The 116,226-nt window shown below is 43.8% G+C and overlaps 7 protein-coding genes and 1 pseudogene across 13 annotated transcripts; 5 read left to right on the top strand and 3 right to left on the bottom strand.

The window, feature by feature from the left end:
- Nucleotides 1–13,107: 13,107 nt before the first annotated feature.
- Nucleotides 13,108–15,228, top strand: LOC118368844 (uncharacterized). The gene is made up of 4 exons (XM_035753275.2): nt 13,108–13,413; nt 14,311–14,364; nt 14,640–14,744; nt 15,037–15,228. Exons 1-4 carry the CDS (start codon nt 13,347–13,349, stop codon nt 15,111–15,113), a joined length of 303 nt encoding a protein of 100 aa, XP_035609168.1. The 5' UTR covers nt 13,108–13,346; the 3' UTR covers nt 15,114–15,228.
- A 13,812-nt stretch (nt 15,229–29,040) lies between these two features.
- LOC118368843 (cornifelin homolog) lies at nt 29,041–34,794 on the top strand. 2 transcript variants are annotated; one of them, XM_035753272.2, is made up of 4 exons: nt 29,041–29,099; nt 30,778–30,894; nt 31,332–31,486; nt 33,873–34,794. In XM_035753272.2, the coding sequence occupies exons 2-4, from the start codon at nt 30,789–30,791 to the stop codon at nt 33,993–33,995; spliced, it is 384 nt and encodes a 127-aa protein (XP_035609165.1). In that variant the 5' UTR covers nt 29,041–29,099; nt 30,778–30,788; the 3' UTR covers nt 33,996–34,794. The 2 variants fall into 2 exon arrangements, with proteins under 2 accessions (XP_035609165.1, XP_035609166.1); XM_035753273.2 differs by having other exon boundaries at nt 29,050–29,099; nt 30,781–30,894.
- A 127-nt stretch (nt 34,795–34,921) lies between these two features.
- LOC118368842 (uncharacterized) lies at nt 34,922–39,572 on the top strand. The gene is made up of 4 exons (XM_035753271.2): nt 34,922–35,004; nt 35,414–35,583; nt 37,326–37,510; nt 38,544–39,572. The coding sequence occupies exons 1-4, from the start codon at nt 34,922–34,924 to the stop codon at nt 38,730–38,732; spliced, it is 627 nt and encodes a 208-aa protein (XP_035609164.1). The 3' UTR covers nt 38,733–39,572.
- A 52-nt stretch (nt 39,573–39,624) lies between these two features.
- On the bottom strand, nt 39,625–41,278 carry LOC118369165 (UDP-glucuronosyltransferase 2B31-like; annotated as a pseudogene).
- A 6,524-nt stretch (nt 41,279–47,802) lies between these two features.
- On the top strand, nt 47,803–60,795 carry LOC118368839 (UDP-glucuronosyltransferase 2A1). Of its 3 annotated transcripts, none has more exons than XM_035753269.1 (2): nt 47,803–47,858; nt 58,575–60,795. In XM_035753269.1, the coding sequence occupies exon 2, from the start codon at nt 58,588–58,590 to the stop codon at nt 60,208–60,210; it is 1,623 nt and encodes a 540-aa protein (XP_035609162.1). In that variant the 5' UTR covers nt 47,803–47,858; nt 58,575–58,587; the 3' UTR covers nt 60,211–60,795. The 3 variants fall into 3 exon arrangements, with proteins under 3 accessions (XP_035609162.1, XP_035609161.1, XP_035609160.1); XM_035753268.2 differs by lacking the exon at nt 47,803–47,858 and adding an exon at nt 48,894–49,031; XM_035753267.2 differs by lacking the exon at nt 47,803–47,858 and adding an exon at nt 48,986–49,143.
- Nucleotides 60,796–60,948: 153 nt separating this feature from the next.
- LOC118368840 (G-protein coupled receptor 4-like) lies at nt 60,949–64,660 on the top strand. Its single transcript, XM_035753270.2, has 2 exons — nt 60,949–62,686; nt 62,966–64,660. The coding sequence occupies exons 1-2, from the start codon at nt 62,100–62,102 to the stop codon at nt 63,360–63,362; spliced, it is 984 nt and encodes a 327-aa protein (XP_035609163.1). The 5' UTR covers nt 60,949–62,099; the 3' UTR covers nt 63,363–64,660.
- A 151-nt stretch (nt 64,661–64,811) lies between these two features.
- On the bottom strand, nt 64,812–69,937 carry LOC118368838 (prostaglandin D2 receptor 2-like). The gene is made up of 2 exons (XM_035753266.2): nt 69,699–69,937; nt 64,812–67,625 (listed from the first exon to the last, which is right to left on the bottom strand). The coding sequence occupies exon 2, from the start codon at nt 67,558–67,560 to the stop codon at nt 66,385–66,387; it is 1,176 nt and encodes a 391-aa protein (XP_035609159.1). The 5' UTR covers nt 67,561–67,625; nt 69,699–69,937; the 3' UTR covers nt 64,812–66,384.
- Nucleotides 69,938–72,283: 2,346 nt separating this feature from the next.
- Nucleotides 72,284–103,994, bottom strand: LOC118368837 (RNA-binding protein FXR1-like). 4 transcript variants are annotated; one of them, XM_035753262.2, is made up of 17 exons: nt 103,291–103,994; nt 92,449–92,501; nt 89,508–89,601; nt 88,636–88,722; nt 87,185–87,333; nt 86,726–86,819; nt 86,377–86,493; nt 86,111–86,281; nt 85,945–86,023; nt 84,601–84,758; nt 83,945–84,031; nt 76,857–77,085; nt 76,015–76,194; nt 75,500–75,700; nt 75,275–75,379; nt 75,022–75,107; nt 72,284–74,935 (listed from the first exon to the last, which is right to left on the bottom strand). In XM_035753262.2, the coding sequence occupies exons 1-17, from the start codon at nt 103,339–103,341 to the stop codon at nt 74,828–74,830; spliced, it is 2,049 nt and encodes a 682-aa protein (XP_035609155.1). In that variant the 5' UTR covers nt 103,342–103,994; the 3' UTR covers nt 72,284–74,827. The 4 variants fall into 4 exon arrangements, with proteins under 4 accessions (XP_035609155.1, XP_035609157.1, XP_035609156.1 ...); XM_035753264.2 differs by having other exon boundaries at nt 84,649–84,758; XM_035753263.2 differs by having other exon boundaries at nt 88,651–88,722.
- Between the last annotated feature and the right edge of the window lie 12,232 nt (nt 103,995–116,226).

Below are 116,226 nucleotides of genomic sequence, written 5' to 3'. Positions count from 1 at the left end.
GGCACCAGCAAAACTATTCCGAGAGCTGGCCACCCGCCCAAACTGAGCAATCGTGGAGGTGACAAAGAACCTGATGGTCACTATGACAGAGCTCCAGAGTTCCTCCGTGGAGATGGGAGAACCTTCCAGAAGGACAACCATCTCTGCAGCACTCCACCAATCAGGCCAGACAGAAGCCACTCCTCAGTAAAAGGCACATGACAGCCCACTTGGAGTTTGCCAAAAGGCACCTAAAGGACTCTCAGATCATGAGAAACAAAATTCTCTGGTTTGATGAAACCAAGATTGAACTCTTTGGCCTGAATGCCAAGCGTTACGTCTGGAGGAAACCTGGCACCATCCCTACGGTGAAGCATGGTGGTGGCAGTATCATTCTGTGGGGATGTTTTTCAGCGGCAGGGACTGGGAGACTTGTCAGGATCGAGGGAAAGATGAACCTGCCCCAGAGTGCTCAGGACCTCAGGCTGGGGCGAAGGTTCACCTTCCAACAGGACAACCCTAAGCACCCAGCCAAGACATTGCAGGAGTGGCTTCAGGACAAGTCTCCAAATGTCCTTGAGTGGCCCAGTCAGAGCCCGGACTTGAACCCGATCGAACATCTCTGGAGAGACCTGGAAATAGCTGTGCAGCGATGCTCCCCATCCAACCTGACAGAGCTAGAGAGGATCTGCAGAGAAGAATGGGAGAGATTCTCCAATACAGGTGTGCCAAGCTCGAGGCTGTAATAGATACCAAAGATGCTTCAACAAAGTACTGAGTAAAGAGTCTGAACACTTATGTAAATGTGATATTTCAGTTTTCAAAATTTCTACAAACCTGTTTTTTCTTTGTCATTATGGGGTATTGTGTATAGATTGATGAGGGGAAAAAACAATTTCATCCATTTTAGAATAACGCTGTAACGAAACAAAATGTGGAAACAGACAAGGGGTCTGAATACTTTCCGAATGCACTGTACATTATGATCAAACTTGGTTTATTATGTGTTTTATCATTTGTTCATTATTCTGTATGAAGGCATGCTCTGTTCTGATGTCCACACTAGCATTCTACTTAGGATGGAACAATATATTTGGGATGCATTATAGATAGTATGCTAGTGGTGTTCTTAGAATGTAGCCTGTGTTTTAAATGTAGCAGACTACAGTAGTACCATTCCTAAGTGCTAGCGTAGTTCAGTTCAGCCTTGTATTTTTGCCTTTGGCTTTAAACAGCATAAGGAATATTGTATCTTTGTGCTGCACATTACGAAGCTCAACCATCCTGCCTTTGCGTGAAAAAGATGTTCAGCAGAATTTTAATGCTGGGTCCTTTTGTATTTGTTTGTTGTAAGCATATAAATGAAATTGCTAGATAGTAATTACTAGGTTACTTATTTGTAATATTTCTATGGTTGTAAGATTAAGATGTTCTGAAAGGTTTTTAGAAATGTTTGTTTTAATAAAATGCAGTTATTTTTTTCTCTATCTAGCCCATTTTTTTTAATTATTGAAAAGTTTAATCAATGTTTTTTTCTCATCACAATAGTTGAAATGCAATGTCTTAACTGTCAACATCCCATTATACAACAAGTCTGGTAGTAAAATACACAACAGGAATATTATACAGCTTGTGATGTGTTTTTTTGTCGTATTTGTCTCGAAATGGGGGCTCGTATTTGGCTGTTTAGAAGTTTGACATCGCGTAATTCTGGAGGATGCTTAGCAATCAAATGTTACATTAAAAAAGAAAAGTTCCTCTTTTATTTAAAATAATACATTATTATGCAAAACTCCTCCCATTTTCATGCAAATGCTCCCAATGCACATAACAATTCCATCCATTTAAGTTATGTAATAGTGAAAGCATCACAATGAGCTATGATATGAAATGCAATGTTTCACTGAAAGTGAAACAAGAAAGTACAAGAAAGTTACAGGCTTTGGTTAGGTCAATAGTGTCCATATGACATTGAAACAGTGTGTGTGTGTCTCAAACAGCACCATTTCCCTATATAGTGCACTACTTTTGACCAGGGCCCATAGGTCCCATGTAAGGAATAGGGTGCCATTTGGGACTAAGTCATTATTATTATAATATTTAAACACCAAAGAAGAAAGTAGCCCTTTTAGACAGGAAAATTGTCCTGACATGTTTTGATGCTTCAATAGAATCTGTGCATAGAAATATGTAAAGTTTCATCATCACATACAATTTAACAGTCATTCCCACAAAGTGTACCATTACAACATAATATGAAAAACAACATAACCCATATATTACATAAATTCTTTGAAAAAATGTGCTAAAAATTGTATAAACCAAAACTGTATTTTGTTGTAAATATAAATTAGTATCATTACCCATCTATTCCAACTGTCCCTGCATTCCAAAATAGTGATTATTCAACAGTAACCTGACACTCCACAAGGTGAGAGAAGCACAGATTCAGGTTATTAAGTCACAACGATTAGTAACCCAATGTTCCATCTGCACGTTACACGTTAACAGGCTTCCTTCCTTCCAAGGATGGTTTCCGTTTTATCTTAGAATGTAAAGAGTGCAACTTTTTTCAAATGTTGCCCTTCAGAAGCTTTAGAGACAAGCCACACTGTACTTTTCCAAGTGCAGATATTACTGCCGTAGTGGACTAGGAGCAGAACATGTTTCAGTACAATTCATTCACAGTATAAGAACAGCTAAATACAGCACAATGTACAAGCTTTAGATGCAAAGGTCTATAGAATCCTAGTATTCCGGCAATAGAATTGTACAATTTGTGCCACGATGAGCGTGTCCATCTAATATGGAGGTCACTTGTAATATTGATAGTTTAAGGCCAAATTGATACAGTTGAGTTTGGCTTCGAAGAACTTCATGGTCACAGGTGGTGTTTAGGAGATGGGTGAGAGGATGAGGGACACGGGACATTGTCTGTTATTATTCATGTTACCATCCACGTCCTCGTCCCCTGGGTCCACTGGAAAGCGAGCAGTAACATGAGAGTTAAGGTTTAGTAGTTGCAATCTACTCATACAATTAGTGTTTAAGGTAGATAATAGCAGAATCATATTTTCTTCTTTATTTGGATAAGATAAAGTTATAAAGTGATGGTTTTAAATGAATCTCTGATTTATTTTTATGAGGCAAGTCAGTTAAGAACAAATTCTTATTTTCAATGACGGCCTAGGAACAGTGGGTTAACTGCCTGTTCAGGGGCAGAACGACAGATTTGTACCTTGTCAGCTCGGGGATTTGAACTTGCAACCTTTCGGTTACTAGTCCAACACTCTTACCACTAGGCTACCCTGCCACCCAAGGGATGCAAGATACACTCTTGTTCTATACTCACTAAAAACAGAAATAATCACAAAAGTACAACATGGTATATCTCGCTCTAAAAATATGTGGGTATACAATGAGAGCATGGTGCCCTAGTCTCTGTGGGTTCAGTCCCTCTGTGCTACCACCTGGGTATGTCCCGGGTTGAACTGACCTGTTGGACCTGACTGTCTCGGGCCATTAGGTGGAATCAAATCTAGCATCCTGTACATCTCTACTCTACAGCAGGGAGCGCGCGCTCTTCTCCGTTTCGTCCACTAGATGTCCTCCTTGATTCTCTCTTCTCACGTTGCCGGGGTTTACTTCCTCAACGACATTAAACAGTGTTCTGGGATTGTTTATAAGCGAAATCAGCAGATATAGCCTGTTGACACAACTTGTGGATGGGGAAATTGTTGTCATGAAAACATGGCGAGGGTCAACAGAAGCGCAGCTGAGAGTCGCGTGTGGAGACAAATGGATTGGTCTCTGGTTCAGTCAGTCCTTATAAGCCCTTCCAAGTTAGTTTATGCTGGCTAGCTGGCAACAACAGCAGCATGGCGCTAGTTACAACTTGTGAGTGATGTTTCATTTGAAAATAACTTTGTAGCCTATTGCTCCACATCTCCAATTGTTTCCATGCCACTTAATTTTATTTAGATTAGGATAGCATCCTACACGATAAATAACTTTTAATATCGGTAGTAAACATCTGGATGTCACCGTGATACAGTCTACACTGCTCAATGGGTAGAGTTTGCGCTGCAAGCCGATAAAACAACACCGGACACAGTGCCCTTCGCTCCCGCTTGCCGCAGGATGCAGCATGGTGAAACACCAATTTCCATTCATTTCAATGGAAGGGGGGGTCTTGGGCGGTGCGATTGTGAAGGTGGCTGGGGAGGTGGTGAAAAATGTCAACTTTTCCCAACTTCATGCAAATCACCAGCGGTGACCGCTGGGTGATGACCAATCATATCGAGTGGTTCCCATGACGAATTTGATGGCTGGAGGCTGGAGACTCCAAAAGGCTGGAGACTTTCTTCAGCAAATATGGCTGACAAAAATACTAGGATGGAAGCAAATGTAAGTGATTATAACGTCATAATGAATCATGCAAAAAATGTACAGTTGACAAGAATATGTTAAGTTAATGTAGAGACAAACAATTATTAATCTTTGTTTATCATAAAGTTAATTAACCAAAATTGCGATTTAGCAAGCTAGCTGGCTAACTTTTTTGGTGTTGTGACATGAGTATGACATTGTAAATGTGATTGTTTAATGTTTTAGATACTCCTGAAACAACCAGCAAACCAGGCTGTCGTCTTGTGAAACAGTGGATGTAAAGAATCTGGCTAGCTAAAGCATTTAATGCAAATTGACTGTACAATTCTGTAAGCTTGCCTTGCTGATATTTGCCATGCAATGCAGATGCAGTTGAATTCCGAAAGTTTACATATACCTTAGCCAAATACATTTAAACTCTGTTTTTCACAAATCCTGACATTTAATCCTGGGTGAAACGTTTCGGGTAGCCCTTCCACAAGCTTCCCACAATAAGTTGGGTGAATTTTGGCCCATTCCTCCTGACAGAGCTGGTGTAACTGAGTCAGGTTTGTAGGCCTCCTTGCTCGCACACAGTTCAGTTCTGCCCACAAATTTTCTATAGGATTGAGTTCAGGCCTTTGTAATGGCCACTCCAATACCTTGACTTTGTTGTCCTTAAAAACCTGTTGTGACTAGGGGGCAGTATTTTCATTTTTGGAAAAAAAAACATTCCGGTAGTAAACGGGATATTTTGTCAGGACCAGATGCTAGAATATGCATATAATTGACAGCTTAGGATAGAAAACACTTTAAAGTTTCCAAAACTGTAAAAATATTGTCTATGAGAATAACAGAACTGATGTTGCAGGTGAAAGCCTGAGAAAAATCCAATCCGGAAGTGCCTCATGTTTTGAAAGCGCTGCGTTCCAATGCTGCCCGAATGAGCAGTGAATGGGATATCAACCAGATTACTCTTTCTCCGTATTCCCGAAGGTGTCTACAGCATGGTGACATAGTTTTACGCATTTATGTTGAAGAATACCCATAAGCGGCTACATTACGCAAGTGGTCACCTGATGCTCCCAGAGAGATTCTCGCGTAAAATACAGAGGTAGCCATTACTCCAATCGGTCCTACTGAAAAACGAATTGTCCCGATGGATATATTATCGAATAGATACTTGAAAAACACCTTGAGGATTGATTATAAACAATGTTTGCCATGTTTCTGTCGATATTATGGAGCTAATTTGGAATATTTTTTGCCGTTTTCGTGACTGCAATTTCCGGGCGATTTCTCAGCCAAACGTGAAGAACAAAACGGAGCTATTTCGCCTTATAATATTTTTGGGAAAAAAGAACATTTGCTATCTAACTGGGAGTCTCGTGAGTGAAAACATCCGAAGCTCATCAAAGGTAAACTATTTAATTTGATTGCTTTTCTGATTTCCGTGACCAAGTTACCTGCTGCTAGCTGGATAAAATGCTATGCTAGGCTATCGATAAACTTACACCAATGCTTGTCTAGCTTTGGCTGTAAAGCATATTTTGAAAATCTGAGATGACAGGGTGATTAACAAAAGGCTAAGCTGTGTCTCAATATATTTCATTTGTGATTTTCATGAATAGGAATATTTATGTCCGTTGCGTTATGCTAATTAGTGTCAGGCGATGATTATGCTCCCTCATGCGGGATGGGGAGTCATTAGAGGTTAAGCCATTTGCCACAACTTTGGAAGTTTGCTTGGGGTCATTGTCCATTTGCGACAAAGCTTTAACTTCCTGACTGATGTCTTGAGATGTTGCTTCAATACATCCACATAATTTTCCCTCTTCATGATGCAATCAGTCCCTCCTACAGCAAAGCACACCCACAACATAATGCTGCCACAGTCGTGCTTCACAGTTGGGATGGTGTTCTTCAGCTTGCAAGCCTCCCCCTTTTTCCTCCAAACAACAATGGTCACTATGGCCAAACAGTTCTATTTTTGTTTCATCAGACCAAAAGTACGATCTTTGTCCCCATGTGCAATTGCAAACCGTAGTCTGACCTTTTTATGGCGGGTTTGGAGCAGTGGCTTCTTCCTTGCTGAGCAGCCTTTCAGGTTATGACGATATAGGACTCGTTTTACTGTGGATATAGATACTTTTGTACCTGTTTCCTCTAGCATCTTCACAAGGTCCTTTGCTGTTGTTCTGTGATTGATTTGCACTTTTCGCACCAAAGTACGTTCATCTCCAATTACAATGTCATACTCATGTCACAACACCAATAAAGCTAGCCAGCTAGCTGGATAATGTTAGCTAGTCAGCTAGCTTGCTAAATCACAATTTTGTTAAATTAACTTTATGATAAAAAAAATATGCATAATCGTTTGTCTCTACATTAACTACTATATTCCTGTCAACTGTACATTTTTTTGCATGATTCATTATAACGTTATAATCACTTACATTTGCTTCCATCCTAGTATTTTTGTCAGCCATCTTTGCTTATGAAAGTCTCCAGCCTTGGGTCGCATAGCATCAAATTCGTCATAGGAACCACTCGATATGATTGGTCATTGCCGGTGATTTGCATAAAGTTGGAAAAAATGTATATTTTTCACCGCCTCCCACGCCATCTTTGCACCGCCCAAATGCGTCCCGCACTCTCCACTTCTCACTGCTTTCCTTCCATTGAAATGAATGGGAACCGGTGTTTCACCCACCTGTGCAAGTGTCATGACTCCCACCGCAGGTGGCTCCCTTCCCTTTTCCTTTTCTGTTTGTTTGGTCTTATTGGTTGCACCTGTCTCTTATTTTGTTTCTTGATTAATGTCTATTTAAACCTGTTAGGCCCACCTATTTTTGTGCGGGGATGTTTTTCTGTTAGTCAGGTTGTGCGTGTTGTGTTCCTGCCCATTTGTGCCCTGTGTTGGGTTGGACTATTTTCTGTCGATCTTTCGCCCGTTATTTTGGGGCATTTGTTTTGGGAATCCTAATAAAGTCGGTTTCCCCAGTATCCTCTGCACTCTGCATTTGACTCTACACCCACCACTCCAGATGTTTGTGACAGAGTCAGCAGGAGCAGCTGCACCTCCTCTCCCATCCATGGAGGAGCGAGTCCCCCATCATACGGCCATTTTCCACCATATCGGGTCAGCAATGGACCAGATGATGGAGAGGATGGACCGATGGGAGAGGAGTGGCCTCCCTACCTCACCCCCAGCACCATTTACCCCTCCTACGGCGTCCGGATCCGGTGCTCTGCGTCTGGCGCTTCCCAGGGAGTACGATGGAACGGTGGCTGGGTACCAGGGGTTCTTACTACAGCTGGACCTGGCTACCGGTCGTCCGACTCCCTCCGGGGAGGAGAGCGTGAGCGTTCTCGTCTCCTGTCTAACGGGTCGAGCCCTGGAGTGGGCCAACGCAGTGTGGAATGGCCCAGACTCGGCGAGGGATCACTCCCCCGAGTTCAGCCTCCAGTTCCGGGCCGTGTTCGGCCACCCACTGGAAGGCCGAGCGACGGGTGAACGGTTGTTTGACCTGCGACAGGAGATGAGGAGCGCACAGGACTTTGCGTTGGAGTTCCGGACCTTGGCCGCTGGGGCGGGGTGGAACGACAGGGCCCTGATGGACCACTATCGCTGTAGCCTCCGGAAGGATGTCCGCCTGAAGCTAGCTTGTTGGGATTACACCCTCTCCCTTGACGAACTCATTGACATGTCCATCCGACTAGACAACCTGCTGGCTGCCCGGCGGCGTCCAGAACGGGCCCTGTTGTTTCCATCTCCAGGCCCTCCCGCTCCAAGGGGGGACTCGGAGGAGGAGGCTCCTCCTGCACCAGGTGTGGTCGTAGAGGACACACTGCCAATCGGTGCTGGAGGAGCTCATCTGGGAGTCGGGATGGCAGGAAGAGCACACCTTGTTCACCCCAGGTGAGTCAGCACTAGACTCATCCAGAGCTCCCTGTTTGTCATATGTACCTACTAATTTCTTTCTCTGAGTTTTCTCCCTCTCTATAGCATAAGGCACTAGCCGATTCAGGCGCGGCTGGGAACTTTATGGATCGTAGGCTCGCGTTAAGGCTAGGGATTCCCCTGGTGGCGCTAGACCAACCTTTCCCCGTGCACTCCTTAGATAGCCGACCATTAGGGTCAGGGCTGTTCAGGGAGGCCACAGTTCGACTGGACATGGTAACGCAAGGGAATCACAAGGAGCGGATTAGTCTCTTCCTTATTGATTCACCTGCGTTTCCAGTGGTGCTAGGAATTCCCTGGCTGGCTAATCACAATCCTGAGATTTCATGGAGACAGGGGGATCTCCGAGGGTGGTCAGAGGAGTGTTCAGGTAGGTGCATAGGAGTTTCCATCGGTGCGACGACGGTGGAGTCCAGACCAGGTTTCCACTGTGCGCATTCCCTCTGAATATGTTGATTTGGCTATCACCTTCAGTAAGAAGAGGGCGACCCAATTACCACCTCATCGACGAGGTGATTGCGCGACAAACGTCCTGGTAAACGCTGTACTTCCCAGGAGTCACGTGTACCCGTGGTCCCAGGAAGAGACCGTGGCTATGGAGACATATGTCACTGAATCTCTGGGACAGGGGTACATTCGGCCCTCCACGTCACCCGTCTCCTCGAGCTTATTTTTTGTGAAGAAAAATGAGGGAGGTCTGCGTCCGTGCATTGATTATAGAGGTCTAAATTCCATCACAGTGGGGTATAGTTACCTCTCATCGCCAAGGCGGTGGAATCATTTCACGAGGTGCGTTTTTCCACAAAACTGGACCTTAGGAGTGCGTATAATTTGGTGCGTATCCGGGAGGGAGATGAGTGGAAGACGGCGTTTAGAACCACATTTGGCCATTATGAGTACCTTTTCATGCCGTATGGGTTGAAGAATGCTCCAGCCGTTTTCCAATCTTTCGTAGATGAGACTCTCAGAGACCTGCACGGGCAGGGTGTGGTGGTGTATATCGATGATATACTGATCTATTCTGCCACACGCGCCGCGCACGTGTCTCTGGCGCGTAGGGTACTTGGGCGACTGCTGGAGCATGACCTGTACGTCAAGGCTGAGTGTGTGTTCTCCAAACAAGCCATTTCCTTCCTGGGTTATCGCATTTCCACCTCTGGGGTGGTGATGGAGTGTGACAGCGTTAGAGCCGTGCGTAATTGGCCTAGCAGGAGCAGCGTTTTTTAGGGTTTGCCAATTACTACCGGAGGTTTATCCGGGGTTTTGGTCAGGTGGCTGCGCCCATTACCCCACTGCTGAAGGCGGGGCCGGCGCGCTTGCGCTGGTCAGCGGAGGCAGGCAGAGCCTTCAGTCGGAGCTGTTCACCGACGCTCCTGTGCTGGCTCATCCGGACCCCTCTTTGGCATTCATAGTGGAGGTGGACGCATCCGAGGCTGGGGTGGGAGCATTGCTATCACAGCACTCAGGCACGCCACCGAAGCTCCACCCCAGCCCTTTCCTCTCAAGGAAGCTCGGTCCGGCGGAGCGGAACTATGACGTGGGGGACCGGGAGTTGTTAGCTGTGGTCAAGGCTCTGAAGGTGTGGAGACATTGGCTCGAGGGGGCCAAGCACCCTTTCCTCATCTGGACTGACCATCGTAATCTCGAGTATATCCGGGCAGCGAGGAGATTGAATCAGCGTCAGGCCAGGTGGGCCATGTTTTTTTTACCCGATTTCGTTTCACGATCTCCTATAGGCCAGGCTCCCTTAATACGAAGGCCGATGTGCTGTCCTGTCTCGATGACACTGAGGAGCAGTCCATCCAGCAGATCCTACTCCCATCCTTCCCCCTCACTGTCCAGCGGGTGTTCAGTACGTGCCACTTGGTGTCCGTGATCGTTTGATTCGATGGGCCCATACACTACCCTCTTCGGGTCATCCTGGTATCGAGAGGACAGTGCGGAGTCTTAGGGGGAGGTACTGGTGGCCCACTTTGGTCAAGGACGTGAGGTTTTATGTCTCCTCCTGCTCGGTGTGCGCTCAGAGCAAGGCTCCTCGACACCTGCCTCGAGGGAAGTTAAAGCCCCTCCCCGTTCCACAACGGCCGTGGTCGCATTTGTCGGTGGATTTTCTCACAGACGGCTGGGGGTCTCGGGTTTTCACCCCGAGAGTAATGGGCAGTTGGAGAGAGTGAACCAGGATGTGGGTAGGTTTCTGCGGTCCTATTGCCGGGACCAGTCTGGTGAATGGGCGAGGTACGTCCCATGGGCAGAGGTGGCTCAGAATTACCTCCGCCACTCCTCCACTAACATGTCACCGTTCCAGTGCGTGTTGTCTACCAGCCAGTCCTGGCTCCATGCATCAGAGCCAGACCGAAGCTTCTGCGGTGGAGGGATGGGTGCAGCGCTCAAAGGACACCTGGAGAGCCGTCCAGGAATCATTGAAAGAAGCCAGTGGATGGCAGAAGAAGAGTGCTGACCAGCACCGCAGTGAGGCCCCCGTGTTCGCACCGGGGGACCAGGTCTGGCTCTTGACCTGAAACCTGCCTCTTCACCTGCCCTGCCGGAAGCTGGGGCCGCAGAGTGTGGGGCCATTTAAAGTCCTGAGGAGGATAAACGAGGTGTGTTATAGGTTAAAACTTCCTCCTTACTATCGTATTAACCCCTCGTTTCATGTGTCTATCCTCAGGCCGGTGGTGGCTGGTCTGCAGGAAGGTGAGGTGCCAGAGGTCGCTCCGCCCCCTCTGGACATCGAGCGGTCCCCGGCGTACACTGTACGTTCTATTCTGGACTCTAGACACCGGGTGAGGGGCCTGCAGTGCCTCGTGGACTGGGAGGGGTACGGTCCGGAGGAGAGGTGCTGGGTACCGGGGTGGGGGACATTTTGGACCCATCACTACTGAGGGACTTCCACCGCCCCCACCCGGATCGCCCTGCACCCTCGAGGCCTGTGGCGGCACGCTGCGGGAGCCGCACGTCATGGGGGTGTACTGTCACGACTCCCACCGAAGGTGGCTCCCCTGCCTGTTCGGGCGGCGCTCTGCGCTCGTCGCCGCCGGTCTACTAGCCGCCACCGATCCCCTTTTCCTTTTCTGTTTGTTTGGTCTTATTGGTTGCACCGGTCTCTCATTTTTTTCTTGATTCATGTCTATTTAAGCCTGTTAGGCCCGCCTATTTTTGTTTTTCTGTTAGTCAGGTTGTGCTTGTTGTGTTCCCGCCTGTTTGTGCCCTGTGTTGGGTTGGACTATTTTCTGTCGATTTTTCGCCCGTTTCCCTGGTATCATCTGCTCTCTGCACCCACCACTCCAGGCGTTTGTGACAGCTAGTGTATCATGCCTGAAAGGAGAGGGAAGTAGACCTACGCTAGACAGAGCCAATATCAGGCCAGCGTGACAGCTCAAGTAAATAGTGTATCATGCCTGAAAGGAGAGGGAAGTAGACCTACGCTAGACAGAGCCAATATCAGGCCAGGGTGACAGCTCAAGTAAATTTACTGAAGTGATTTATTCAAAAAATGTATAACTACAGCATATAATTACTTTTTGCGCAATCCACTGTCTCATCAACCCAGCCAGACACTTTATAAACTTGATGTCCACTATAAAAAGCATCTAGACATTATCTCATACTTCTTTAAGACTAACATTTAGTTTTCAACAGCGGAGATTTGTATAAACCTTGATGTCTGTCTTTTGCAACATTGTTTCACTATTCAAATTCGATCTCCAGCTGTCGCATAGTAATGAAGGTGTCTGGAGTCGGGATGAGATGGACAGGGAGGCAGCCAGTCCAAATCATGAATCAGCATTTTTATGGATATATGCAAAGAACTATCAATAGAAAACAGGTAAAACGGAACAAAGTGCAGCTAGTTTGCAGTCTTTCCAACTTCAGTGTGAAGTGATTGTGTTAGCTGTGTTGTTGGCTAGCTCCTCAACAACAGTGTCCTGACAAGAGAACACATTTTCCATGCCAGGTGAAAATCATTAGCTCATTGTTATGGATGTATCCAAATAAAATGTCACAAAAAAGCTTAACCAAATGCAAATGCACCTACTTTGCTGTTATTCTTGCTGCACTTTTTGACGTGACTGTAAATTAGCTATAGTTGGCTAGCAAGCAAGGGATAAGAACGTTGCCAGCCAGTATGTCAATGGAACATTTAAAACGAACGACTGGGTCGCATCCATTGATACAGAACAGAAAGACTGAGCAACTGGGCCACTAACTGAACCGATAGAACGAACGACCGGTGTCAGGACTATATCTTGTGAAAGGATGAAATAGTATGAATACATTAATCAATATAACGTTTTTAATGAAAATATATCAACCATTATTTGAATATGTTGGTAACCCGTTGTATAAAAGTGATAATGCCAGTGTTGAACCAGTGTTTGAAGGATATATTGGTATGGTTTGCCGGCCCTGGACTTGATCTCGGACCTACAGGCCCATACTTGCTTTTTAATAGTTACAAACTGAAAAACACATGGGTAAAAAAGCAAAGACTTAGCATTGGACAATGATCATCCACCTTGCAGATTGTAACTGTAATTGCAGAGTCCTAGTGGATTTAATCTTTGCCAGATGAATAGAAACACTGCTCCAACCAGGCTCCACAACCACCACCACAACTCTTGAGTCATCGAGGCTGACCGAAGAAGAGCCTTCAAAGGAGTTTGTGTTTCACTTCGTCTTATGCTGCCCTATCTATCTCCATCATTATCGCATATCAGATGTTAGGGCATGCATGGTGGCAGAGAAAAACAAAAAGCCCATAAAACCTGTCCAGACTTATCTATCTAGCTCTCTGGCTGTAACACATATAAGACGCATAGAGAGGTGATTATTGCCTGAGATTATAATGTCAATTGAACAGCTACGGATAGAAAAGAGCAGATGCTCTGAGCTTTCCTCCCAAGACCAAGACACTACTACTACTATTCCTGTCACAGATTTACTGTAACAGTTTACTACTATTCCACTTGAACACATTACCAAGAAAAGAGACAGCACTGCTCTACTCTGTCCGGTGTCCACGGCTGCCATCATCATGTCCAAGCTCATCTGTGTGGCTCTCCTACTGGTCTTTCTGGTCTCCATTTGGTGCCACAACACAGGTGAATATGCAGAATACTTTATGTGGGTTTACAATATAGGTGATATCAGCTTCATGTCACACTTGAACAGTGGTGTAAAGTACTTAAGTAAAACTACTTTAAAGTACAACTTAAGTACTTTTAATGGGTAGCTGTACTTTACTTTACTATTTATAATTTTGACAACTTTTACTTCACTACATTCTTAAAGAAAATAAGGTCCTTTTTACTCCATACATTTTCCCTGACACCCAAAAGTATTAGTTATATTTTGAATGCTTAGCAGGACAGGAAAATGGTCCAATTCACACACTTATCACGAGAACATCCCTGGTCATCCCTACTGCCTCTGATCTGGTGGACTCACTAAACACACATGCTTCATTTGTCAATTATATCTGAGTGTTGGAGTGTGCCCCTGGCTATCTGTTAATTTTTTTAAAGTGCTGCTGTCTGGTTTGCTTAATATAAGGAATTTGAAATTATTTATACTTTTACATTTGATACTTAAGTATATTTTAGCAATTCCATTAACTTTTGATTACTTAAGTATATTTAAAACCAAATACTTTTAGACTTCTACTCAAGTAGTATTTTACTGGGTGACTTTCACTTTTACTTGAGTTATTCTCTATTAAAGTATCTTTGGTTTTACTCAAGTATGACAATTGGGTATTTTTTCCAGCAGTGCACTTGAATTAAACAACAAAGTATTTGTTGTCTGCATATAGTCAATTCTGTACAGATAGATTTATCATGCTTGAACACTACTAGGTCAATGACTAACAGATCTTTTACAGTTAAATGCACCTTTTGAATGGACTGTTGTTTTCTCAAGGGTTTCTCAATAATGAATTGTTGCAGTAGTTAAACATTTATGACAAAATGGGACCAACTCTTCCTCCACTCTGTGTATAGTCTCTTCTACCAAATGGTCTGTGAGGGACGTGCTCCGTAAGTGTCGGTGCAAAGGTGAGCATGCCCATTTAGTAAGTGCTAAATGATAAATGCCAATGGTAACATATTCATTGTATTTGTTGATTATAAAGCAATTACTGTAAGTTAACACCACTGCCTAATTAAAAACTTTAACTCAAACTTAAACTTAATTCTGTACAGTCTCCTACAAAGGTTATCATCATCATCATCATCATCCTCACTTGCATACTTATGATGACTTATTGAATATGATATGAATATAAAGAGACGTGTATAATTTAGAACTGTGGATTTCATTCTCTCTCCAGTTCTTCCCAATGGGAGAGAGATCTGCCGCAAGCCACTCTTTCCCAAAACCCCTGAGGAGACAAAGCAACTGATTAAATGCTTCTGCAGGAAATATAACTTGTATAGTGAGTATACTGTGTGTGTGTGTGTGTGTGTGTGTGTGTGTGTGTGTGTGTGTGTGTGTGTGTGTGTGTGTGTGTGTGTGTGTGTGTGTGTGTGTGTGTGTGTGTGTGTGTGTGTGTGTGTGTGTGTGTGTCTGTGTCTGTGTCTGTGTGTGTGTGTCTGTGTCTGTGTCTGTGTCTGTGTCTGTGTGTGCCTGTGTGTGCCTGTGTGTGTGTGTGTGTATGTCTGTGTGTCTGTGTGCAGTTGTTCTTTTGCTTTCTATAACTTTGTCTGCCTGTCTTTCTGTCTTTGTAGAACACAGTGCAAAGCTGAACTTAGAGACAAAGCGGGACTTGGAGAAATGTTCATTTATCTGGTCCAACCCCTTCTGAGGATGAGAGGGCAAGGGGGTGAACAAATGATTTTAAATCATTGTTACACCCGCATAATCAGTCTTTTAAACATGTCAATCAAATAAATACATGATTTTTCTATATTATCAATTCACATGTTGTGTTTATATTCATTTTTGTGTATGTGTGTTGCGTTTTAGTCATAGTGTGAAAACATAATCACAACTTATTCAATCATGTTTTGCATGCAGAGCCCCTATACCATAGGTTGTCACACTCTAGAGCCCGTTTTATACCTGCAGTTAACATGCGTCCCTTCGTCCTGATCTTGACCTGAACTTGTCTGTTTAAACTTATGAGATGCGTATTTTAATCGTCTACACCTGTCTGAAAAAATTGGGCACAATAAGAATGTGGACAGGATCAACTAACTAAAAACAAACTAGGTTTACCTTTTTGTCTGTGGATTTACTCGTCAGAGTAGAGAAATACACTATTTTGTATGACTCCAGGTCAAAATTCAGGTAAAATAATGACCCAATCTCCAAGGATATGTACATTCATGTTTATTGACCTGCCCCCAAATTAATATAGTTGGTTCACAGTTGGTCTGATATTTTAACCTGCATGTCAGATTACAGACTCACACCATTGGACTTTGGCACTAGAGTTACTCTCTCTCACTCAATCACTCAATCACTCTCAAATCATTGTTGCATGAACAGGCCTTCATGGTCAAATTGCTGCGAAGAAAGCACCACTAAAGGACACAAATACTAAGAAGAGATGTGCTTGGGCCAAGAAACACGAGCAATGGACATTAGAAAGGTGGAAATCTGTCCTTTGGTCAGATTACATTTGAGATATTGGTTCCAACCGCTGTGTCTTTGTGAGACGCAGATTAGGTAAAACAGATGATCTCTGCATTGGTTGTTCCCACCGTGAAGCATGGAGGAGTGATGGTGTGACGGTGCTTTGCTGGTGACACTGTCAGTGATTTATTTAGAATTCAAGGCACACTTAACCAGCATGGTTACCACAGCATTCTGCAGCAAAACTCCATCCCATCTGGTTTGCGCTTAGTGGGACTATCATTTGTTTTTCAACAGGACAATAACCCAACACACCTCCAGGCTGTGTAAGGGCTATTTTACCAGGAAGGAGAGTGATGGAGTGCTGCATCGACTGTTGGAAAAGCATTTCTCATGAAGCTGGTTGAGGGAATGCCAAGAGTGTGCAAAGCTGTCATCAAGGCAAAGGGTGGCTACTTTGAAGAATCTCAAATATAAAGATATATTTTTATTTGTTTAACACTTTTTTGGTAACTACATGATTCCATATGTGTTATTTTATAGTTTTTATTTTGCAATGTAGAAAATAGTACAAATAAAGAAAAACTGTTGAATGAGTAGGTGTCTGAACTTTTGACTGGTACTGTGCATAAATTCCTTATATCATATGATTCTGTACTTACTATAAAGTCAGACACCTTTGGTCATTCTTAACACATACATAAAGGCTTAATGATATAAATACACATTTATTAATATTTAGGGAATTATTACTAACAGCTTAAACCAAAAAAATATTGAAGACGTTTTAAACATACATTTCCCTTTATTTGTATTTTTTTTTCAGCGATCACTGCCTCATTGCCTGCGTCCGTAATGGGTCTGCGGTGAAATGACCACCCCTCATCACCGTCAAACTCTCCCTAAAACACTTCAGCGAGCAGGCCTTTCTAATCAACCTGGCCCAGGTATCTTGGAAGGATATGGACCTCATTCTGTCAGTAGAGGATGCCTGGTTATTCTTTAAAAGTGCTTTCCTCGCCATCTTAAATAAGCACGCCCCATTCCAAAAATGTAGAACCATGAACAGATATAGCCCTTGGTTCACTCCAGGCCTGACTGCCCTTGACCAGCACAAACACATCCTGTGGTGTACTGCATTAGCATCGAACAGCCCCCGCGATATGCAACTTTTCTGGGAAGTTAGGAACCAATATACACAGGCAGTTAGGAAAGCAAAGGCTAGCCTTTTCAAACAGAAATTTGCATCCTGTAGCACAAACTCCAAAAGGTTCTGGGACATTGTAAAGTCCATGGAGAATAAGAGCACCTCCTCCCAGCTGCCCACTGCACTGAGGCAAGGAAACACTGTCATCACCGATAAATCTGCGATAATTGAGAATTTCAATAAGCATTTTTCCACGGCTGGCCGTGCTTTACACCTGGCTACCCCTATCAATAGCCCTGCGCCCCCCTGCGCCCCCCACAGCAACTTGCCCAAGCCTCACCCATTTCTTCTTCACCCAATTGATGTTCTGTTAGAACTGCAAAATCTGGACCCATACAAATCAGCAGATCTAGACAATCTGGACCCTCTCTTTCTAAAATTATCCGCCGAAATGGTTGCAACCCCTATTATTAGCCTGTTCAACTTTCTTTCGTATCGTCTGAGATCCCCAAAGATTGGAAAGCTGCCGCTGCTTTGGTTTTTAAAACATGTTCCAAGTTCAAATAAATTCCACCAATGCAAACCACTGTATATGGAATACATATTAGCTTAGATTAAGAACTATTCTGGGTGCTGTCACACCCTGATCGGTTTCACTTGTCTTGGTGCTTGTCTCCGCCCCCTCCAGGTGTCACCTATCTTCCCCATTATCCCCTGTGTATTTAAACCTGTGTTCTCTGTTTGTCTGTTGTCAGTTCATCTTGTCTTGTCAGGTCTTACCAGCATGTGTTCCTGTCTTCCTGCCTTTTCAAGTTTCTGTTTCCTAGTTTCCCCGGTTCTGACCATTCTGCCTGTCTTGACCCAGAGTCTGTCTGTCGTTCAGTACCTGCATGACTCTGAACCGATTACAAACCTCTGCCTGCCCTGACCCCGAGCCTGCCTGCTGTTCTGTACCTCATTGACAGTGCCCTGGATTACGGACCTCTGCCTGCCCTGACTTGTCTTTTGCCTGCTCCCTGTTTAGGTCCATTAACATCTGTGATTCTAGCTGTCTGCATCTGGGTCTTATCCTGAGTTGTGATAGTATGAACTGGCCATTACTGACCAAGCAGATTCAGACCAGCTCCACAATGCTGTCTCAGAGCAAGGAGCCACCATTGGAAGACATGAGGAGTTACTGCAATGCCTTATGGAGGGACTCCATACCCTGATGGAACGACATGACCAGGTGTTCGATACATTGCTGGAGCAATTCAAGAGATTCTCTACAAGGTAGTAAGCCACATCAGTAATGCCCCAAACTCTCAGCAACCCTGCCACCAGTGGCGCTTCTTCCCAGCCTACCCCAGTGTCTCAAGAACCCCGCTTACCACCTCCGGAGCATTACGCTGGAGATTCTGGAACCTGCCGGGCCTTTCTCTCCCAGTGCTCCCTCGTTTTTGAGCTGTAGCCTTCTGTGTTCCCCTCGGACCGCTCGAGGATAGGGTACATTATAACGCTTATGTCAGGCAGGGCACATGCCTGGGCTACGGCGGTGTGGGAGCAACAGTCCGCCGTCTACCTCAGTATGCAGAAGTTTGTGGCGGAAGTACAGAAGGTGTTTGAGTCTCCATTGTCCAGGAGAGAGGCTGCTCGTAAACTACTCTAGCTACGTCAAGATGCCCATAGTGTGGCATACTATGCGGTGGATTTTCGCACATTGGTGGCTGGGAGTACCTGGAACCCGGAAGCATTGTTTGACATGTTCTTTCACGGATTATCGGAGGTGATCAAAGATGAGCTCGCAGCCCGGGAGTTGCCCATGGACCTCGACTCCCTCATAGCCTTGACCATCCGGATCGATGGGCGGCTACGAGAATGTAGGAGGGAGAGGGAATCTGTCCCCTGTCGCCTTCACTCGCCCTCGATTCCAACCTCAACTCCGAGGAATCTCAAAAACCCCTGAAGGCATTTCCAATCGACTCGCCTCCTCCAGAGCTCAAGCTACTGGGAAGGGCTCGATTGTCTCCAGATGAACGTTTACGCAGACTGAACACCAGAAGCTGTATGTATTGCGGGACTACAGGACACTATATTTCCACCCGTCCATTGAAAGACCAGGCTCATCAGTAGGCACGAGTACTCTGGTGAGCTGTACAGGGATTTTACAATCTCCCATTACTCGCACCCCTCTCCATGCCACCCTGTTATGGGATGACCAGGCCAAATCACTCCTGGTGCTCATTGATTCTGGGGACAATGAAAGCTTTATCGATGCTACCTTAGTGTTGGAGCTTGGTATCACCACTCAGCCCTTCTCCATCCCCATGGATGTCAGAGCACTGGATGGGTGAACTACTGGCAGAGTGACCAGCAATACAATTCCTATTGACCTACGAGTATCAGGGAATCACAGTGAATGTATGCAGTTCCTGCTCATCGAGTCTCCCCATGTACCTGTGGTTTTGGTGTCACGCCCTGACCGTAGAGAGCTTTTTATGTGTTTATTTTGGTTTGGTCAAGGTGTGATTTGGGTGGGCATTCTATGTCATTTTTCTATGTTTTGTATTTCTTTCTTTTGGCCGGGTATGGTTCTCAATCAGAGACAGCTGTCTACTTAGGTAGCTTTTTCCCACATGGGTTTTGTGGGTAGTCATTTTCTGTTTAGTGTTTGCACCTTACGGGACTGTTTCGGTTTCATTTATTCTCTTGTTATTTTGTATTAGTGTTCAGTTCAATAAACAATAATGAACACTTACCACGCTGCGCTTTGGTCCGACTACTCTTCCTACCCTTCCTCACCTCAAAGCCGTTACATTTGGGATATTCATGGCTCCAGAAGCACTGTGCCTGAGTAGCAGGCAGGTAAATTTGGGCACGATTTTCATCCAAAATTCTGAATGCTGCCCCCTACCCTAGTGAAGTCAAAACATAGAAATGTGAGCTCCATTGCTCCAATATCTCCTTCCTTGGATACATCATCGCTGCAGAACATATACAGATGGATCCAGACAAGGTGAGAGCGATGGTAGATTGGCCTCAACCCACATCCAGAGTGCTGCTGCAACATTTCCTGGGGTTTCCGTTACTTCATCTGAGGTTACAGCATCCTGGCTTCCCTCATCTCAGCACTCACCTCTCCCAAGGTTCCCTTGACATGGTCGCCAGCAGCTGACCAGGTGTTCTCGGACCTCAAACGTTGATTCACTACAGCCCCCATCTTAGTCCATCCGGACCCATCCCGTCAGTTTGTGGTGGAGGTCGACGCCTCGGATGTCGGAGTGGGGGCTGTCCTGTCCTGGCCGGGACCAAAAGCAGCACCCCTTCACTTTCCTCTAACATCGTCTTACCCCTGCTGAGAGAAATTATGATGTGGAAAATTGAGAACTCCTTGCCATCAAGATAGTGTGACTTACAGTCATGCATGAATACATTTTTACATATGGGTTGTCCTGGGAATTTAACCCAATATCCTGGCATTGCAATGCACTACCAAGATGCATTACAGGGTTAGATATGCTTTTTGGGGCCTCAATTTAATATGATTTATAAGGCCTATATTAAGCCGTGTTTATGTCACCCTTTATAAAGCACAAGTTTATGTCATATTTGACATATTGGGTTATGTCACATTTGACATGGGTGGTCATCCCACACCCTTTATAAAGCATGACCTGTGGTTATAGATGATTTGTAACACATTTATGAAGTGTTTATGAAGGATTTATGAAGCCTTTATAAACTGCATGTCATTTAAAGCGTGACCACATTCTATTCTTTTTTACAATAAAAATGACTCCAAAATGACACAATGCATAATTTACCATTAATTTCTATTGTGCAGAAAATAATCTGAAACACAACCAAAACAAACAGCAAATGTGTAGAGCCACAAGCTTGATATGGTCATTGCATGCTATGAATATGGGACCAAATACTACAGTTTTGATTACTTTAATACACATATAAATTAATTTGTCACAATGTTTTTGGTCCTCTAAAATGGAGGGACTGTGTACAAAAAGTGCTTTTCACACGATATGGATTAAAATACATTCAAATTAAAGCTGTCAGTCTGCACTTTAACATCATAGTCATTGTATCAATTTAAATCCAAAGTTCTGGAGTAAAGAGACAAAACAACCAAAAATGTGTCACTGTCCCAATATTGGAAGAATTGAATAAACTACCTTTGGGCTATGAGCAAAAGTATGCCTCTGGGGTCAAATGACCCCAGTCGGTAGGTTGAGGGTTAAACATGTAAATCAAATAAATAAAGGATTTTGCTGTATTTTTACGTCACATATGTGTTCTTGTGTTGATCCACATTATTTGCAAGTGGAAAAGCATAATGGTATTGTGTGTGTGTATAAATTGTAAAGTAGCAATCACTACCATACTTATGTCATTTGTTAAATGCATTGTGTCTCAGTCAGCAGTAGCCCCTATACACAACAGGAGAGTACATAGGTTTCAGTGGTGGGAATTCACACTCTAGGGCTCTCCTGATCTCTAGCAACTCTCACTGACATCAGGGTCATCATTATATCTCAATGACAAGTCACACACACACACACACACGCCACTGGGCTTTGGCGTCAGTTACATCATCAATCAACAACAGGAAGTCACAATCTTCAGGTGACAGTTTAATACTCTGAGAAATGTTTAATAGTTCTATTCAATATGGGTGATATACACCTGATTTGTTCTAGGATTCACACCCTTGGATGAATAACAGCAGCAAACAAATCAACGTATGCATAGAAACAGGTTAGACAGCCCTATGGCACCTCAAAAATCTGATTAGCAAGTTTTTTGTAAGCTTTCATGGGAATGTGAGTCCACTGCTGTTTACTCCATGTGGTTCAGTCATTTTACACTATAAACCCCTGGTAAGGAGGAGGAGCAGAGAGGTAAAACGTGACAGTCCAGTAATCTGAGAGGACTGAGCGATGGGTAAACACTGATCTAGAGAGTCCTGTACAGGAACCCAGTCTTCTGTCCTCTCTTCTTCCTTCACACACTCTTAGAAAAAAAGGTGCTAGCTAGAACCTGAAAGGGTACATTGGCTGTCCCTCCAGGTAGAACTATCTCGGGTTCCAGGTAGAACACTTTCCACAGAAGGTTCTACGTGGAACCCAAAAGGGTTCTACCTGAAACCAAAAAGGGTTCTCCTATGGGGACAGCCAAAGATCCCTTTTTTGTTTTGCCTGTCTGTTTTACCTGTAAGACCACCAGTGTGGTGGGGGTGTGTCCCTGTCTTCCTCTGCTGGACTGTAATCAGCTATGTGCCCCCTCTGTCAGGGAGTGATAGAGGCATAGAGGTAAGGTCAAACTGAAGGGCCTTCTTCATTGATTCATGGTATTATACTAATTAATCAATTGTTTAATTAGTGTAATCAATTGTTTAATATAGTACTATCAGGAAGGCATATTATTAGAATATATTAATAATATTATATTAATATACAGTATATCCTCCCACATCACCATGGTAATGTAATAACAGTCCAACAAAATGGTTTGCCAATGAAAAACTTCCATATTTTTCTTGGTAAGCACTAATGTTGAATTTTTGTCGTTGTTGTTCAATACCCCTAGTACCTTTATTTTTTTGCCGTACAGCGGAGGCCTATCTGAACTTTAATGTAATAACAGTGTAATACACATGCATCTGGCTATGCAGACAACGTGCGCAGACGCTAGTAGCTGGTAGGTGTTGTTTGTCAACACAATACCCTGACATGGCGCCTGTTTGTCTCTAGGGCCTTTGAAATTGATGATCATCAGGTCACACAGTCTCAGTCACTGACTGCACTTGGCAGTAAGCAAATCTGGGCAACACAATAGGCCAAAAGTATTACATTTCTATGGCCTGACTCCAAGAGATGGTCTCAGCCCACTGCCAGTGCTCATCAGTTCCTCTCTTATCGCTCTTCTTCCTCTCTATCAGAGACGTTCAGTTCTGTCCTTTTTGGTCCAAACATGCCCGTTGGCTCAGGCACCCTCTTATTGTTGATAAAGTGGGCTGTTGCGACTACTGCAGTCTATAAGCTATAGATGATCATCTTTCTGGTAAGAAGAGGGGCGGGGGCGTATACCTTATGGCTAACGAGACATGGTGTGATGAAAGAAACATACAGGAACTCAAATCCTTCTGTTCACCTGATTTAGAATTCCTCACAATCAAATGTCGACCACATTATCTACCAAGAGAATTCTCTTTGATTATAATCACAGCCGTATATATCCCCCCCCAAGCAGACACATCGATGGCTCTGAACAAACTTTATTTGACTCTTTGCAAACTGGAATCCATTTATCCGGAGGCTGCATTCATTGTAGCTGGGGATTTTAACAAGGCTAATCTGAAAACAAGACTCCCTAAATTTCATCAGCATATCGATTGCGCAACCAGGGGCGACGCATATAAGACCCTGCCCCGCCCTCCTTTCGGAAAAGCTGACCACGACTCCATTTTGTTGATCCCTGCCTACAGACAGAAACTAAAACAAGAGGCTCCCACGCTGAGGTCTGTCCAACACTGGTCCGACCAAGCTGACTCCACACTCCAAGACTGCTTCCATCACATGGACTGGGATATGTTTCGTATTGCGTCAGATAACAATATTGACGAATACACTGATTCGGTGTGCGAGTTCATTAGAACGTGCGTTGAAGATGTCGTTCCCATAGCAACGATTAAAACATTCCCTAACCAGAAACCATGGATTGATGGCAGCATTCGGGTGAAACTGAAAGCGCGAACCATTGCTTTTAATCAGGGCAAGGTGACTGGTAACATGACCGAATACAAACAGTGCAGCTATTCCCTCCGCAAGGCTATCAAACAAGGTAAGCGTCAGTACAGAGACAAAGTAGAATCTCAATTCAACGTCTCAGACACAAGAGGCATGTGGCAGGGTCTACATTCAATCACGGACTACAAGAAGAAATCCAGCCCAGTCACGGACCAGGATGTCTTGCTCCCAGGCAGACTTAATAACTTTTTTGCCCGCTTTGAGGACAATACAGTGCCACTGACACGGCCTGCAACGAAAACATGCGGACTCTCCTTCACTGCAGCCGAGGTGAGTAAGACATCCCCAGCCGCGCCCTCAGAGCATGCGCAGACCAGCTGGCCGGTTCCCACATGCCACCATTGTTCCTGTCCCCAAGAAAGCTAAGGTAACTGAGCTAAACGACTACCACCCCGTAGCACTCACTTCCGTCATCATGAAGTGCTTTGAGAGACTAGTCAAGGACCATATCACCTCCACCCTACCTGACACCCTAGACCCACTCCAATTTGCTTACCGCCCAAATAGGTCCACAGACGATGCAATCTCAACCACACTGCACACTGCCCTAACCCATCTGGACAAGAGGAATACCTATGTGAGAATGCTGTTCATCGACTACAGCTCGGCATTCAACACCATAGTACCCTCCAAGCTCGTCATCAAGCTGGGTCTCGACCTCGCCCTGTGCAACTGGGTACTGGACTTCCTGACGGGCCGCCCCCAGGTGGTGAGGGTAGGCAACAACATCTCCACCCCGCTGATCCTCAACACTGCGGCCCCACAAGGGTGCGTTCTGAGCCCTCTCCTGTACTCCCTGTTCACCCATGACTGCGTGGCCACGCACGCCTCCAACTCAATCATCAAGTTTGCGGACAACACAACAGTGGTAGGCTTGATTACCAACAACGACGAGACCGCCTACAGGGAGGAGGTGAGGGCCCTCGGAGTGTGGTGTCAGGAAAATAACTTCACACTCAACGTCAACAAAACTAAGGAGATGATTGTGGACTTCAGGAAACAGCAGAGGGAACACTCCCCTATCCACATCGATGGAACAGTAGTGGAGAGGGTAGCGAGTTTTAAGTTCCTCGGCATACACATCACAGACAAACTGAATTGGTCCACTCACACAGACAGCATCGTGAAGAAGGCGCAGCAGCGCCTCTGCAACCTCAGGAGGCTGAAGAAATTCGGCTTGTCACCAAAAGCACTCACAAACTTCTACAGATGCACAATCGAGAGCATCCTGGCGGGCTGTATCACCGCCTGGTACGGCAACTGCTCCACCCACAACCGTAAGGCTCTCCAGAGGGTAGTGAGGTCTGCACAACGCATCACCGGGGGCAAACTACCTGCCCTCCAGGACACCTACACCACCCGATGTTACAGGAAGGCCATAAAGATCATCAAGGACAACAACCACCCGAGCCACTGCCTGTTCACCCCGCTATCATCCAGAAGGCGAGGTCAGTACAGGTGCATCAAAGCTGGGACCGAGAGACTGAAAAACAGCTTCTATCTCAAGGCCATCAGACTGTTAAACAGCCACCACTAACATTGAGTGGCTGCTGCCAACACACTGACACTGACACTGACACTGACTCAACTCCAGCTACTTTAATAATGGGAATTGATGGGAAATGATGTAAATATATCACTAGCCACTTTAAACAATGATACCTTATATAATGTTACATACCCTACATTATTAATCTCATATGCATACGTATATACTGTACTCTATATCATCTACTGCATCCTTATGTAATACATGTATCACTAGCCACTTTAACTATGCCACTTTGTTTACATACTCATCTCATATGTATATACTGTACTCGATACCATCTACTGTATCTTGCCTATGCTGCTCTGTACCATCACTCATTCATATATCTTTATGTACATGTTCTTTATCCCTTTACACTGTGTATAAGACAGTAGTTTTGGAATTGTTAGTTAGATTACTTGTTGGTTATTACTGCATTGTCGGAACTAGAAGCACAAGCATTTCGCTACACTCGCATTAACATCTGCTAACCATGTGTATGTGACAAATAAGATTTGATTTGATTTGATTTGAGATACTTTCTGCTAAGCAGTATGTGTCTGAAGGTTTTCTTTAGGAGGAGCATCTGATTTTCTTGTCATGACAAATAGAAAGAGATTTATTCACCTGTTGGACACCAAACATGTTCCTAATGCATGGGATTATGTCCTAACCATGTGATCTAAACAGAAAACCACTCAAATCAGGACCGCAATTCCGATTAGTCTGGGGTGGCCCTGCAGTACACTGCTTCTGTCTGTAGAGAGAGCTCTTTTACTTGTTTCTGCTTGTCACCCATTGACGTTATAGAAAAAACAGGCCATTTAAAAACTTGAAGACTAAGTAAAGTTTTGAGCCACGCATGTACTGTATGATATGTCTGTTGTCAAGATGTGTTGAGTTCGAGCAGTTCTAGAAGTCAATGGCATGTGAATGCTAGATAATTCTATGTGATATGTCATGCAGGCTACGTTAACACCCGTAGACAAATTCAGTTTTAACACCCTACAAGGGCTAGTTATTGTTTGTTTGTAACCACCTACACGGTTTGAGCTATTTATATATATATTTTCTCTCTCTCTCTCTCTCTCTCTCTCTCTCTCTCTCTCTCTCTCTCTCTCTCTCTCTCTCTCTCTCTCGTGAAGTAGATAATAAACAAAAGTGAAATAAACAATAAACAAAATGTACAGTAAACATTACTCACAAAAGTAAGAATAGAGACATTAGAGAAAGAATACAGACATTTCTAATGTCACGTCTAAATACAGTGTTGTAATGATGTGCAAATAGTAAAAGTACAAAAGAGAAAATAAATCAACATAAATATAGGTTGTATTTACAATGGTGTATGTTTTTCTCTGGTTTCCCTTTTCTTGTGGCAACAGGTCACAAATCGTGCTGCCGCGATTGCACACTGTGGTATTTCACCCAATAGATATGGGAGTTTATCAAAATTGGATTTGTTTTTCGAATTCTTTGTGGGTCTGTGTAATCTGAGGAAAATATGTGTCATATATGGTCATACATTTGGCAGGAGGTCAGGAAGTGCAGCTCAGTTTCCACCTCCTTGTGTGGGCAGTGTGCACATAGCCTGTGGCGGTCTTTCTAAATAGCAAGGCTATGCTCATTGAGTCTGTATATAGTCAAAGATTTCCTTAATTTGGGTCAGTCACAGTGTTCATGTATTCTGCCACTGTGAACTCTCTGTTTAGGGCCAGATAGAATCCTAGTTTGCTCCATTTTTTTTGTAAATGATTTCCAATGTATCAAGTAATTATCTACCTCTCTCTCGCTACCTCTCCTCTCTTTCGCTCCCTTACTCCGCCCTTTAAACAATGGAGAATGAAGGGATTATGAAAAACAGGGATGATGAGTGATATGCAGTGTAAGTGGGTGACTCAGCTTTAAAACCCTTTCCTGCAGTCAAGTGAACACATCGCCCTCTATAGTTGCCTCACGGGTGGAATGTTATTAGTATTTTTAATTTTTTTGTATTTTTTGCATTATTTCCAAAAACACGCCGAAAATACGAGTTTGAAAATGTTTCTATGTCAAACGGTTTTGTTGCATTTCAGTCTTCTGTGATGTATATAAAGTGTAATATTGGGATGCAAACTCAAATTGAAATACATTTCAACTCTCTATCTGACATGATACAGGTGTCTGCTTCTTTGTAAAGCCCCTAACCATGTGTGTTAGGTGTATGTATACCTTTGCTTCAAAGTAGATTTGTTTAAGATGACCAAGGAACATTCTGTCACCCTGATTTAGCACACTGCTGTATTAAAGTAGCTAGAAACAATCATGTTGATGCTGACAACTGGTCTTTCCAGTCTGGGTAAATAAACAAAGAGGGTCATTTCCACTGCAGCTTCTCTTTGTATTCATTCTGCACAACATGCACACAATGAAGTTACCTAGATTATTGCCACAACAACAATTGTCTCTCAGTGACTCTTTTAACGTCACTTTGGGTGAGATGAGGTGGAGGTGGAATGCAGTCAGTCGATGTTCTACTATCTCTCAGGTTTATGTTTTAGAGGTTGAGATGACCTCCATCAACCAACAAACCCAGATTCCAGGAAACATGAAAGGAATTGAGTCATTGTCTATCTTTTTTGTGAAAAATTACACTGGCCATTCAAAAAATGTATTAAGTTAAAATAGACCTCACTTTAGATTATCCCACACAAAAATACTTAATGATTACTAAATGGTTAATAAACCCTATATTAAACATGTTATGAATTATCTTATTAATCATTAGTGCAAACTTTAAAAATGGTTTATACATGTGTTAATAACTAGCTTACTAACATTTACAAATGTAGGAGTAAAGATTAATGAAGATTATGAATCAACTATTTACTAACCCATTATAAATACTTAATAATTATGATTCATGGTTCTTATTGGTGTTATTATAAAGTGCTACTGGACACATTTCTTCAATATTTTAATTGTTAAACATTTTTGGGCCCCAGACTTTTGCAAGAAGTGGGACAGCCAAGCTTAGTACTGGTCTGTTTGCGTACAGTATAGCACATTATTTTAGGTGATTCTAGAGCAGGGTTGTTCCTGGAGAACTACCCTCTGTAGGTTTTCGCTCCAACCCGCAGTTGTTACTAACCTCATGCAGCTGATCAACCAGCTAATTATTAGAATCAGGTGAGGTAGACTAGGGTTGGAGTGAAAACCTACAGGACTGTACCTCTCCAGGAACAGGGTTGGAGAGCCCTGTTCTAGAGAAACAGTAGCACAGCAAGCTTTTTGGAAGAATCTTGATAAACTACAATGCTAACATACCTTCATATCTTCAATGCTACCAGATATCATAATTTAAAATAACTTGCATGGTTTGTCAAGCTTAACTTGTTTGGACACAAAAAATGCTTGATGATAATGATTAGGGCCCTGACGTTTTCCTGACCATATGACCTGACCAGGAGAAACTATGCATATAACAGTAAATTACCTTGCCCCAGAATTTCGAGTTTGTCGTGGTCGGGTCAGTCTTTTGAGGTGTGGGGCTTATGAGGAAAGCCTGTATCTGACAGTCTCAACTATTTAGTCAAACTGGATGGACTAGTTAATGGGTGAAACAGTAAGCCATTACCAGGTGTGTGTGTGTGCGTGTGCGTGTTGAGCCTTTCCTACATATGCCACACTTCTTGCTTGGTTTCAGTCACTCAGCATTCCTCTTCACCATCCTCTTCTCTGTAGCTAACTCAGGTAAGACTATGTCTATGACTATGTCTATGAGCAAAGACCAGGGAGCTTAGTCCCTCTACACGGAAAATCAATATTTGTGAAAATATGAAATATCTTTTGGCTATATTTTATATTTCAAATTTATTTTGAAATATAAAAAATTGGCCAAACGTATATTGAATATTTACACATGTTAAAAAATGTATTTATTTTCTGTATGTCATAAGGAATGAAAGGGAAAGGGAAAGGGGAATCACATACTGCTGAATATAATGATCATTTACAAGCCTGGTCCTCACTAGATGTAACACAGTAAACATAAATCATGGACTCTCAAATTAGAATATGTTACGTATAGTATGGTTACATAAGACAGAGGGTTACTTGTAGGGTGGTTGGTCATGGTGAGTGGGTGTATAATCCAAACATCTAGGAACCCCAAAGGGTGCGGGTTCGAATCTCATCACAACTTCAGCGCTTTAGTGGATAAGTAACTACTTACTACTTTTTAGCTACTTTGCAACTACTTAGCATGTTAGCTAACCCTAATCCTAACCTTAACCCTTTAACCTATCTCATAACTCTTTAATTTAACTCTAAACTTAACCCTTAACCCAAAGCCTAGCTAACATTAGCCACCTAGCTAACATTAGTGTTAGCCCCCTAGCCACCGAGCTAATGTTAGTGTTAGACCCCTAGCCACCGAGCTAATGTTAGTGTTAGCCCCCTAGCCACCGAGCTAATGTTAGTGTTAGCCCCCTAGCCACCGAGCTAACATTAGTGTTAGCCCCCTAGCCACCGAGCTAATGTTAGTGTTAGCCCCCTAGCCACCGAGCTAATGTTAGTGTTAGACCCCTAGCCACCGAGCTAATGTTAGTGTTAGACCCCTAGCCACCGAGCTAATGTTAGCCACAACAAGTTGGAATTCGTAACGTATCATATGTTTTGCAAATTCGTAACATACTGTACAAATTGTAATTCGTAACATATTGTACAAATTGTAATTCGGAACATACACTCTTAAAACAAATCTAGAACCTAAAAGGGTTATCCGCCTGTCCCCATAGGAGAACCCTTTGAAGAACCCTTTTAGGTTACAGGTAGAACCCTCGTATGTTCTATGTAGAACCCTTTTAGGTTCAATGTAGAACTGTTTCCACTGAGGGTTCGACATGGAACTCAAAAAGGGTTTTACCTGGAACCAAAAATAGTTCTACCAGGAACCAAAAAGGGGTCTCCTATGGGGACAGCTGAAGAACCCTTTTGGAACCTTTTTTTCTATGAGTATATAATATGAAATGGGTGACGGACATCCACAAATGAATACATACCATACGAAAGGTAACATGTCATACTAATTGGAGTGTTATGGATTTACAGTTTTACTCTATTACGTCTACCCCTGAGTCCAGGTTGAATTTACAGTTTGAGTTGGACTATGACTTCTTCTCGCTCATGTTCAAAGGAGCAGTTGTAAAGCCTGGGGACAACTAAGCTCTAAACACTAGGCTCCTCTGTAGAGCATACAGCATTTTGAATAACTTCAACTCGTTTTGAAGAATTTCACAAACTATCTTGAGAACTAGTTCTGTTGCCATTATTATGAAGCATGAAACATCGCCCTATATTCATTTGCTGCTGGTGTGACTTCTGTAAAAAAATATATATACATATATATTCTTTTTTTTAATCCTCATAGAAGACGCCACCATGGCAAACACGATGGTCATCCAGCAGCCCAAGCCCTTTGTTCAGGCCATTACCTCAAACCAATGGAGCTCCGAAATCTGTGACTGCACCAAGGATATGTTTTCGTGTAAGTGTGTGTGTTTGTGTGTGCGTACGAGCCTGTTTGTGTGTGTACATATATTGATCGTCTTTAAACAAGGCCTCTGTTACCGCTCAACTCCATTCAATGGGGGGTAAACTTGTTTCAATCAACAACATAACACGTTCGTTTAGAGTTTGAGCTCCCGAGTGGCGCAGCGGTCTAAGACACTGCAGTCTAAGATACTGCATCTCAGTGCAAGAGACGTCACTACAGTACCTGGTTTGAATCCAGGCTGCATCACATCCGGCTGTGATTGGGAGTCCCATAAGGTGGTGCACAATTGGCCCAGTGTTGGCCGGGGTAGTCATTGTAAATAAGAATTTGTTCTTAATTAACTGACTTGCCTGAATGAATAAATGTCAATAAAAAATTATCCCATGGGTAAATCACTGTCATTTCTTGTCCTCTATCTCCCTTTATAGGTTGCTTAGCATTCTGGTGCTTCCCCTGCTTTGCCTGTATAACGGCGAGGGAGGCTGGGGAGTGCCTGTGTCTGCCCCTGCTCGACGGCTTCGGCCTTATCCCCCCCGCCACCATGTCCCTGAGGGTGGGGATCCGCCAGCGCTACGGCATCGAGGTAAGGACACACAGAACGCCATGACCTTGTCTAGAGTCATGACGTTTGGTTTTCTCATTGTTTACTGTTAGCACAAATCAAATCAACATTTGTCACGTGCGCCGAATCCACAGGTGTAGACCTTACAGTGAAATGCTTACTTACAGGCTCTAACCAACCGTTCAAAAAAGGTATTTTGTGAACAATAGGTAAGTAAAGTAATAAAAACAACAGTAAAAAGAGAGTGAAAAATAACAGTAGCGAGCAGAGGTGGGACCAAGTCATTGTTTTACAAGTCACAAGTAAGTCTTAAGTTTTAGCACTCAAGTCCCAAGTCAAGTTTCAAGTCCTAAACCTGACGTTTTGAATCCTAAACAAGTCATAATGTGCCCTTCACCAAATGTAATACCAAGAGTAATAGTTAGTATATTACATTTACGCAAATCATAAATGCTTTTAAAAATATGTATATATTTATTACCTTTCCCAATAAACGTTATATTTCCATGGAAATACATGGGTAGACATGAGAAAGACCCCCCCCACAATAGTTATCGACTATCAAGGATCGCTATGGGGCGCAGTACACTTGTACACAATCGCCCAACCTTAACACACACACTCTCTCTCTCTCTCTCTCTCTCTCTCTCTCTCTCTCTCTCTCTCTCTCTCTCTCTCTCTCTCTCTCTCTCTCTCTCTCTCTCTCTCTCTCTCTCTCTCTCTCTCTCTCTCTCTCTCTCTGTGGTTACAGTAGGCTAACGTGTGTCAGTGGTTTTAGGAACAGCAGTAACATCAGGCAGGATCTAGGCTACCAACTGCCTAGCCAGTTGTAGCTCAATCTTGGGTGCAGTGATCACATTCCCGCACTGACTGACTGTGTGGAAGCTCATTGATTTAATGTTAGGTTAGCCTACATGATACACTAGTAAAGTAATAAAATATATAGCTGTCGGCTATATTAGCCACGACTTACCGTTCTTTGTGCAGCTTCAAATGTCGAACAAAGTTGGAAATTGTTGCGCCTCCGTCTGTAATTTTCTTCCTGCATGTTTGGCAAGTTGCAATCTGTTTTTTGTTGATACAGCTTCGTCTTTCTATCTGAAAATAATAATTTTGGGTATCATCTTTCCAAGGGCTCCATCTGAATTCACCCGCTGACGTTCCTCTGCGCTGCCACGCACAATTTTTTATATTTGGGCTTGGGGAGGGTATCAAGTCAGGTCGAGTCATAAGGCTCAAGTCCAAGTTAAGTCACGAGTCATTGGTGTTAAAGTCAAAGTCGAGTTGCAAGTCATCATATTTGTGACTTGAGTCTGACTCGAGTTCAAGTCATGTGACTCGAGTCCACGCCTCAGGTAACGAGGTTATAACAGTAGCGAGGCTACATACAGGCACCGGTTAGTCGGGCTGATTGAAGTAGTATGTACATGTAGATATGGTTAAAGTGACTATGCATATATGATGAACTGAGAGTAGCGGTAGTGTAAAAGAGGGGTTGACGGGTGGTGGGTGGTGGGACACAATGCAGATAGCCCGGTTAGCCAATGTGCCGGAGCACTGGTTGGTCGGGCCAATTGAGGTAGTATGTACATGGGATGTATAGATGAACACGAGTCATAAGGCCTTATGTCTAGAGTTTTTCCTGATCACAGGATCTGACCAGGAAAAACTCTGGGCTTTATAGTTCTAGGCCATAATTATTGTTGAAGATGTATTATTCAAACATTTTGTGAAAATAATGCATATGAATACAATGTCCATAGAAATTATGTGTATCGCCCAGTTATTTTGACTGTACATGTGAATGTGTTATATCTCAAAATAGTGTACAACTATCAGTCCCATCTCTCCAGTAATTCATGATCAAATCAAATCAAATTGTATTTGTCACATGCGCCGAATACAAAAGTTGTAGACCTTTCAATTTAAAATCTTTATTTACAAGCCCTTAACCAACAATGCAGTTTTATGAAAAATACCTTAAAATAAAGAAGAAATATAAGTAACAATGTTCACCTCACCTTCTAATCTGATCTCAGAACTCCTAACCAGTTCTAATGACCTAAGTTTCAGGAGTACCTGTGGCCCAGACCATGCCCACATTTTTTTTTTGAGTACTCAAACTCTGTTTCAATACCTGCATACTGAGGGAGTTGCCTGTGTACCAGTCTGTCTGTGTTAACATTCCTCTCCTTGCCAATCCTAGTCATGCCAATCAATGAGTTGTAATGATAGAACAAACTGATCGGGGACCAGGCTACTCAGGGATTAATGCATAATGTTCTGAAGATGGCACAGTGCTGAACTCCGATCAGACAGTCTATCTCCGCTAACTGATTCATGTAGTCACTGTTAACTGATCCTAGATTAGGTGTAATGTGATGTATCTCTGTCTCCTCCCTAAAAGGGCACCATGTGTAATGACTGTGTCTATTCATTCTTCTGCGGGCCCTGCACCTGGTGTCAAATGTCAAGAGAAATGAAGACCCGCCTCCAACCAGTCACTCTCATCAACCCACATGTAAGATAAGGACAGACCTCGTTCTTCCTCATCCTCTTCTTCGTCATCATGCACCATCATCATCATATATCCCTCCTCTTCATCCTCTTCCTCCTCCACCTTCATCATGGTCATTAGACTAATAATAATCAACAACATCATCATTAGACTCGTGTTAATAGAATAGTAACAATACCAAGCCTGCACTTTCTACTACAGGAAGCTGCTGATGGGAGGACGGCTCATAATAATGTCCGGAATGGAGCAAATGGTGTATTTAATACCATCCCATTAATTCCCCTCCAGCCATTACTACGGGCCCGTCCTCCACAATTAAAGGGCTACCAATCTCCTGTGCTTTCTATCCTCTGTTGACTCTTCTATCACCGATCACTGTCACCAAACTCATCACCATTGAACGTCACACACGTGTACACCTGTACTGTGAGCCACCCAAAACTGTTCTCCATTCCGTTTCAAGCAGGTCTGCAATAGTATCCTGTTCTTAGGTTGTTCACGTTCACTTCCACCCTGCTGACAGCTGAAATAGTTTACTCTGTATCTGTAAAGGCCCTTTAGATTTTTTGGGGTGTGTGAAAGATGAATGTATATGTGTGTATAAATACATTTCCAAAACCCTTTTGAAAACTGGACCTTTTTATCTACCACTATGCGAAATGTACAAAACATGTCCAAATGTATTGTAGAAACATATGAGAGAAATAGGTGTGACACATTTCCAAACAACAAAACACACATTGAGATATATCTTTCATGTTTGCAGTATAAATGTATCTTAATTAATGGTGAATAAATGATTAAAAGATGAGTGCCTGTACTGTCTCTGTGACGTTAATACAGAGGATACTGTATGTCACTGATCTTTAGTGAAGGTGTTGAATCTTATGCAAACCACACACATGCAAATAGTGACTGTTCTATAATTTAGTTCCTGAATGATATTATTTTTAATGCCACCTCTGGTCCGGAGATACCTATCACAAACCTGGATACAGCCAGGCAGAGCTGTCCATTTCAGGTGAGTATATTTTATTAAGAGTCTTAATTCAATAAAACAGGACTTAGATTGAACATACCCCACTACTAGAATTATAGGCTGCAATGATTTGTATTTGATGGGGAGACTTATACGTAGACTACATAGACTTATACGTTTTAACATCAGATTCATGGTGAATACTCTATAGACTACAGTTTGAAAATAAACAGTACCAGAGTGCACACAGTAGGATATTGGTTGTTAAGTGATGATTGAAGGGGCTCCACTTGTAAGACGTGAATTAGCCACTTCGAATAGAAGGAAGTGCACATTTCGAAGCCAGGTGAACGATGTGGGGGGATATTTCATATTTGATTTCAGCAAGTTGGCATTGGGGGGGCCGGAAGAAGTAACAATCCATTGATGTTTGTTGTTGCTTTTTGTTCAGGTTCTTTGTCCTTAGTCGAGTGGCCAGCCGGCCAGTCACCATGGCATCGAGTGTGATAATCAACAACCAACATTCTCAGCCCCCTCAGCCCCAGACACCAGCTTTCGTAGCTGTCCACTCTAACCAGTGGAACACTGGCATTTGTGACTGCTTCGACGACTTGCAAGTCTGTGAGTCTGTCTGTCTCTTTGTTTGTCCATTTATCCAGTGTTCAGCGAATCATTCACATTTCTCTGCAAAAATGTTGAATTCAGAGTTCACTAATAATTTACATTGTTCACTATTCATTCACATTTACATTGTATTTTGGGAATACCTTATACAAACATTGTTTTATAAAAAGCACATATGTGATACATTATATTGTTCCGTTTGGACTTACGCCGTGCTTGGAATATTTTGAGACATCAATGGAGTATTATAGCCCATACAGTCAGGTCCATAAATATTTGGACTATGTCCAAGTTATTATTACTTTAGCTGTCTACCACAGCATATTGGAGTTCAAATTAAATAATGAATATGTGCATACTTTCAGCTTTAATTTGAGGTACGCATTTACATCCAAATCAGGTGAATGGTTTTGTAATTACAGTACTTTTTATTTGTGCCTCCCCCTTTTTTAATGGACCAAAAGTAATTGGACAATTGGCTGCTCACATGTTCCATGGCCAGGTGTGTGTTATTCCCTCATTAGTTCATTTACACGTAAGCAGATAAAAGGTATAGAGTTGTGTGGCATTTGCATTTGGAATCTGTTGCTGTTAACCCTCAATATGAAGTCCAAAGAGCTGTCACTGCCAGTGAAGCAAGCCATCATTAGGCTGAAAAGCAAAACAAACCCATCATAGAGATAGCAAAAACATTAGGTGTGGCCAAATCAACCATTTGGTACATTCTTAAAAAGAAAGAACACACTGCTGAGCTCAGGAACACCAAAAAGACCCGGAAGACCACAGGAAACAACTGTGGTGGATGACAGAATAATATTTTCCCTAGTGAAGAGAAACCCCTTCAGTTGGCCAGATCCAGAACACCCTTCAGTAGGTAGGCTTATCTGTGTCAAAGTCAACAATTAAGAGAAGACTAGTAAATACAGGGTTTACCACAAGATGTAAACAATTGGTAAGCATCAAAAACAGGAAGACCAGATTAGAGTTTGTCAACAAACATCTAAAAAAGCCTGTATAGTTCTGGAACAACATCCTATGGACAGATGCGACAAAGATCAACTTGTACCAGAATGATGGGAAGAGAGAAGAGTTATGGAGAAGGGAAGGAACTGCTCATGATCCGAAACAGATTCAGCCAAATGCTTCAAAACTCATTGGACGACACTTCACCGTACAGATGGACAATGACCCGAAGCATATTGTGAAAGTAACCCAATACTTTTTTAAGGCAAAGAAGTGGAATGTTCTGAGATGACCAAGTCAATCACCTGACCTGAATCAAATTAAGCATGCATTTCATTTGCTGAAGGCAAAATTGAAGGCAAAATGCCCCAATAACAAGCAGGAACAGACAGCTGCAGTAAAGGCCTGGCAGAGCATCGCCAGGGAAGAAACAGCATCAAGTGATGTCTGTCGGTTACTTTTGAGCCCCTAAAATTGGGGGGCTATGTATAAAAGTTATATATAATAGTTATAATTCCTACACGGTTCATAAAATTATTTTGACAAAACCATTCAATTAAAGATGAAAGTACACTTAAAACAGATCTTGATTGTTTCCTTTCAAATCCATTGTGGTAGCGTGCAGAGCCAGAATTATGCAAATTCTGTCACTGTCCAAATACATATGGACCTGACTGACAGCGTTACTAGCCACTAATCAAAGTAAGTGAGATAAGTGTCATAATCAGTGTTAACAGATCTCTTCCCTGACCTGCGCTTTGCGACCCTATGATCAGGCTGTTTTGCCTTCTGGTGCTTCCCCTGTTTCACCTGCACCACCACCTCAGAGTTCGGAGAGTGTTTCTGTCTCCCCATGCTGGACGGCTTATGGTCCTCCACCCAGCTGGTAGGGGTGCCAACCTGCATTCCTCCTGTGTCCATGTCCATGAGGGTGGCTGTACGTACCCGCTATGGCATTCAGGTGGGTTAATGAATGTCAATCTGAACGCATGAATAAAGAAACTAGACAAGGAAGATTGTTAGGGTAGGCCTACAGACTGTGTAAACGTGAGGCAGTACACACAACACAGCAAATCAAAAAACATGTTATTGGTCACATACACGTGTTTAGCAGATGTTATTGCGGGTGTAGCGAAATGCTTGTGTTTCTGGCTCCAAAAGTGCAGTAATATCGAACAAGTAAAATCGACCAATACACACAGATCTAAAGTAAAGGAATGGAATTAACAATATATAAATATTTGGGCTAGCAATGTTGGAGTGGCATAGAGTAAGACACAGAAGAATAGGATAGAATACAGTATATACATATGAGATGAGTCACGCTAGATATATTAACATTATTAAAGTGGCCAGGTCTATTTATATAGGGCAGTCACCTATAATGTGCTAGTCATGGCTTTTTAACAATCTGACCTTGAGATAGAAGCTGTTTTTCAGTCCCTCGGTCCCAGCTTTGATGCACCTGTACTGACCTCATCTTCTGGATGATAGCGGGGTGAACAGGCAGTGGCTCGGGTGGTTGTTGTGCTTGATGATCTTTTTGGCCTTCCTGTGACATCGGGTACTGTAGGTGTCCTGGTGGGCAGGTAGTTTTCCCCCGGTGATGCGTTGGACAGACTGCACCACCCTCTGGAGAGCCCTGCGGTTGCGGGTGGTGCAGTTTCCGTACCAGGCAGTGATATAGCCTGACAGGATGCTCTCAATTGTGCATCTGTAAAAGTTTGTGAGGGTTTTAAGTGCCAAGACAAATTTCTTCAGCCTCCTGAGAGCTTCTGTCCAGTTAATGCAACAGCCCGGTAGTCAGTGTAATCATACAGTATCCCAGGTTTGAAACCTCTGCTGATACCTCATTGCAAGTAAAAACAAAATCCTGGGTGGAACATTGCCAGAATCAGGCAGGAATAAGCAAGAAATCCAAGAATCATCCAAACTGGGATTTCTAGAAAAACAGGGAATTTTGGGATCATAACCCTGTCTATATGTGTGTTCAGGGTGACATGGCGGCAGACTGTGTGCACTCCACCTTCTGCAACATCTGCTCCTGGTGCCAGATGGCCAGGGAGATCAAGAGACGCAGACAGACCTTCACCGTCATCAACGCCCAGCCCACCATGCTGCCCGGTCAGCCCATGTTGATGACCTCTGCCCCTCAGGCCATCTTGAGCACTAGATTCATGTAACCTTTGACCCAAGACACAGAAACCACACTGGGTTAGCCACGCCCTCTGGTGGTGATTTCATAGAGGTGATGTAATGGAGGTGATGTAATGATGCACAATGTATAAGACTTGAGGCATTGGAATTCATGTAAAATCTTGCACAATTCCAGCATTTACTGTACATAAGGATAGCTGTGAAATGTAAGTATCTACTTTTTTAACTATGTCAATCACCCAATGCAGATTGTTATATAATAATGAACATTTGGTGGGTGCCTATATTTGTCCTATTTCATATGTGCAAGTGTGTATTGTATGCATGTGTGAATTGGAAATGTATTTTTTGCATATCCCAACTCCCCCTGAGACACCCTCTGAGAGCGGGGGTCACGGCCAGGGTCTGCCATTATCAACGGCGACCCTGGAGCATTTAGGATTAAGTGCCTTGTTCAAGGGCACACCGATTCACACAATGTGACGTAAGTAAGCCTTCTGTTACCTTGAGAGCCAGACAGTTATTAATGTTTGTGGATAAGGCCAGTATCAGAGGGAGAGAGGGAGGGAGTGAGAGATAGAGGGAGTGAGAGAGGGAGAGGGAGAGTAAGAGAGAGAGAGAGGGGAAGGATGTAGCCCTCTCTGACAGGACTGTGCTAACAGTCACAGTGACTCATGTTCATCATTAAATGTTTATTTTTATACTGCTGTGACCTCCCTCCCTCTGACTTTCCAAAACAGTAAAGGACGTTACTGTACTTTAGGGAAGAGTGGAGTCCATCTTTAATGTCATGGATGTAATGTTGAATATGTTACAGTATGGTCCTACTGCATTTAAAAATTAAAACATCATCTATACAAAGATAATGTTAATGTGTAATGTTGCTTTGCCTGAAACGTGTATATTCTCAGTTAAACTCAAGAAACATTTATCAAAAAAAAGGATTTTCCAGTCTGCTTATGAAAATGTTACAATATAAACAATTTGGCAATATATTACGCATCAAGAAACTGTCAGTTAACAAGCTCACTCCAGCTTGGTCTTTCTCCTGGAGCTCTTGCAGCACAGTCTGCTGCAGACAGAAACTGAGGCCCAGAGAGAGGCCCCGCTGAGGGCCAGGAGCAGCGTCGCCACATCCAAGCTGTGGTTGGAGTACCAGGACATGCTGTAGGCTTCGGTGTGCAGGTGGGATGACGTTCCTCATCACGTAATCAAACCAGAAAGTGGTGCTGGCGAGAGGGGACAAGGACGTGTTGCGGTACAGGCCAAAGATCTTCTGCATTCTGTGGCAGTAGGAGGGATTCTCCAAGACGTCCCTTAGGACCTCCAGGAAGTCCACTGTGGTGAAAGTGGCAGCCCCCAGACATTGCCAAACTTGTCAAAGAGGAGCGGCAGCCCCAACACAGTTGTAGATGGCCTCTTCCAGGCCATTGGTGCATCCGTGAGCCACGACGCAGGTTTTGGGTTGGCCAAGGAGGTTGCTCTGGGGGAGCCAGTGTAGCAGCAGGGTGTTGTTCCCCAGGGAAGAGGGTCTTTCTCCCAGGAACTTCCACAACACCGTGTGGGGCAGCTGGGCAAAGGCTTGGGCCACCGCCTCGGTCACCTCCTTCGGCAGGGCGGACACCAGCATTCCCAGAGACATGACCACCACCCCGTGCTCTGCATGAAGGCCTCCAGGTCAGCAGGGAGCGGCCTGGCCGGACGACACTAGAAGCCCCCTATATAGACCACGTTGGGTATGGTGGGCCACAGGAACTCAAAGACAAAGTCCACCCGCATCAGCCACACGTCTGCTGAACGCTGCATGGAGAGCAGCAGAGGGGAAGTCAGCAGCAGAGGGGAAGTGACATTTGAGCAGGTTGGCGTACCGATGGTTAATAAAGAAATATTGCGCCACCACACTATAGACATAATGCAACACATTTCTGGTTCTCTAGAGGAAGTCCATGTGGTCAGAGAGCTCTTTGCCCGACACAGGGACGTAGGACAGTGGCGAGGGGGCAAAGGCGAATTGACCCTCTCCCGTGCTGATCCAGGGCAGGTTGAAGACCAGAAGCAGACGGAGGTAGTTGGCCAGGAGGATGCCTGTGGGCAGAGCAGGGTGTCAGCACCAGGTCAAACTGAGCATCCCAGAGCCATGAACGCAGGATCATCTGCTCCAGAACGTCCGCTCTGACGCAGATCTTGTGGCCTGTCGGCTGCATGGATGTGATCTCGTACTGATGGAGGAAGGACCGCAGGAAGGGCGGCAGGGTCCGGATTCCCAGTATCGTTTGCAGCATCTTGTCGTGGAAGTTCTTGTCCACCTCGTCCTCCAGCATGAGGACGGTGATGGAGCTGTAGAGAGGGAACTTCTGGGAGATGTACCAGCTCTTGGCACGGTGAGGTCGTGATCTCGGGAGTGGAGCGTTGACACAGTGGCTGCCATCCACCGGGACCACCAGGATCTTCCTACTGCAGGCGCTACAATGGCAACCATTGCCGAGCGATAGAAGCAGGAAGTAGAGGGCAGCCAAGAAAGGAGATGTCACTCTTTTGTGGAGAAGCCATACAACAGATATGGAATTGATTAAGGAGGTGAAATCCAACACAACAAATAAAGAATGTGTGTAAAACAGAGCCAGCTCTGGTGTGACTCATGTTTTGTGTTTTTTAATTTATTTAACCCTTATTTAACTAGGCAAGTCAGTTATTTACAATGAAGGCCTAAAGGTGAACAGTGGGTTAACTGCCTTGTTCAGGGGCAGAACGACAGATTTTTACCTTGTCAGCTCGGGGATTCGATCCAGCAACCTTTTGCTCTAACCACTAGGCTACCTGCTCCATGTGAGCTAATGCGAGCTAGTACTTTAGACGAGACTCTACAATACTTATTAAAGTGTGGTAATGCATCAACAAACAAAGTGTTGTATTATTTAATACAACTCAGAAAGAAGGCTACTGAAATACCATTATAGCCCAACTTCACTAAAGTCCATAGTGAACTTCAGTTTAATGAACCTTAATAACACTGCCCTGGTAACAACACAGTTAAGGCAATATGCTCTACAGAGGGGGCATTGTATCATATCGGTCTGCTTGGTCTGCTGGAGCCAGAGGCAGGGGACTGGAATATTAAGTAGTGAAAGGCTTCATGGATCCTGATCCATGACATGGAATATAAAATATAGACTTGCAAATGTTACATGTAGAACAATGAATATATATATATATATATATCAATCTGAGTTCCCAATCTCCACACATACACACGTTCTGTTCTTTGCAGAGTGCAAGGGTAGTGTTGCAGTACTCTATTTGCATTGACAGAGGTACAGATGGTTTGATACACTGAGTGTACAAAACATTAGGAACACCTTCCTAATATTAGGTTGCACCCCATTTTGCCTTCAGAACAGCCTCAATTCGTTGGGGCATGGACTCTACAAGGTGTCTACAGCGTTCCACAGGGATGCTGGCCCATGTTGACTCCAATGCTTCCCACAGTTGTGTCAAGTTGGTTGGATGTCCTTTGGGTGGTGGACCATTCTTGATACACACGGGAAACTGTTGAGGGTGAAAAACCCAGCAGTGTTGCAGTTCTTGACACCGGTGCGCCTGGCAGCTACTACTCACCTTCCAACAGGACAACGACCTTAAGCACAAAGCCAAGACAACGCAGGAGTGGCTTCGGGAGTGGCTGAATGTCCTTGGGTGGCCCAGCCAGAGCCCGGATTTGAACGCAATCTAACATCTTTGGAAAGACCTGAAAAACATTGTGACGCGACGCTCCCCATCCAACTTGACAGAGCTTGAGAGGATCTGCAGAGAAGAATGTGAGAAAGTCTGCAAATATACAGTAGGTGTGCCAAGCTTGTAGTGTCACACCCAAGAAGACTCAAGACTGTAATCGCTGCCAAAGGTGCTTCAACAAAGTACTGAGTAAAGGGTCTAAATACTTAGGTAAATGTAAAAAAAAAAATTATATACATTTGTTTTTGCTTTGTCATTATGGGGTATTGTGTGTAGATTGATGAGGATATATATATTGTTTTATCCATAATGCTGTAACGAAACAAAATGTGGAAAAAGTCAAGGGGTCTAAATACTTTCCGAATGCACTGTAGGGCCAGAGAACAACACAGACAGTGAAGCATGGACAGACAGTGACACATTCAATACCGCCTTACACACTCTTGCCTGTATCTAGCTGATCTAGGGTGAAATCATTCGTCCAACAGTTGCAAACAAGTGTATCTGTTGGACAAATTCTGGTATGTTTATCCCCGTTTCGTTCCGTTTGCTTCCGTTTAAGAAACGTTTTTCAACAGGATCGGCGGAATGAATACACCCCCGATCACAAGTAAACACAGTTCACTTTCATAGCAGCCACGTTGTATTCATTCTCGCATCAATGCGCTCTCCTCCTCTCACCTTTTCCCTTCGCTTGTGGATTTCAATGCACAACACACCAGCTGTATGTGACCAAGCAGAAAAACCTTTCCAAGCCAAACCATATCATAACTGCTACACACATCCTACATCAATGTCACCATATTAGCTGAAGTAACATCATAGTCAACATTCATAGTCAACATATCTAATAGAACTTACACGTTAGTAAACCCACTACAATCCCCTAGTAACATTAGTGTACAGTCATCTACTCAGTAAGCAGTTTAGCAGTTACACCGGTAGGCCCTGGTGGCAATAAATCTGTCAAACCAAAATCAAATCAAATCCATTTTTATTTGTCACATACACATGGTTAGCAGATGTTAGTGCGAGTGTAGCGAAATGCTTGTGCTTCTAGTTCCGACAATGCAGTAATAACCAACAAGTAATCTAGCTAACAATTCCAAAACTACTACCTTATAGACACAAGTGTAAGGGGATAAAGAATATGTACGTAAAGATATATGAATGAGTGATGGTACAGAGCGGCATAGGCAAGATACAGTAGATGGTATTGAGTGCAGTATATACATATGAGATGAGTATGTAAACAAAGTGGCATAGTTAAAGTGGCTAGTGATACATGTATTACATAAGGATGCAGTAGATGATATAGAGTACAGTATATACATATACATATGAGATGAATAATGTAGGGTATGTAAACATTATATTAGGTAGCATTGTTTAAAGTGGCTAGTGATATATTTTACATCATTTTCCATCAATTCCCATTATTAAAGTGGCTGGAGTTGAGTCAGTGTGTTGGCAGCAGCCACTCAATGTTAGTGGTGGCTGTTTAACAGTCTGATGGCCTTGAGATAGAAGCTGTTTTTCAGTCTCTCGGTCCCAGCTTTGATGCACCTGTACTGACCTCGCCTTCTGGATGATAGCGGGGTGAACAGGCAGTGGCTCGGGTGGTTGCTGTCCTTGATGATCTTTATGGCCTTCCTGTGACATCGGGTGGTGGGGTCGAGACCCAGGGTCTCGAGCTTGATGACGAGCTTGGAGGGCACTATGGTGTTAAATGCCGAGCTGTAGTCGATGTGTCCGTAAACACACCAGCCAGCTGGTCTGCGCATGCTCTGAGGGCGTGGCTGGGGATGCCGTCTGGGCCTGCAGCGAGGGTTGACACTTTAAATGTTTTCCTCACGTCGGCTGCAGTGAAGGAGAGTCCGCATGTTTTAGTTGCGGGCAGTGTCAGTGGCACTGTATTGTCCTCAAAGCGGGCAAAAAAGTTATTTAGTCTGCCTGGGAGCAGGACATCCTGGTCCGTGACGGTGCTGGTTTTCTTTTTGTAATCCGTGATTGACTGTAGACCCTGCCACATACCTCGTGTCTGAGCCGTTGAATTGAGATTCTACTTTGTCTCTATACTGACTCTTAGCTTGTTTGATTGCCTTGCGGAGGGAATAGTTGCACTGTTTGTATTCGGTCATGTTTCTGGTCACCTTGCCCTGATTAAAAGCAGTGGTTTGCGCTATCAGTTTCACGCGAATGCTGCCATCAATCCACGGTTTCTGGTTTGGGAATGTTTTACTCGTTGCTATGGGAACGACATCTTCAACGCACGTTCTAATGAACTCGCACACCGAATCAGCGTATTCGTCAATGTTGTCGTCTGACGCAATACGGAACATATCCCAGTCCACGTGATGGAAGCAGTCTTGGAGTGTGGAATCAGATTGGTCGGACCAACGTTGAACAGACTTCAGCGCGGGAGCTTCTTGTTTTACTTTCTGTCTGTAGGCAGGGATCAACAAAATGGAGTCGTGGTCAGCTTTTCCGAAAGGAGGGCGGGGCAGGGCCTTATATGCGTTGCGGAAGTTGGAATAGCAATGATCCAAGGTTTTTCCAGCCCTGGTTGCGCAATCGATATGCTGATAAAATTTAGGGAGTCTTGTTTTCAGATTAGCCTTGTTAAAATCCCCAGCTACAATGAATGCAGCCTCCGGATATATGGATTCCATTTTGCAAAGAGTCAAATATAGTTCGTTCAGAGCCATCGATGTGTCTGCTTGGGGGGGGGAATATATACGGCTGTGATTATAATCAAAGAGAATTCCCTTGGTAGATAATGCGGTCTACATTTGATTGTGAGGAATTCTAAATCAGGTGAACAGAAGGACTTGAGTTCCTGTATGTTGTTTTGGCCACACCATGTCCCGTTAACCATAAAGCATACGCCCCCGCCCCTCTTCTTCTTACCAGAAAGATGTTTGTTTCTGTCGGCGCGATGTGTGGAGAAACCAGCTGGCTGCACCGTCTCCGATAGCGTCTCTCCAGTGAGCCATGTTTCCGTGAAGCAAAGAACATTACAGTCTTTGATGTCCCTCTAGAATGCTACCCTTGCTCGGATTTCATCAACCTTGTTGTCAAGAGACTGGACATTGGCGAGGAGAATGCTAGGGAGTGGTGCATGATGTGCCCGTCTCCGGAGTCTGACCAGAAGACCGCTTCGTTTTCCCCTTTTACGAAGTAGTTTTTTGGGGTCGCCGGCTGGGATCCATTCTGTTGTCCTGGGTGAAAGGCAGAACACAGGGTCCTCTTCGCGAAAGTCATTCTTGGTCGTACTGATGGTGAGTTGACGCTGCTCTTATGTTCAGTAGTTCTTCTCGACTGTATGTAATGAAACCTAAGATGACCTGGGGTGCCAATGTAAGAAATAACATGTAAAAAAACAAAAAACTGCATAGTTTCCTAGGAACGCGAAGCGAGGCGGCCATCTCTGTCGGCGCCGGAGTAGTCTTTAATTGCTTACTTACTTGTGTTGGATAGTCATAGTCAGCTAGCTAACATAGCATCCCTCTGTTTGAGCCGGGTGTTTGAGTAGCCTAAACTAGCTAGCTAGCTGCATTTGCTAGCTAAGTACGTGTTAAGTGAAAGTGAATAAATGTTTTAATTAATTCATTTGTTAAAAACTGTTAAACCATTGTCTTTCTCTCTCTTTGAGTCAATTACTCAGTTCATGCTGCAAGAGCTCTGTTAGGTTGGAGGATGTCTCCAGAAGTTGTCATATGGAGGGGGGTGAGAACCATGAGCCTCCTAGGTTTTGTATTGAAGTCAATGTACCCAGAGGAGGACGGAAGCTAGCTGTCCTCTGGCTGTTTAACCTGTTGCGACGAGCCTTCCCGGATCCGGGATCGTGAATACAGCCTCAAGCTCATTACCATAACGCAACGTTAACTATTCATGAAAATCGCAAATGAAATTAAATCAATATGCTAGCTCTCAAGCTTAGATTTTTGTTAACAACAACTGTCATCTCAGATTTTCAAAATATTCTTCTCAACCATTGCAAAACAAGCATTTGTGTAACAGTATTGATAGCTAGCGTAGCATTTAGCATTGCATTTAGCGTTAGCATTCAGCAGGCAACATTTTCACAAAAACCAGAAAAACATTCAAATAAAATCCTTTACCTTTGAAGAACTTCAGATGTTTTCAATGAGGAGACTCTCAGTTAGATAGCAAATGTTCAGTTTTTACAAAAAGATTATTTGTTCAGGACAAATCGCTCCGTTTTCTGCGTCACGTTTAGCTACGAAAGAAACCTGTATCCAGGATTGTGTAAATCTATCCGCAAGCTCATTAGCATAACGCAACGTTAACTATTCATGAAAATCGCAAATGAAATGAAATAAATCTATTTGCTCTCAAACTTAGCCTTTGGTTAACAACACTGTCATCTCAGATTTTCAAAAATATGCTTCTCAAGCATTGCAAAACAAGCATTTGTGTAACAGTATTGATAGCCTAGCATAATATTATGCCCGACATTCAGCAAGCAACATTTTCACAAAAAACAGAAAAACATTCAAATAAAATCATTTACCTTTGAAGAACTTCAGATGTTTTCAATGAGGAGACTCTCAGTTAGATTGCAAATGTTCCGTTTTTACAAAAAGATTCTTTGTGTTGACAAATCGCTCCGTTTTATCCATCACGTTTGGGTAAGAAAAAAAACGAAAATTAAGTCATTAAAACGCTAACTTTTTTCCAAATTAACTCCATAATATCGACAGAAACATGGCAAACCGATGTTTAGAATCAATCTATCGACGATAAATCCATCGTGGCAGTTGACTTTCTCTTCTGAAGAAATGGAATGCGCATGGACCTAGAGATTACGCAATAATTTCGACACAGGACACCGGGCGGACCCCTGGCAAATGTAGTCTCTTATGGCCAATCTTCCAATGATATGCCTACAAATACCTTCATTCATCACACATTCACAGCCATATAAGGAGACGGTGGGAAACAGAGCCTCAAAAGTTCTGCTCATTTCCTGATTGAGGTTTCATCTTGGTTTCGCCTGTAGCATGAGTTCTGTGGCACTCACAGATAATATCTTTGCAGTTTTGAAAACATCAGTGTTTTCTTTCCAAAGCTGCCAATTATATGCATAGTCGAGCATCTTTTCGTGACAAAATGAATATATTTTGTATTTTTTCATTTTATTTTTATAAAATTCACTGAGGATGGTCGTCCCCTTCCTCATCTGAGGAGCCCCCACTGGTTCAAAGGCAATTAAATATTTTTTACCTTGGCAATTCACTCTTCAATGGCACACAGATTACACACTCCATGTATAAATAGTTTCAGGGCTTAAAGCTCCTCCTTTAACCTGTCTCCTCCCCTTCATCAACAATGATTGAAGTGGATTTAACAAGTGACATCAATACGGGATCAAAGCTTTCACCTGGATTCACCTGGTGAGTCTATGTCATGTTTTGTACATTTTGACATTTCTTTCGTATAGAGAATTGACCTGAAAGTCTCACTTATGTGATGTTGGGTTGAACAAAGTAATATAGAGATTCCACATAGATTTTGGCATCAAGTAGGTACTGTTTCGCTCTTCTGCCCATGGCTGGAGTGTCCTTGTTGCTGTGCGCATAGTTGGTCAAGGTCCATTTAGAACAACACCCTGTGTCACATTTAACCATGTTGTTATTTGCTCTGTGTTAACTTTCGCTGTCATGCTAAACTGAACCCTATTGTGCTGGCTCGGATGTTTTCTTTTCACATTGTCCTGTCCAGTAACTATAGTGTGGTGGACGCGTAACCTGGCAAGTAGGCCTACAGTGCAGCCTGGCTTGGCTCAGTAGAGTGAAAAGGGTATGTGTATGCAATATCTTAGACATCTTGCCAGTCAGACATTTAACTTTGAAAATGCATTGTTCCTTAGATATTTAAAGTCATTGCCGTGTATAGATGATGAAATAGAGCTGTGAGTCATAAGACACATTTGACTTGACAACACTTTATTGAACATGAAATGGATAACCGTGATGGCTTACATTAGCAGTGATGGTTCAACGGCTTCAGTAAATACCCCTCCATACAATTTAATCTTCAATTATGACTTGCTAAATTGTGATATAGTATGCTAAAATGAATGGATCTAGTAAAAATGTAACAAAATATTAATTGGGAATTGAATTTCTTTCATACTGCATTTCCTCAGTGTACACATATGAGGTACCAGTAGGCCTACATATATAGTAACTGCATAAATTAAACATCTTTATGGTCTACAACTTCTACAAACAGTTAAAACCATAAAAAGCTTTCTAATGGCTTCCATGTGAAATAAACAACACTCAAAGTTGATTCTTATTAAATGGGCAACCCTACAAATCCCTTCCACCATGGGGGGTGAGGAGCTCAATGTTCTTTACCCGGCTGCTTAGAATACAAACTGTCCCCCAGGATGTCCGAACATGGCATTCCTCCCTCATCTTCCTTATCTAACTCAGAGGAGGAGTTAGTTGGTTGTTTGTTGGTGTGATGCTCGACTATAAAAACCAGTCCATCTGGGATCTCGTGTATTAACTAGCGACGAGGAAGAGGACAAGGGACAGTCTTTGTGTTTACAGGTCACAGTGAGTTTATCATGTCTTTCACTAAACACTAACTGTGCTTCTCAGTGAAACTGAGACTGGCTATCCGTGCACACTGCTGCTACCGTGATATGATGAGAGTGCACTTGAAGAAGTAGGCGATAGATATATTTTATCGCTCTGTGTACTGTATCTCACTATATGTTTTGTAAGTTTGGATTACCATAGTTTCTATTGCCTTGTTAGGCAAAAACATCACATAGTTAGCATATATTGTTGTAGTAAAAAATATTTGAATAAGAATCTTTAAAAAAGAAACCAATATGCATGCATTTTGCTTTACGGAAAGATGTACATTTGTCAACTGGATATTAGCATAAAATATGATAAAAGGCTGGACACTGCATGACTTTTAGAGATAATGAAATAAACATAATAATCATCCAAAGTAATATACTGAATTGAATCATTTCTAAATGATGCACAGCATACTGTGAGAGAGTGGAGCCAGTTGATGCTGATGGATTCTAGTTCAGAACCCTGTGGAAACTTCCAGTACAGACTATCAACAGCTTATTGTGAAATAGACAAATTACTTATTTTAAATTCGTGACAGGCACATGAAAAAGTACACTGTGTGTATTAGACAATTTTCATGCCAACATTACACCATTTTCTTTCTTCATAATGCATTTGTGTACATTACACAAATTACAATTTGTTGTGGCTAACGTTAGCTAGGCTAGCTAGGTGTCTAATGTTAGCTAAGGGGCTAACGTTAGCTAGGCTAGGGGTTAATGTTAGGTTTAGGGGCTAAGGTTAGGTAACCTGCTGGCTAAGTAGTTAAAGGGTTAAGGTTAGTGTTAGGGTTACGGGTTAGGTTAAAGGGTTAGGGTCATGGGAAGGGTTAGCTAACATGCTAAGTAAATGCAAAGTTGATAATTAGCTAAAATGCCAAAGTTTTCTGTGATGAGATTCAAACACACAACCGTTGGGTTGCTAAACGTTCACATTATACAGCAATCTTTCCTGTCTTAAGTAACCTAATGTCTTTATCTGTGCAATGTACACAAAATGGTGTACTACACATGAAAACATATACTTTTTCATGTGCCTGTCACAAATTTCCAATAAGCAATTTGTGTCTGGGTTGAGTACATGGTGTTCTATAGTCTAACTGTGAGCAGGGAAGGGCAGCAGAGAAACATGATAAACCAATGACCTGTGGTGAGGTCAATAGCTGAGTAAGCACTGGCTATTATCAAAGCCAGATTTACTCACAAATAAACACATTTCACCATACAACATAACTTCAACAACCAGAGTGACAGGCTATTATTAACTGATATTGACAAACAATTTTTACCAAAATATAAATACAAATGTAGCCAAGATACACAAGCAATAGCCTCTGATACACTGCTCAACTCAGTTCAGTCGTAGACCAATGTATCATCCACAGTTACAACTGATAGGTGGCACTAAAAGAATATATAGACACATTTCATCTGAAGAATTCACAATGCAAACTCCATAGCATTTCACAACTGATTTACAATTATTCCAATGTGCGGCGCAAGCAAACACACACAATAATTGTACTGTGTGAAATATGCTTAAACTCTTACAGTGCATTCGGAAAGTATTCAGACCCCTTCACTTTTTCCACATTTTGTTATGTTACAGCCTTATTCTAAAATAGATTTTTTTTTAAATCATTTTTCAAATTGATCTTTTTGCACCTCAACCTACACACAATCACATAATGACAAATCAAAAAGTAGTTTAGCCATTTTTTCAAGTGTATTTCAAATTAAAATCTTAAATATGACATTTACATAAGTATTCAGACCCTTTACTCAGTACTTTATTGAAGCACATTTGGCAGCGATTACAGCCTCGAGTCTTCTTAGGTATGACACTACACGCTTGGCACACCTGTATTTGCGGAGTTTCTCCCATTCTTCTCAGCACAACCTCTCAAGCTCTGTCAGGTTGGATTGGGAACGTCACTGCACAGCTATTTTCAGGTCTCTCCAGAGATGTTTGATCGGGTTCAAGTCCTGGCTCTGACTGGACCACTCAAGGACATTCAGAGACTTGTCCCAAAGCCACTCCTGCATTGTCTTGGCTGTCTGCTTAGGGTCGTTGTCCTGTTGGAAGGTGAACCTTTGCCCCAGCCTGAGGACCTGAGCGCTCTGGAGCGAGTTTTCATCAAGGATCTCTCTGTACTTTGCTCCATTCATCTTTCCCTCGATCCTGACTAGTCTCCCCCTGCCACTGAAAAACATCCCCACAGCACGATGCTGCCTCCACCATGCTTAACTGAAGGGATGGTGCCAGGTTTCCTCCAGATGTGATGCTTAGAATTCAGGCCAAAGAGTTCAATCTTGTTTTCATCAGACCAAAGAATCTTGTTTCTCATGGTCTGAGAGTCCTTTGGGTGCCTTTTTGCAATCTCTAAGCGGGCTGCCATGTTCATTTCACTGAGGAGTGGCTTCTGTCTGGCCACTCTACCTTAAAGACCTGATTGGTGGAGTGCTGCAGAGATGGTTGCCTTTCTGGAAGTTTCTCCCATCTCCACAAAGGAACTCTAGAGCGCCGTCAGAGACTGACAATCGGGTTCTTTGTCACCTCCCTGACCAAGGCCCTTCTCCTCCGATTGCTCAGTTTGGCCGGCCGGCAAACTCTAGGAAGGGTCTTGGTGGTTCCAAACTTCTTCCATTTATGAATGATGGAGGCCACTGTGTTCTTGGGGACATTCAATGCTGCAGACATTTTTTTATACCCAGACAATTCCTTTGACCTCATGGCTTGGTTTTTGCTCTGACATGCACTGTCAACTTTGGGACCTTATATAGACAGGTGTGTGCCTTTTCAAATCATGTCCAATCAATGGAATTTACCACAGGTGGAATCCAATCAAGTTGTAAAAATATCTCAAGTGAATGGAAACAGGATGCACCTCAGCTCAATTTCGAGTCTCATAGCAAAGGCTCATTCTACAACAATGAAAAAATAAAGTAAAAATGTATTAAAAAAATACATTATTTACATATGTATTGAACTTATGTATAAAAAATTTTAAACATTTCTAAAAATGTATTTTTGCTTTGTCATGTGGTATTGTTTGTAGATTGAGGATTTTTAAAATCTATTTAATCAATTTTAGAACAAGGCTGTAACGTAACAAAATGTGGAAAAAGTAAAGGGTAGACCTAAATGAATACTTTCCATGTGGACGTTATATATATATATATATAAATAAGGTTTGAACAAATATTCCATATCAAAACGTGTAAATAATTAAAAAAATGCAGGTCAAAGTGTCAAACTGTCCCATTAAAATGAAATTCTAGCTTGATAAATCAAATGCATTCACAGGGATGTTGTCTATTCTCATGATTCAACAGAAGCATAACCCACAAATTGCAAAAGAACATGCATTTAGGTCTACCTTTACCTTTAAATTAAGTCCATTAGTCAGTCCTTCCCTCTCAGTGACAACAGAAGCCCATGTCCATTATTTTATTCTGCATGCACACAGCAGGGAAGCCACACATGTAGAATGGGTGTAATGCAGTTAATCACATCCATTTTGTAGAAGCCAAAGCTCAGGCACCAATAAAGTGGCCGGAGAAGTCCCATTCCCACTGTATATACAAAGCAAAAGTACATGTCCAAGAGGTCTAAAAGTCAGGGTAAAAACTATGAATTTGTCATGATATTTCAAACAAGTCTACAGTGCAGTACTTGCTGTTCGTCTGCCCGACAGCTAGCAATGAGGGAGATGGTGGTTTCCTTGACTGTCATGAATAAAGCCACGTGTTGTATGCTGCCTCTGTCTGGTCTTAACTGTCATTATATTTGACGTTCCACTCTTCGAACCCTGCAAAAGGCACATTACATGATGATTCCAACAAAGCATCCATTTGTCAGGTTGTTTTTTCTAGCTACAGTTGAGGTCCACATACACGCTAGCCAAATACATTTAACCTCAGTTTTCACAAATCCTGACATTTAATCCAAGTAAGAATTCCCTGTCTTAAGTCAGTTAGGATCACCACTTTGTTTTAAGAATGTGAAATGTCAGAAAAATAGTAGAGAGAACTATTTATTACAGCTTTTATTTATTTCATCACATTCCCAGTGTGTCAGAAGTTTACATGCACTCAATTAGCATTTGGTAGCATTGCCTTTAAATTGTTTAACTTGAGTCAAACGTTTCGGGAAGCCTTCCACAAGCTTCCCACAATACGTTGGGTGAATTTTGGCCCATTCCTCCTGACAAAGCTGGTGTAACTGAGTCGGGTTTGTAGGTCTCCTTGCTCGCACACGCTTTTTCAGTTCTGGCCACAACCTTTCTACAGGACTGAGGTCAGGGCTTTGTGATGGCCACTCCAATACCTTTACTTTGTTGTCCCTATGCCATGTCGCCACAACTTTGGAAATCAAATGTATTTATATAGCCCTTCTTACATCAGCTGATATATCAGTGCTGTACAGAAACCCCGCCTAAAACCCCAAACATCAAGCAATGCGGTGTAGAAGCACAGTGGCTAGTAAAAACTCCCTAGAAAGACCAAAACCAAGGAAGAAACCTAGAGAGGAACTAGGCTATGATGGGTGGCCAGTCCTCTTCTGGCTGTGCCGGGTGGAGATTATAACAGAGCATGGCCAAGATGTTCAAATGTTCTTAAATGACCAGCATGGTCAAACAATAATAATCACAGTGGTTGTCGAGGGTGCAACAGGTCAGCACCTCAGGAGTAAATGTCAGTTGTCTTTTCATAGCCGATCATTAAGAGTATCTTTACCGCTCCTGCTGTCTCAAGAGTTGAAAACAGCAGATCTGGGACAGGTAGCACATCCGGTGAACAGGTCAGGGTTCCATAGCCGCAGGCAGAACAGTTGAAACGAGCAGCAGCACGGCCAGGTGGACTGGGGACAGCAAGGAGTCATCATGCCAGGTAGTCCTGAGGCATGGTCCTAGGGCTCAGGTTCTCTGAGAGAGAGAAAGAGAGAATTAGAGAGAGCATACTTACATTCACACAGGGCACCGGATAAGACAGGAGAAATACTCCAGATATAACAGACTGACCCTAGCCCCCCGACACAAACTACTGCAGCATAAATACTGGCGGCTGAGACAGGAGGGGTCAGGAGACACTGTGGCCCCATCCGATGATACCCCCTGACAGGGCCAAACAGGCAGGATAACCCCACCCACTTTGCCAAACCACAGCCCCCACACCACTAGAGGGATATCTTCAACCACCAAATTACCATCCTGAGACAAGGCAGTGTATAGATCACAAAGATCTCCGCCACACGCCAACCCAGACAGGAAGACCACGTCAGCGACTCAACCCACTCAAGTGACGCACCCCTCCTAGGGACGACATGAAAGAGCACCAGTAAGTCAGTGCCTCAGCCCCTGTAACAGGGTTAGAGGCAGAGAATCCCAGTGGAGAGAGGGGAACCGGCCTGGCAGAGACAGCAAAAAAGCTGTCCTTGAAACAGTCTTGATATGTTCGTCAAACGAGAGATCAGGGTGCAGAGTAACACCGAGGTCCTTCAGTTTTATTTTAGACTGTACAACCATCAAGATTACTTGTCAGATTCAGATTCAACAGAAGATCTCGTTGTTTCTTGGGACCTAGAACAAGCATCTCTGTTTTGTCCGAGTTTAAAAGTAGAAAGTTTACAGCCATCCACTTCCTTATGTCGAAACACAGGCTTCTTGCGAGGGAAATTTTGGGGCTTCACTATGTTTTATTGAAATGTATAGCTGTGTGTGCATTAGCAGTGAAAGTTAACATTATGTTTTCGAATGACATCCCCAAAAGGTAAAATATATATAGTGAAAACAATAGTGGTCCTAAAACGGAACATTGAGGAACACCGAAATTTACAGTTGATTTGTCAGAGGACAAACCATTCAGAGACAAATTGATATCTTTCTGACAGATAAGATCTAAACCAGGCCAGAACTTGTCCGTGTAGACCAATTTGGGTTTCCAATCTCTCCAAAAGAATGTGGTGATCGATGGTATCAAAAGCAGCACTACGGTCTAGGAGCACGAGGACAGATGCAGAGCCTCGGTCTGACGCCATTAAAAGGTAATTTACCACCTTTACAAGTGCAGGCTCAGTGCTATGACGGGGTATAAAACCAGACTGAAGCATTTTGTATACATAGGATGGAGTCCGTCACTCCTCAACAGGCCAGGCTTGGTCCTGTTTGTGGGTGAGTCCCAGAAAGAGGGCCAATTATTTACAAATTCTATCTTTTGGGAGGGGCAGGAAACAGTTTCCAACCAGCGATTGAGTTGTGAGACTCTGCTGAAGAGCTCATCACTCCCCCTAACTGGGTGGGGGCCAGAGACAATTACTCGATGCCGACACATCTTTCTAGCTGATTTAAACGTTGAAGCTATGTTGCACTTGGTGACCTGACTGTTTGATCCTAACATCGTTGGTGCCGACGTGGATAACAATCTCTATACTCGCCAGTTTTAGCTTTAGCCAGCACCATCTTCAGATTAGCCTTAACGTCGGTAGCCCTGCCCCCTGGTAAACAGTGTATGATCTCTGGATGATTCATTTTAAGTCTAATATTGCGGATAATGGATTCGCCAATGACTAGAGTTTTCAATTTGTCAGAGCTAATGGTGGGAGCATTCGGTGCCATAATGGGAAGAGTAGAGACCAGGGGAGGCTCGGCCTCTGACTCTGCTTAAATGGGGAGAACCGGTTGAAAGTTTGTTGGCTGAATGAGCGACACCGGTTGGGCATTCCTACAGCATTTCCCTCCAGAAGCCATGAGAAAGTTGTCCGGCTGCGGGGACCCTGCGAGGGGATTTATACTACTATCTGTACATACTGGTGGCACAGACGCTGTTTTATCCTTTCCTACACTGAAATTACCCTTGCCTAACGATTGCATCTGAAGCTGGGCTGTCAGCGACGCTATCCTCGCTGTAAGGCGATCGTTCTCCTGTATATTATGAGTACAGCGACTGCAATTAGAAGGCATCATGTTAATGTTACTACTTACCTTTGGCTGTTGGAAGTCCTGACAAACCATGTCCAGATAAAACGTCCGGAGGGAAAAGTTGAATGAAAAAAAGTTGAGGGGAAAAACTAAAACTAAAAAGTAAAAACTGTAAAGTTTTCAGGTTGCAAAGTAAAGTTGGCAACAAAACGCACAGCAGCACGTAAACAAGTCTGCAAGTTGTGACCATATGCTTGGGGTCATTGTCCATTTGGAAGATCCATTTGCGACCAAGCTTTAACTTCCTGACTGATGTCTTGAGATGTTGCTTCAATATATCCACAGAATTTTCCTTCCTCATGAAGCCATCTATTTTGTGAAGTGCGCCAGTCCCTTCTGCAGCAAAGCACCCTACTCTAATTAAATTGTTTACCTTTGAGCTTCGGATGTTTTCACTCATGAGACTCCCAGTTAGATAGCCAATGTTCCTTTTTTCCAAAATCTATTTTTGTAGGCGAAATAGCTCCGTTTGTTCTTCACGTTTGGCTGAGAAATCGACCGGTCATGAAAACTCAATCAATCCTCAAGGTGTTTTTCAAATATCTATTCGATAATATATCCACCGGGACAATTGGTTTTTCAGTAGGACCAATTGGAAAAATGGCTACCTCTGTATTTTACGCGAGAATCACTCTGAGAGCCATCAGGTGACCACTTACACAACGGGTATTCTTTAACATAAATGCGTAAAACTACTTCACAATGCTGTAGAAACCTTGGGGAATACGTAGAAAAAGTAATCTGGTTGATAGCCCATTCACTGCTCTATAGGGACGCATTGGAACGCAGAGCTTTCAAAACACGAGAGGCACTTCCAGATTGGATTTTTCTCAGGCTTTCGCCTGCAATATCAGTTCTGTTATACTCACAGACAATATTTTTACAGTTTTGGAAACTTTAGAGTGTTTTCTATCCTAAGCTGTCAAATATATGCATATTCCAGCATCTTGTCCTGACAAAATATCCCATTTACTTTGGGAACGTTGTTTTTCCAAAAATGAAAATACTGCCCCCAACCTAAGTGTATGTAAACATCCGACTTCAACTGTAGCTAACTTTGTTCAATTCAAGGGATGCGAGCGCCAAAATATGTAGACACGTCCAAATATGCACAGCTTACTCCAGACAATACCCACACAACATGTTTATGCAAAAGCATGCAAAGCAGTGACTGGAGTCAGCAATGGCTGTGTGTCAAGGATTTGAATGGATGGAAAGAAAGGCATGAATACCTTGGGGCCTTTCCTGAAGTTTTGTTGCAGGTTTAGCAAATGTTTATATTTTTAACATAAAATCCCCAGAATCATTAGATTATCACAAGGGAACCACTGCCTACCCTGAATAACCTGATTGCACATCAATGTAATAAACATTCCAGGTCAGGTCACCCATGTCCAATGTCTGCTGCACCCGTCCAGACAGGACGGGTTCTGCAGATCCTGATGGGAGCACAGTGTAGAGTCAGATTCTGTCTCAGCCCCTGAGATGTGATGTCATTGCACCAATGTCCTTTTCATTAGGCACCAAATGCAACAAAACAGCCTCAAACAAAGAGGTACTATCTGGACTTAGAAACGCTTGTTTTCGTTTTTCTTTGCAAAACATTTTGTTGCAGTGTGTGCCCTAATTAATGCAACCCAGATCTAGCTAAATGGCCAAAGCTAAAGGGTGTGTGGACCAGTGGAGGCTGCTGAGGGGAGGACGGCTCATAATAATGGCTGGAACGGAGCAAATGGAATGGCATATGATGTATTGGATACCATTCCACCTATTCCGCTCCAGCCATTACCACAAGCCCACCCTCCCCAATTAAGGTGCCACCAACCTCCTGTGGTGTGGACTGTGTAGTATCTGTGTCTACTGGGCATGTAGTATTTGTAATGCCTGTACTGATTTGGTACTGATGCATCAGTGAATGGAGAGGGTCTATAACGTGGGAGTGGAGGAAATTGACTGATAAGGTCCACTGTACTGTGTTCATCTCTGTATTTCATCCAGATTGAAAAACCATACAGTTATATTGTGTGGTAACTTAGGGAACCAATCTGCCCATAGTGGTACGAGGTGGTGACAACTCTGTTGAGAATACATCATATCGTGCATCTACTGTGTGGCTTGATGCTTCATTCTCACAGTAGCATAACATGGGAATACTGTTTCCACACAATGTAAGAAAATGTCCCCCTCCCTTCCTTCATAACAGTTTCATCTAGTGTTTCAGCATGTACAGCTTTAGAAAATAACCCAGTGGACATTTGGACATCTGCCAATTGCAGAGGCTGACATGTCGACTATGGAATTTATTTTGTACAGAAAAGACAATACCTCGATAAAGCTACTTTATAGTCAGACCATGTAATCTCTTTCTCAGTCCTTGCATTCTGTATGCTAAAACTGCTCATGAAAATCAAACCATTTCTATTGTATACTTTTTCTAAATATAACATATACTATCGTGGAGAAGAGAAGAGAGAACATTTTCCTGAGATCGTAAACAAACATGTTTTTTTCTTGTTGTTTGTTCCCAGCTCCAATGACGTAATGGGCATGTGCGGTGGAACAGCGGTGGTCCTTCGACGAATACTCTGCCTCCTCCTCATCTTAATTCGGGGTTGCTGCAGTAATGGCAGTGGGGGAGGTAGAATCCTGGTCTTCCCAGAGGATGGCAGCCACTGGCTCAACATGGAGGTTATCCTCCGAGAGCTCCACTCCAGAGGTCACAACCTCACCGTGCTGCGCTCTGCCAAGAGCTGGTACATTCCCCAGAATTCCCCTGTCTACACCTCTATCACCGTGAACCCTGCTCCTCCTCCGGCGGGCGAGGACCTGGGTCCTGACTTCTACACCATCCTGATGCAGCGCTCACTGAAACTCCGCAGGATGTTACCGGTCCTCCGTTTCCTGGAGCAGCAGAAGGACACGGCGGCCATGTTGATGATGTTTCACAGCGAGGCACTCTGCATGATCTCCACCATCTTGGATGACTCTGTCCTCGTCGCCAAACTGAGGGTGTCCAGATTCGACCTGATGCTCACCGACCCTGCCTTCCCTGCTGGAGTGCTCCTGGCCCAATACCTAGGCATGCCCATGGTTTATAATGTCCGCTGGCTCAACGCAGGCGAGGCCCACATGACTGTCGCCCCCACGCTGCCCTCCTATGTTCCGATGTACAACTCCCTGTTCAGCGATAATATGGACCTCCTGCAGAGGACAGAGAACTTCCTGCGTTACCTGGTCATCCTCCTCCAGGAACACCTGGTCATCCTGCCACTCTACGTCAACCTGCTCCAACGTCACTTCCCCCCTGGTGCTGACCTGCTCTCCATGCAGCGCTCAGCAGACGTGTGGCTGATGCGGGTGGACTTTGTCTTTGAGTTCCCGCGGCCTACCATGCCCAATGTGGTCTATGTGGGGGGCTTCCAGTGCCGTCCAGCTGAGCCACTTCCTGCTGACCTGGAGGCCTTCATGCAGAGCTCTGGAAAGCACGGGGTGGTGGTCATGTCTCTGGGAACGCTGGTGTCTGCCCTGCCTAAGGAGGTGACCGAAGCAGTGGCCCAAGCCTTTGCCAAGCTGCCCCACAAGGTGGTGTGGAGGTTCCTGGGAGAAAGACCAATTTCCCTGGGGAACAACACCCTGCTACTGGACTGGCTCCCCCAGAACGACCTCCTGGGCCACCCCAAAACCCGCGCCTTCGTGGCTCATGGAGGCACCAACGGCCTGTATGAGGCCATCTACCATGGGGTCCCTGTGCTGGGCCTGCCGCTCCTCTTCGACCAGTTTGACAATGTCCTGCGGCTGCGGGTGCGTGGCGTGGCACGGGTTCTGGAGGCCGCCACTCTCACCACAGAGGACTTCCTGGAGGCCCTAAGGGATGTGCTGGAGAATAAGTCCTACCGCCACAACATGCAGAAGCTCTCTGGCCTGCACCGCGACACTCCCCTGTCCCCGCTCGCCAGTGCCACCTTCTGGATTGAGTACGTGATGAGGAACGGTGGAGCGTCCCACCTGCGCACCGACGCCTACAGCCTGCCCTGGTACTCCTACCACAGCCTGGATGTGGCGGCGCTGCTCCTGGCCCTCAGCGGGGCCTCTCTCTGGGCCTCAGTCTATGTCTGCAGCAGGCTGTGCTGCAGGAGCTCCAGGAGGAAGACCAAGCTGGAATGAGACATGAATCTAAAGATGGGCCAAGATGGGTATTTTAGATGTTGTACGTATTTGACCATCAATTGGCACTTTTCTGTCAACGATTTAAAAAATTGCTCAAAAGAATGAGAAAAATTTTGCAAATTCAAAAAAAATAAAAAATTCAAAGCCCACCATAAATACATAACACTACAGGGAAGTACATGACTCAATAAAAACTGATGAAAAGTTATTTATATTCAGACTGGCCTTAGGGAATGTGGTGCCATGGAACTGTCAGATTACATATTGGATTTCAGTCTGGTGAGGGAAAGTACAAGATGACAAAGATAACAATCTCCTCTCTATGATATCATGTGTTAAAAATACAGCCTCGCCAACATTGTCTCACACTCCCATTCTCCTCAAACAATTTGAATTGTGTAGTCGTAGCTTTTCCCTGTGCCTGAGCTACAAAGTAATCTTAGTGTAAATTATCACTATACTGTATACCACAGTCGTACACAGTAAACAAATGTTTGTTCAAAGGAAAAATATATGTCATACTCATACTTTTCCACCTAAAAGCCCCAGTAAGAAGTCTCAATAAAGATGTAATTACTGTCATCCGAGTACAGTCAATTGACATTACACACTCCTTTTTCTGTTGAGTGGTGCGCGTTGTGTTGCATTTACACTGTCTCTTTGTTAGGCTGTAATCTCAGCCTGTCAGTTGCTTCCTCCTCCTCCTCCGGTGCAGAGGCTGATCCTCTCATCACATGGCCTCTGTGGCCTGTTATCTCTGCTTTCTGACACAGAAACACTAAAACACACACATGCAGTGAGAGGCATCCATTGTTTAAGAGAAGACAAAGGGGAAATATGTTATGTTACAGAATATTTGTTTCTTAAATGCTTTGCCTTAGTTTCCCCAACCATGAGAAATGGTCACAAATTCATAGATTGTTTCAAGAATACCATCCATAAAGCACTTAGAATGTTTCCCTTCCTTCCCTACACTCATAAAACCTGTCTCCTTCTCACTCACTTTTTTTCCCTCCTCTAACGGTAAGAGAACGAGGGAAAAGGGAGAAAGAGGGCGGAGAGGAGTGTGTGTTTTTGTTCAGGAAAAGAAAGGGGTTCTCCTGCGGTTCTCAGGATGTTGCCCTTTAAGCCTGGAAAAGTGGGCTTCCTGTCCAGGGTAACAATCAGAGAATAGACAAGGCCCTGAGGATTATGACGCTGTGTTCCTTCAGCAGCAGACAGTCACTTTGTGTTGTACACTAAGCAGCTGGAGGGAGGAAGAGGTTTGTGGAACGATTTCTACTGCATGGATTTGTAGAGCTGTATGGGTGAGGTGAATGAAAAGATTCTCAAAATAAGTTGTTTTCTTGGCCATTTTTTTTTCTTCTCTTTTTTTATGCTTAAATTGTATGGGTTTCACTTTTAATCTCATGCTCCAATGCAACTGTTGTACATAGTACAATACTGTACATGCTTGTGTAATGTTCTGATTTAATGTTGTAGAAATGCTGTACTAATCTTGTCATGATCCTCCTATCATCTTCATCCTTCTCCTCCTCAGGTTTTCCACCAGGATTTGAGATCACTGGATCCTAAGCAGAATGAAATTTGCGTGATGGATACCTGGACTCTAGGAGCCAATAGAAACAATATGGATATATCACATGCATATGAATTTATAGATTTTATGAATGATTTGGATTAGAAAACTTCCTCTGTCGAGTGCATCTATTTCCACGTTTTCTATCAGAAGTATTGCATTTATGAATGACTGTCACACCACTGTCTCTCTCTGGGAATATAGATTTGCACCAGAGGGTGAAATAAGCACCTGTGTACTGTAGTACCTGGTTTCTTGTCAAGGGACTTTGAGGGTATCCCCCCTCACCCAGAGACTGTCAGAGACCATGTCCAACAGCAATGACAGCTGCAACCTCCCCCTGAACACCGACACACTTGGTCTCACCTACATCTACAGCCTGGCCTTCTCACTCGGTCTCCCTTGCAACCTGCTGTCCCTCTGGGGACTGTACCAACTGGGCCGGTCCGGCGGGGTTGGCTGTCAGCTGGTCTACATCCTCAACCTGCTGCTCTCTGACCTCCTCCAGCTCCTCACCCTCCCTCTCTGGATCCTCTATCTCCAGGGGGCGCACCGCTGGCCCTACGGCCGCCCCGCCTGCGAGTTCGTGGGCTATGTCTTCTACGTCAACGTCTACGCTAGCGTGGTGTTCCTCTGTATCATCGCACTGGACCGTTGCCTGGCGATAGTACACCCGTTGAGTAGTCGTGGCGTTCGGACCGTGCGGGTGGCAGCGGTATTGGGGGTGGCGGTCTGGACACTGACCTTTCTGTTCTGTTTGGGCGGGCTTCTTCCGTCAGTGTTTGATGAGGAGAGGCTGTTATGTCTGGAGCAGTACCCTGTCAGCCTCAGATATGCTCACTTTAAGATTGCTACGGTTGTCATGGGGTTCCTGCTGCCCTGTGGTATACTAGGGTGAGTGGGAAACGGAGTATGAAGTATGCTTGGCTGACATGTTATGTGTGATTGCATAAAGAAATGGAGGGTGGCCTGCACTCTGCATCTACATGTGTCCGTCGATAATGCTTTGATAAATATGAAGTGAACACTATAAACAACTTTATATTAACATGTCACATTACATGCAAAAGGATGTGTCAATGAGAGGAGTCTTGTTAAGTCACATCTAACATATTTATCTGACATGACCTTTGACCTTGGCCTTTATCTCTCTCCCGCACCCTCCCCTTACAGCTACACTTCCGCCCGCATAGGCGTGACTCTCCATCACTCGCCATCCGTCTCCGACCAGGGCCGTCACAAAATCACAGGCATCCTCATCGTCATCACCGTCATCTTCATCGTCGTCTTCGGACCCTACCACCTCGTCGGGGGGTACCGTTTCGTCTCCTTGCTCCTCACAGATGACCCCTGTGAGTTGGAGCGGTCCATTTTCCTGTGTTACCGGCTGTGCTATGGCCTGACGAGCCTCAACACCCTGCTGGACCCTCTGTTCTACATCTTCCTGTGTCATGACGCCCGTCTGGAGCTCCGCAGGTCACTGACGCCCTGTCTGGGACAGGGGCACACAGCACCCAAACAGGTCAGACTCAGTCTCAGAGGGAATCCTGATCAGAGTGACAGTGTGTAGAGAGACTGGATTGGACACGTTTTTGAGTTTCCTGTTCCTTTGATTCTGAGGAAGAAGAATCTGGATAAACGGTATTATGTTACCCGTTTCTTGTTCTTTGATGGTCTTGAAGTCGAGAGGAGAGGACACATTTTGTGGTGACACCAGCCATACACTACAATGCTTTGTTTTCATAGACTTGCTCAAGGAACTGACTCCACTGGTTTGGCTGCTGTGAATTGGTGATGGGAAAAAAGCAGCAATTGTGCCACCTAGTGGGGAGAGCATGTATGCTGTTGGCTGAAATTGGAAAAGGTGTTTCCATCTGCTTCACCTTTCTGCTGACAGTCATCTCTAACTTATAATGCACTGCAATAGCTGCCTCAGTTTATACAGCCATATGAATGACTATCCGTGGATATCAACAATAATGTCAAATGTCTTGATTACTTGCTTATTGCAGTAAATAAAGTCATTTTAAATACCTTATTTATTCATTTCTATGAGAAACTCTTATCATACCCTGTCATGCTAAACATACACCAGACATTAAAACATATTAACAAACACATACTCCAGAGACTAAAACAGACAGTCTGAGAGTCAGAGTCTTTATGTGTCTTTTACTGAGGAGTGGCTTCAGTCGCCCACTCTACCATAAAGGCCTGATTGGTTGAGTGCTGCAGAGCTGGCTCACCTCCTGAAAGGTTGACCCATCGCCACAGAGGAACTCTGGAGCTCTGTCAGTGACCATTGGGTTCTCCCTGACCAAGGCTCTTTTCCCCCAATTGCTCAATGTGGCCGGGCTGTGTTCTTGGGGACCTTTAATGCTGCAGACATTTTCTGGTACGCTTCCCCAGATCTGTGCCTTGACACAATACTGTCTCAGCACCACCATAGGGAATTCCTTCAACCTCATGGCTTGGTTTTTGTTCTGACATGCACTGTCAATTGTGGGACCATATACAGACAGGCGTGTGCCTTTCAAAATCATGTCCAATCAATTTAATTTACCACAATGGACTCCAATCAAGTGGTAGAAACATCTCACGGATGATCAATGGAAACAGGATGCAACTGAGCTCAATTTAAGGGTCTAAATACTTACGCAAACAAGTTCTGTTTTTAATTTAATACATTTGTCCAAAATCCTAAAAACCTGTACTTGCCTTGTCATTAGGGGGAATTGTGTGTAGATTGCTGAGGATTTGTTTTATTTAATCCATTTTAGAATAAGGCTGTAAAGTAACAAAATGTGGAAAAAGTCAAGGGGTCTGAATACTTTCCGAAGGCACCATAGAGACTTACAATGGGGAACTTGCTCAATTTGGGCTCCTCTCAAGATACAGATAAGCAGGTCTTTAGGATCAATTTCACAAGACCTGAAAAAAACCTACTTGGTTTTATCAAGGTTTAGCACTCTTAAGATCGGTGAGCGATTCTTGAATTGAATCAAAGCCAAAGTCCGCATAGAGATGTAAGCCCATTTTTATTATTCAGGGACAAACATTATTAATGTAAATAGTGAACAGTAAAAGGCATAGTATTGAGCCTTGTGGCACTCCTTGGTTATGTAAAAAAAAATATTAAAAAAAATAGACTGAACTCCATCAGCAGACAGACACTGAGTGTACAAGACATTGCAAACACCGGCTCTTTCCATGACAGACTGACCAGGTGAATCCAGGTGAATGTTATGATCCCTGTTTGCTGTCACTTGTTAAATCCACTTCAATCAATGTAGATGAAGAGGAGACAGGTTAAAGAAAGATTTTTAAGCCTTGACACAATTGAAGCATGGAGTGTGTATGTGCCAATCAAAGGGTGAATGGGCAAAACAAAATATTTAAGTGCCTTTGAACGGAGTATCGTAGTAGGTGCCAGGCACACTGGTTTGAGTCAGGAACTGCAACACTGATGGGTTTTTCCATGCTCAACAGTTTCCCGTGTGTATCAAGAATAGTCCACCACCCAAAGAACATCCAGCCAACTTGACAACTGTGAGAAGCATTGGAGTCAACATGAGCCAGCATCCCTGTGGAATGCTTTTGACACCTTGTAGAATCCATCCCCCAACGAAATGAGGCTGTTCTGAGGACAAGAGCGTGCAAATCAATATTAGGAAGGTGTTCCTAATGTTTTGTACACTCAGTGTACATTTACGTCTGTCGTGTAGATCATTTTTGAACCAGCTACAGGCCAGTTGGTCTACACAAATTTCAGATAGCCTCCGTAGCAGGAGTGCATGATCAACCATATCGAATGCTTTCAACAGATCAATATAAAGGGCAGTGCGGTGCCGTTTCCTGTTTCCTAGCGCGTTAACCATATAAAGCAGCCATGATGGTGCTCTGTACTGGCCTAATGCCTGACTGGTGAGCATTCGGAATAGATTATCCATCTAAAAAAGGAGAGCAGCTGAGAATTTACAGAGACTTCTAATATCTTCGCTAGACATGAAAGTTTTGAGATTGTGTGATAATTACGAAGATAGCAGGGATCACCACCTTTGTGGAGCGGGAGATCAAGGGCCACCTTCCACACTTTAGGAATAATACCCAAGAGAATGGATAGATTAAAAAGATACGTGTCAAGGGTTCCACAATCATATGTACAGCAAGTCGTAGAATACTTGGGTCAAGCATGTCTGCCCCAGTGGACTTTTACCATCAATAACTAAGAGCGTCCAGAAATTCCCTAGTAGTGACTTGCCAAAGCGAGACCAGTGGGTCAGCATTTACATTAGCAGGCAAGTCTGCAATTGAAAAGGGGTGCATCAGAGCCTACTTGGAATGGGTACCGTACAAAAGCAAAAAGCAAATATAAAAGCATACTAGCACATTGCTGAGCCTTTGGTTTAACACTACTGAAACCATTGCAAAACACACAAGATATATTCCTCAATCCTTCTGGTGTCTATGCTGTACATAACACGGATTCAAAATACAATGATTTATAAACGGATCATTATGTATCCTACTGTTGCAGAACCTAGACGCGAACCTGGCTTTGGCATCGGAACTGTCATTGACACAACACCTTCTCAGTTAGCAGGGCGTGGTTCCTTCGTCTTCTGTGCCGCCTCCTCCTCCGCCCTGAAGTCTCTTCCTCTCAGGCTGGGGGCATTGTTGAGGGACCTCCTCCCCCTCAGCAGCAGCTCTGAGGTACTGCTGGAAGATCTCTGCGTGCTTTGTCGCTGTGACCACTCCCCTAGGTCCTCCGCCAGCACGCTCTCCATTACTGCCGCAAGGGACTGTCTGATCTTATGGCACAGGTCCGGACAGCTGAACACATAGAGGATGGGGTTTAGCACACTGTTGAGGAAGGCTAGGCTGGCGGTCGGGGGCAGGCCGCTGGCCACGAGGCCCCGGAGGGAGGGTCGATACTGAGCTACAGCCTCCAGGACGCTGAAGATGTGGTATGGAGCCCAGCAGACCACAAAGCTCATCAACACTGCTACCACTAGTCTAACGAAGCGGAAAGGGTGCCGGTTGCGGCCACGCCGCGCGATACCAATGGTCACTGATACATAGCTCCACACAATGACCACCAGGGGAAGAATGAAGGCCAGGAGGAGCTTAGAGAAGGCCAGGGCATCCTGGCGAGCCTCACACAGATCTTTTAGGTCAAACTCCCTAACTGGGAGATACTGAGCGTAGTTATAGTAACACATGACCCTCCCGTCATGCCGATGAATAGTATCCCGGAACAGGTAGTACGGTAGCGTACAGAGCACAGCCAGGGCCCAGATGATTCCACATACCCTGCCGACCAGCTGCACGTTCCTCCGGTTGTGGACCCAGACGGGCTTGTGAACCACCAGACAGCGGTCCAGAGAGATGGCCGCAAGCAGGAAGGCGCTGACGAACATGTTGAGGAAGAAGATGGAGGAGTGGAGTTTGCAGAAGGTGGTGCCCAGGGTCCAGGTGCCTCCGCGTGCCAGGAAGATGGTGAAGAAGGGGAGTGACGCCGTGGCCAAGAGGTCCGAGGCAGCCAGGTTGAGGATCCACACGCTGATGACGGTACGGCGGACACGGAAACCCACAATCCCCAGGATGAGGATGTTCTCCAGGATGCCGAAGGAGGAGACCAGGCCGTGGAGACACACCGTGGCCAGGCTCAGAGCCCCCACCTCAGCCGAGGAGTTGGATGGTACGCTGGCGTTCACCATGGCCTGGATGAGAGGGCAGTAGCCGGGGCTGCTGCTAGAATTGGTCATCTTGACAGTTCGGATTCTGCTTCTGACACTCTGTCCACTTTGACTCTGAATTCCTGTATACAACACTGCAAAGAAACAAGGCAAAAAGGCATTATGAATTAGGACTCTACTCAATTCCGTATCTTGGAAATTCAGAGTTACAGCATGATTGAAATTTAGGCGAATATTCCATCAATGTTACACCAAACATACAAAGAACATGGTTGCCGTGTTCACAGAACATCAACTATTAATGTTCTAGACATGTTTCATGAGAATGTTGCAAGAACATTCCTTTGTATCAGTTGTCAGGAGATCGCCTGATCGTCAAGCTTTGATTGTTGAATTACCTGTGTAGGGCAAAAAAACAAAATGTGCACCTAGGGAGGACCCCGGGACCGAGTCTGGGGAACATTCTACTGTATATACGTTAGCAAAAACCTTCAGAGAACATTCTTAGCATACCTCTACTTCTCTGCCTCGCTTCCTGATGCTTTAATAAATCTTAAAAGCCATCTCCAAACTGGCAATTGTTTTTGATTATTAGCCATGATGGTTTCTGTCTAACACGACTGAAGTGTCAAGTTTGCCTGAAAAAGTTGAACAGCCACTACCATCTCAAATTGTTAAGAGAGCGAGAGATGGCTTATCTCTCTGTCTCACTCTCTCCACATCCTCTGTGCAAGTTTGCCTTGTCTATCTATATATGTGAAAGCCATTGCACAAATAGACAACTTCTGTTCTAGCTATTTGCTAGTTTCCTAATACAGAATGGTGTGTTTGTGTTGATGGAAATATACCCTATAGTAGGGGAGAGTGGGGTAAGTTGAGCCATTTTTTACATCCAGCATCACTGTCAGGGGAAATAAAGATATCTACATATATTTCAGTGTGTTGTGTATCCATGGAAATAATCAGAATTCATGTAAACATAACAGTTTTGAAAACATAGCTTTGTAAAAAAGCACATCTTATGGGGTAAATTGAGCAGTGGGACAGGGTAAGTTGAGCCACCTACAAATTCCTTTAAAACCCTGTCTACCTTTATTTCCCAAACACAATTCAACACAATCACTTTGTCTTTTAAAGGGATACTTTGACATTTTGGCAATGAGGTCATTTAACTCATGGATACCATTCTCATGTCCAGTATGAAGTTGCTAGCAGATACGCATGCGGTTTGCAGTATGCCTTCAACATACAACATATATTTTTTAAAATGTAAACACAGGCTTAACACCTAACAAACACTTTGTACTTTTTTTTTTTTTTAACTCTTCTAAACAGACTAGGCCCTGTTGTTACCTCATATCCAAGTGATAATTCATTGCATTACCTCTGGGAAGAAAATAATTGCTCAACCATTGGCTCAACTTACCCCGAGGCAAACATTTGGACTTTTCAGTGCCTTCGGAAAGTATTCAGATCCCTTGACGTGTTCCACATTTTGTTACGTTACAGCCAGGTGTGACAAGCTTGTAGCATCATACCCAAGAATACTTGATGCTGTAATAACTGCCAAAGGTGCTTCAACAAAGTATTGAGTAAAGTGTCTGAATATTTATGTAAATGTGATATTTCAGTTTTATTTGATTTTTTAATTTACTACAACAACAAAAAAAATGTTTTCAATTATACAGTAAAGCTGTAACCTAACAAAATGTGGAAAAAGTCAAGGGGTCTGATACTTTTCAAAGGCACTGTCTTCGCCCACACAGCTACAAGGATGCTAGGTTTAGGACTTTATATTGAAGCTTATAGAGGCCCCAACAGATCTATAGAACAATCATAAAATTACACATAACTTCTAATAAACTCATTTGACTTGATGAAAATCTGTTTTTTGGACCTAACTAGCTTACTGCTTTTTCCATGTGGTTTCTTCCTTCACAGACTCTGTGAAATGATAACCTCTTTCTAAATATTTGGTGAAACGACACATTTTGGTTTCCGAGAAACAAGGGTGGCTCAACTTTCCATCCTCTCCATCTAAAATTACATGGCAGCTTTTTTGTAAGCCTACATTTCTCAGTTAAAGTGAAAAATACAGAGTCAAAACTTAAGAGTAATTTACTCTAGATCTCATCTATTTGTAGTCCACATACAAAATGTTTCTAAATTCCAAAATAGTTTTGAGTGGATTACAAATAAAAACCCACCTTAACTGAGAATTCTCTCTCCACTGCTGAGTCCACGTTGGGAGACTTGCTGGCCTGGTTGTGATCAGTGTCGTTATGATTGGTGGGTATTCAAGCACACTGACACGCCTGCAGTTACACCCACTAGTCAGTTGAACTGGGGATGAAAAGCATTTGACAGATTAAAGATAAACTTATCTGGCCTTGTTAATACACCGACTACTGATTATTGGTGATATAGCAGAAGAAAAAGTTTCAGAAGAAACCAATTAAAAGGACCTCAACCCAACCCAACCCAAAACAGTATTATTATTTTTTTTAAGTGGACCTGGGGAATAAAAGCAGTTCATATCCTCATTCCTCAATGCAATCTTATGGTTTTGATACGCTCTGCGACTCTTTTGATGCATTATATTTCTCTCTCACACACAAGCTGTTTCTTTGCAGTACTGATTAAGAGATTGCTGACGACCACAAAAATATGCTCGAATACCACACTCAGTTGTGATGTGTCGAGGGGGAAACTTCAGACGTGAGTCACCCATTGTTTGCTTCACCAACGAGTGAGAAAGCATCCATTCAAACAACATTCACACAAAATAACTACTCTTTTCTCAACCCGTTCCCACCTGCATGGTGTGTATGGCAAAGCATCATTGACAGTAAAACAATAATCCAAGCACAACAATTGCATCACTAATTAGACTTGCGTCACAGTGACAGGTTCTGTAGAACAGGAAATTCAAAGTTCTCTCGGGCAAGATATGTGATGTGCCATTGTCCATCTGCGGTTTATTGCCTGCAGTTCTAAAAAAAAAAGCATTCATCTTTGCATAGGGAATGCAAATGATTCCACTCAACATAGGCTTTTGGTACTAAGGCACAGCAACATAACACATTTCAAATGATATCTCAAAATAAATCTAATTTAGTGACTGTGGACAATATATTCTGTTCTTATAGATTGATAAGGGCATAGTTAGAATACTATTTGGGTGTTTCGAGAAACAGACTGGCCAGAGTGCTAATAATGGGCCAGTATGGGAACCTCAAGGAGAAAAATGGAATGGTGTGTTAGTAATGCCTGAGGCTATTTCTCTGGTGATCCCAATCCATACCTGGCTATTGCAGAACACCAACCTGGTCAAAGAGCAATTCGTATTATTCTGTATGTAAAACCAAAACACTCTATTAGTATGTTATGTTACAGGGTTAAGGTTAGAGGAAGGATTTGCAAACACACTAAGTAGTTGCAAAGTAGCTAAAAAAGTAATAAATACTCAAACATTTGCTGAAATGCTAAAGTTGTCCGTGACAACATTCGAACTCACAACCTTTGGGTTGCTAGACATTCATGTTATATGCCCAGCCAACCACCCAACTTCCATTTTTTCCTGAAGTAACCATAGATCTTATACCAAACGTACCACATGTAAAAGAAACCATACTAATTTGAGTCTCAAGGATTTACATTTACTATGTTACGTCTAGTCTATGAGACCTGGCTGAGAACTGGTTTCATGCTAAACTGAAAAGAGAAGTGGTAAAGTTGGGTCGAGAGGTTCTGTCCCAAATGGCATCCTATTCACTACAAAATGCACTAGTTTTGACCAGACAAATAGGGTGACATTTGGAATGTAGCGCTACAGTCCACACTGATCTGCGGGTTACAACGGCGCACTTTTCAGTCCTGTTCATCAGATCCTGAGCATTTGTATCAATGTTTATCCTATCAGTTTTGAATCCCAATTTACACATATAACGACAACTACGTTAAAATGTCAACGCCTAGCAGCCGATGTTTTTCAAACGGGTGTACGGACTGATTGCAAAATATGTTGAGACAGTGGTGTACCTCTTCCTTCCTCTGAAAGCCTCAGATAAACGGTCGAAACTCATTCTATTATGAACAGGTTTACCCTTGAAATGTACACTTGCCCCCTGGTGGACTAATTGCGGTCTGCCACCTAATTGCTTTAAAACAAAACGTATAGGTCGTAGTACGTAACACACAGCCTACTTTACTCAAATCTGGGACGTCAGACGTTTTTCAACTTTCGGGCTGGAGAAAGTTTCATGAATAATTATACCTGACAATTAACTGCACACACATGGACCAGGTGTAAATCAGTCCCTGATAAGAGGGGAACAAAAATATGCAGTGGAACCTGGCTTCAAAGTCCAGAGCTGAGTTTGAGGCATATAGGGAAAATAAGGTGCAATTTGAGACCCAGGGTGCCCTGCTGCCTCTGAATCAGTCATGAGTCACTCTAGAACAGGGCTCTCCAACCCTGTTCCTGGAGCACAATACTTCTGTAGGTTTTCAATCCAAACCCAGTTGGAACTAACCTGGTTCCACTTATCAACCAGCTAATTATTAGAATCAGTTGCGCTAGATTAGAGTTTCAGCCTAATCTACAGGACAGTAGCCCTTCAGGAACAAGGTTGGAGAGCACTGAACCAGATAGCTAAATGCTCTGTAACGATATTAGGACAAATTAATCATTTCAAAAAGGTTGGAATTAATCTAGACTATTCAATCTATGTTACTGTTTTTGTATTTCAGCGACTCCTGATTTAGCCCAAGGGACAAATACGTAAAAATGTATCAAACAATGAAAAGTCCTTTATTGCCATCAGAACATGAGTGAGAAGACCAGAGACAACCTGACACAGAGTGAAGAGTTGACAGTACCTAAACAGTACTACTAACATACACACAAACGTCAACATTCTCCCCAACCAGAAAGACATAGGGATACAGGGAGCCAAGAGAGGGAGATACAGTATAGACAAGTGAGGTATACGTTTCACACAAACAATACATTAAGTGTTCAATCGGTCTCTTCATCCCACATGCAGGCATGCACAACTGAATTCATTATTTGAAATAATCAGTGCTCTGCTCTCATACCATGACACAGAAAGACAGTTTAACCAAAAGGGGGCAACACAATCCAGTTGATTTTAATCCAGTAAACACACCTCATCCCACTCAATACTTGTGGCTGTGAGAACACTGATGTGCCAGGTTTGTGTTAAAAACGTATTGTAATACTTAAAAGAGTAAGAAATGGGGCCAATTCTATTCTTAGTCATATCAGTAAAAAGGCAGCTATCTTGTGGGTCAATGAGTGGTGGAAAGGTAGTCAGAGAAGCCACTACAGTACTAAAGTGTCTAAGGCAGGGCTCTCCAACCCTGGTTCTGGAGAGCTACCGTCTTGGAAGGAGCAAAAGCCTGCCTACAGGATGGTAGTTCTCCAGGAACAACGTTGGAGCCCTGCTCCAAGGTATGGATTCTTAAACACATTCGATGTGGACATTAGCAGCAGTTCTAGTAGTGGATGCCGTAATGGTGAGGCTGAAACGTGACCCTCTCCCTCATGCAAAGCTACTGCTAAATGATCATGCAAATTAGCTTGTTTATCGATTTAGAAAAATAGAGCGCAAACTCAGACAGAAGAAATCAATCAGTTCATGTCAGACAGTTGATTTCACTTCCATTTTATTTCACATTTTCTATGATGTGGAAAGAACAAAAGTAGTTGAGAGGTAACCAAGACGACAGTAACAACATGAGCCCACAAGCCAATAAGAGTTCGAGTCTCCTCCCTCACGCCCCTCGCCCGCCACCTTTTAAGAACAGGACAACCACCTTGCTTATAGTTAGTTAATCTCAAAAACACTCACGTCTCCTCCGAACATAACGTGGGGCGACCACACTGACTGCACCCCACCGCCCGTGACTGAATTGCAACAGTGTCGTGTTGCGGTTGCAGTTTGTGCATCTGTGTGTAACAGTGCGTGTGTATAGCTCTCATCTCTTTTGAAGCTGCGCTCCTCACCCCCCCGCACGCCACACAGACCCTCTAGAAGGGTGAAACAACGTGGCCAGCCTTCTACAGTCTACCTCCCTCCATCTCGTGGTCACCATGGCGTGTGCGTTGGATCTCCCATGCTGCGGTTCACCCAGGCGTTTGTTAGTGTGGCTGGGAGCTACAGCGCCATGTTACCCTACCTCCCTATTCCACACAGCCAGTAGGCCCAGAGAAAGAGGCACTGTGACGTTTTGTTTACAGTCTAAATCCATCGACTAATCAAGTACTCAATCTATTTCCTTGTCTGTCAGTCTGAAAGGCTGTGTGTAGGACCAGCCCCGGACACAAGCGTCAAGCAAGGGAGAGGGGAAGTGACACAACACCCCTTCCTATCCTCCCAGCCAATAGTGGCCTCACCACTGACCCAGGGTTGCCAGCTCTCAACTGTGCACACGTACGTACATACATACATACACACATACACACACAGCCCAAACGCTGTCCAGTCCACTCTTAGGGAGGACAAGCGCCTTGAGGTTCTTGTTTGGCACCAGACTCTCTGGCCAGTCATTCGTTCCCTCGTTCTTTTCTGTATTACCACAGTTTATACCTCTGCAATCATTTAACTCCCCCTTCCCTCGCTACTGGTCTGTTCTCTTCTCAAAGAAAAACATCTTTCCTGTGAAACAAAAACAAACTAGTTTTTTTTTTTTTTTTTTTTTTTTTTTCAAATTCAAGGCACAATGTCTATCAATAATCACATCTGTTTGACTTTCTGTCCATCATCACCAACTGACGTTTAGGCCAGGGAACGTAACGTAACACGCCTGACGCTTGTTCTTCACCTCTTGGACTCGTCCGCCCATCCCTCCTATCCTCCAGCTAGCATCATCTATCCTCCGGACCTTAAGACTGGTAAAAGACATGTCTGTTTGAATGGGAGAGCGGCCAAAAGTCCAAACCAGTGATAACATCAAAATAAAACAAAAACTTGCAAAAAAAATAAAAAATAAAGTCCCATCCTGTGTTTGTTATTTCTTTAAAAATCAAGTCATATCCACCAGCTATTTTCTGGCAAGCTAGGTGTTTTTTAATTTAAATAAGCACAAAGTACTGATAGATAGGATAACATACACCATTACGTGTGTTTTTAAGATGCTTTTGTCATTTTTATGTACTTTCTCTCCCCCCTCTCTCTCATAGTAGTATGAATCTGGTATTTTGTCGTTTTTCACTCATCTGTTTTAAGGTTTAAGTAAATGCAAGCAGGGACAGAGTTTGCCATGAAGTCTTGCTCTAGACGTGGGTTTTTAGGGGGCGAGGCCTAGTCCTCTACGAGACGCCGTTGACAAGGGTCTCGCTGGGTGTGGCCATGCCGTTGCTAGGGGAACGCTTGGAGGGGGCCATGTGCTCGTCCCTCTTGGCACTGCTCCCATTTTCCTGAGGAAGGAGAGCAGGGGAGGGAAATGGTCATTTTAACAGTAACACTGAAAGCTGACATCGTGTGTGTGTGTGCGCGCGCATACCTTGAGCTCGGGAGCAGCAAGTGTTTCCTGGGGAAGGGTCTGTCGGCTCTGGGACTCGGCGCGGGAGATGTAGTCTGCCACGGTCACTGCAGAACCAAACAACCCAGAGAACAGTGATGTAACCACGAGATCCAGTATAATGACAACCCCAGCGCTACACAGTGAGGGGATCAGACTAAGGAAGGATAGGGAATAGAAATCTATCCAAGGTAGAGACTGACAACATGGAGGGACGGTCTGACACACTACTCACCTTCAACTGGCAGTCTGTCACAGCTGGCGGATCCTCCCTCTGGGTGATTGCCACGGTTACGGCGACGGCGGCTCCTGTTGCGGCGCTGGGGTCTGCCCTGCTCATCTGGTCAAAAAATATTTTTATAATGGATAAGAAGTCTGAGAAAATAAAAGTTATACTTCAACCTAGTCTCACAGCATAACCATCTGGTGTTCTACAAAATTAAGCCTCAAGCTCTCCTACCCAGTCCATTCTCGTTGGGTCCGGCCTGGCTGTCTGACTCTGTGGCAGCGGCGTCCATCACACTGGGCTCCTGGTCATTGCGGCGACGGCGAGAGCGTCTCCTGAGGTCTACCTCTCCCACCCCCTCACTGGCATCTGTGTCACCCTGCTCACTCTCACCCTCCAGCAGGGAGAACGGGTTGCTGTCCGGGTCCTTCAGCACTGGACAGGGGAGAGAAAAAGAGGGAACGTGAGAGACATGGGAAGATGAGGCCTACAACATCAAACTGCACCACCTTCCAGTTATGAGAAACAACTAGACCATGGGGTTTGACCTGGAAGATGCCAATATCACCCGGGTCCAATTCATTAGGGCCAACTGTAGAAAAACGATTTGCTACGAAATATACAAACGAGCGTTTCTCATTGGACCAGTTCAGGCAGTACTTCCCTAATTCTGTCCGTTATCTTCCATTTGGTGCTTAATGAATACAACTCAGTACCCTAGCTTGGACTATTATCCCCCCGTGTTGTACCGGAGCTGATTGAGTTGGAAGGTCGTGAGGCGGGTCCTCCGCGGCCCCGTCCGGTGTTGGATCCACGGCCCCTGCCACCCCGGCGGGAGCCTCGCTCATCTCCACCCACGCCACGTGGACGCTGGTCACGCTCATTGAGGTCCTCAGGCTCAGAGGCGTTGGACTGCTCAGAGTTGGTACCTGTAACAGACAGTAACATACAGCATAAAAACAATGGTATAGAACAAGGGATGAGCAAAACCAGAGGATAAAGAGAGGGTGTGTATGAGGAAAGAGGAAGATGCAGGGTGGGGTCTATGTCAAATAGAGGGTGCTTATATTTGTCCTGTTTCACACATGTACAAGTGTGTAACCTGTACCGTGTGTAGTGTAAAATTGACTTTTTTAAATATCCCACTCACAGCCAGGGATCAGTCATTACTAACAGCGACCCTGGAGCAATTAGGTTTAAAATCCTTGCTCAAGGGCAGATGGACCAATTTTTCATCCTCGTCGGCTCGGGGATTACGAGTCCAACGCTCTGTTACCTCCCACCATACGTGGGATGTTCTACCGGTAGTCTAAGTATGTACCAGTCAGCTCATCAGCAAACCCATGAGAGAGGGTGTTCTCCTAGTAGAGTCAGACTAGTTGGTGTTCACTGCAGCAACGCTCAAAATTTAACCAGATCATCGTCCCTGAAGACTATTGACAGAGTATAGCCTGCAAACAACTAATATCACACAGAACCAACTACTAACAACCCAGAAAGGAAATTGAATTATTCAGATAAGAAGCATGCCTGGTTTGTTAAGTCAGAATCTGTCATAAACAGGGAGGGATCAAATGAGTTGTCTAGTCACCATATCCAGAGTACTGGCTGTTGGAGGGCCTGCGCCCTCGGCCGCGGCCTCCGTAGATGCGGGAGGTGTGGAGGTTGGTGGAGTTGCTGCTCTCGTCCGTCAGGTAGCCCTTCTCCCTGTCCCCGGGGCCAGTGCCCCCGACCCGACTAGGGGGAGCACGATAACCCACCCCGATCTGACGGAGCTGCTCGTCAATCTGCAGCCGCTCCAGACGCAGCTGCTCCACTTCCTGTTAGAGAGACAGAAGTACATGTTAGAACTTACATCCTAGACCAGAGGTGGGCAAACTTTTTGACTCGCGGGCCACAATGGGTTCTAAAATTTGACAGAGGGGCCGGGCCAGGAGCATTTGGAGGGAGTGTTTGGGCCGGATATACTAAAGCATTAAATGTAGTGTGTGCAAACCTCATAGCACAGTAAGAACACTACAACCCAATTTATTAACTGTCTTTCAAATGTGAAAAATAGCCCTTATCAGTTAATAAATTTGTCTCAAGGAATATGCAAGATATGGCATTTACATACTATTTCGCAGATACTGGGAGGAGGAAATGTAAATAGATTAAAATAACATACGCACTGTGATTTATCAAGATTGCGTCTGTTTTTAATACGTTTCAATCGAAGGTGCAAAGTTGAAGAAATCAACATTTATTGAAAAATGGAATCACTTTCAACATTCAAAACATATTATTACACAACAAAATACTCAAGCTCAATAATATCTACTTGTGTTAAACTCCGCAAAATCATGGATGGATTGTCCTGACCGCGCGCTCTACAAACTGGCCACGGACGCCCTCGCCTTCACGCGCAAACAGTACACGTGTATCGTTGCCAAGCACACAGACATAGGCTGTATTAAATATCCTACCTGCAGCTGAAAATTTAAATTTAAATTAAGAGCGATGTGCGGCGTGTTAATTAAGCTACTGTACCGCTGCTGTGCGTAAATGCGCATTGCTCTTAATTAAGAGACGCACTTCCAAACTTTCCATATGCATTTTTTCATAACACAGCAGAAAACTCACCATTTCAGTGGGAACAGTGTTGTTGGTCTCCTTTTTTTGCCAGTGCATCAAAGTCTGGAGTTAGTTTTGTTGTGGCAATTCTCAGGACAGATCTGAGGTGTTGGTCAGTTAACTTGGATCTGTGATGGGCTTTGTTGATTTTCATGACGCTAAACGTCTGCTCACACACGTAGGTCGAGCCAAACAACACCAGCATCTTCTGCGCTGTCCTCCGGAGGTTTGGAAACCCGGTCTCGTTAAGTGAAGCATAAAAGTCATTCAGTTTAAGAGACTTGAACTTCTCCTTCTGACGGAGTCAGACTGAAGATCGATCAGTTCCAATTGCAGCTCCTGCAGTGCTGATTCGGGGTCTTGTGACAGGGGACAGGACACCAGTTGAAGTGACTTGTCAATTTTTTCAAAATCACAGAACCTACGGCAAAATTCTCTGTGCAGATCGTCCAGTGATTTGCAGTATTTCTTCCCATTTCGGGCGGCCTCTTTCCGCACAGCTAGTGTGGGGAAATGTGCCAAAGATTTGTTTGACATTTGCCTGGAGAATAAAAGCAGCTTGGATTTGAAGGCTCTCACATTTGTGTACATGTCGTGCGCAAACTGATCTTTTCCCCTGTAGCTTCACGTTCAGCTAATTCATGTGTGAAAATATGTCCACAGCAAACGCAAAGTCACAAAGCCAGTTTGTGTCGCTCAGCTCGGGAATTCTTCGGATTTCCCCATTAAATTAAAAAATGAGCGAATCTCGTCTTTGAGCTCCCAGACTCGTTGAAACACTTTCCCCAAACTTAACCAGTGGACGCGAGAGTGGTAAAGTAGGTCCTGGTGATCCGCATTAGTTTCTTCCAGGAACGTAATGAACTGACGATGATTAAGTCCCCTTGCTCGTATGAAGTTAACAAGTTTTACAACTGGATCCACGACGTGATTAAGCTGCAATACAGACTTACACAGAGACTCCTGATGAATGATGCAGTGAAGTAAAATAACATCCTGGTCAGGGTTTTTTTCACTTTATCCTGGATTCTTTTCAGCAGCCCGATGTTTTTTCCAGTTAAATTTGGCGATCCATCCGTGGTGACATTGGCAAGTTTACTCCAAGGTAGCTTCATTCTCTCGATGACAGCAGACACCTGTTCATATAAGTCCTCTCCTCGCGTTTTCCCTTTCAGTGATTCCATGCTCAAAAGCTCCTCCGTTATCTCAAAACTGTCGTTAATCCCTCGGATAAAAATTAGGAGCTGAGCAGTGTCTTTTATGTCGTTACTTTCATCCAGTGCTAGTGAATATAACTTAAAGGACTCCGCCTTTTTGTTTAACTCGCTGACTATATCTTCGTCAATCAGTTCCACGCGGCGAGTCACTGTCCTGCGTGCTAAACTGATTTTTTCAAACTTGGTTTTGCTCTCCGGACACAAGAGACCTGCTGTCTCTACCATGCACTCTTTCAAAAACTCGCCTTCGGAGAAAGGCTTGCTAGCCTTTGCTAATTTGAATGCCAGCAAATAACTTGCCTTGGTACTTCACTCTTGAATTGCAGTTTGTCGGTGAAAAAAGTTCTGTTGACTCTGTAAATTAGCTGCCAACCTCTGAGCAGTAGCCGTCCGTTCTTGTGTTGACTGCTTGCTAGCATAGTTTGCATGCTTCGTGGCAAAGTGACGGCTGATATTGTACTCTTTGAAAACTGCAACAGCTTCTTGGCATATCAGACATACAGCCGTTGATCGGACTTCAGTGAAGAAGTATTTTGTTGTCCACTCCTTATTAAACACTCGGCATTCGCTGTCCACTTTCCTTCTCTTTGGTCCGCTCATTTTCACAGAAGGGCTTAATGGTGACATGAAACGAAGTGAAAATTAAAGTGAAATAAAGAGAAATACGCGCCACTCCAACAACGGTCAATGTGTTTTGAGTGCGCCATCTATTAGGGAAACGTGGGCATTGCAGGGAAAGGGGAAAAAATGAGGTTTTTACTATAATTTGGACAAGTTCGGCGGGCCGGATTAAAAAGCCTAACGGGCCGTATGTGGCCCGCGGGCCGTAGTTTGCCCATGTCTGTCCTAGACTCATTCCTATTGGGCAGTGTATATGTTAGAACATACACTACCGTTCAAAAGTTTGGAGTCACTTAGAAATGACCTTGTGTTTGAAAGAAAAACACTTTTTTTGGTCCATTAAATCTAATTGATCAGAAATACAGTGTTAGACATTGTTAATGTTATAAATTACTATTGTGACTGGAAACAGTATATTTTTTAATGGAATTTCTACACGGGCCCATTATCAGCAACCATCACTCCTGTGTTCCAATGGCACATTGTGTTAGCTAATTCAAGTTGATTGTTTTAAAAAGGAAAATTGATCATTAAAAAACCCTTTTGCAATTATGTTCTGATTAAAGAAGCAATAAAACTGGCATTTAGACTAGATGAGTATCTGGAGCATCAGCATTGGTTGGATCGATTACAGGCTCAAATGGCTAGAAAAATAACTTCCTTCTGAAACTCAGTCTATTCTTGTTCTGGGAAATGAAATTGCCAAGAAACTGAAGATCTTGAAATAAGAAATAGATGTCAGTTTCTTGGCCAACGCAGTGTACTACGCCCTTCACAGAACAGCTCAAACTGGCTCTAAGCAGAATAGAGAGTGGGACGCCCCAGAGCACAATTGAGAAAGAGAACAAGTACATAAGTGTCTTGTTTGAGAAACAGACGCCTCAAGTCCTCAACTGGCAGCTTCATTAAATGGTACCCGCAAAACACCAGTCTCAAAGTCAACTGTGAAAACTGCGACTCTGGGATGCTGGCCTTCTAGGCAGAGTTAGTTTGTCCAGTGTCTGTGTTCTTTTGCCCATCTTAATCTTTTCTTTTTATTGGCCAGTCTGAGATATGGCTTCTTCTTTGCAACTCTGCCTAGAAGGCCAGCATCCCGGAGTCGCCTCTTCACTGTTGACGTTGAGACTGGTGTTTTGCGGGTACCATTTAATGAAGCTGCCAGTTGAGGACTTGAGGTGTCTGCTTCTCAAACAAGACACTAATGTACTTGTTCGCTTTCTCAATTGTGCACTGGGGCGTCCCACTCTCTATTCTGCTTAGAGCCAGTTTGAGCTGTTCTGTGAAGGGCGTAGTACACGGCGTTGGCCAAGAAACTGAAGATCTCCTACATTTCTCACCTGGAATAGCCTTCATTTCTCAAAACAATAATAGACTGATGAGTTTCAGAAGTTGGTTCTTTGTTTCTGGCCATTTTGAGCCTGTAATTGAACCCACAAATGCTGATGTGCCAGATACTCAACTAGTCTAAAGGACAGTTCTATTGCTGCTTTTATCAGAACAGTTTTCAGCTGTGCTAACACAATTGCAAAAGCGTTTTCAAATGATCAATTAGCCTTTTATAATGATAAACTTGGATTAGCTAAGACAACGTGCCACTGGAACACAGGAGTGATGGTTGCTGATAATGGGCCTGTGTACACCGATGTAGAAATTCCATTTAAAAAAAAAAAGAAACTACCGTTTCCAGCTACAATAGTAATTTACAACAATGTCTGATCAACTCGATGTTATTTTAATGGATAAAAATGTGTTGTTTTTTTAAAGACATTTCCATGTGACCTCAAACGTTTGAACGGTAGTGTACATCCTAGACACATTCCTATAGGGCAGAGCACGTTAGAACATACACTGCCTGAGGAAGACTAGTTGAAACGCGTTGCAGTTGGGGGTCCTGATGCACTATGCTAACTGCTCCCATATGTATTCTTAAGTAAATATATTCTGTTAATAGTCCACTGAAGTTTATTGGAAAGTACTGGCCGCCGACTCGTCTTCTTTCATTACACCATAGACAGAAAGAATATCTTGTGTGGGCAAAGAGCCTGGACCACTGTGGGCTGGCAAACATATATTTTGAAACATACAGGACCCATCCCAAAATGGCATCACATTCCCTATACTGTGCACTACTTTGGGAGCTTTATGGGCCGTACTGCAACAGTTTGACGTGAAATTTCAGTATCTGAGAAGGAAAAAAGCCTTTAAGAGTGACATCTCTTTTTCAGTTCTGCAGTGTGGGCAAGACTGTGGGTAGCCGGATCAGTTTAGGACTGTAAGGGCTGGGGATCAAGTACACTGACAGCAGTTCACTGGGGCCTTTTGGTTAGGTGAGGTGGCTGAGGGTGTCACTTCAGAATGCAACAGCTGCTGAACAGCTGACCCTTGAGGGAGGTGGCTGACCAGGAGCAAGGGGGTGCAAGGATGGATAGAGGTGTTATTTTGGGAGGCTAGGGTCCAGAACCAGTAATCTACACCGCTACCCCCTCTTCCCAACCCTGAGCAGTGGACTATTTATAAAAGCACGCAGGGTAAGGGTAAAACGGAGCTACTCTCAGCAGCTTTCACATGGAGGTAAAGGGTGGATGGAGGGGGACAGGTGACCACTGGAACCCCCACCCACCCCACAGGTCCCCATACAGTGTACAGTACATCATCTATTGAAAAACACTAATTTCCCATATTCACAAGTAGGTAGATTAGAAACTTGCTCCTGATTTAGGGTCAGATATTAATTGCCTTCTATGGTTAAGGTTATGGGGGAGGGTAATTTGATCCTAGAACTGTGGGTAAGGGGAACGCCTACCATGCATGTATATTCAGGCCATTGGCCCAGTCACAGTGCCTAGGCTTACTCTAGATATTCAGAGGCATATAGGGTCAACATTTACTGTGCCTTGAGAAAGAATTCATACCCCTCGACTTACTCCACATTGTTCTGTTACAGCCTGAATTCGAGCTACACACAATACCCCATAATAACAAAGTGAAAACATGTTGACACATTCCTGCAAAGTTATTGAAGATGAAATAGAGAAATCAAACTTACATAAGTATTCAAACCCCTAAATCAATACAGATTAGAATCAACTTTGGCAGCGATTACAGCTGACAATCTTTCTGGGAAAGTCTAAGAGCTTTGCACACCTGGATTGTACAATATTTGCACATTCTTTTAAATTATTCAAACTCTGTGAAGTTGGTTATTGAACATTGCTTGACAGCCATTTTGAAGTCTTGGGTTTAAGTGATTTAAGTCAAAACTATGCCACTCAGGAACATAATGTCGCCTTGGTAAGCAACCCCAGTGTACACTGGCCCTGTGTTTTAAGTTATTGTCCTTCTGAAAGGGTCATTTGTTTCCCAGTGTCTGTTGCTTAGCATTATTCAGTTTCTTTTTTATCCCCACCCCCCCCCTTGCCGATGACAAGCATACCCATAACGTCGCAGCCACCAACATGCTTGACAATATCAAGAGTGGTACTCAGTGATGTGTTGCGTTTGCCCCAAATGTAAAGCTTTGTATCCAGGACATTGCGTTTTAATTTAGTGCAATTCTGTACAGGCTTCCTTTTCACTCTGTCATTTAGGTTAGTATTGTGACTATAACTTTGACCAAACCTCAGTTCTCCCACATTACAGCCAGTAAACTCACTGTTTTAAAGCCAACATTGGCCTCGTGGTGAATTCCCTGAGCGGTTTCCTTCCTTTCCGGCAACTGAGTTAGGAAGGATGCCTGTATCTTTTTAGTGACTGGGTGTATTGATACACCATCCAAAATGTAATTAATAACTTCACCATGCTCAAAGCGACATTCATTATCTGCTTTTTAAATTTTTACCCATCAATAGGTGCCCTTTGCGAGACATTTGAAAACCTCCCTGGTCTTTGTGGTCGAATCTGTTTCAAATACACTGCTTGACTGAGAGACCTTACAGATAATTGTGTGCGCGGTACAGAGATGAGGTAGTAAAAATGTTAAACACTATTGCAAAGAGTCCATTTAACTTATTAAGCCATAACAAAAGGGGTTTAACACGTATTGACATCTCAGCTTTCCATTCATTTCTAAACATTTCCACAAACAATTCCACTTTGACATCATTAAATCTCAATTTAATACAATTCAGCCTGTAACAAAATGTGGAAAAAGAGGAGTGAATACTTAGAGGGTTGAGTGTCTATTACTTGTCTGGTGGTCTGTGTACGGGTTTCTGCTTGTGTGTCTCACCTGTAGGTAGGCCACATGGTACTCCAGCAGGGCCTGGGCATTGCTGATGTTCTCCTTGGTTCCCACAAAGACGAAGGGGACCATGCCCTGGAGAGGAGGAGAGGAGGATTTAAGACAGTAGACAGGTAGAGCAGACTTACTAGTGGAGAGCGCGTCATGGATTTGAGGAGGGCGAGTCCTGCTGTTTAGTCATGGACATTTGTACATTTTCGCAAGGGCCAAAGAACCGATGTATTTACGTTGATGTAGAAATACGCTGAATGAGGGTTCTCTTTGAAGGAAACATTTTAGAAAACGTGCGTGTACGCTCACAATCACAAGAAAGCACACTGAACAACAAATACCAACCGATGAGACCCCAGCCAACCCCCCTAGAACAGGTGCCGTACAGTACAGACATGCTGTGGAAACTGAAATGGGATAACGGGCAGCCTATAGACAGAGCTTATGGTTTTACAGAAACCCCAGTTGAAGGACTGCTGGATTTCCTGCTTATTCTCCCCTAACTCCAGAAATCTTCCAACCAGAATCTCTGGAAATGTTGGGAAAGCGATCAGAATTTTGACAAAGACGATGGCGGTGACGGTGAAAACATAGAAGCGGTAATTAACACCGTGGTACAGTTATTGTTAGAGCGGCCGCAGCGCTCCATTCACCTCTTGTTTAGGGGCAGTGTCTTCTCTGCCAGCCCCCTGCCTGCCTACCTCCTCCCGGGGAAGCTTTTTGTCGTTGTCCCCCTCGATCCGGACCCGAACCACACCAGACTTGTCTACGATCTCCTGAATGACTTTTCCGTTCTTGCCGATCACTTTGCCTGGGAGAGGGGGGAGAAAAGGTGGACGAGTCAGGAATAGTTGGAAGAGTCAAGTTTATATTAAAATTAAAAAACAATGGCACAATTGAGATGGTATCATTGTTTCTCAATACATGTATATATACAGGACATTTTGTGATTGACTAAATCACGGGTATGTGCTTTAACTTGTTAAGTGTAGGGGGCAGTATTTTGATTTTTTTTGGATGAAAAACATACCCATTTGAAACTGACTACTTCTCAGGCCCAGAAACTAGAATATGCATATAATTGTCAGATTAGGATAGAAAACACTCTAAAAGTTTCCAAAAGTGTCAAAATATTGTCTGAGAGTATAACAGAACTGATATGGCAGGCGAAAACAGGAGGAAAATCAAAACAGGAAGTGGCTTCTATTTTGAAAGCTCCATGTTCCATAGCATGCCTTCGCTCCATTTAAAGGGATACCAACCAAATTCCTTTTCCTATCACTTTCTCAAGGTGTGAACAGTCTTTAGACCTAGTTTCAGGCTTTTATTTTGAAAAATGAGCGAGAAAGATAACATCGCGTCAGTGGATAGCTGGGTGTTCGCAGAGTTTTGATTGCGCAACAGAGTGGGGCAGCCATTGTCTCTCCCTCTCCTATTGAAAAAGTGATTGTCCCAGTTGAAATATTATCGATTATATATTTTAAAAACAACCGGAGGGTTGATTATAAAAACGTTTGACATGTTTGTGGACATTACGGATACTATTTGGAATTTTCGTCTGCGATGTCGTGACAACTCGAGCCTGTGGATTTCTGAACAGACCGCGCCAAACAAATGGAAGTATTTTGGATATAAAAATAATCTTTATGGAACAAAAGGAACATTTGTGTAACTGGGAGTCTCGGGAGTGAAAACATTATTGCTTTTCTGATTTTCGTGACCAAGCTACTTTGATATGTGTTCATAATGTTTTTTCTAGTGATCGATAAACACACACAAACGCTTGGCTTGCTTTCGCTGTAAAGCATATTTTCAAAATCTGACACGACAGGTAGACTAACAACAAGCTAAGCTGTGTTTTGCTATATTGCACTTGTGATTTCATGAAAATTAAATATGTTTAGTAATTTTATTTGAATTTCGCACACTGCAATTCAGCGGGTGTTGATGAAAATTATCCCGCTAACGGGATGGGGTGCTTCAAGAAGTTAACTCACCTACGAGGTTCCTGGGCACCTGGAAGTAGTCTTCTTTGAACTCCAGGAAAACCCTGGCCAGTTTCACTGCTTCTGGAGTCTGCAATGCAAACAAGCCATTATACACAGAGACAAAGACCCCTCTCTCTCTCCTAAACACGCGCACAAACACGACACGCCCACACACCTCTCCGTAGATCCTGAAGGTGCAGCTCTCCTCCTCCAGTTCGATGGCGGTGACGCCGGGCACCTTCCTGGCCTGCTGGATGTTGGCACCGTGGGAGCCAATGGCCAGACCCATCAGGTCTTCCCTTACCTTCACCTCCTCCTGGTATGCTGACGCCAGCTGCTTACTGGTCTGAGGGGCAAGGAGAAAAGGGTGTATGTCTCAACATTTTGATGGCCGGTCTCCACATGACATTTTAATTGAATGAACATGATGTGCATTTGTACCTCAAGGTGTTTAGTGGCTTCTTCGTTGCGGGACATGAGCATGAGCTTGGTACGGATGCTGCGGAAGTGCATGTCGCTCAGGAGAGCAGCACGCTTTACTGACGTCTCGTTCGTTGACTAGAGAAAGAGAGAATTAGTGTGAGAAAGTTACTTCTACAGAGAAAAAAACGGACAAATCTATGGTCCGTATTAAAAACATGTCGTAGTTGTTGGGTTGATATAGGATCAAGCCCCCAGTCCATATAACCTTATGAATGACCTAAAAAGGCTAAATTGATCCTAGATCAGCACACCTACTCTGAGAAGCTTAGTGAATACAGGCCCTGGAAGCAGTAGTGGTGATACTGACCAGCACGGTGAGCTCGTGTGAGGCTGCACTGTAGAATATACAGTTGGCTCCGATGGCTTTCCTGAAGTCTTTGTGGATGTTGTCGTTTGCACAGCTGTTGGTCCAACAATAAACTCTGGGTGAATCCACAGTTCCTCACAACAATAACAACGCACTATGTAGCTACTGAGAGAGGCGCCATTGGCCTGGCCAAACACGACAAAGCTCAGATGACATTTCAATGTATTTAACTGTAACAAGAACCCCCTCACAAATAGCACCGAATAACCTAAATAGTTCACTACAAGACAGAACAGTCAAAAGTAGTGCACTAAATAGGAAATAGGTTTTCCATTTAATCTCAAAGCAATATACTGCAGTGACTATTGGAGTGACACCCATAGACAGTCAGTCTGAGTGCAGTGCTACAGCGCCACCAGTGGTGAGGCTGGTGTAGTGCAGTGCCAGGGTCAGACTCACATGTCCCGGAGGTCTTCTGGGACAGCAATGGGGACCTTGTGGAAGGAGTTTCGGGTGGAGGGGCTGTTGGGGTTGACGGGCCGGATGCGTTCGTGCGTGACGATCTCGTTGTATGTGGCGTCGCAGGCTGCGTACTCGATGACGTAGAACTGAAGGGTTCAAATAGAGACAAGGGTTCTCAGAGAGAAATGGCAAGAGAAATAAAAGTAGTGCTGAAGAGTATTTCATCAATAGAGACCGACCCATATGAACATATGGGCCAAATAATAAGGAGGGGGGGCCATATTCAGTCAGGCTAGACACGTTAATACAACCCAACTACCTAGTCAGCAAACACCGTAACAAATTTTAAAAAAAGACCAAGACTGCATTCATACCACAGACAACTTATTTCTCCATCACATTGAGGATTAATAGGGTTTTTAAGGAAAGTAAATCAAAAATGGCACTTCTCTTTAATATTTCATCCAGCTTAGCCTTTATTCATTTGATTGATGAACCAAGCCCTTTTTCTAGCCCCCTCTGGCTCAGAATGAGAGCGAGAAAGAGGGAGGAGAGAGAGAAGGAACACACCACACGCCATGCTCTTAGGCCAGTATTAAAACCATCACTAAACAGAGCAGACATTCCAACAGGGCTTTATCATGGATCCAAATGCAGTTGTCGTATCTAGCGTCACACAGCACGAGGCCTCAATAACGAACACCTCAGTCTCACCCTTGTCGTATCTAGCGTCACACAGCACGAGGCCTCAATAACACCTCCTCAGTCTCACTCACCCTACCGACCTATAGTCAGTCTGCCTGTTTGATTCCCATTTGATTCCCAGAGCTCTGGACAAAAGTAGTGCACTATATAGGGAATAGGGGGCCGAATCGGGAAGAAAACGCCTCGCCACTCCTGAAGATCTGAGAGGATTGAATAGGTATAAAACAATGGTAGTTGCTTTAGAGTTCCTTCTCACAGACTGGGTGAAACCTCCCCCATAATTCCACCTAGAGAATGCTTTCTGATCTACAGAAGTGCGTCAGGTGTTGGGGTCAATATGGAATCTAGAATCTGTGTATAGTCTGGGTGGCCCTACAGTATGGGCCAGCCTGCATTAAACACACAATGCGCTTCCTGCTGCCTTAGCTGGCCCTATTAACCTACACTAGACTGCTGTCGGTCTAGCCAAGGAATGACTGAGGGATATCCCATAGTGGATGAGGAGGGTGTGTAAAACGCTGATTCATCACACAACATGCACATGACACGAGAGTGCACCAAATGACAACATGGACTGATCTTGATGTTGAAAAGAGGACTAAATAGCTAAAGTATTGGTTGAGAATGAGATTCTTCATGCCTCTGTTCACAAAAGAGAGTGAAACTCGACTCCTTACGAACACACACCGTGCCCCCCCACCGACCCCATGCCGGCCCCAGCGTGCACCCAACCCCTAACTCACCAGTCCCTGACTCACCTCTCCCTTCATCATTCTCACCCGGGCCAGCCACCAGCCACATGGCTCCTGCTCGTTGGCCCTGGAGTACACCTGGGGAGGGGTAGAGAGATGATTAAAACTGGACAGAGTTTATACCTGCAAGGGATACAAACTTCCACTATGTCCCTGGTTTTAAAATGCTGGATTTCCTGTTTAGGCCCATTTCCTCCTGTATGTAGGAATCTTCCAAACAAGATTTCTAGGAAACCTGGGAGTTCCCATAATTTTGCAACCCTAATAACTGCCTAGGGACGCATATAGCAAGGATGGTACCAGAGCAATAAGAGGAATATAACTGGACAATTAGAAAAAGAGGGAATCTCTCTTCGGAAATCAATATAGCATAAACCATCACTTTCAGGTGTGAAAAACGTATAGGAAAGTGATAATCGTAAATGTATGAGATATAAATGATTGATATGGACAAGGAGATGAGTTTGTCTCAATGGCGATAATGAGTGCTGGCTGCTGTGATGAATGGAATCCTAGCTGGCTAATCACGTGACTAAATTGGACCGTGGTTAATCTCTCTCTATATCACGCTGCCGTGGTGAACAGGACTCCGGTTAATCTCTGGACTAGCAGGGAACTGCCACATGGGTAGTAATCTCCAGCAATGACTGGAATCATGGCGGAGGAAGCAAACTAGACCGTTGATAGTGATATGGATTAATGTATGGTACGGGACTCTGTATGACATCACAGTAACACTGGGGGGAAACCGCAATCCCCCAGAAATCCCAGTTGGAAGATTCCTGGAACTTTTCTAGAAGCAGTTTTGCAACCCTAGAGGGAGATAGTGGGGTCTGTGACATGACATGAACAGCCTGGCGTACCTCAACCTCCTCTCCCTCGCCGATGTCCTTGTGGTAGTCCGCTGGAGGCGGCAGCCGTACGTCACTGAAGGGCAGCTGTCTCTCTGGTTGCCAGCTTTTTAGGGGGACAGGGAGAGAGGCCAAACAATCAAACACACACCAGCCAGCCATCTCACAAACAGGAGACACCTGAAAGACTACAACATCAGTTGACTCCCTCTTCCGGTCATGTGATTTATAACAGGAAACAAGTCCACTACCCGTAGCACTTTCTCTGGCCTCTGAATGCGCGTGCGTGCAGGGCTCTACAGTGCGACCATTTTACTCGCATATGCACCGAAATATTTTGCTGTGAGACCTGGAATGTCATTTTTCATTGTGCTCCCAATTGTCTGTGTGCACCTACATTTTAACTTAGGCACACACGTGCTCCTTGTAAAAAAAGGTCAGTGTGTGTGTGTGTTTCCAGAACATAGTCCCTAATGAAATTACTAAGAAACACAGCAAAACACAAGAGACAGACCCAAAAGAGCGTCAACCCCTAACATAAGGCTGAATAGTCCTGCTGCCTGAGGCGGTGTTCTCTAGCTGACAGACCAATCTCATGGTGACAGTCCGTGAAAGGGAGTATTGTACAGTTGAAGACGGAAGTTTACATATACCTTCGTCAAATACGCTTAAACTCAGTTTCACAATTCCTGACATTTAATCCTAGTAATAAAAAAAAAATCAGTCTCAGGTCAGTTAGGATCACCATTTTATTTTAAGAATGTGAAATGTCAGAATAATAGTTGAGAATGATTTATTTCAGCTTGTATTTCTTTCATCACATTCCCAGTGGGTCAGAAGTTTACATACACTCAATTAGTATTTGGTAGCATTTACTTTTAATTGTTCAATTTGAGTCAAAGGTTTCAGGTAGCCTTCCACAATAAGTTGGGTGAATTTTTACATATTCCTCCTGACAGAGCTGGTGTAACCGAGTCAGATTTGTAGGCCTCCTTGCTCCAAAGCGCTTTTTCAGTTCTGCCAACAAATTGTCCAACTTTGGAAGTATGCTTGGGGTCGGATGTTTGTCCATTTGGAATACCCATTTGTCTTGAGATGTTGCTTCAATATATCCACATTTTCCTACCTCATGATGCAATCTATTTTGTGAAGTGCACAAGTCCCTCCTGCAGCAAAGCACCCCCAAAACATGATGCTGCCACCCCGTGCTTCACAGTTGGGCTGGTGTTCAGCTTGCAATCCTCCCCCTTTTTCCTCCAAACATAACGATGGCCATTATGGCCAAACAGTTCTATATTTGTTTCATCAGACCAGAGGACATTACTCCAAAAAAGTACAATCGTTGTCCCCATGTTCAGTTGCAAACTGTACTCTGGCATTTTTATGGCGGTTTTGGAGCAGTGGCTTCTTCCTTGCTGAGCAGCCTTTCAGGTTATGTCGATATAGGACTAATTTTTCTGTGTATATATAGATACTTTTGTACCTGTTTCCTCCAACATCTTCACAAGGTCCTTTGCTGTTGTTCTGGGATTGATTTGCACTTTTCACAAAGTACGTCCATCTCTAGGAGACTGAACGCTTCTCCTTCCTGAGCGTTATGACGGCTGCGTGGTCCCATGGTGTTTATACTTGCGTACTATTGTTTGTTCAGGTTAACATGGTACCATCAGGCATTTGGAAATTGCTCCCAAGGATGAATCAGACTTGTGGAGGTCTAGAATTTATTTTCTGAGGTCTTGGCTGATTTCTTTTGATTTTCCAATGATGTCAAGCAAAGGTGCATTTAGTTTGAAGGTTGGCCTTGAAATACATCCACAGGTGCACCTCCAATTGACTCAAATGATGTCAGAAGCTTCTAAAGCCATGACATTTTCTGGAATTTTCCAAGCTGTTTAAAGGCAGTCAATTTAGTATAAGTAAACTTCTGACCCACTTGAATTGTGATACAGTGAATTATAAGTGAAATCTGTCTAAACAATTGTTGGAAAAATGACTTGTGTCATGCAAAGTAGATGTCCTAACCAATTTTCCAAAACTATAGTTTGTTAACAAGAAATTTGTGGAGTAGTTGAAAAACGAGTTAATGACTCCAATCTAAGTGTATGTAAACTTCTGAATTCAACTGTATTTTTGCAATGGGAAAAGCCATAAACTTACTGGGTGTAACTCAATTACATTTGGTAATGACCCTAAGATGGCACCTATAATCTACAGTAGATAAATGATCTACATATAGACTGTGTGTGTATAAAGGCAAAGTGAGACGATTAGAATCATCATAAACGTCAGTGGATTACAGAACTAGTATATCGGGAGGTAGTGTGTGTGCTTTTATCTAAAACACTAAAAACGAGAGCTCGGCCTAAAAACAGCTCAATGGACTGCAGCTTCGTTAACAAATTCACAGAAAGATACTTATGCTCACGAAGTGAGGGGGTTCATGATCATTTTAATATAGGCTAGCCTTCACATAAAATAGGGTTGAACTGTACACAGGTTGAGGATATTGATGAAAATATGAACAAAGCAGGCACTCATAGAAAGCACAGGTTTCAATCAGGCATGTAGTATCTCACACAAACAGCTACTCCTCCACAAGGCGGGGGGGGGTTGGAACAGCAGAACCATCCCAAGAATGTCAGGGGCCACTGTCCAGTACGCCTGCCTGTATACCCCAGAGGACTATATTTAGGGACACCACAGACGGACAGAGTCAACTAGAGGAAGAGGAACGGGGGGGTAGGAGCTACTATAAAGGGTTTTGTGGACAGCCGTGTCCCGAGCACAGGTGGTGCTGAAATGGGGATTTCAGGAAGAAAGTAAAACAAACAAGGGGAGCGATGACTCGAGCAGCGTGGGTAGACTGGTGTGTGTCTAACTAGAATAAACCTGTGACTCAGTAACTCACAAATAGAGGAGCTACTACACGTCATGAGTGTAAATAACAACTTACTTGTTTTCAAATACTATTGTGAGTGAGTCTTCATGGACATCTTTGATGAACCCCTGAAAAAGAGGAGAAAAGGTTGATGCGTATGCATGTCAGAGGGTAAAAAAAGGTCTCTAGGTCTGGCACGGTTATGGATGAAGAGTCCTGAAAATAAAACCAGTGGAACAAATGGCTGACTGAAGAGGGGGCGGCGAGGCATTCGTGCAGTCGAGTCCTTTTCTACAGTAACATGGACTCAATGTGAGGAAACATTGTTGCGCCTTGCAAAAATGTAGAATGTTTTTTCAAATGTTGACCGAAGTGGCTCACGCAATGGAGTGTTTGTCATTTGTCGAGTTGAATCAACAAATCACGGCACATTGAAGGTTACACATCCTTTTACCTCTTGTTTTGCTCCCATGCGCACACTTGCAATGGTCGCCAGTCCACTCATTATCGTCTCGGACTTGAATGAGGACGCCCGTATTATACATTCGATTTGTATTGCGGTACATGCAGTCAGGAGCAGAGGAGTAAACAGGAGTAAAAACGTGTTGCTGTTCGAACGGTTACTACGGCGACCGCAGTAATTTGGCTGGCAGCTATCCCCAATTCCATGACCGTCACAACCCTAGGCCCGACTGCACAAGCGTGCACGCAGATCAAAAGTGCACAACACGACCCTCCCCACTGGAGAAAGTTAAGTGATACTGGATCAATAGCCATTACAAGAGACTCCTCCTCCAAATCTGTCCCCCATCCATCAGTCAGCCCTCCACAGATCTGTCACACTGTGCCATTAACTCCCCGTAAGGGTGACAGTTGGGAGTAGTGGAGGGAGGTTGCCATGGTGCTCAGTGTTACACTGCCTTATATGGGGCCAAGAGGTTGCTGGCAGTGGCACTAGGGCCTGAGAGGGAGAGTGATTGTCAGAGCTTCACCTGCTGGAAAGGAAACCTAAGGTTTCGAGAGGCAGCGCAGGCGTTATGCATACTGAAAGGCCTTACAACAAGTGATAGCATCAGATTCCCTTATACTACACAATCTAACAATAACTTGAGTTCTACTGCTGCCACTTTTAGGCAGAGAGAGACGGCCCCAGAGAGAGACGGCCAATGAGCCAGAGGGACACCAGGTTGTGTTGTGACAGTGCAATTCAAACTGCCACTGTCTGTGTTGCTGTCACTCAAACTGCAGGCTAGTGCTACAGAGACGAGCTAGCTAGTAGTTACCAGAGGGGGGGGGTAGAAGAAAATAAAACACTTTGGATAGCTGCCTTGTTTGATGAAAGGAGACGGGCATAGTATATTCCAATACATGGCTTACTGTAGTTCTAATGAATGGTGTTCATTTTACTACAAGGTCAAAGGTCAGGCATGCCTTTTGGCATGAGTGCACAGAGGTTAGAGTGTCATTCCCGGTGGTACAGTGAGGTCACTCCTTCTCCGGCCATGTGTTGCACTAGGATAACTCCCCACATGCCCAAAGACTGACCACTCTGGCGTGGGGGTGCCAGGTCTACTCTACACAACCCTGGTATAGGACGACGTCTCTGTAAGAACCTGTGTAAGGAAGGTATTTTTTATTCTGTTTTAATATTGGACACAAGACCACAAATACCAGCAAATCTCCAAGTCACTTGAATATTGGAAATCTGTTCCAAAGTATTCCCACGCATAATGCTATAAGAGCCTACAATCTTCTGGGAAGGCTTTCCACTAGAAGTTGGAACACTGCTGCGGGGACTTGCTTCCATTCAGCCACAAGATTATTATTGAGGCCGAGCACCGATGTCAGGCGATTAGGGCTGGTTTGCAGCCGGCGTTCCAAATCATCCCCAAGGTGTTCGATGGGATTGAGGTCAGTGCTCTGTGTAGGCCAGACAAGTTCTTCCCCACCGATCTCGACAAACCATTTCTGTATGGAACTCGCTTTGTGCAAGGGGGCAGTGTCATGCTGAAACCGTAAAGGGCCTTCCCCAAACTGTTGCCACAAAGTTGGAAGCACTTTGTACAATGTCTACTCTTTGTACAATGTCATTGTATGCTGTATCGTTTAGATTACCCTTCACTGAAACTAAAGGGACCAAGCTCGAACCATGAAAAACAGCCCGAGACATTCTTCCTTCAAACTTTACAGTTAGCACTATGCATTGAGGCAGGTAGCATTCTCCTGGCATCAGCCAAGCCCAGATCTGTCCATCGGACTGCCATATGGTGAAGAGTGATTCATCACTCCAGGAGAATGCGCTTCCAATGATCCAGAGTCCAACGGAAGCAAGCTTTGTCAATCGAGCCGACGCTTGGCATTGCATATGGTGATCTTCGGCTTGTGTGTTGCTGCTCGGCCATGGAAACCCATTTCATGAAGCTCCCGACATTGTTTCCAGAGGCAGTTTGAGAGCTCGGTAGCGAGTGTTGCAACCGAAGACTGATGATTTTTACACGCTAAGCGCTTCAGCTCTCCGCGGTCCCGTTCTGTGAGCTTGTGCCCTACCACTTGGCGGCTGAGCCGTTGTTGATCCTAGATGCTTACACTTCACAATAACAGCACTTACCAGAGCAGCACTAGCAGGGCAGAATTTTGAAAGACTTGTTGGAAACCTGTTGAAAGTCACTGAGCTCTTCAGTTTGTTTATGGTAATTGCATGGCTGTGTGCTCAATTTTATGCACCGGTCAGCAACGAGTGTGCCTGAAATAGCCAAATCCATTCATTTGTACATGTGATCGTATACAAAGGTTTGAAATGGTGTTTTAGTCAAATATATCCATTTGGGCCTCTTGTGGTTAAGTTCCTGTCCACAATTTATTTTGCCCCATGACCATCTGCTCAAGAAAAACAGATCTATACATATACAAACTATTTTTATTTTTATTTTTTTTAAACATCCCTTTTTCAGTACCCTGTCTTTCAAAGAACATTTGTAAAAATCCAAATAAATTCACAGATCTTCATCGTAAAGTGTTAAACACTGTTCCCCATGCTTGTTTAATAAACCATAAACAATTAATGAACATGCACCTGTGGAACGGTCGTTAACTTGAGTGTAGGGGGCAGTATTTTGATGTTAGGATGAAAAACGTACCGAAATGAAACTGCCTATTTCTCAGGCCCAGAATCTAGAATATGCATATAATTATCAGATTAGGATAGAAAACCCCCTAAAGTTTCCAAAACTGTCAAAATATTGTATGTGAGTATAACAGAACTGCTATAGCTGTGCAGCAATGCTCCCCATCAAATCTGACAGAGGATCTGCAGAGAAGAATGGGACAAACTCCCCAAATCCAAGTGTGCCATCGACAGAGCCGTCACAATATTCAGCCAGCATGATAGACAACAAAGAGCAAGATCAACCAATGACATTCCCATTCTTGCTCTTTTTCAACTAAATGGTGTATGTCACCATAGATCTCCATGTGGCAAAGTCATTATAGCTGTCATTATTCTTGACCTGTGAAACCTAGTGTCTATTCACCACAGCTGACCCCTCAAGCAGGGACCACATTCCCCCTGGTCCTCCAGATCACACTTAAAGGGGAATCCTGCAGTTCACACAACTGACAAATGGAGGTATTTTGGATATAAAAAGAATCTTTATGGAACAAAAGGAACATTTATTGTGTAACTGGGAGTCTCGTGAGTGCAAACATCCGAAGAGCAAAGGTAAGCGATTAATTTTACTGCTTTTCTGACTTTCGTGACCAATCTACTTGGCTGCTAGCTGTTTGTAATGTTCTGTCTGCTGAGAGAGATGTCCTTACATCAACGGTTGGTATGCTTTCACTGAAAAGCTTTTTTGAAATCTGACACGCCAGGTGGATTAACAACAAGCTAAACTGTGTTTTGCTATATTGCTCTTGTGATTTCATAAAAATTTAATATTTTTTGTAATTTAATTTGAATTTGGCAATTCAGCGGATGTTGACGAAAATGATCCCGCTAACGGGATGGGTGAGTTAAGACACTAACAGCTTACAGATGGTAGGCAATTTAGGTCACAGTTATGAAAACTTAAGACACAAATGAGGTCGACCGGGCCTGTACTAAAGGTCGACCGGGCCTGTACTAGAGGTCGACCGATAATGCTTTTTCAACCCCGATGCCGAATATTGGAGGACCAAAAAAGCCGATACCGGTTTAAACCGGACGATATCTTTATTCATTTATTTGTAATAATGACAATTACAACAATACTGCATCAACACTTATTTTAACTTAATATAATAGATCAATAAAATCTATTTAGTCTCAAGTAAATAATGAAACATGCTCAATTTGGTTTAAATAATGCAAAAACAACGTGTTGGAGGGGTGAAAGTGCAATATGTGCTATGTAAGAAAGCTAACGTTTCAGTTCCTGGCTCAGAACATATGAAAGCTGGTGGTTCCTTTTAACATGTGTCTTCAATATTCCCAGGTAAGACGTTTTAGGTGGTAGTTATAGGAATATTTCCCTCTATACCATTTGTATTTCATTAACCTGTTACTCCTACCCCCTACTTTTTCGAACATTCTGTTAAAAATCGCGCAACATTTCAGCGCCCTGCTGCTCATGCCAGGAATATAGTATATGCATATGATTAGTATGTGTGGATAGAAAACACTCAGACGTTTATAAAACTGGTTAAATCACGGCTGTGACTATAACAGAACGTGCGTTTCATCGAAAAGCGCAGGAAAATCTGATCACTGAAAATGGAAAAATATATCCATGCGCGACTTGAACCCATTGATAAAGGTGAACCACATTTAATGGGGCTGAGGTTGCAATACCTACAGCTTCCACACGTTGTCTAGAGTCTTGTCATTTGCCTACTATGTGTTTCTTGGTCAAACAGACGCAAGGCAGCGCATTTCTTCCGGTCTCTGACCGGATATTTTGGTTGAGATTTACCCGGACATTATTTCCAGACTGACAGCTAAAGAATATACTTCGCCTCGTGATCAATTTGATCGCTTATTAACGTTTACTAATACCTAAAGTTGCATTACAAAAGTATTTCGAAGTGTTTTGTGAAAGTTTATCGTCAACTTTTTTCATTTTTTAAAATGACGGTACGTTATAAGACGCTATTTTTTTTCGTTTATCACACAGTCTTCATAGATCGATATCTAGGCTATATATGGACCGATTTAATTTAAAAAAAAGACCCAATAGTGATTATGGGACATCTAGGAGTGCCAACAAAGGTCAAAGGTAATGAATGTTTCATATTTTATTTGTGCGGTTTGTGTAGCGCCAACTATGCTAATTATTTTGTTTACGTCCCCTGCGGGTCTTTTGGGGTGTTAAAAGCTATCAGATAATAGCTTCTCATGCTTTCGCCGAAAAGCATTTTAAAAATCTGACTTGTTGCCTGGATTCACAACGAGTGTAGCTTTAATTCAATATGTGCATTTGTATTTTAATGAACGTTTGAGTTTTAACTAGTACTATTAGCATTTAGCGTAGTGCATTTGCATTTCCAGATGTCTAGATGGGACGCCTGCGTGTCAGGTAGGAGCAAGAGGTTAACGATGAAAACACATTTGGAATTAGGTAGTAAACAATCAAATTTTAAATCCAAATATATTTTGATGTTTTATTATTCAAAGTAGCCACCCTTTGCCTTGATGACAGCTTTGTTTTCTCTTGGCATTCTCTCAACCAGCGTCATGAGGAATGCCTTTCCAACAGTCTTAAAGGAGTTCCCACATATACTGAGCATTTTTTGGCTGCATTTCCTTCATGCTGCGGTACAAATCATCTCAAACCATTTCAATTTGGTGTATCTCACTGATCATCCCTAAAGCCAACACCTCATTTGGCCGCCTCTCGTTCCAGTACTCTGCTGCCTGTGACTGGAATGAATTGCAAAAATCGCTGAAGTTGGAGACTTATCTCCCTCACCAACTTCAAACATCAGCTATCTGAGCAGCTAACCGATCGCTGCAGCTGTACATAGTCTATTGGTAAATAGCCCGCCCAATTTCATCCTACCTCATCCCCATACTGTTTATATTTATTTACTTTTCTGCTCTTTTGCACACCAATATCTCTACCTGTACATGACCATCTGATTATTTATCACTCCAGTGTTAATCTGCAAAATTGTAATTATTCGCCTACCTCCTCATGCCTTTTGCACACATTGTATATAGACTCCCCTTTTTTTCTACTGTGTTATTGACTTGTTAATTGTTTACTCCATGTGTAACTCTGTGTTGTCTGTTCACACTGCTATGCTTTATCTTGGCCAGGTCGCAGTTGCAAATGAGAACTTGTTCTCAACTAGCCTACCTGGTTAAATAAAGGTGAAATAAAAAAAATAAAAAATAAAAAAATTACATTTGGTTGAGGTCGGGGGATTGGGGAGGCCAGGTCATCTGATGCAGCACTCCATCACTCTCCTTCTTGGTCAAATAGCCCTAACCCAGCCTGGAGGTGTTTTGGGTCATTATCTTGTTGAAAAACCAGATGAGATGGCGTATCACTGCAGAATGCTGTGGTAGCCATACTGGTTACGTGTGCCTTGAATTCTAAATAAATCACCTCGAGTCACCAGCAAAGCAACCCCACACCATAACACAACCTCCTCCATGCTTCACGGTGGGAACTACACGTGCGGAGAGCATCCGTCCACTTACCCTGCATCTCACGAAGACAAAGAAGTTGTAACCAAAAATCGCAAATTTGGACTCAGACTAAAGGACAGATTTCCACCGGTCTAATGTCCATCACTGGTGTTTCTTAGCCCAACCAAGTCTCTTCTTATTGGTGTCCTTTAGTAGTGGTTTCTTTGCAGCAATTCAACCATGAATGCCTGATTCAAGCAATCTCCTCTGAACAGTTGATGTTGAGATGTCTGTTACTTGAAATCCAAAGCATTTATTTGGGCTGCAATTTCTGAAGCTCGTAACTAATAAACATATCCTCTGCAGCAGAGGTAACTCTGGGTCTTCCATTCCTGTGGCAGTCCTCGTGAGAGCCAGGTTCATTATAGCACTTGTTTGTTTTTGCGACTGCACTTTTATAAACTTTCAAAGTTCTTGACATTTTCCGGATTGGCTGACCATGTCTTATCGTAACGATGGACTGTCATTTCTCTTTGCTTATTTGAGCAGTTCTTGCCATAATATGGACTTGGTATTTTACCAAATAGGGCTATCTTCTGTACTACTACCCCCTCACCTTGTCACAAGACAACTGATTGGCTCAAATGCATTAACAAAAGAAATTCCACAAACTTAACAAGGCACACCTGTTAATTGAAATGCATTCCAGGTGACTACCTCATGAAGCTGAGAGAATGCCAAGAGTAAACAAAGCTGTGATCAAGGCAAAGGGTGGCTACTTTGAAGGTCAAATATATTTGTTTAAAACTTTTTGGGTTAATACATGATTCCAAATGTGTTATTGCATAGTTTTGATGTCTTCACTATCATTCCACAAAGTAGATAACAGTAAAAACAAAGAAAAACAATGGAATGAGTAGGGCTGTCCAAACGTTTGACTGATATTGTATATATAAAGAAGTCAAAGGTGCTGCTCTCACAGGTTTCCTAGATAAATTAAAGGGATGTCGAAAACGCTTGATATGTGTGCTTGATATGAACAAGAATGAGAGGAGATTAGTACAGTGCCTTCAGAAAATATTCATACCCCTTGATTTAAAATCAACATGTGTTACAGCCCGAATTCAAAATGGATAAAAATGGACTCTCACTCATCTACACAAAATAATGCGTAAGGACAAAGTGAGATTTTTTTTTCTCACCAAAATTGTTTCAAATAGAACACAAGGGCCTCCCAGGTGGTGCAGTGGTTAAGGGCGCTGTACTGCAGCACCAGCTGTGCCACCAGAGACTCTGGGTTCTCGCCAAGGCTCTGTCGTAACCGGCCACGACCGGGAGGTCCGTGGGGCGACCCACAATTGGCCTAGCGTCGTCCGGGTTAGGGAGGGCTTGGCGGGTACGGAAATCCTTGTCTCAACGTGCACCAGCGACTCCTGTGGTGGCCCGGGCGCAGTGCGTGCTAACCAAGGTTGCCAGGTGCACAGCGTTTCCTCTGACACATTGGTGCGGCTGGCTTCCGGGTTGGATGGCGCTGTGTTAAGAAGTAGTGCGGCTTGGTTGGGTATCGGAGGGCGCATACTTTCAACCTTTGTCTCTCGAGCCTGTACGGGAGTTGTAGTGATGAAACAAGATAGTAGCTACTAAACAATTGGATACCACGAAATTGGTAAAATATTATTTTATAAATAGAACACAAATCTTATTTACAACCGAGTCAATACTTTGAAGCACATTTGGCAGTGTTTACAGTTGAGACTCTGGTTAAGTCTAAGAGCAAATATTTGCCCATTGTTTATTTTTATAATCATTCAGATTTAATCATTTTCAGGTCTTGCAATAGGCTCATGTAGATTTAAGTCAAATCTAACTTGGCCACTCAGACATTCACTGTCTTCTTGCTTATCAACTTCAGTGTTGATTTGGCCTTGTGTTTTAGGCTATTGTCCTGCTGAAAGGTGAATTAATCTCCCAGTGTCTGATGGAAAGCAGACAAACAGGTTTTCCCAATAGGATTTTCCCTGTGCTTAGCTCCATTCCATTTTTTTATCCTTAAAAACTCCAGTCCTTACCTATTACAAGCATATCCACAACATGATGCAGGCAGCGCTATGCTGGAAATTAGTGGTGATACTCAGTAATGTGTTGGATATTCCACGAACATAACACTTTGTATTCAAGCCAAAAAGTCAATTGCTTTGCCACATTACTTTATTCTATATAGGTTTCCTTTTCACTCTGTCAATTAGGTTAGTATTGTAGAGTACTAGAATGTTGTTGATCTATCCTCAGTGCTATCATATCACAGCCATTAAACTTCGTAACTGTTTTAAAGTCACCATTGGCCTCGGTGAAATCCCGACGTAACCCTCATTCCTCTCCGGCAACAGTTAGGAACGACGCCTGTATATTAGTAGTGACTGGATGTATTGATACACCATCCAAAGCGTAATGAACTTCACCATGCTCGAAGGTATATTCAATGTGGGGTTTTTTTTGTACCCATCTGTCAATGGTGCCCTTCTTTGCAAGGCATTGGAAAACCTTCCAAGTCTTTGTGGTTGAATCTGTGTTTGAAATTCACTACTTGACTTCGGGATCTTACAGATAATTGTGTGTGTGGAGTACAGAGATGGGGTAATTCAAAAATCATGTTAAAACAATTAATGCACATAGAGAGTCCATGCAACTTATTATGTGACTTGTTATGCACATTTTCACTCCTGAACTTATTTAGGCTAGCATAACAAAGGGATTGAACACATATTGACACTTCAGCTTTTCCTTTGAATGAATAGGTAAACATTTTCAAAAACACAATTCTACTTTGACATCACGGGGTAGTGTGTAGACCAGTTACACACCACCACCACCCCCAAAAAAAATCTCAATTTAAAATACATTTTAAATGAAGGCTGTAAGGCAACCAAATGTGAAAAGGTGTGAATACTTTCTAAAGGCACTGTAAAGGTGAATGGATTGTATACTTTCAGGCCGTAGAGACAAAATGTCACAAAGTTAACAGAACAGGTGTGAGGGAGGAGGAGAATAAATATAGTCCAAACCAGGGGTATTAAACTCTTACCCTATGAGATCCTGAACCAGTTGGTTATGTTCTTCCTGATAATTAATTGCACCCACCTGGTGTCCAATGTCTAAATCCATCCCTAATTAGATGGAAACAATAAAAAAATGCAGTGGAACTGTCTTCGAGGTCCAGAGTTTGAGGGATTTAAACCACAAGGGGAGAGCAGAGCTAGAGAAAAAACAGGACAGAGTGAATGAAATTTTGGACTGGAAGGGTGCTGAGATTAGGATCACCTGTTCCACCAACACCTGCTTCAGTTCTTCAGTTACTGTCAGGCAGGCTCAACTGAGCCATTCAACCATTAGCAAATCACTAGGGCCTATTCAACTGTCTGACAGTACACAAACTGTCTGTTTTACTAAACTACAGCAAGCATTTGCACAGGGACTTCTGCCTTACTGACGTTACATGTAGTCATTTGACTCAACTTTAATCACTGAATAAAATAACTGACATCCTCATAATGAAAATGAATGCATTGACTCCCTTATGTTGAGTCACCTAATTTGGTTGTCACTGTAGTGTGATGTTTGGAAACAGCCATGATATGACTAACTATCAATGTAAATAATTTGATTCACTGTACTAACGTAGGCTGACTCAGCCTCCTCGTTTGAACGAGAAATTGTTAGAAAAAAAACTTAGGGAACAATGTGAGAAAGTGGAAATAATTTAACAGCTTTATGGTAGGTAGCTGCTTCGAAAGACGAATCAAATACATTACGTCAGTTAGGCTACTTACTTTGCTATGTCTCACCCGGGACAGTAAACAAACAGGTCGAGATCTCAGAACATTTTAGATTGCCCATCCTTCCACCGCCCTTATTCTCGCTAGCAAATGTGAGTGATTAGCTAGCAACTCCTACCAAAGAAAGGAGTGCCCCGAGAAGATGGTTAGCTGACTACCTCAAGACAGCCAACAAAGTGTAAAATTGACATTTGGAATTGACCAAAACTAGGCCACAACAAGCGTGCTCCACAATGGCCAACGGTGACCTGATGAACAAAAAAAAAATCTAGGAATAGCGATCTTAACATTTTCTGGGCCTACTCTCAATGAATGATGCTGCTAACCAAATATGCCAGCTAGTTAGTTAACGTTACCAACGCTAGTTGGTATTTGCTAGCTAGTTAGAACACAACTCTGTCGACATAAATATTTGCAATTGTTTAACAGTTGTGCATCCTTAGCTAACGTTAATTACTGCACTATTTCATTTACCTTGTAGAAGGCCCCGTTCGAACCGCGAACCTCCACCGCCAGCCCGTCCATAGTCGTCGGTAGGTCCGCACGACTGGGCTTCTCTGATTGAGCCGCTACGACTCCGTGCGGTTCCGGTACCACCCCCAGCTTCTCTGCCGCTGGCCCGTCGCCGCTCTCCGGCCGCTTGTGGATTTCCAGTGTTTCGGGAGGTGGAGGGAGAGGGGTGAAGGGATCGGGGAGTTGGGTGTTGATTATGGGATCAACGAATAGCTAACGTTAGCGTCTCCAGCGGTCAACTTCACGTTAGCTCACTACCTAGCTAACGTTAGCAAACTATCGACGATACCTTTGTTAGCTAGCGTGCAACGGCACTAGCAAGGTGCTGTCCTGCGTTGAGGGGGCCCGCAGCGGTCTAGTTGCAATGTGCTTCAAAGCTAATGATGCTATGTGAAAGGAAGATGTTAGCAAACAGCTAGCTATCACCGACACCTTGATTCCGTCACTTGCGGGATGCCAAAACAGGCTTATACATGCAGCAGTCGGAGAGAAGTTACTGTATTAAGTCATCGCTGGGATTCCTTTCGTTGTTTTTAAGTATATTTTAGCAAAAAAAGTATCCTCCCGAACTAAGCGTTTGTGGTGCACTATCGCCCGACAACTCCTAATACTCCAACCACCCGTCCCTCAAACGCACGCCGACAGAGTACATCACTGAGGTACTGAATGATCTCGATAAGCCCACCCCGCATTCTTGAAAGATACACCCAAAATAGCATACTGACTTATCATTGGTCAATATGACCGCAAATCAAATATAGATATTTTTCATTGGTTTAACAGTTAGAGGCCGGTCTGTGTTTCATCCAATAATTGCGCCAAATATCTATTTTAGGCATCTCTATTGGAGATACTGCCTGTCAGTTATGTTACCCAAATTACTGGCTGAAATGGAAAGCAAATTTTGTGGACCTCTACATTCCCATCCTTATTGTGATTTAATTGAGTCCAGGGGTAGTCTATGAAAATTATCAAATCATGTTCATAAATGTGCAGACCACATTCATATTCATATGAAATAAATATTTGTGGATGAAAAACAATGTACAATTTGCATGTTTTTTTTTAGATCCATTAGTAGGCTACCGGGTATATAGAAATGTGAAAATGCAGGTATTCACATTTGCAAGTGAAGTGACATACTTTCAGAAAAACGGCCTCAATGTCCAGTCCAAGTTAAGAGGTATTTTTTTATACAATGACGGCTTACCCCTGCCAAACCTGTAAAGGAGAGCTTGTAAACAGCTGACTGAGCCCTCTACCAATCAGTGCCCAGTCAGTTGTTACATTATGCAAGAACCAAAGTTACAAAACCCCATCTGAGGGACCATGAATGACTATTATGGACCAGGGCACCTATTCAAAAAGTGTCTCAAAGTGGTAGTGCTGATCTGATTCATTTAAAGGGGTTAATCAGCAATTGCTACATCCATCTTTGGACTTTGAAATGAATGCTATAACGTTATACCAATTGAATCTTGAAGAATATCACTTATTAACGCAGCAGGAGCTTAGTTCAACTGTCACACTCCATCAGAACACAAAATATAAGCATGCTTTACTCCATTGTTTGTAATCAATCCAATTGTAAAAAACAACAACATTGTATAGCTTTAAAACATGGTTAAAACTTCTGTCCTTGCATCCATAGCTTTTTCTACGAATTTGAGAGTAGTTACATTTCTCTAGTGCTATCCCTCAGCTTTTTACCAAAAAGAGCAGTCTGGTGGCCTCTTTGTTATTGTGTGAACTGCAGGTTTCCCCTTTAAGCGTGATCTGGGGGAACAGGGGGAATGTCATCCCGGCCTGAAGGGTCAGCTGTGGTGACTAGACACTAGGTTTCCCAGGTCAAGAATAGTGACAGCTATAATGACTTTGCCACATGGAGATCTATGGTGACATAAACCATTTAGTTGAAAAAGAGCAAGAATGTTGTAACGCCCGGGGTGTAGTGGAGGAAGAAGTCAGGCGCAGGAAGCAGGGGGCCCCACTGCGTTGGCGGTCAGCACTCCTCTTCTGCCGTCCACTGGCTTGTTTGCGCGATTCCTGCCGGCCCTCCAGGTCTCCTTGGAGCGCTGCACCCACTCTTCCACCGCAGGAGACTCGTCCGACTCGGATGCCAAGGTGCCAGGACCGGCTGGTAGCCCAACACACACTGAAACGGTGATAGGAGGAGTGACGGAGTGAATTTTGGGCCAAGGGACGTACCTAGACCACTCCCTGGGCCGGTCCTGGCAATACGACCGCAGAAACCTACCCACCTCTTGGTTCACTCTCTCCACCTGCCCATTACTCTCGGGGTGATAACCGAAGGTCAGGCTGACCGAGACCCCCAGACGCTCCATGAACGCCCTCCATACCCAGGACGTGAACTGGGGACCCCGATCAGAGACGATGTCTTCCGGCACCCCGTAGTGCCGGAAGAGGGGGCAAATAACGCCTCCGCAGTCTGTAGGGAGACCGGGCAACGGGAGGAGACGGCACATCCACAACCGATCCACAACCACCAAAACCGTAGTGTTCCCCTGAGACGGGGAGGGGTTGTAACTTCCCTCTAGGAAGGTTCCTAGGAGCCTAACTCTGGGCGCACACCGAACAGGAAGAAACATAAACCTAACGTCCCTAGCCAAGGTGGGACATCAATACTTCCCCCGGAGGACACGCACTGTCCTCGCCACCCCAGGATGACCCGAGGAGGGTAGGGTGTGAGCCCACCGAATCAGTTGGTCCCGGACACCAAGCGGCACGTACTTAGGCCCAGCCGGACACTGAGGAGGCGCAGGCTCCACCCGTAACGCTCGCTCAATGTCCGAGTCCACCTCCCATACCACTGGTGCCATCAGCCTCGAGGCTACAAGGATGGGAGTAGGCTCGGTGGACCGATCCTCCGTGTCATAGAGACGGGACAGCGCGTCGGCCTTTATGTTGGTCCTTCTGTAGCTCAGTTGGTAGAGCATGGCGCTTGTAACGCCAGGGTAGTGGGTTCGATTCCCGGGACCACCCATACGCAGAATGTATGCACACATGACTGTAAGTCGCTTTGGATAAAAGCGTCTGCTAAATGGCATATATATATATATGTTCAGGGAGCCTGGTCTATAAGACAGAGTGAACCTGAATCGGGTGAATAACATGGATACCTTGCCTGAAGCGGATTCAGTCTCCTAGCTGCCCGAATATACTCCAGATTCAGGTGGTCGGTCCAGATGAGAAAGGGGTGCTTACCCCCCTCAAGCCAGTGTCTCCACACCCTCAGGGGCCTTGACCACCGCTAACAACTCCCGGTCCCCCACATCATAGTTACGCTCCGCTGGACTGAGCTTCCTTGAAAAGAAAGCGCAGGGACGGAGTTTTGGTGGCGTACCCGAGCGCTGTGATAGCACGGCACCCACCCCAGCCTCAGACGCGTCCACCTCCACTTTGAATGCTAGAGAGGGGTCCGGGTGCGCCAACACAGGTGCATCCATGAACAGCACCTTCAACCTATTGAAGGCTCTGTCCGCCTCTGCCGACCACCGCAAACACCCAGGCCCCCCCTTCAGCAGTGAGGTAATGGGGTCCACTACCTGGCCAAAACCCCGGTTAAACCTCCTTCACCGTGGCAGGAATTGGCCGATTAATGCGGTCACACTCCATCATCACCCCCGAGGTGGAAATGCGATAACCCAGGAAGGAGACGGCTCATTTGGAGAACACAAACTTCTCAGCCTTGACGTATAGGTCATGCTCCAGCAGTCTACCAAGCACCTTGCGCACCAGAGACACATGCACAGCGCGGGTGGTGGAATAAATCAGAATATCATCGATATAGACAACCACGCCCTGCCCGTGCAGGTCCCTGAGAATCTCGTCTACAAAGGATTGAAAGACATCTGGAGCATTCTTTAACCCGTACGGCATGACAAGGTACTCATAGTGGCCCGATGTGGTACTAAACGCAGTTTTCCACTCGTTTCCATCCCGAATACGTACTAGACGATACGCGCTCCTGAGATCCAGTTTTGTAAAAAAATTGTGCTCCGTGAAATGATCCCACCGCCGTAGCGATGAGAGGTAGTGGGTAACTAAACCCCACTGTGGCATTTAGACCTCTATACTCAATGCACAGATGCTCCCTCCTTTTTCTTCACAAAAAAAGAAACTTGAGGAGACAGGTGAGATGGAGGGCCGAATGTACCCCTGCCCCAGAGATTCCGTGACATATGTCTCCATAGCCAACGTCTGCTCCTGGGACAATGGGTACACATGACTCTTGGGAAGCGCAGCGTTTACCTGTCGATGAGGTGGTAATTTAGTGGCTCTCTTCTTACTGAAAGCGATTGCCAAATCGGCATATTCGGGGGGGATGCGCACCGTGGAACCCTGGTCTGGACTCTCCACCAACGTGGCACCGATGGAAACTCCCAGACACCTTCCAGAACACTCCTCTGACCACCCCTGGAGAACCCCCTGTCTCCACGAAATCTTAGGATTGTGACTAGCCAGCCAGGGAATCCCGAGCACCACTGGAAATGCAGGCGAATTGATAATGAAGAGACTAATTCGCTCCCTATGATTCCCTTGCGTCGCCATGTCCAGTGATTCCGTGGCCTCCCTAACCCTAATTGCTGGCTATCTAGGAAGTGCACGGGGAAGGGAGAATCTATCGGCACGAGCGAACATCCAGCTTGATGGCGAGTCTGCGATCCATAAAGTTCCCAGCTGCATCTGAATCGACTAGCGGCTTATGCTGGGAAGAGGGGGAAAAATCAAGAAATAAAATCAAGACAAACATGTGACCAACAGGGGGTTCTGGGTGAGTTTGGTGCTGACTCACCTGGCGTGACCGAGAAGCGTTCTGCCTGCCCTCTCGACTCCCAGACGGGCCACCCCAGCACCGATCGGCTGTGTGTCCTCTCCGACCACAGCTGGTGCAGGGGGAGCCTCTTCCTCCTGTACCCCTCGGCACGGCCCCCCCTAACTCCATAGGAATGGGAGCAAGGACGCTGGGTGGTGGAACGAACAGGACCCTCTCCGAACACCTGCGGGCAGCCAGCAGATTTTCCAGCCGGATAGACATGTGGATGAGTTTATCAAGGGAGAGAGCGGTGTCCCGACACGCTAGCTCCCTGCGGACGTCCTCCCGGAGACTACACCGGTAGTGGTCTATCAGGGCCCTGTCGTTCCACCCAGCCCTAGCGGCCAAGGTCCGGAACTCCAACGCGTAATCCTGTGCGCTCCTCTTCTCCTGCCTAAGGTGGAACAGTCGCTCACCTGCCACTCGGCCCTCTGGAGGGTGATCAAACACGGCACGAAAGCGGCGGGTGAATTCCGGGTAGTGCTCCTTCGCAGAGTCTGGGCCATTCCAGAATGCGTTTGCCCACTCCAGAGCATGACCCGTCAGGCAGGAGACAAGGACACTAACTATCTCCGCTCCTGAGGGAGTGGGCCTCACGGTCGCCAGGTACAGTTCCAGTTGGAGCAAGAACCCCTGACACCCCGCCGCTCCTCCATCATAGTCCCTCGGGAGCACAAGACGGACAGCACTGGAACCGGAGGGGGAGGGAGGAGAAGGGGGATCCAGAGCTGGTATGGTGGAGGACACGTTCCTCCATCGACGGGAGGGGCTTGGCAGCTGCTCCTGCTGACTCCATTCTTTAAGGGTGCGAGATTCTGTCATGCCCAGGGTGTAGTGGAGGAAGAAGTCAGGCGCAGGAAGCAGAGAGTTCAGGGTAGCGCTACTTTTAATGCACCACAACGGTGAAATGATGCCATCCCAAACAAAATCCCCAAACAAGGGGAACTTAAACAGTCCAGCAAAATACAATCTCAAGAGATGTTTGATCAGGTTCAAGTCCAGGCTCTGGCTGGGCTACTCAAGGACATTCAGAGACCTGTCCCGAAGCCACTCCTGCGTTGTCTTGCCTGTGTGCTTAGGGTCATTGTCCTGTTGAAAGGTGAACCTTCGCCCCAGTCAGAGGTCCTGGGTGCTCTAGAGCAGGTTTTCATCAAGGATTTCTCTGGATTTTGCTCCATTCATCTTTGCCTCAATCCTGACAAGTCTCCCAGTCCATGCTGCTAAAAAATATGATGCTGCTAAAAAGCATGATGCTGCTAAAAAGCACCACCATGCTTCACCGTAGGGATGGTGCCAGGTTTCCTCCAGATGTGACGCTTGGCATTCAGACCAAAGAGTTCAATCTTGGTTTCATCAGACCAGACAATCTTGTTTCTCATGGTCTGAAAATCTTTAGGTGCCTTTTGGCAAACTCGAAACGAACTGTCATGTGCCTTTTACTGTGGAATGGCTTCCATCTGGCCACTCAACCATAAAGGCCTGATTGGTGTAGTTCCTGCAGAGATGGTTGTCCTTCTGGAAGGTTCTCCAATCTCCACAGAGGAAATCTAGAGCAATGTCAGAGTTACCATCAGGTTCTTGGTCCCCTCCCTGACCAAGACCCTTCTCCCCCGATTGCTCAGTTTGGCCGGGCAGCCAGCTCTAGGAAGAGACTTGGTGGATCCAAACATCTTCCATTTAAGAATGGAGGCCACTGTGTTCTTGGGGACCTTCAATGTTGCAGAAATGTTTCGGTACGCTTCCCCAGATATGTCTAGACACACTCCTGTCTCAGGGCGCTACGGACAATTCCTTTGACCTCATGGCTTGATTTTTGCTCTGACATGCACTGTCAACTGTGGGACCTTATATAGACAGGTGTGTGCCGTTCCAAATCATGTCTAATCAAATTAATTTACCACAGTTGGATTCCAGTCAAGTTGTAGAAACATCTCAAGGATGATCAATGGAAACAGGATGCACCTAAGCTCAATTTCAAGTCTCATAGCAAGGGGCCTGAATATTTATGTAAATATTATTTTTAATACGATTGCTAAAATTTCTAAAAACCTGGTTTCAATTTGTCATTATGGGGTATTGTGTGTAGATTGATAAAAAAAACAATACATTGAATCAATTTTAGAATAATGTAACAAAATGTGGAAAAAGTCAAGGGGTTTGAATACTTTCCGAATGCACTGTATATATAAAACTCCCTGTCAACAAACAATACAACACATAATAGTCCTCTGGCTCATCAAAACTCTGCAATGATATGAACAACTTATTTTCAAGTGTCTCATTTCATCCATCATACACAAACGATGCCCAGAGGGCTGCAGGCAGAAGTTTACCGAGATCCAGGTCACTCTATGAAGTATACAATGACAATGTCATGAGTGACAGTGACACACACACACACACACCACAGCTGTCACCAATGATATTATCTCCACACGCACATACATTAATGCATTGACAAGCGTGCACACACAAACACCAATGATATTATATCCAAGGTGCCCAGTGGGCTGCAGGCAGGAGTTTAGGGAGATGCCTCAGATCCAGGTCACTCTATGACAGTATAACAATGTCATGAGTGACACTCACTCACACACACACACACACACACACACACACACACACACACACACACACACACACACACACACACACACACACACACACACACACACACACACACACACACACACACACACACAGGTTCTTCCCTCCACACATACACATTTGCCAGAGAGAACCTACAGTACATACTCTCATTAGCTGTGTGTTGACCCATCCACCCGTGTGTGAATTTGACTCTGTGTATCCAGTCTTGTTTTGTGCATCTCCACCCCTTCGAGACACAGAGTAGACCTGACCATCACCTTCACCTTCAGAAGCAGGAAGACTTTGAGATGTTTTTTTGTGGTTCTTCGATGAGAAGTCATTCTTTTTTATGCTGTATGCTATTTTTATGTCATACCCGGAAACTGAAAATTAAAATGGTTATGTGGAACCGTTCAAGCAGTTAAGGCGCAACAAGTTCTAAACATTGTGTGGGTTAAAAACACTTTCATTACCATTAATTCTTTTATATCACAATCAATACAGTGCATCCTGGAATTTGTACGTGAAATAAATCATGAATTGTGTGCTTGCTTTTTAAATAATAGCTTTATATTCAGCTCTAGAGCAGATGATAAGTTATTAACAAGAGAATAAAAGCTGTCATTTCATATAATAATACAAAGTTATCAAAGTTATCATAGCGGAAAATGTTACTGACATGAATTTCATACAACAGTTACAACAGATTGGAACATGAACCATCGTTGACCCATTCTGTAAGTACCTAAACCCGTTCACCAATCAAAACACAATTGAACCACAACTTCAGTGTTTTGAGTGCTCTAAGAGCTCAGTTCTCTAGTCTCTTTAATCCCAGACTTAAAGCAACACATAAGCAACATCAATTGTGTGTTGCCACATTGCTCATGTGGGAGGCAACCCGTCTGCCTAGGGAGACTACCAGTAACCTAGAGATGAATCAAAGAGGAAGAGATGTCCTTTCTTATTCTGTTTACTGTGAAAAGACCAGACCAGCCCCTCTGATCCTAGCAGACATATAAAAACCAGCCTGCTACAAGAGTTTCAGATGGGACTTGTGATAGCAACCAATTAACACTGTGGTATAAGCTACTGACCTAGTCCCTATGGCAGTAGTGAAACTAGATGTATTCTTTGTGACCTCAGAAGTTGGAAGGCCAGTAGTGATGATGTTGAATCTGTTAACTTGTTTTTTATTTTATTATTATTTATTTATTTAATCCCACCAACACCCCCCTCTTCGGAGGACAAATATCTTAGTTGTTTGGCATACATTTTACCTGTACATTTTACATACACATTTAATATATACATTTGACATACATGGTACTTTTATATATAACAACAATACATTGCCAAACAAACTCTTTAATCCCAACCCTCAGCCACTCTCAGCCCATCCCACCTGTCTCCATAGACCGCACTTGTTTGGTTTCCATGTGCCATATGTTTTTCAATTGTGCTGTGATGTTTTGCAAAATGTTTCAATCTTTGTAATCGTATATTATCTTCAGATTGTGAGCTAAAGATGAAAACCTTTCCAACGAGTATTATTATATTATTTATTGACTGGCTATGGCTTTTCAGATCGCCCAACACTGCTATTTGTAAGGTTAATTTTAAGTGCACGTAGTGATTTTTTTACCATTTGTGAGGGATCAGCCGGATCAAATGGTCCGACTGCGCCCTCTCCTGGAGCTGCTCCGCAGTACAGCCACTACTGATGAGCTCACCTGAGGCCAATTGACTGATTATTGGTTGTGTTCTCTTATTAATTCTTGAGTGTAGGGAGCAGGATTTTCGTTTTTGGCCAAAAAAAAACGTACCCATTTGAAACTGCCTATTTCTCAGGCCCAGAAACTAGAATATGCATATAATTGTCAGATTAGGATAGAAAACACTCTAAAGTTTCCAAAACTGTCAAAATATTGTCTGTGAGTATAACAGCACTGATGTTGCAGGCAAAAACCTGAGGAAAATCAAACCAGGAAGTGCTGTTTTTCATGAAAGCTCTCTGTTCCATTGGATGCCCTGCCTCCATTTAAAGGGATATCAACCAGATTCCCTTTCCTATGGCTTCCTCAAGGTGTCAACATTCTTTAGACACATATTCAGGCTTTTATTTTGAGAAAATGAGCGAGAAAGATAACATCGCGTCAGTGGATAGCTGGGTGTTCGCAGAGTTTTGCTTGCGCAACAGAGTGGGGCAGCCATTGTCTCTCCCTCTCCTATTGAAAAAGCAACAGTCCTGGTTGATATATTATCTATTATATATTTTAAAAACAACCTGAGGATTAATTATTTAAAAAATGGACATGTTTCTGTGGACATTACGGATACTATTTGGAATTTTTGTCTGCGATGTCGTGACCGCTCGAGCCTGTGGATTTCTGAACATAATGCACCAAACAAATGGAGGTATTTAGGATATAAAAATCATCTTTATAAAACAAAAGGAATGATGATGTAACTGGGAGTCTCGTGAGTGCAAAAATCCAAAGATCATCAAAGGTAAGCGTTTTAATCTATTGCTTTTCTGACTTTCGTGACCAATCTACTTGGCTGCTAGTGTTTGTAATATTTTGTAAGAGAGAGAGAGATGTTCTTACATAAACGCTTGTTATGCTTTCGCCGAAAAGCTGTATTGAAATCTGACACACCAGGTGGATTAACAACAAGCTAAGATGTATTTTGCTATATTGCACTTGTGATTTCATGAAAATTAAACATTTTTATTAATTTAATTTGAATTTGGCTCGCTGCAATTCAGCGGGTGTTTATGAAAATGGTCCCGCTAAAGGGATTGGTGCATCAAGAAGTTTTTAAGGACCTGACTGAAGGGGCAGAAGGGAGAGAGTGATTATGAGCTGGAGACTATGTTTAATTCCAGGACAACAGGCTGCCCTGTTATAGGTTCCGCTCAAGCTGTTGGAGTGGCGTTGGGTAAAAACTGTTAGTTTATTTTTTTTTTTTTTGTTTGGATAGCCATTACCCTGGCCTTTTTTGTACAGTCCCTGAGAGAGTTGAAAGAACAACTCCCAATACAGTTTCCTTATTTTTGTTGAAGTCACGTCTCTGAGTCTCATTTCGTGCTGTCCCGCCTAGAATTTCATCAGTGAATAGATACGGCCTTTCACAAATTCCTGAACCTGTGACCAGAAACAAGCTATATTGGGGAAATACCAGAATAAGTGATATATTGATTCTGTCTCTTCGCAACAATATCTACAGAGCTGAGATGGTTGTATGTCCCATGTATATAGCATTCTGTTGGTGGCAATACTTTTATATAATCATTTAAATTGAAAAACTCATTGTTGAGTCAAGTGTAGTGGTTTATTTTTCTATTTATGCCAGTTCCTTTCAGCCAATTTGTATCTTCAATATATGGTAGGCAAACAAGTTCCCTACCTTCTCCCTTTTCCACTTGCCTCCTCCATTTGTGGTAGTGCTGCAATCAGGTGGTTGTAAATCTGTATTGAGCAAATATTCCCATATATTTTCAATCAATGCATATGTGACATAACTACTCCATTTCTATTCATAATGTCATTAATAAATAAAAAATGTAAACATTTATTTCCATAAAGAATGTTTTTTTATGAGTCAATATACACTGCTCAAAAAAATAAAGGGAACACTAAAATAACACATCCTAGATCTGAATGAATGAAATATTCTTATTAAATACTTTTTTCTTTACATAGTTGAATGTGCTGACAACAAAATCACACAAAAATTATCAATGGCGAGCACATGCTACCTCTGGCGAGCACACGGAGGGCTGTGCGGCCCCCCAAAGAAATACCACCCCACACCATGACTGACCCACCGCCAAACCGGTCATGCTGGAGGATGTTGCAGGCAGCAGAACTTTCTCCACGGTGTCTCCAGACTCTGTCACATATGCTCAGTGTGAACCTGCTTTCATCTGTGAAGAGCACAGGGTGCCAGTGGCGAATTTGCCAATCTTGGTGTTCTCTGGCAAATGCCAAATGTCCTCATGGAGTCTGTTTCTGACCGTTTGAGCAGACACATGCACATTTGTGGCCTGCTGGAGGTCATTTTGCAGGGCTCTGGCAGTGCTCCGTCTGCTCCTCCTTGCACAAAGGCGGAGGTAGCGGTCCTCCTGCTGGGTTGTTGCCCTCCTATGGCCTCCTCCACGTCTCCTGATGTACTGGCCTGTCTCCTGGTAGCGCCTCCATGCTCTGGACACTACGCTGACAGACACAGCAAACCTTCTTGCCACAGCTCGCATTGATGTCCCATCCTGGATGAGCTGCACTACCTGAGCCACTTGTGTGGGTTGTAGACTCCGTCTCATGCTACCACTAGAGTGAAAGCACCGCCAGCATTCAAAAGTGACCAAAACATCAGCCAGGAAGCATAGGAACTGAGAAGTGGTCTGTGGTTATCACCTGCAGAACCACTCCTTTATTGGGGGTGTCTTGCTAATTGCCTATAATTTCCACCTTTTGTCTATTCCATTTGCACAACAGCATGTGAAATGTATTGTCAATCAGTGTTGCTTCCTAAGTGGACAGTTTGATTTCACAGAAGTGTGATTGACTTGGAGTTACATTGTGTTGTTTAAGTGTTCCCTTTATTTTTTTGAGCAGTGTATATATATATTTTTTTTTTGAGAGAGAGTTTAATAATGGGATGGAAATCCTTTTGAGTTACATATCCTTAGGAAAAGCTTATATTAGCATAACAAGGTAGTTGGTTTAAGTTTGTCTATCTCTTTGTTCAGTTAATGTCAGGGGTGTTTTTAATTTACTCAAGTGTAAGGCTATTTTCCTGTATTGGAAACGGTTTAATGCAGACTTTTACTTTTTTACAAGAGAATCATGCTTGTTCTTCCGATCTATCTTTTTGGAAAAATCAATGGAGTAATGATATCTGGTTATCATATGGCAACAACCACTCTGCAGGTGTAGCAATTTTAAGAGGTGCATTTAAAGGGAAGGTCATCAGTCTTAAGACTCACCACTCTGGACGTTGGTTCATTTTAACAGTACATTTCCACAGTGAAATGTTTTTATTGGGGAATATTTATGCATCCAACAACAAACAAAACAGGATGTTATTTCAAGAATTAATAAATTAATAGTTATTTTAACAGTATTTCAGGATATCAAAATTATCTTAGGTGGTAATTTTAATTCTGTATCTAATGTGATGATTGACAGATATCCCCCTCCCAACATATCCAGCATAGTTAATCCTGACTTTAATAATCTATGTCTAGGATTAGTTGATATTTGGTGATCTAAATATCCTGATAAAAAGGACTTCACTTGGAGTAAGGACATGTCCAAACAGTCAAGAATTGACTTCTGGTTGATTTATAATTCATTAGATAATTCTGTAGTCAAGGTATCAATTGAACCATCTAGTCTTACTGATCATAAAGTTATATTCTTATCTTTAAATATGAATAGATCTTAAGTTAAACTGAATCGGAGTTA

This window comes from Oncorhynchus keta, chromosome 35 (genome assembly GCF_023373465.1).
Source record: "Oncorhynchus keta strain PuntledgeMale-10-30-2019 chromosome 35, Oket_V2, whole genome shotgun sequence".
NCBI lineage: Eukaryota > Metazoa > Chordata > Actinopteri > Salmoniformes > Salmonidae > Oncorhynchus > Oncorhynchus keta.
This window is presented reverse-complemented; position numbering and strand designations above follow the sequence as displayed.

Bases quoted from the DNA above. Each gene is read 5' to 3' on its own strand.
- LOC118368844 (XM_035753275.2), top strand. From the start codon at position 13,347: ATGTCCAAGCTCATCTGTGTGGCTCTCCTACTGGTCTTTCTGGTCTCC. The intron at 14,365-14,639 runs GTGAGCATGCCC...TTCTCTCTCCAG, and splicing joins CCGTAAGTGTCGGTGCAAAG to TTCTTCCCAATGGGAGAGAG. The intron at 14,745-15,036 runs GTGAGTATACTG...CTGTCTTTGTAG, and splicing joins CAGGAAATATAACTTGTATA to AACACAGTGCAAAGCTGAAC.
- LOC118368840 (XM_035753270.2), top strand. From the start codon at position 62,100: ATGTCCAACAGCAATGACAGCTGCAACCTCCCCCTGAACACCGACACA. The intron at 62,687-62,965 runs GTGAGTGGGAAA...CTCCCCTTACAG, and splicing joins CTGCCCTGTGGTATACTAGG to CTACACTTCCGCCCGCATAG.
- LOC118368837 (XM_035753262.2), bottom strand. From the start codon at position 103,341: ATGGACGGGCTGGCGGTGGAGGTTCGCGGTTCGAACGGGGCCTTCTAC. The intron at 89,602-92,448 runs GTAAGTTGTTAT...CCCCCTAAAAAG, and splicing joins ACAATAGTATTTGAAAACAA to CTGGCAACCAGAGAGACAGC. The intron at 84,032-84,600 runs GTGAATGGAGCG...CCTCCTCTCCAG, and splicing joins ACACTGCCCCTAAACAAGAG to GGCATGGTCCCCTTCGTCTT.
- LOC118368839 (XM_035753267.2), top strand. From the start codon at position 49,121: ATGATGAGAGTGCACTTGAAGAA. The intron at 49,144-58,574 runs GTAGGCGATAGA...GTTTGTTCCCAG, and splicing joins ATGAGAGTGCACTTGAAGAA to CTCCAATGACGTAATGGGCA.
- LOC118368838 (XM_035753266.2), bottom strand. From the start codon at position 67,560: ATGACCAATTCTAGCAGCAGCCCCGGCTACTGCCCTCTCATCCAGGCC.
- LOC118368842 (XM_035753271.2), top strand. From the start codon at position 34,922: ATGATATTATTTTTAATGCCACCTCTGGTCCGGAGATACCTATCACAA. The intron at 35,005-35,413 runs GTGAGTATATTT...CTTTTTGTTCAG, and splicing joins GGCAGAGCTGTCCATTTCAG to GTTCTTTGTCCTTAGTCGAG. The intron at 37,511-38,543 runs GTGGGTTAATGA...ATGTGTGTTCAG, and splicing joins GTACCCGCTATGGCATTCAG to GGTGACATGGCGGCAGACTG.
- LOC118368843 (XM_035753272.2), top strand. From the start codon at position 30,789: ATGGCAAACACGATGGTCATCCAGCAGCCCAAGCCCTTTGTTCAGGCC. The intron at 30,895-31,331 runs GTAAGTGTGTGT...CTCCCTTTATAG, and splicing joins CACCAAGGATATGTTTTCGT to GTTGCTTAGCATTCTGGTGC. The intron at 31,487-33,872 runs GTAAGGACACAC...CCTCCCTAAAAG, and splicing joins GCCAGCGCTACGGCATCGAG to GGCACCATGTGTAATGACTG.